The sequence below is a fragment of the Odontesthes bonariensis genome, chromosome 14 (assembly GCF_027942865.1).
Source record: "Odontesthes bonariensis isolate fOdoBon6 chromosome 14, fOdoBon6.hap1, whole genome shotgun sequence".
NCBI classification, from domain to species: domain Eukaryota; kingdom Metazoa; phylum Chordata; class Actinopteri; order Atheriniformes; family Atherinopsidae; genus Odontesthes; species Odontesthes bonariensis.
The window spans coordinates 171,582-277,500 of record NC_134519.1 but is presented as its reverse complement, the minus strand read 5'-3'; the positions used below and the strand labels follow the sequence as shown (position 1 = coordinate 277,500).

At 50.3% G+C, this 105,919-nt stretch overlaps 2 protein-coding genes across 2 annotated transcripts; both read right to left on the bottom strand.

Moving 5' to 3' along the window:
• Positions 1–6,279: 6,279 nt before the first annotated feature.
• Positions 6,280–70,830, bottom strand: dnajc1 (DnaJ (Hsp40) homolog, subfamily C, member 1). The gene is made up of 12 exons (XM_075482444.1): positions 70,579–70,830; positions 28,595–28,696; positions 26,781–26,827; positions 26,548–26,713; positions 26,383–26,471; positions 24,817–24,910; positions 24,489–24,573; positions 23,922–24,085; positions 20,511–20,630; positions 20,325–20,373; positions 8,468–8,883; positions 6,280–7,732 (listed from the first exon to the last, which is right to left on the bottom strand). Exons 1-12 carry the CDS (start codon positions 70,726–70,728, stop codon positions 7,664–7,666), a joined length of 1,551 nt encoding a protein of 516 aa, XP_075338559.1. The 5' UTR covers positions 70,729–70,830; the 3' UTR covers positions 6,280–7,663.
• Positions 70,831–73,070: 2,240 nt separating this feature from the next.
• On the bottom strand, positions 73,071–80,192 carry mplkip (M-phase specific PLK1 interacting protein). The gene is made up of 2 exons (XM_075482443.1): positions 79,776–80,192; positions 73,071–73,914 (listed from the first exon to the last, which is right to left on the bottom strand). The coding sequence occupies exons 1-2, from the start codon at positions 80,094–80,096 to the stop codon at positions 73,804–73,806; spliced, it is 432 nt and encodes a 143-aa protein (XP_075338558.1). The 5' UTR covers positions 80,097–80,192; the 3' UTR covers positions 73,071–73,803.
• Between the last annotated feature and the right edge of the window lie 25,727 nt (positions 80,193–105,919).

Below are 105,919 nucleotides of genomic sequence, written 5' to 3'. Positions count from 1 at the left end.
ACAGACAGACAGACCTCAGACTGACAGACAGACCTCAGACAGACAGACAGACCTCAGACAGACAGACAGACAGACCTCAGACTGACAGACAGACCTCAGACTGACAGACAGACCTCAGACAGACAGACAGACAGACCTCAGACTGACAGACAGACAGACAGACCTCAGACTGACAGACAGACCTCAGACAGACAGACAGACAGACCTCAGACTGACAGACAGACCTCAGACTGACAGACAGACCTCAGACAGACAGACAGACCTCAGACTGACAGACAGACCTCAGACAGACAGACAGACCTCAGACTGACAGACAGACCTCAGACAGACAGACAGACCTCAGACAGACAGACCTCAGACTAACAGACAGACCTCAGACTGACAGACAGACCTCAGACTGACAGACAGACCTCAGACTGACAGACAGACCTCAGACAGACAGACAGACCTCAGACTGACAGACAGACCTCAGACTGACAGACAGACCTCAGACAGACAGACAGACCTCAGACTGACAGACAGACCTCAGACAGACAGACAGACAGACCTCAGACTGACAGACAGACAGACAGACAGACAGACCTCAGACTGACAGACAGACCTCAGACAGACAGACAGACAGACCTCAGACTGACAGACAGACAGACAGACAGACCTCAGACTAACAGACAGACCTCAGACAGACAGACAGACCTCAGACTGACAGACAGACCTCAGACAGACAGACAGACCTCAGACTGACAGACAGACCTCAGACAGACAGACAGACAGACCTCAGACTGACAGACAGACAGACAGACAGACAGACCTCAGACAGACAGACCTCAGACTAACAGACAGACCTCAGACAGACAGACAGACCTCAGACTGACAGACAGACCTCAGACTGACAGACAGACCTCAGACTGACAGACAGACAGACAGACAGACAGACCTCAGACTGACAGACAGACCTCAGACAGACAGACAGACAGACCTCAGACTGACAGACAGACCTCAGACTGACAGACAGACCTCAGACTGACAGACAGACAGACAGACAGACAGACCTCAGACTGACAGACAGACCTCAGACTGACAGACAGACAGACCTCAGACAGACAGACAGACCTCAGACTGACAGACAGACCTCAGACTGACAGACAGACCTCAGACTGACAGACAGACCTCAGACTGACAGACAGACCTCAGACAGACAGACAGACCTCAGACTGACAGACAGACCTCAGACTGACAGACAGACCTCAGACTGACAGACAGACCTCAGACAGACAGACAGACCTCAGACTGACAGACAGACCTCAGACTGACAGACAGACCTCAGACTGACAGACAGACAGACCTCAGACTGACAGACAGACCTCAGACTGACAGACAGACCTCAGACTGACAGACAGACCTCAGACTAACAGACAGACCTCAGACAGGCAGACAGACCTCAGACAGACAGACAGACCTCAGACTAACAGACAGACCTCAGACTGACAGACAGACCTCAGACTGACAGACAGACCTCAGACTAACAGACAGACCTCAGACAGGCAGACAGACCTCAGACTGACAGACCTCAGACTGACAGACAGACCTCAGACTGACAGACAGACCTCAGACTAACAGACAGACCTCAGACTGACAGACAGACCTCAGACTAACAGACAGACCTCAGACAGGCAGACAGACCTCAGACTGACAGACCTCAGACTGACAGACAGACCTCAGACTGACAGACAGACCTCAGACAGACAGACAGACCTCAGACTGACAGACAGACCTCAGACTGACAGACAGACCTCAGACAGACTGACAGACCTCAGACTGACAGACAGACCTCAGACTGACAGACAGACCTCAGACTAACAGACAGACCTCAGACTGACAGACAGACCTCAGACTAACAGACAGACCTCAGACTAACAGACAGACCTCAGACAGGCAGACAGACCTCAGACAGACAGACCTCAGACTGACAGACAGACCTCAGACAGACAGACAGACCTCAGACTGACAGACAGACCTCAGACTGACAGACAGACCTCAGACTGACTGACAGACAGACCTCAGACTGACAGACAGACAGACCTCAGACAGACAGACAGACCTCAGACTGACAGACAGACCTCAGACTGACAGACAGACCTCAGACTGACAGACAGACAGACCTCAGACTGACAGACAGACAGACCTCAGACAGACAGACAGACCTCAGACTGACAGACAGACAGACCTCAGACTGACAGACAGACCTCAGACAGACAGACAGACCTCAGACTGACAGACAGACCTCAGACTGACAGACAGACAGACCTCAGACTGACAGACAGACCTCAGACAGACAGACAGACCTCAGACTGACAGACAGACCTCAGACAGACAGACAGACCTCAGACTGACAGACAGACCTCAGACTGACAGACAGACAGACCTCAGACTGACAGACAGACCTCAGACAGACAGACAGACCTCAGACTGACAGACAGACCTCAGACTGACAGACAGACCTCAGACTGACAGACAGACCTCAGACTGACTGACAGACCTCAGACTGACAGACAGACCTCAGACAGACAGACAGACCTCAGACTAACAGACCTCAGACTGACAGACAGACCTCAGACTGACAGACAGACCTCAGACTGACAGACAGACCTCAGACTGACAGACCTCAGACTGACAGACAGACCTCAGACTGACAGACAGACCTCAGACTGACAGACAGACAGACCTCAGACTGACAGACAGACCTCAGACTGACAGACAGACCTCAGACTAACAGACCTCAGACTGACTGACAGACCTCAGACTGACAGACAGACCTCAGACAGACAGACAGACCTCAGACTAACAGACCTCAGACTGACAGACAGACCTCAGACTGACAGACAGACCTCAGACTGACAGACAGACCTCAGACAGACAGACCTCAGACTGACAGACCTCAGACTGACAGACAGACCTCAGACTAACAGACAGACCTCAGACTAACAGACAGACCTCAGACAGACAGACCTCAGACTGACAGACAGACCTCAGACTAACAGACAGACCTCAGACAGACAGACCTCAGACTGACAGACAGACCTCAGACTGACTGACAGACCTCAGACTGACAGACAGACCTCAGACTAACAGACAGACCTCAGACAGACAGACAGACCTCAGACTGACAGACAGACCTCAGACAGACAGACAGACCTCAGACAGACAGACCTCAGACAGACAGACCTCAGACAGACAGACCTCAGACTGACAGACAGACCTCAGACAGACAGACAGACCTCAGACTGACAGACAGACCTCAGACTGACAGACAGACCTCAGACAGACAGACAGACCTCAGACTGACAGACAGACCTCAGACTGACAGACAGACCTCAGACTGACAGACCTCAGACTGACAGACAGACCTCAGACTGACAGACAGACCTCAGACTGACTGACAGACCTCAGACTGACAGACAGACCTCAGACAGACAGACAGACCTCAGACTAACAGACAGACAGACAGACCTCAGACTGACAGACAGACCTCAGACTAACAGACAGACAGACAGACCTCAGACTGACTGACAGACCTCAGACTGACAGACAGACCTCAGACTGACAGACAGACCTCAGACTGACAGACAGACCTCAGACAGACTGACAGACCTCAGACTGACAGACAGACCTCAGACTAACAGACAGACAGACAGACCTCAGACTGACAGACAGACCTCAGACTGACAGACAGACCTCAGACTGACAGACAGACCTCAGACAGACAGACAGACCTCAGACTGACAGACAGACCTCAGACTGACTGACAGACCTCAGACTGACAGACAGACCTCAGACTGACAGACAGACCTCAGACTGACAGACAGACCTCAGACTGACAGACAGACCTCAGACAGACAGACAGACCTCAGACTAACAGACAGACCTCAGACTGACAGACAGACCTCAGACAGACAGACAGACCTCAGACTAACAGACCTCAGACTGACTGACAGACCTCAGACTGACAGACAGACCTCAGACTGACAGACAGACCTCAGACTGACAGACAGACAGACCTCAGACTAACAGACAGACCTCAGACAGACAGACAGACCTCAGACTGACAGACAGACCTCAGACTAACAGACAGACAGACCTCAGACTGACAGACAGACCTCAGACTGACAGACAGACCTCAGACTAACAGACAGACAGACCTCAGACTGACAGACAGACCTCAGACTGACAGACAGACCTCAGACTGACAGACAGACCTCAGACTGACAGACAGACAGACCTCAGACTAACAGACAGACCTCAGACTGACAGACAGACCTCAGACAGACAGACAGACCTCAGACTGACAGACAGACCTCAGACTAACAGACAGACCTCAGACTGACAGACAGACCTCAGACTGACTGACAGACCTCAGACTGACAGACAGACCTCAGACTGACAGACAGACCTCAGACTGACAGACAGACCTCAGACTAACAGACAGACCTCAGACAGACAGACAGACCTCAGACTAACAGACAGACCTCAGACTGACAGACAGACCTCAGACTGACAGACAGACCTCTGACTAACAGACAGACCTCAGACTGACAGACAGACCTCAGACTGACAGACAGACCTCAGACAGACAGACAGACCTCAGACTGACAGACCTCAGACTGACAGACCTCAGACTGACAGACCTCAGACTGACAGACAGACCTCAGACAGACAGACAGACCTCAGACAGACAGACAGACCTCAGACAGACAGACAGACCTCAGACAGACAGACAGACCTCAGACTGACAGACAGACCTCAGACAGACAGACAGACCTCAGACTGACAGACCTCAGACTGACAGACCTCAGACTGACAGACCTCAGACTGACAGACAGACCTCAGACAGACAGACAGACCTCAGACAGACAGACAGACCTCAGACAGACAGACAGACCTCAGACAGACTGACAGACCTCAGACTGACAGACCTCAGACTGACAGACAGACCTCAGACTGACAGACCTCAGACTGACAGACCTCAGACAGACAGACAGACCTCAGACTGACAGACCTCAGACTGACAGACCTCAGACTGACAGACCTCAGACTGACAGACAGACCTCAGACAGACAGACAGACCTCAGACAGACAGACCTCAGACTGACAGACAGACCTCAGACAGACAGACAGACCTCAGACAGACAGACCTCAGACTGACTGACAGACCTCAGACTGACTGACAGACCTCAGACTGACAGACAGACCTCAGACTGACAGACAGACCTCAGACTGACAGACCTCAGACTGACAGACAGACCTCAGACTGACAGACAGACCTCAGACTGACAGACAGACCTCAGACTGACAGACAGACAGACAGACCTCAGACTGACAGACAGACCTCAGACAGACCTCAGACTGACTGACAGACCTCAGACAGACAGACAGACCTCAGACTAACAGACAGACCTCAGACTGACAGACAGACAGACCTCAGACTGACAGACAGACAGACCTCAGACTGACAGACAGACCTCAGACTGACAGACAGACCTCAGACTGACAGACCTCAGACTAACAGACCTCAGACTGACAGACAGACCTCAGACAAAAACACCAGTTTTCATGTTTCTGAGGCGTTTCAGGGATTTGTTGGTCGGCCTCTAATGTTTTTCTTTGTCTGGATTCTGTTTTTCAGAATTAAAGTGGTGAATTTAAGGTAAAACAGGCAGAAAATGATTTCAGTTTTCATACGTTGGAACAGTTTAGGACACCAAACAAAAACAAGCTGATCGATATTGATCCTATCAAATCAAATCAAATTTATTTATATAGCACATTTCATGTACAAACAGTTCAAAGTGCTTTACATAAAATAAAAGCATTGCAGCAGGGAGTGGAAGAAGCATTAAAAATACACAAAAGAATATAAAGAGAAACAAATAAAATCATTGTGAATTTAAAAACAGGCAACAGTCTAGATAAGTTAAAAGATATTTCATGCATAGACACATGAGAACAGAAATGTCTTTAACCTGGATTTAAAAATGTCTCCATTTGGTGAAAGTTTAATCTCCACTGGCAGTTTGTTCCACTTGTTTGCAGCATAACAGCTAAATGCTGCTTCTCCATGTTTAGTCTGGACTCTGGACTGGACCAGCTGACCTGAGTCCTTGGATCTAAGAGCTCTGCTGGCTTTATATTCTCTGAACAGATCACAGATTGTAAACCATCAGCAGGCTTTTAAAATCTATTCTGTGACTGACTGGAAGCCAGAGTAAAGATTTTAAAGCTGCTGTGATGTGTTCAGATCTCTTAGTCCGGGTTAAAACTCCAGCAGCAGCGTTCTGGATGAGCTGCAGATGTTTAATGCTCTTTGTGGGAAGTCCAGTTAAAAGAGCGTTACAGTGATGGAGTCTGCTGGAGATGAACGCATGGATGAGTTTCTCCTGGTCTGTTTGGGAGAGGAAACCTTTAATTCTGCTGATGTTTCTGAGGTGGTAAAAAGCTGCCTTGGTGACAGCTTTGATGTGGCTGCTGAAAGTCAGATCTGAGTCTATCAACACTCCGAGGTTACCAACTTGCTCAGTGATTGTAAGGGCCCGAGTCTCAAGATATTTACCAACGCTGACCCTCTTCTCTTTGCTCCCAAACAGAATGATCTCAGTTTTGTCTTCATTTAATTGTAGAAAATTCTCTCTCATCCAGGTGTTTACTTCCTCCAGACACTGACACAGTACGTCTGCTGGGCTGCAGTCGCCATGGTGACAGAGACACATAAAGATGTGTATCGTCTGCATAACTGTGATAATTGATGTTAAAATTCTGTAATATCTGACCCAAAGGGAGCATATACAAGTTAAACAGAAGAGGTCCAAGAATTGACCCCTGGGGGACTCCACAAGTCATGGCCACTCGCTCAGATTCATAGCTGCCAATAGTAACAAAATAACTCCGGCCTTCTAAGTAGGACCTGAACCAGTTAAGGACCGCTCCAGAAAGTCCAACCCAGTTTTCCAGCCTGTGCAACAGGATTCTGTGATCTACAGTATCAAACGCAGCGCTGAGGTCCAACAGAACCAGGACTGAAACATTACCAGAATCAGTATTCAACCTGATGTCGTTGAACACTTTGACCAGAGCTGTTTCAGTGCTGTGATGACGTCTGAAGCCTGATTGAAAGTTATCAAGACTTCCACTTTCATTCAGAAAGTCGTTGAGCTGGTTAAATACAACTTTCTCAATAATCTTAGATATAAAAGAGAGATTAGAGACAGGTCTGTAGTTGTTCATCAGAGGCGTCTAGAGTTCTCTTCTTTAGGAGTGGCTTAAATAAATCAATAACACAAACGGAGGCGAGTGAAACATAAACAGTCGATTTTATTTTTCTTATTAAACAAAAGTTGTTGATGTTTTCATTCCATTTGTAAGCAAAAACATCACTGAATAAATACTGTTTATTGATCGGTGAACACACATTGATTGGCAACATGCCGAAATGACCTAAGGCACAAGAAGCTAAGAGGTCAGAGGTCATACGACCAGCACTCATAAAATATACCTGAGCAGGTGACATAAAACCACACGCTGCGTATCAGTCCAGTCAGTAGGCAGATCACCTGATCGATCACCTGATCATTCACTTGTCAGGAGGGGGTGGAGTCAGGAGCACAACCTGTCATCAGCTCTTCGCCTGTTTCCTCTTCTGTACCAGTTCGGCCAACATCTTGTAACGAATCATACACTCCTCCTGGATCAATACACACAGTAAGGTCAGGTCAGCGATCAGGAATCAATCAGTCATCAATAACACACACAGGTCAGCGATCAGGAATCAATCAATGAGTCATCAATAACACACACAGGTCAGCGATCAGGAATCAATCAATGAGTCATCAATAACACACACAGGTCACCGATCAGGAATCAATCACTCATCAATAACACACACAGGTCACTGATCAGGAATCAATCAGTCATCAATAACACACACAGGTCACTGATCAGGAATCAATCAGTCATCAATAACACACACAGGTCACCGATCAGGAATCAATCACTCATCAATAACACACACAGGTCACTGATCAGGAATCAATCAGTCATCAATAACACACACAGGTCACTGATCAGGAATCAATCAGTCATCAATAACACACACAGGTCACTGAACAGGAATCAATCACTCATCAATAACACACAGGTCACCGATCAGGAATCAATCAGTCATCAATAACACACACAGGTCACTGAACAGGAATCAATCACTCATCAATAACACACAGGTCACCGATCAGGAATCAATCACTCATCAATAACACACAGGTCACCGATCAGGAATCAATCAGTCATCAATAACACACACAGGTCACTGATCAGGAATCAATCACTCATCAATAACACACAGGTCACCGATCAGGAATCAATCACTCATCAATAACACATAACAATAACCCGCGGTTCTGGGGGTCTCGGGCCGGCTCACCTTGGTCTTGCCTGGGACCACCTTGGCGATGCGGTCCCAGCGCTCGGCGGTTCCTCGGGGGAACTGCTGCAGGGCCAGTTCCAGCAGCTTCTGGTGGTTCTGAGTCCAGGTGGAGGGATTCGCCTTCTCCCTGCTCTCCTGTGGCTCCGCCTCCTCGTCCACCGCGGTCGGGTCGAAGTCCTGCTGCCGACGACCTCTGACCTTCGCCTCCCCTCCATCCAGGGCTGCTGAACACTTCTTGGTTCTCCTGCGAACCGCGGAGATCGGCGCCTCCTCCTCTTCCTCCTCCTCCGGTTCCTCCTCACAGGCCCCACCCATCTTCTGTGACATCACGCCGTCATCAACAGGAAGTGAGCTAACAGGAAGTGAGCTAACAGGAAGCAGAGATCCTTTCAAGTCTGATAGTTTCACCAAACCTGAAGAAGAAGAAACAGAACCTTAAACTGAGAGAAGAAATGGGTTCTAACAGTAGAACCCTACTGATACCATCACCTAACAGCAGAACCTAACAGCAGAACCTAACAGTAGAACCTAAAAGCAGAACCTAACAGCAGAACCTAACAGCAGAACCTAACGGTAGAACCTAACAGCAGAACCTAACAGCAGAACCTAACAGCAGAACCTAACAGTAGAACCTAACAGCAGAACCTAACAGTAGAACCTAACGGCAGAACCTAACAGTAGAACCTAACAGCAGAACCTAACGGCAGAACCTAACAGCAGAACCTAACAGTAGAACCTAACAGCAGAACCTAACAGTAGAACCTAACGGCAGAACCTAACGGCAGAACCTAACGGCAGAACCTAACAGCAGAACCTAACGGTAGAACCTAACAGTAGAACCTAACAGCAGAACCTAACAGCAGAACCTAACGGTAGAACCTAACAGCAGAACCTAACAGTAGAACCTAACAGCAGAACCTAACAGCAGAACCTAACAGTAGAACCTAACGGCAGAACCTAACAGTAGAACCTAACGGCAGAACCTAACGGCAGAACCTAACAGCAGAACCTAACGGTAGAACCTAACGGTAGAACCTAACAGCAGAACCTAACAGCAGAACCTAACGGTAGAACCTAACAGCAGAACCTAACAGCAGAACCTAACGGCAGAACCCTACTGATACCATCACCTAACAGCAGAACCTAACAGTAGAACCCTACTGATACCATCACCTAACAGCAGAACCTAACAGCAGAACCTAACAGTAGAACCCTACTGATACCATCACCTAACAGCAGAAACTAACAGCAGAACCTAACAGTAGAACCTAACAGCAGAACCTAACAGCAGAACCTAACGGCAGAACCTAACAGTAGAACCTAACAGCAGAACCTAACAGCAGAACCTAACAGCAGAACCTTACTGATACCATCACCTAACAGCAGAACCTAACAGCAGAACCTAACAGTAGAACCCTACTGATACCATCACCTAACAGCAGAAACTAACAGCAGAACCTAACAGTAGAACCTAACAGCAGAACCTAACAGCAGAACCTAACGGCAGAACCTAACAGTAGAACCTAACAGCAGAACCTAATGGTAGAACCTAACAGCAGAACCTAACAGCAGAACCTAACGGCAGAACCCTACTGATACCATCACCTAACAGCAGAACCTAACAGCAGAACCTAACAGTAGAACCTAACAGTAGAACCCTACTGATACCATCACCTAACAAAAGAACATAACAGCAGAACCTAACAGTAGAACCCTACTGATACCATCACCTAACAGCAGAACCTAACAGTAGAACCTAACGGCAGAACCTAACGGCAGAACCTAACAGCAGAACCTAACGGTAGAACCTAACAGCAGAACCTAACAGCAGAACCTAACGGCAGAACCCTACTGATACCATCACCTAACAGCAGAACCTAACAGCAGAACCTAACAGTAGAACCTAACAGCAGAACCTAACGGTAGAACCTAACAGCAGAACCTAACAGCAGAACCTAACGGTAGAACCTAACAGCAGAACCTAACAGCAGAACCTAACAGCAGAACCTAACAGCAGAACCTAACAGTAGAACCTAACAGTAGAACCCTACTGATACCATCACCTAACAGCAGAACCTAACAGCAGAACCTAACAGCAGAACCTAACGGTAGAACCTAACAGTAGAACCTAACAGTAGAACCCTACTGATACCATCACCTAACAGTAGAACCTAACAGCAGAACCTAACAGCAGAACCTAACGGTAGAACCTAACAGTAGAACCTAACAGCAGAACCTAACAGCAGAACCTAACAGCAGAACCTAACGGCAGAACCCTACTGATACCATCACCTAACAGCAGAACCTAACAGCAGAACCTAACAGTAGAACCTAACAGTAGAACCCTACTGATACCATCACCTAACAGCAGAACCTAACAGCAGAACCTAACAGTAGAACCCTACTGATACCATCACCTAACAGCAGAACCTAACAGTAGAACCTAACGGCAGAACCTAACGGCAGAACCTAACAGCAGAACCTAACGGTAGAACCTAACAGTAGAACCTAACGGCAGAACCCTACTGATACCATCACCTAACAGCAGAACCTAACAGCAGAACCTAACAGTAGAACCTAACAGCAGAACCTAACAGTAGAACCTAACAGTAGAACCTAACAGCAGAACCTAACAGTAGAACCTAACAGCAGAACCTAACGGCAGAACCCTACTGATACCATCACCTAACAGCAGAACCTAACAGCAGAACCTAACAGTAGAACCTAACGGCAGAACCTAACAGCAGAACCTAACGGTAGAACCTAACAGTAGAACCTAACAGCAGAACCTAACGGTAGAACCTAACAGCAGAACCTAACAGCAGAACCTAACGGCAGAACCCTACTGATACCATCACCTAACAGCAGAACCTAACAGCAGAACCTAACAGTAGAACCTAACAGTAGAACCCTACTGATACCATCACCTAACAGCAGAACCTAACAGCAGAACCTAACAGTAGAACCCTACTGATACCATCACCTAACAGCAGAACCTAACAGCAGAACCTAACAGTAGAACCTAACAGCAGAACCTAACGGTAGAACCTAACAGTAGAACCCTACTGATACCATCACCTAACAGCAGAACCTAACAGCAGAACCTAACGGTAGAACCTAACAGCAGAACCTAACAGCAGAACCTAACAGCAGAACCTAACGGTAGAACCTAACAGCAGAACCTAACAGCAGAACCTAACGGCAGAACCCTACTGATACCATCACCTAACAGCAGAACCTAACAGCAGAACCTAACAGCAGAACCTAACAGTAGAACCTAACAGTAGAACCCTACTGATACCATCACCTAACAGCAGAACCTAACAGCAGAACCTAACAGTAGAACCTAACAGTAGAACCTAACAGCAGAACCTAACAGTAGAACCTAACAGTAGAACCTAACAGCAGAACCTAACAGCAGAACCTAACAGTAGAACCTAACAGTAGAACCCTACTGATACCATCACCTAACAGCAGAACCTAACAGTAGAACCTAACAGTAGAACCCTACTGATACCATCACCTAACAGTAGAACCTAACAGCAGAACCTAACAGTAGAACCCTACTGATACCATCACCTAACAGCAGAACCTAACAGTAGAACCTCACAGTAGAACCCAACAGCAGAACCTAACAGTAGAACTTAACAGTAGAACCTAACAGCAGAACCTAACAGTAGAACTTAACAGTAGAACCTAACAGCAGAACCTAACAGTAGAACCTAACAGCAGAACCTAACAGTAGAACCTAACAGCAGAACCTAACAGTAGAACCTAACAGCAGAACCTAACAGTAGAACCTAACAGCAGAACCCTACTGATACCATCACCTAACAGCAGAACCTAACAGTAGAACTTAACAGTAGAACCTAACAGCAGAACCTAACAGTAGAACTTAACAGTAGAACCTAACAGCAGAACCTAACAGCAGAACCTAACAGTAGAACCTAACAGTAGAACCTAACAGCAGAACCTAACAGTAGAACCCTACTGATACCATCACCTAACAGTAGAACCTAACAGCAGAACCCTACTGATACCATCACCTAACAGTAGAACCCTACTGATACCATCACCTAACAGCAGAACCTAACAGCAGAACCTAACAGTAGAACCTAACAGCAGAACCTAACAGTAGAACCCAACAGCAGAACCTAACAGTAGAACTTAACAGTAGAACCTAACAGTAGAACCTAACAGCAGAACCTAACAGTAGAACTTAACAGTAGAACCTAACAGCAGAACCTAACAGTAGAACCTAACAGCAGAACCTAACAGTAGAACCTAACAGTAGAACCTAACAGTAGAATCTAACAGCAGAACCCTACTGATACCATCACCTAACAGCAGAACCTAACAGTAGAACTTAACAGTAGAACCTACCAGCAGAACCTAACAGTAGAACTTAACAGTAGAACCTAACAGCAGAACCTAACAGCAGAACCTAACAGTAGAACCTAACAGTAGAACCTAACAGCAGAACCTAACAGTAGAACCCTACTGATACCATCACCTAACAGCAGAAACTAACAGCAGAACCTAACAGTAGAACCTAACAGCAGAACCTAACAGCAGAACCTAACGGCAGAACCTAACAGTAGAACCTAACAGCAGAACCTAACAGCAGAACCTAACAGTAGAACCCTACTGATACCATCACCTAACAGCAGAACCTAACAGCAGAACCTAACAGCAGAACCTAACGGTAGAACCTAACAGTAGAACCTAACAGCAGAACCTAATGGTAGAACCTAACAGCAGAACCTAACAGCAGAACCTAACGGCAGAACCCTACTGATACCATCACCTAACAGCAGAACCTAACAGCAGAACCTAACAGTAGAACCTAACAGCAGAACCTAACGGTAGAACCTAACAGCAGAACCTAACAGCAGAACCTAACGGTAGAACCTAACAGCAGAACCTAACAGCAGAACCTAACAGCAGAACCTAACAGCAGAACCTAACAGTAGAACCTAACAGTAGAACCCTACTGATACCATCACCTAACAGCAGAACCTAACAGCAGAACCTAACGGTAGAACCTAACGGTAGAACCTAACAGTAGAACCTAACAGCAGAACCTAATGGTAGAACCTAACAGCAGAACCTAACAGCAGAACCTAACGGCAGAACCCTACTGATACCATCACCTAACAGCAGAACCTAACAGCAGAACCTAACAGTAGAACCTAACAGTAGAACCCTACTGATACCATCACCTAACAGCAGAACCTAACAGCAGAACCTAACAGTAGAACCCTACTGATACCATCACCTAACAGCAGAACCTAACAGTAGAACCTAACGGCAGAACCTAACGGCAGAACCTAACGGTAGAACCTAACAGTAGAACCTAACAGCAGAACCTAACGGCAGAACCTAACAGCAGAACCTAACGGCAGAACCCTACTGATACCATCACCTAACAGCAGAACCTAACAGCAGAACCTAACAGTAGAACCTAACGGCAGAACCTAACAGCAGAACCTAACGGTAGAACCTAACAGTAGAACCTAACAGCAGAACCTAACGGTAGAACCTAACAGCAGAACCTAACAGCAGAACCTAACGGCAGAACCCTACTGATACCATCACCTAACAGCAGAACCTAACAGCAGAACCTAACAGTAGAACCTAACAGTAGAACCCTACTGATACCATCACCTAACAGCAGAACCTAACAGCAGAACCTAACAGTAGAACCCTACTGATACCATCACCTAACAGCAGAACCTAACAGCAGAACCTAACAGTAGAACCTAACAGCAGAACCTAACGGTAGAACCTAACAGTAGAACCCTACTGATACCATCACCTAACAGCAGAACCTAACGGTAGAACCTAACAGTAGAACCTAACAGCAGAACCTAACAGCAGAACCTAACGGTAGAACCTAACAGCAGAACCTAACAGCAGAACCTAACGGCAGAACCCTACTGATACCATCACCTAACAGCAGAACCTAACAGCAGAACCTAACAGTAGAACCTAACAGTAGAACCCTACTGATACCATCACCTAACAGCAGAACCTAACAGTAGAACCTAACAGTAGAACCCTACTGATACCATCACCTAACAGTAGAACCTAACAGCAGAACCTAACAGTAGAACCTAACAGCAGAACCTAACAGCAGAACCTAACGGTAGAACCTAACAGCAGAACCTAACAGCAGAACCTAACGGCAGAACCCTACTGATACCATCACCTAACAGCAGAACCTAACAGCAGAACCTAACAGTAGAACCTAACAGTAGAACCCTACTGATACCATCACCTAACAGCAGAACCTAACAGTAGAACCTAACAGTAGAACCCTACTGATACCATCACCTAACAGCAGAACCTAACAGCAGAACCTAACAGTAGAACCTAACAGCAGAACCTAACAGTAGAACCCAACAGCAGAACCTAACAGTAGAACTTAACAGTAGAACCTAACAGTAGAACCTAACAGCAGAACCTAACAGTAGAACTTAACAGTAGAACCTAACAGCAGAACCTAACAGTAGAACCTAACAGCAGAACCTAACAGTAGAACCTAACAGTAAAACCTAACAGTAGAATCTAACAGCAGAACCCTACTGATACCATCACCTAACAGCAGAACCTAACAGTAGAACTTAACAGTAGAACCTAACAGCAGAACCTAACAGTAGAACTTAACAGTAGAACCTAACAGCAGAACCTAACAGCAGAACCTAACAGTAGAACCTAACAGTAGAACCTAACAGCAGAACCTAACAGTAGAACCCTACTGATACCATCACCTAACAGTAGAACCTAACAGCAGAACCCTACTGATACCATCACCTAACAGTAGAACCTAACAGCAGAACCTAACAGCAGAACCTAACAGTAGAACCTAACAGCAGAACCTAACAGCAGAACTTAACAGTAGAACCTAACAGCAGAACCTAACAGCAGAACCTAACAGCAGAACCTAACAGTAGAACCCTACTGATACCATCACCTAACAGCAGAACCTAACAGTAGAACCTAACAGCAGAACCCTAATGATACCATCACCTAACAGCAGAACCTAACAGTAGAACCTAACAGTAGAACCTAACAGTAGAACCTAACAGCAGAACCTAACAGTAGAACCTAACAGCAGAACCTAACAGTAGAACCTAACAGCAGAACCTAACAGCAGAACCTAACGGCAGAACCTAACGGCAGAACCTAACGGCAGAACCTAACAGTAGAACCTAACAGCAGAACCTAACAGCAGAACCTAACAGTAGAACCTAACAGCAGAACCTAACAGCAGAACCTAACAGTAGAACCTAACGGCAGAACCTAACAGCAGAACCTAACAGTAGAACTTAACAGTAGAACCTAACAGCAGAACCTAACAGTAGAACCTAACAGTAGAACCTAACAGCAGAACCTAACAGTAGAACCTAACAGCAGAACCTAACAGTAGAACCTAACAGTAGAATCTAACAGCAGAACCCTACTGATACCATCACCTAACAGCAGAACCTAACAGTAGAACTTAACAGTAGAACCTAACAGCAGAACCTAACAGTAGAACTTAACAGTAGAACCTAACAGCAGAACCTAACAGCAGAACCTAACAGTAGAACCTAACAGTAGAACCTAACAGCAGAACCTAACAGTAGAACCCTACTGATACCATCACCTAACAGTAGAACCTAACAGCAGAACCCTACTGATACCATCACCTAACAGTAGAACCTAACAGCAGAACCTAACAGCAGAACTTAACAGTAGAACCTAACAGCAGAACCTAACAGTAGAACCTAACAGTAGAACCTAACAGCAGAACCTAACAGCAGAACCTAACAGCAGAACTTAACAGTAGAACCTAACAGCAGAACCTAACAGCAGAACCTAACAGCAGAACTTAACAGCAGAACCTAACAGCAGAACCTAACAGTAGAACCCTACTGATACCATCACCTAACAGCAGAACCTAACAGTAGAACCTAACAGTAGAACCTAACAGCAGAACCTAACAGCAGAACCTAACAGCAGAACCTAACAGTAGAACCTAACAGCAGAACCCTAATGATACCATCACCTAACAGCAGAACCTAACAGTAGAACTTAACAGTAGAACCTAACAGTAGAACTTAACAGTAGAACCTAACAGCAGAACCTAACAGCAGAACCTAACAGTAGAACCTAACAGCAGAACCTAACAGTAGAACCTAACAGTAGAACCTAACAGCAGAACCTAACAGCAGAACCTAACAGTAGAACCCTACTGATACCATCACCTAACAGTAGAACCTAACAGCAGAACCCTACTGATACCATCACCTAACAGTAGAACCTAACAGCAGAACCTAACAGCAGAACTTAACAGTAGAACCTAACAGCAGAACCTAACAGTAGAACCTAACAGTAGAACCTAACAGCAGAACCTAACAGCAGAACCTAACAGCAGAACCTAACAGCAGAACTTAACAGTAGAACCTAACAGCAGAACCTAACAGCAGAACCTAACAGCAGAACTTAACAGCAGAACCTAACAGCAGAACCTAACAGCAGAACCTAACAGTAGAACCCTACTGATACCATCACCTAACAGCAGAACCTAACAGTAGAACCTAACAGTAGAACCTAACAGCAGAACCTAACAGCAGAACCTAACAGCAGAACCTAACAGCAGAACCCTAATGATACCATCACCTAACAGCAGAACCTAACAGTAGAACTTAACAGTAGAACCTAACAGTAGAACTTAACAGTAGAACCTAACAGCAGAACCTAACAGCAGAACCTAACAGTAGAACCTAACAGCAGAACCTAACAGTAGAACCTAACAGTAGAACCTAACAGCAGAACCTAACAGCAGAACCTAACAGTAGAACCCTACTGATACCATCACCTAACAGTAGAACCTAACAGCAGAACCCTACTGATACCATCACCTAACAGTAGAACCTAACAGCAGAACCTAACAGCAGAACTTAACAGTAGAACCTAACAGCAGAACCTAACAGTAGAACCTAACAGTAGAACCTAACAGCAGAACCTAACAGCAGAACCTAACAGCAGAACTTAACAGTAGAACCTAACAGCAGAACCTAACAGCAGAACCTAACAGCAGAACTTAACAGCAGAACCTAACAGAAGAACCTAACAGCAGAACCTAACAGTAGAACCCTACTGATACCATCACCTAACAGCAGAACCTAACAGTAGAACCTAACAGCAGAACCTAACAGCAGAACCTAACAGCAGAACCTAACAGCAGAACCTAACAGCAGAACCTAACAGTAGAACCTAACAGTAGAACCTAACAGCAGAACCCTAATGATACCATCACCTAACAGCAGAACCTAACAGCAGAACCTAACAGCAGAACCTAACAGTAGAACCTAACAGCAGAACCTAACAGCAGAACCTAACAGTAGAACCTAACAGTAGAACCTAACAGCAGAACCTAACAGTAGAACCCTACTGATACCATCACCTAACAGTAGAACCTAACAGCAGAACCCTACTGATACCATCACCTAACAGTAGAACCTAACAGCAGAACCCTACTGATACCATCACCTAACAGTAGAACCTAACAGCAGAACCCTACTGATACCATCACCTAACAGTAGAACCTAACAGCAGAACCTAACAGCAGAACCTAACAGCAGAACCTAACAGCAGAACCTAACAGTAGAACCTAACAGCAGAACCTAACAGTAGAACCCTACTGATACCATCACCTAACAGTAGAACCTAACAGCAGAACCCTACTGATACCATCACCTAACAGTAGAACCTAACAGCAGAACCCTACTGATACCATCACCTAACAGCAGAACCTAACAGCAGAACCTAACGGCAGAACCTAACGGCAGAACTTAACAGTAGAACCTAACAGCAGAACCTAACAGCAGAACCTAACAGTAGAACCTAACAGCAGAACCTAACAGTAGAACCTAACAGTAGAACCTAACAGCAGAACCTAACAGCAGAACCTAACAGTAGAACCCTACTGATACCATCACCTAACAGTAGAACCTAACAGCAGAACCCTACTGATACCATCACCTAACAGTAGAACCTAACAGCAGAACCTAACAGCAGAACTTAACAGTAGAACCTAACAGCAGAACCTAACAGTAGAACCTAACAGTAGAACCTAACAGCAGAACCTAACAGCAGAACCTAACAGCAGAACTTAACAGTAGAACCTAACAGCAGAACCTAACAGCAGAACCTAACAGCAGAACTTAACAGCAGAACCTAACAGAAGAACCTAACAGCAGAACCTAACAGTAGAACCCTACTGATACCATCACCTAACAGCAGAACCTAACAGTAGAACCTAACAGCAGAACCTAACAGCAGAACCTAACAGCAGAACCTAACAGCAGAACCTAACAGCAGAACCTAACAGTAGAACCTAACAGTAGAACCTAACAGCAGAACCCTAATGATACCATCACCTAACAGCAGAACCTAACAGCAGAACCTAACAGCAGAACCTAACAGTAGAACCTAACAGCAGAACCTAACAGCAGAACCTAACAGTAGAACCTAACAGTAGAACCTAACAGCAGAACCTAACAGTAGAACCCTACTGATACCATCACCTAACAGTAGAACCTAACAGCAGAACCCTACTGATACCATCACCTAACAGTAGAACCTAACAGCAGAACCCTACTGATACCATCACCTAACAGTAGAACCTAACAGCAGAACCCTACTGATACCATCACCTAACAGTAGAACCTAACAGCAGAACCTAACAGCAGAACCTAACAGCAGAACCTAACAGCAGAACCTAACAGTAGAACCTAACAGCAGAACCTAACAGTAGAACCCTACTGATACCATCACCTAACAGTAGAACCTAACAGCAGAACCCTACTGATACCATCACCTAACAGTAGAACCTAACAGCAGAACCCTACTGATACCATCACCTAACAGCAGAACCTAACAGCAGAACCTAACGGCAGAACCTAACGGCAGAACCTAACGGTAGAACCTAACGGTGGAACCTAACGGTAGAACCTAACAGTAGAACCTAACATTAGAACCTAACAGCAGAACCTAACAGTAGAACCTAACAGCAGAACCTAACAGTAGAACCTAACAGCAGAACCTAACGGCAGAACCTAACGGCAGAACCTAACGGCAGAACCTAACGGTGGAACCTAACGGTAGAACCTAACATTAGAACCTAACGGTAGAACCTAACATTAGAACTTAACGGTAGAACCTAACGGTAGAACCTAACAGTAGAACCTAACATTAGAACCTAACGGTAGAACCTAACGGCAGAACCTAACAGTAGAACCTAACAGTAGAACCTAACAGCAGAACCCTACTGATACCATCACCTAACAGCAGAACCTAACAGTAGAACTTAACAGCAGAACCTAACAGCAGAACCTAACAGCAGAACCTAACAGCAGAACCTAACAGCAGAACCCAACAGCAGAACCCTACTGATACCATCACCTAACAGCAGAACCTAACAGCAGAACCTAACAGTAGAACCTAACGGCAGAACCTAACAGTAGAACCTAACAGTAGAACCTAACAGCAGAACCTAACGGCAGAACCTAACAGCAGAACCTAACAGCAGAACCTAACAGTAGAACCTAACGGCAGAACCTAACGGCGGAACCTAACAGTAGAACCTAACAGCAGAACCTAATGGCAGAACCTAACAGTAGAACCTAACGGCAGAACCTAACGGCGGAACCTAACGGTGGAACCTAACGGTGGAACCTAACATTAGAACCTAACGGTAGAACCTAACATTAGAACTTAACGGTAGAACCTAACGGTAGAACCTAACATTAGAACTTAACGGTAGAACCTAACGGTAGAACTATGGACCATAAAACCAGTTTACCTGAGGTATGGCTCACGCTGTCTTTCACCTGTTTGACTTTAGTCGTCACCTGTCAAAGAGAAGGCATTCAGTATGAGGTATTTAAGGTTCTGAGAGGGAGGTCTGTTTCATAAGTCCAGAACCAGCAGAAGGACCAGGACCAGGAGCAGTCCAGAAGGTCCACAGAACTATGTAAAACAGACTTACATCAGTCACTGATCGCCCCAGTTCATGAGCTATCTTCTCCCATCGGCCTGGGGTTCCGCCTGGGACTTTTACCATCAACCTGCTGAGGAGGCTCAACTCATCCTCGTTCCAGTCTGCAGCCTGAGGGCAGAAAGGAGATGGGCTTAGGACAGGGCGAAATCTGAGGACACCCTGTCCTATTCAAGAAGGTAACACTGGCAGAAAGGAGATGGGCTTAGGACAGGGGCTTAGGACAGGGGGAAATCTGAGGACACACTGGCCCTCATTTATCAAGCCGTCGTAGAAAGCATCATATATATGAGCGGAGAACTCGTCGTACGCAGAGGCTCAAGTGAGATTTACAGAACATGCGTACCACACCAATCCCATCGTAAAACCGAGCGGCTGTTGATAAATCCGGCGGTCGAAATCCATCGTAATGATCCTAACCACGCCTTCTACAAAAAGGGGGCTGAGAGGCCGCATCTCTAGAATTTGCGACATGGATAGACGAAAGGCGGCAAAGAAACGCTGTCAACACTGTTGACAGCTGGGACGGCTGTCAACAGCGTTGGTGATGTAAGTCGCAGACCGGACGAGTTATGCATTTTCCCCTACTGTGATGGTCAATAAAATGTGATAAACTCCAGATTAAATGAAATCTAAAATTGAACGATGTTTTACTTTTTCTCCAATAAGATCAGGAAGAAGTGGTCCGATATGAAATTGGCCAAAAAAAGAAGGTCGCAGCTCTCCGACGCAGCATGTCACAAAAGGGGGGGGGGGGGGGTCCGATCCAGGTTTGGATTTGAGTGCCTTGGAGGAGAGGGTGGCTGGCGTGATCGGAGCTACGTCCTCATCGGGCGTGCCAGGGAGACTTGACACTGATGCGCCCTAGAGCTCGAGAATGGTAAGAATGACTGCACACCCAAGACGTTTAAATAAAACAGTTGCTTTAATATTCAACACAAATGAGGTTCCTAATCAAACTAATATTTTTCATTCACAGATGAATCCGAAGTGGCATCCGGGCAACCTGACCCGCGCGACGAATACGCGGCCCCGTCAACATCCGAAGCCTCAGGCTACTGCCCCCCGGTCTGCAGCGTCACACCGGCCAGCCGTGTTGACCACAGAGGTCCTAGAAAGACAAACAGAGATCGTGAAGTGGATGATGGCTTTAACACACACCATGCAATATATCGACAGTACATTGAAAGACATAAATGAAACACTGAAGTCACAGAATAAATGCTGAAAGAAATCGTTGTTCTCCTTTCTTTTTTCCTTGAATAACAGAATGCTTACCAAAAGTCAGAATCGCTGAATAAGTTCCTCTCTCCTCCTGAGCGCTCTTGGCTGTGCAGGCTGGTGGTAGGGATCTCTGGGTACGGGGTCCTCTGGATGTATATCTGGAAATGGCACTCCATTTTTTTGGGCAATGTTATGGAGAAGCCCGCATGCAATAATAATATTGCATACCTTTTCGGGAGTATAGGGTTCCCCCCGCAGCCGAGAGACAGATCCAGCTTTAGGAGCCATATACACCTCTCCACAGTGGCACGCGTGCGCGTATGCGCAGTGTTAAAGCACCTCTCCTGTTCGGTGTGAGGGGGCGCGGTTGAATAATGAGCCATCACTCTTCCAATTACGGAGTTGTACTTGTTTAATTTATTTAATTTGCGTTTATGTTTATATTTATGTTGAAGTCAAATAAAACATGGGCCTTCTTTAAAGTGATAAGTCTGTAATTTTAACCTATAGGGATTTGTTGCGACTCCTGAGCACGCACTAGTGACGCTGCTGTATTGCAGTCACCGCAAGTCAAAATGGAAAAGTGCGTACACCGGCCTCCGGCGATTTCATCTTTCCTGCGTTCACGATGGATTTGATAAATGCCAACCTTTGCGCAGAAAAGAACGTACACACGACCTACGCACGTTTTTCGTCTTACGCAAGTTTGATAAATGAGGGCCACTGTCCTATTCAAGAAGGTAACACTGGCATAAAGGAGATGGGCTTAGGACAGGGGCTTAGGACAGGGGCTTAGGACAGGGGCTTAGGACAGGGCGAAATCTGAGAACACCCTGTCCTATTCAAGAAGGTAACCCTGGCATAAAGGAGATAGGCTTAGGACAGGGGGAAATCTGAGGACACACCGTCCTATTCAAGAAGGTAACACTGGCATAAAGGAGATGGGCTTAGGACAGGGCGAAATCTGAGAACACCCTGTCCTATTCAAGAAGGTAACACTGGCATAAAGGAGATGGGCTTAGGACAGGGGGAAATCTGAGGACACACCGTCCTATTCAAGAAGGTAACACTGGCATAAAGGAGATGGGCTTAGGACAGGGGGAAATCCGAGGACACCCTGTCCTATTCAAGAAGGTAACACTGGCATAAAGGAGATGGGCTTAGGACAGGGGGAAATCCGAGGACACACTGTCCTATTCAAGAAGGTAACACTGACATAAAGGAGATGGGCTTAGGACAGAAAGGAGATGGGCTTAGGACAGGGCGAAATCTGAGGACACCCTGTCCTATTCAAGAAGGTAACGCTGACATAAAGGAGATGGGCTTAGGACAGGGCGAAATCTAAGGACACCCTGTCCTATTCAAGAAGGTAACGCTGACATAAAGGAGATGGGCTTAGGACAGGGCGAAATCTAAGGACACCCTGTCCTATTCAAGAAGGTAACACTGGCATAAAGAACTGCTTTACGTTAAATCTAATGGCAAGTATCATTTTTCTCTAAGACTTCAATGGAGTGACCTCAACTTAAGGAAGTCACCTCGCCCGGAAAAGGGAACCCCCACTAACCCTAACCCTCAACTTAAGGAAGTCACCTCGCCCAGAAAAGGGAACCCCCACTAACCCTAACCCTCAAATTAAGGAAGTCACCTCGCCCAGAAAAGGGAACCCCCACTAACCCTAACCCTCAACTTAAGGAAGTCACCTCGCCCGGAAAAGGGAACCCCCACTAACCCTAACCCTCAACTTAAGGAAGTCACCTCGCCCAGAAAAGGGAACCCCCACTAACCCTAACCCTCAACTTAAGGAAGTCACCTCGCCCGGAAAAGGGAACCCCCACTAACCCTAACCCTCAACTTAAGGAAGTCACCTCGCCCAGAAAAGGGAACCCCCACTAACCCTAACCCTCAACTTAAGGAAGTCACCTCGCCCAGAAAAGGGAACCCCCACTAACCCTAACCCTCAACTTAAGGAAGTCACCTCGCCCAGAAAAGGGAACCCCCACTAACCCTAACTCACTGGGAACGCCTTGGGATCCCCGAAGAGGAGCTGCAGAGCGTCCCTGGGGATAGGGATGTCTAGGTTTCCCTCCTGGACCGGTTGCCTCTGCGACTCGGACCTCGAAGGTAATAATTGAATAGATTGATTTTACTCAGTGCTGCTGATCAATAACTTCAGACCTTTTTCTTGGCTGCTCTGCGGTTCTGTAGCCAGTCATCCATCTGGTCTTCGATCTCCTCAATGGATGTGGTCTGGTCGTAATTCTGGTAGTTTGGATTCTCTGAAGAAGCCTTGTATACAGGAAACTCCACTTTGGGCTTCTTGACCTTGGGCCTCTTTTCTCCTACAAAGATGGAAGCAGCAGAGCAGATCAAAGTGATGAGATCAGTTATTCAATTCATTTTTATTTATATAGCACCAAATACAACAAATGTCATCTCAAGGCACTTAGATAATAAAGTCCAATTCAAGCCAATTGGAATTCAATTCATTGTAATCATAATTATTCATAAAATAATCCAATTAGTTCATATAGAGCCAATTCAAAAACAATTTCCTAACTAAGGAAACCAACAGATTGCACTGAAAACTTTTTCTTTTTCGGTCCAATCTCCCGGCCTGAGCGTGCCTGAGGCGACTGTGGAGAGAAATGACTCCCTTTGAGAGATCAGTTATTGGAACAGACTGATTTCCAATCAAACAAAAGAAGAGAACTACGGAGGTCTGGAAGGAAAATAAAAGTTTACTTGTGGAAGCTTCCTGTTCAGCTTCAGCCTCTTCCTTCAGATGCTGCTTCATCAGCTGGTGGTCTTCATAGTATTGCTTCACCTCCTGGAACACAGAGATCAGAGCTGGCTGTGACACTGAGACAAAAGTGAGAACCAGCCCAGGGTCCAGGGCCAGGGTCAGTGCTGATCAGAGACCAGAGTCAGGACTGAAACCAGGATCAGGACTGATCAGAGACCGGGGTCAGCATCTAAGAGACCAGGATCAGGACTGATACTCTGACCAGAAACAATCATAAACCAGGGTCAGTGCTGATCAGAGACCAGGAACAGGACTGCTCCTGCTTACCTGGACAGTCTGAGGAAGGTTTTTGATGGACAGGTAAAGCCAGATGGTCAGCTTCAGAGGGAGGATGTCCTGCCAGTGAGGTCGCTCCTGATTTCTGAAACAACAAACAAACAGGAACAAACCTAAACAAACAAACAAACAAACAATAACAAACCTAAACAAACAAACAGTAAGAAACAAACAGGAACAAACCTAAACAAACAAACAAACAAACAAACAGTAACAAACCTAAACAAACAAACAAACAAACAAACAGGAACAAACCTAAACAAACAAACAGTAACAAACTAACAGTAACAAACCTAAACAAACAAACAAACAAACAGGAACAAACCTAAACAAACAAACAGGAACAAACCTAAACAAACAAACAGTAACAAACCTAAACAAACAAACAGTAACAAACCTAAACAAACAAACAAACAATAACAAACAAACAAACAAACAGGAACAAACCTAAACAAACAAACAAACAAACTAACAGTAACAAACCTAAACAAACAAACAAACAAACAAACAGGAACAAACCTAAACAAACAAACAGTAACAAACCTAAACAAACAAACAAACAGGAACAAACCTAAACAAACAAACAGTAACAAACCTAAACAAACATAGAGTAACAAACTAACAGTAACAAACCTAAACAAACAAACAAACAAACAGGAACAAACCTAAACAAACAAACAGTAACAAACCTAAACAAACAAACAGGAACAAACCTAAACAAACAAACAGTAACAAACCTAAACAAACAAACAAACAATAACAAACCTAAACAAACATAAACAAACCTAAACAAACAAACAAACAGTAACAAACCTAAACAAACAAACAAACAAACAAACAGGAACAAACCTAAACAAACAAACAGTAACAAACCTAAACAAACAAACAAACAGGAACAAACCTAAACAAACAAACAGTAACAAACCTAAACAAACATAGAGTAACAAACTAACAGTAACAAACCTAAACAAACAAACAAACAAACAGGAACAAACCTAAACAAACAAACAGTAACAAACCTAAACAAACAAACAGGAACAAACCTAAACAAACAAACAGTAACAAACCTAAACAAACAAACAAACAATAACAAACCTAAACAAACATAAACAAACCTAAACAAACAAACAGTAACAAACCTAAACAAACAAACAAACAATAACAAACCTAAACAAACAAACAAACAATAACAAACCTAAACAAACAAACAGGAACAAACATAAACAAACCTAAACAAACAAACAGTAACAAACCTAAACAAACAAACAGGAACACACCTAAACAAACAAACAGTAACAAACAAACAAACAAACAAACAGGAACAAACCTAAACAAACAAACAAACAGTAACAAACCTAAACAAACAAACAAACAAACAATAACAAACCTAAACAAACAAACAGGAACAAACATAAACAAACAAACAAACCTAAACAAACAAACAGTAACACACATAAACAAACAAACAGGAACAAACATAAACAAACAGTAACAAACAAACAGGAACAAACAGGAACAAACCTAAACAAACAAACAAACAAACAGGATGATGTTTACCTTTCTGTTCCCATACACCGGACTTCCTCAGCAGGTCTGGAGCTCAGCTTCTTCTTCTTCTCCTTCTTCTTCTTACTCAGCAGCTCATCCTGGAAACATGCAGTTCAGGTCAGGTGACATCAGGTGACATCAGGAGACTTTCTCTGCTCTGACTGGATGTCTCACCAGCTGTTTCTCCAGGTAGATGGACCAGATGACGGCGTAGTGTCCCACAGTGAGAATGAGGAAGAGGAGGAAACCCAGCTCGGCGTTGCTCATCTTCCTCACTCGTTGGTAGTAGAAGACTGGCTGGCGCCAGTCAGGGAGTCCATTCACCAGGATGTCGTCATATCTGTGAGGACACAGCCGTGAGTCCTGCTCAGGGACCCGGAGCTCTGAAACAAACCGCCCACACTTACCTGCGCCGCCTCTCCTCGTCCTTTAACACCTCATAGATGGCCACCAGCTGCAAACAAACAAACAAAATGTCTGACCTAAAGTAGGAAGAAGACTTCCAGGATCAGTGACTGAGCTGAGCTCCATGAACCCAAAACCAGAGCGTCTCCAAGTCTGAATTTTCTTTCTTCTCTGTGGCCCAAATATTCCATCATTTCATATATAGCCTGATAGTCTTTGGGAAACTGTGAAGGATCTAATGAGTGCAACATCATCTGAAATCATCACTTATCCAAAATGATTGGAATGAATGATCACAAACGTTTAAATAATGGCAGAGACTCCAGTTACATGTGATAAAAATGTGCAGTGGGTTAACTACTGCTTTCTGTTTGTGCTGACGGAGATGAGGGATTAAATAGATCCTGGACCTAAACCTGGTCTGGAGCAGGCGAGCTCCTCAGAATAAATCTCCATGGTAACTGATACCATAACATACCCTACTGCCCCCTGTCCCGCTTTAGAATTGTGCTCTACACATAAAATGGCCTTGTTGTTGTGTCGTTGTTTTTGTGGTGCTGTTGTTGTTGCCATGTTGTTGTTGTGCTGTTGTTGTTGCCATGTTGTTGTTGTGTCGTTTTTGTGGTGCTGTTGTTGTTGCCATGTTGTTGTTGTGCTGTTGTTGTTGTGTCATAGTTGTTGTTGTGGTGTGCCGTTGTTGTTTTGTGGCCATGTTGTTGTGGTGTTGTTCCCATGTTGTTGTGTCGTTAATGTGTTGCCATGTTGTTGTTGTGTCGTTGTTTTTGTGGTGCTGTTGTTGTTGCCATGTTGTTGTTGTGCTGTTGTTGTGGTGTGTCGTTGTTGTTGTGTCGTTGTTGTTGTGCCGTTGTTGTTGTGTCGTTGTTGTTGTGCCGTTGTTGTTGTGCTGTTGTTGTTGTGTCGTTGTTGTTGTGCTGTTGTTGTTGTGTCGTTGTGCTGTTGTTGTTTTGTGGCCATGTTGTTGTGGTATTGTTCCCATGTTGTTGTGTCGTTAATGTGTTGCCATGTTGTTGTGTCGTTGTTTTTGTGGTGCTGTTGTTGTTGCCATGTTGTTGTTGTGCTGTTGTTGTGGTGTGTCGTTGTTGTTGTGCCGTTGTTGTTGTGCTGTTGTTGTTGTGCTGTTGTTGTTGTGTCGTTGTTGTTGTGCCGTTGTTGTTGTGCTGTTGTTGTTGTGTCGTTGTTGTTGTGCTGTTGTTGTTGTGTCGTTGTGCTGTTGTTGTTTTGTGGCCATGTTGTTGTGGTATTGTTCCCATGTTGTTGTGTCGTTAATGTGTTGCCATGTTGTTGTTGTGTCGTTGTTTTTGTGGTGCTGTTGTTGTTGCCATGTTGTTGTTGTGCTGTTGTTGTTGTGTCGTTAATGTGTTCCCATGTTGTTGTTGTGCTGTTGTTGTTGTGCTGTTGTTGTTGTGTCGTTGTTGTTGTGCTGTTGTTGTTGTGTCGTTGTTGTTGTGCTGTTGTTGTTTTGTGGCCATGTTGTTGTTGTTGTTGTTGTTGTGCTGTGACCATGTTGTTGTGGTGTGCCGTTGTTGTTGTGCTGTTGTTGTTTTGTGGCCATGTTGTTGTGGTGTTGTGTCGTTAATGTGTTGCCATGTTGTTGTTGTGTCGTTGTTGTTGTTGTGCTGTTGTTGTTGTGCTGTTGTTGTTGTGTCGTTGTTGTTGTGCTGTTGTTGTTTTGTGGCCATGTTGTTGTTGTTGTTGTTGTGGTGTTGTTCCCATGTTGTTGTGTCGTTAATGTGTTGCCATGTTGTTGTTGTGTTGTTGTTGTTGTTTTTGTTGCTGTGAGTGTTTGTTTTCCAACCTGTCTGAATTGAGTTTCAGCATTTTCATCTTTGTTCTTGTCAGGATGCAGAGAGAGAGACAGCCGGCGGTACGCCTTCTTTATGTCTGCTGCTGATGCATCCTGGGAAAAGGACAGGGGAGAGACAGGTGAGACACAGGCAGGTGAGAGACAGGGGAGAGACAGGTGAGACACAGGCAGGTGAGAGACAGACAGGGGAGAGACAGATAGGTGAGAGGCAGGGGAGAGACAGACAGGTGAGAGACAGATAGGTGAGAGACAGGGGGGAGACAGATAGGTGAGAGACAGGGGAGAGACAGACAGGTGAGAGACAGGCAGGTGAGAGACAGGGGAGAGACAGACAGGTGAGAGACAGACAGGTGAGAGACAGATAGGTGAGAGACAGGGGAGAGACAGGCAGGTGAGAGACAGACAGGTGAGAGACAGATAGGTGAGAGACAGGGGAGAGACAGACAGGTGAGAGACAGATAGGTGAGAGACAGGGGAGAGACAGACAGGTGAGAGACAGGGGAGAGACAGACAGGTGAGAGAAAGATAGGTGAGAGACAGGGGAGAGACAGATAGGTGAGAGACAGGGGAGAGACAGACAGGTGAGAGACAGGCAGGTGAGAGACAGGGGAGAGACAGGCAGGTGAGAGACAGACAGGTGAGAGACAGATAGGTGAGAGGCAGGGGAGAGACAGACAGGTGAGAGACAGATAGGTGAGAGACAGGGGAGAGACAGACAGGTGAGAGACAGATAGGTGAGAGACAGGGGAGAGACAGACAGGTGAGAGACAGATAGGTGAGAGACAGGGGAGAGACAGACAGGTGAGAGACAGATAGGTGAGAGACAGACAGGTGAGAGGCAGACAGGTGAGAGACAGGGGAGAGACAGGCAGGGGAGAGACAGGTGAGACACAGGCAGGGGAGAGACAGGTGAGACACAGGCAGGGGAGAGACAGGGGAGAGACAGACAGGTGAGAGACAGACAGGTGAGAGACAGATAGGTGAGAGACAGACAGGGGAGAGACAGGCAGGGGACAGACAGGCAGGGGAGAGACAGGTGAGACACAGGCAGGGGAGAGACAGGCAGGTGAGAGACAGGCAGGTGAGAGACAGATAGGTGAGAGACATAGGTGAGAGACAGGCAGGGGAGAGACAGGTGAGAGACAGGCAGGGGAGAGACAGGTGAGACACAGGCAGGGGAGAGACAGGTGAGACACAGGCAGGGGAGAGACAGATAGGTGAGAGACAGGGGAGAGACAGGCAGGGGAGAGACAGACAGGGGAGAGACAGATAGGTGAGAGACAGGGGAGAGACAGGCAGGGGAGAGACAGGTGAGACAAAGGCAGGGGAGAGACAGGTGAGACACAGGCAGGGGAGAGACAGACAGGGGAGAGACAGGCAGGTGAGAGACAGACAGGTGAGAGACAGACAGGTGAGAGACAGATAGGTGAGAGACAGACAGGGGAGAGACAGGCAGGGGACAGACAGGCAGGGGAGAGACAGGTGAGACACAGGCAGGGGAGAGACAGGCAGGTGAGAGACAGGCAGGTGAGAGACAGACAGGTGAGAGACAGGTGAGACACAGGCAGGGGAGAGACAGGTGAGACACAGGCAGGGGAGAGACAGGGGAGAGACAGGCAGGTGAGAGACAGACAGGTGAGAGACAGACAGGTGAGAGACAGATAGGTGAGAGGCAGGGGAGAGACAGACAGGTGAGAGACAGATAGGTGAGAGACATAGGTGAGAGACAGGCAGGGGAGAGACAGGTGAGACACAGGCAGGGGAGAGACAGGCAGGTGAGAGACAGACAGGTGAGAGACAGATAGGTGAGAGGCAGGGGAGAGACAGACAGGTGAGAGACAGATAGGTGAGAGACATAGGTGAGAGACAGGCAGGGGAGAGACAGGTGAGACACAGGCAGGGGAGAGACAGGTGAGACACAGGCAGGGGAGAGACAGACAGGGGAGAGACAGATAGGTGAGAGACAGGGGAGAGACAGGCAGGGGAGAGACAGACAGGGGAGAGACAGATAGGTGAGAGACAGGGGAGAGACAGGCAGGGGAGAGACAGGTGAGACACAGGCAGGGGAGAGACAGACAGGGGAGAGACAGATAGGTGAGAGACAGGTGAGACACAGGCAGGGGAGAGACAGGTGAGACAAAGGCAGGGGAGAGACAGGTGAGACACAGGCAGGGGAGAGACAGACAGGGGAGAGACAGGTGAGACACAGGCAGGGGAGAGACAGGCAGGTGAGAGACAGGCAGGTGAGAGACAGGTGAGACACAGGCAGGGGAGAGACAGGGGAGAGACAGGCAGGTGAGACAGACAGGTGAGAGACAGACAGGTGAGAGACAGATAGGTGAGAGGCAGGGGAGAGACAGACAGGTGAGAGACAGATAGGTGAGAGACATAGGTGAGAGACAGGCAGGGGAGAGACAGGTGAGACACAGGCAGGGGAGAGACAGGCAGGTGAGAGACAGACAGGTGAGAGACAGATAGGTGAGAGGCAGGGGAGAGACAGACAGGTGAGAGACAGATAGGTGAGAGACATAGGTGAGAGACAGGCAGGGGAGAGACAGGTGAGACACAGGCAGGGGAGAGACAGGTGAGACACAGGCAGGGGAGAGACCGACAGGGGAGAGACAGATAGGTGAGAGACAGGGGAGAGACAGGCAGGGGAGAGACAGACAGGGGAGAGACAGATAGGTGAGAGACAGGGGAGAGACAGGCAGGGGAGAGACAGGTGAGACACAGGCAGGGGAGAGACAGACAGGGGAGAGACAGATAGGTGAGAGACAGGTGAGACACAGGCAGGGGAGAGACAGACAGGGGAGAGACAGATAGGTGAGACACAGGCAGGGGAGAGACAGGTGAGACACAGGCAGGGGAGAGACAGGCAGGTGAGAGACAGGCAGGTGAGAGACAGACAGGTGAGAGGCAGGGGAGAGACAGACAGGTGAGAGACAGATAGGTGAGAGACAGACAGGGGAGAGACAGGCAGGGGACAGACAGGCAGGGGACAGACAGGCAGGGGACAGACAGGCAGGGGAGAGACAGGTGAGACACAGGCAGGGGAGAGATAGGCAGGGGAGAGACAGACAGGTGAGAGACAGGTGAGACACAGGCAGGTGAGAGGCAGGGGAGAGACAGACAGGGGAGAGACAGGCAGGGGAGAGACAGACAGGTGAGAGACAGGCAGGGGAGAGACAGATAGGTGAGAGACAGACAGGTGAGAGACAGACAGGTGAGAGGCAGGGGAGAGACAGACAGGTGAGAGGCAGGGGAGAGACAGATAGGTGAGAGACAGATAGGTGAGAGACAGACAGGTGAGAGACAGATAGGTGAGAGACAGACAGGTGAGAGACAGATAGGTGAGAGACAGACAGGTGAGAGACAGACAGGTGAGAGGCAGACAGGTGAGAGGCAGACAGGTGAGAGGCAGGGGAGAGACAGACAGGTGAGAGGCAGGGGAGAGAGACAGGTGAGAGGCAGACAGGTGAGAGGAAGGGGAGAGACAGACAGGTGAGAGGCAGGGGAGAGACAGACAGGTGAGAGGCAGGTGAGAGACAGACAGGTGAGAGGCAGACAGGTGAGAGACAGACAGGTGAGAGACAGACAGGTGAGAGGCAGGGGAGAGACAGACAGGTGAGAGACAGACAGGTGAGAGACAGATAGGTGAGAGACAGATAGGTGAGAGGCAGACAGGTGAGAGGCAGACAGGTGAGAGACAGACAGGTGAGAGGCAGACAGGTGAGAGACAGACAGGTGAGAGGCAGACAGGTGAGAGACAGACAGGTGAGAGGCAGACAGGTGAGAGACAGACAGGTGAGAGGCAGGGGAGAGACAGACAGGTGAGAGACAGATAGGTGAGAGGCAGACAGGTGAGAGACAGATAGGTGAGAGACAGACAGGTGAGAGGCAGGGGAGAGACAGACAGGTGAGAGACAGACAGGTGAGAGGCAGACAGGTGAGAGACAGACAGGTGAGAGGCAGGGGAGAGGCAGGGGAGAGACAGACAGGTGAGAGACAGACAGTTGAGAGGCAGGGGAGAGACAGACAGGTGAGAGACAGACAGGTGAGAGGCAGGGGAGAGACAGATAGGTGAGAGACAGACAGGTGAGAGACAGACAGGTGAGAGGCAGGGGAGAGACAGACAGGTGAGAGGCAGGGGAGAGACAGACAGGTGAGAGACAGACAGGTGAGAGGCAGGGGAGAGACAGACAGGTGAGAGACAGACAGGTGAGAGGCAGGGGAGAGACAGATAGGTGAGAGACAGACAGGTGAGAGGCAGGGGAGAGACAGACAGGTGAGAGACAGACAGGTGAGAGGCAGGGGAGAGACAGATAGGTGAGAGACAGATAGGTGAGAGACAGACAGGTGAGAGACAGACAGGTGAGAGGCAGGGGAGAGACAGACAGGTGAGAGGCAGGGGAGAGACAGACAGGTGAGAGGCAGGGGAGAGACAGACAGGTGAGAGGCAGGGGAGAGACAGACAGGTGAGAGACAGACAGGTGAGAGACAGACAGGTGAGAGGCAGGGGAGAGACAGATAGGTGAGAGACAGAGAGGTGAGAGACAGAGAGGTGAGAGGCAGGGGAGAGACAGACAGGTGAGAGACAGATAGGTGAGAGGCAGTTGAGAGGCAGGTGAGAGGCAGGTGAGAGACAGACAGGTGAGAGACAGACAGGTGAGAGGCAGGGGAGAGACAGACAGGTGAGAGACAGACAGGTGAGAGACAGACAGGTGAGAGACAGACAGGGGAGAGACAGACAGGTGAGAGACAGACAGGTGAGAGACAGACAGGTGAGAGGCAGGGGAGAGACAGACAGGTGAGAGACAGACGGGTGAGAGACAGACGGGAGAGAGACAGACAGGTGAGAGACAGACAGGTGAGAGGCAGGTGAGAGACAGGGGAGAGACAGACAGGTGAGAGGCAGGGGAGAGACAGACGGGTGAGAGACAGACAGGTGAGAGACAGAAGGGTGAGAGGCAGGGGAGAGACAGACAGGTGAGAGACAGACGGGTGAGAGACAGACAGGTGAGAGGCAGGTGAGAGACAGACAGGTGAGAGACAGACAGGTGAGAGGCAGGGGAGAGACAGACAGGTGAGAGACAGACAGGTGAGAGGCAGGGGAGAGACAGACAGGTGAGAGACAGATAGGTGAGAGACAGACAGGTGAGAGTCAGACAGGTGAGAGACAGACAGGTGAGAGTCAGACAGGGGAGAGACAGACAGGTGAGAGACAGATAGGTGAGAGGCAGACAGGTGAGAGGCAGACAGGTGAGAGGCAGACAGGTGAGAGGCAGACAGGTGAGAGACAGACAGGTGAGAGGCAGGGGAGAGACAGACAGGTGAGAGGCAGGGGAGAGACAGACAGGTGAGAGGCAGACAGGTGAGAGGAAGGGGAGAGACAGACAGGTGAGAGGCAGACAGGTGAGAGGCAGGGGAGAGACAGACAGGTGAGAGGCAGACAGGTGAGAGACAGACAGGTGAGAGACAGACAGGTGAGAGGCAGGGGAGAGACAGACAGGTGAGAGACAGACAGGTGAGAGGCAGACAGGTGAGAGGCAGACAGGTGAGAGGCAGACAGGTGAGAGACAGACAGGTGAGAGGCAGACAGGTGAGAGGCAGACAGGTGAGAGACAGACAGGTGAGAGGCAGGGGAGAGACAGACAGGTGAGAGGCAGGGGAGAGACAGACAGGTGAGAGACAGACAGGTGAGAGGCAGACAGGTGAGAGACAGACAGGTGAGAGACAGACAGGTGAGAGGCAGACAGGTGAGAGGCAGACAGGTGAGAGACAGACAGGTGAGAGACAGACAGGTGAGAGACAGACAGTTGAGAGGCAGGTGAGAGGCAGGGGAGAGACAGACAGGTGAGAGGCAGGGGAGAGACAGATAGGTGAGACACAGACAGGTGAGAGACAGACAGGTGAGAGACAGATAGGTGAGAGGCAGACAGGTGAGAGACAGACAGGTGAGAGACAGACAGGTGAGAGGCAGGGGAGAGACAGACAGGTGAGAGACAGAAAGGTGAGAGGCAGGGGAGAGACAGACAGGTGAGAGACAGACAGGTGAGAGGCAGGGGAGAGACAGATAGGTGAGAGACAGACAGGTGAGAGACAGACAGGTGAGAGGCAGGGGAGAGACAGATAGGTGAGAGACAGACAGGTGAGAGGCAGAAGGTGAGAGACAGACAGGTGAGAGGCAGGGGAGAGACAGATAGGTGAGAGACAGACAGGTGAGAGGCAGGGGAGAGACAGACAGGTGAGAGACAGACAGGTGAGAGGCAGGGGAGAGACAGATAGGTGAGAGGCAGGGGAGAGACAGACAGGTGAGAGGCAGGGGAGAGACAGACAGGTGAGAGACAGACAGGTGAGAGACAGACAGGTGAGAGGCAGGGGAGAGACAGACAGGTGAGAGACAGACAGGTGAGAGGCAGGGGAGAGACAGACAGGTGAGAGACAGACAGGTGAGAGGCAGGGGAGAGACAGATAGGTGAGAGACAGACAGGTGAGAGGCAGGGGAGAGACAGATAGGTGAGAGACAGACAGGTGAGAGGCAGGGGAGAGACAGACAGGTGAGAGGCAGATAGGTGAGAGGCAGTTGAGAGGCAGGTGAGAGACAGACAGGTGAGAGACAGACAGGTGAGAGGCAGGGGAGAGACAGACAGGTGAGAGGCAGGGGAGACACAGACAGGTGAGAGGCAGACAGGTGAGAGACAGACAGGTGAGAGACAGACAGGTGAGAGGCAGGGGAGAGACAGACAGGTGAGAGACAGACAGGTGAGAGGCAGGGGAGAGACAGATAGGTGAGAGACAGACAGGTGAGAGGCAGGGGAGAGACAGACAGGTGAGAGACAGATAGGTGAGAGGCAGTTGAGAGGCAGGTGAGAGGCAGTTGAGAGGCAGGTGAGAGACAGACAGGTGAGAGACAGACAGGTGAGAGGCAGGGGAGAGACAGACAGGTGAGAGACAGACAGGTGAGAGACAGACAGGGGAGAGACAGAAAGGTGAGAGGCAGGGGAGAGACAGACAGGTGAGAGACAGACAGGTGAGAGACAGACGGGTGAGAGACAGACGGGTGAGAGACAGACAGGTGAGAGACAGACAGGTGAGAGGCAGGGGAGAGACAGACAGGTGAGAGACAGACAGGTGAGAGACAGACGGGTGAGAGACAGACAGGTGAGAGACAGACAGGTGAGAGACAGACAGGTGAGAGGCAGGTGAGAGACAGACAGGTGAGAGGCAGGTGAGACACAGGGGAGAGACAGACAGGTGAGAGGCAGGGGAGAGACAGACAGGTGAGAGACAGACGGGTGAGAGACAGACAGGTGAGAGACAGACGGGTGAGAGGCAGGGGAGAGACAGACAGGTGAGAGACAGACGGGTGAGAGACAGACAGCTGAGAGGCAGGGGAGAGACAGACAGGTGAGAGACAGACAGGTGAGAGACAGACGGGTGAGAGACAGACGGGTGAGAGACAGACAGGTGAGAGGCAGGGGAGAGACAGACAGGTGAGAGACAGACAGGTGAGAGACAGACAGGTGAGAGGCAGGGGAGAGACAGACAGGTGAGAGGCAGACAGGTGAGAGGAAGGGGAGAGACAGACAGGTGAGAGGCAGACAGGTGAGAGGCAGGGGAGAGACAGACAGGTGAGAGGCAGACAGGTGAGAGACAGACAGGTGAGAGACAGACAGGTGAGAGGCAGGGGAGAGACAGACAGGTGAGAGACAGACAGGTGAGAGGCAGACAGGTGAGAGGCAGACAGGTGAGAGGCAGACAGGTGAGAGACAGACAGGTGAGAGGCAGGGGAGAGACAGACAGGTGAGAGGCAGGGGAGAGGCAGACAGGTGAGAGACAGACAGGTGAGAGGCAGACAGGTGAGAGACAGACAGGTGAGAGACAGACAGGTGAGAGGCAGACAGGTGAGAGGCAGACAGGTGAGAGACAGACAGGTGAGAGACAGACAGGTGAGAGACAGACAGTTGAGAGGCAGGTGAGAGGCAGGGGAGAGACAGACAGGTGAGAGGCAGGGGAGAGACAGATAGGTGAGAGACAGACAGGTGAGAGACAGACAGGTGAGAGACAGATAGGTGAGAGGCAGACAGGTGAGAGACAGACAGGTGAGAGACAGACAGGTGAGAGGCAGGGGAGAGACAGACAGGTGAGAGACAGAAAGGTGAGAGGCAGGGGAGAGACAGACAGGTGAGAGACAGACAGGTGAGAGGCAGGGGAGAGACAGATAGGTGAGAGACAGACAGGTGAGAGACAGACAGGTGAGAGGCAGGGGAGAGACAGATAGGTGAGAGACAGACAGGTGAGAGGCAGACAGGTGAGAGACAGACAGGTGAGAGGCAGGGGAGAGACAGATAGGTGAGAGACAGACAGGTGAGAGGCAGGGGAGAGACAGACAGGTGAGAGACAGACAGGTGAGAGGCAGGGGAGAGACAGATAGGTGAGAGGCAGGGGAGAGACAGACAGGTGAGAGGCAGGGGAGAGACAGACAGGTGAGAGACAGACAGGTGAGAGACAGACAGGTGAGAGGCAGGGGAGAGACAGACAGGTGAGAGACAGACAGGTGAGAGGCAGGGGAGAGACAGACAGGTGAGAGACAGACAGGTGAGAGGCAGGGGAGAGACAGATAGGTGAGAGACAGACAGGTGAGAGGCAGGGGAGAGACAGATAGGTGAGAGACAGATAGGTGAGAGACAGACAGGTGAGAGACAGACAGGTGAGAGGCAGGGGAGAGACAGACAGGTGAGAGGCAGATAGGTGAGAGGCAGTTGAGAGGCAGGTGAGAGACAGACAGGTGAGAGACAGACAGGTGAGAGACAGACAGGTGAGAGGCAGGGGAGAGACAGACAGGTGAGAGACAGACAGGTGAGAGGCAGGGGAGAGACAGACAGGTGAGAGGCAGACAGGTGAGAGACAGACAGGTGAGAGACAGACAGGTGAGAGGCAGGGGAGAGACAGACAGGTGAGAGACAGACAGGTGAGAGGCAGGGGAGAGACAGATAGGTGAGAGACAGACAGGTGAGAGGCAGGGGAGAGACAGACAGGTGAGAGACAGATAGGTGAGAGGCAGTTGAGAGGCAGGTGAGAGGCAGTTGAGAGGCAGGTGAGAGACAGACAGGTGAGAGACAGACAGGTGAGAGGCAGGGGAGAGACAGACAGGTGAGAGACAGACAGGTGAGAGACAGACAGGGGAGAGACAGAAAGGTGAGAGGCAGGGGAGAGACAGACAGGTGAGAGACAGACAGGTGAGAGACAGACGGGTGAGAGACAGACGGGTGAGAGACAGACAGGTGAGAGACAGACAGGTGAGAGGCAGGGGAGAGACAGACAGGTGAGAGACAGACAGGTGAGAGACAGACGGGTGAGAGACAGACGGGTGAGAGACAGACAGGTGAGAGACAGACAGGTGAGAGGCAGGTGAGAGACAGACAGGTGAGAGGCAGGTGAGAGACAGGGGAGAGACAGACAGGTGAGAGGCAGGGGAGAGACAGACAGGTGAGAGACAGACGGGTGAGAGGCAGGGGAGAGACAGACAGGTGAGAGACAGACGGGTGAGAGACAGACAGCTGAGAGGCAGGGGAGAGACAGACAGGTGAGAGACAGACAGGTGAGAGACAGACAGGGGAGAGACAGAAAGGTGAGAGGCAGGGGAGAGACAGACAGGTGAGAGACAGACAGGTGAGAGACAGACGGGTGAGAGACAGACGGGTGAGAGACAGACGGGTGAGAGACAGACGGGTGAGAGACAGACAGGTGAGAGACAGACAGGTGAGAGACAGACGGGTGAGAGACAGACGGGTGAGAGACAGACGGGTGAGAGGCAGGTGAGAGACAGACAGGTGAGAGGCAGGTGAGAGACAGGGGAGAGACAGACAGGTGAGAGGCAGGGGAGAGACAGACAGGTGAGAGACAGACGGGTGAGAGACAGACAGGTGAGAGACAGACGGGTGAGAGGCAGGGGAGAGACAGACAGGTGAGAGACAGACGGGTGAGAGACAGACAGCTGAAAGGCAGGTGAGAGACAGACAGGTGAGAGACAGACAGGTGAGAGGCAGGGGAGAGACAGACAGGTGAGAGACAGATAGGTGAGAGACAGACAGGTGAGAGGCAGACAGGTGAGAGGCAGACAGGTGAGAGGCAGACAGGTGAGAGACAGACAGGTGAGAGGCAGGGGAGAGACAGACAGGTGAGAGGCAGGGGAGAGACAGACAGGTGAGAGGCAGACAGGTGAGAGGAAGGGGAGAGACAGACAGGTGAGAGGCAGACAGGTGAGAGGCAGGGGAGAGACAGACAGGTGAGAGGCAGACAGGTGAGAGACAGACAGGTGAGAGACAGACAGGTGAGAGGCAGGGGAGAGACAGACAGGTGAGAGACAGACAGGTGAGAGGCACACAGGTGAGAGGCAGACAGGTGAGAGACAGACAGGTGAGAGGCAGACAGGTGAGAGACAGACAGGTGAGAGGCAGGGGAGAGACAGACAGGTGAGAGGCAGGGGAGAGACAGACAGGTGAGAGACAGACAGGTGAGAGGCAGACAGGTGAGAGACAGACAGGTGAGAGACAGACAGGTGAGAGGCAGACAGGTGAGAGGCAGACAGGTGAGAGACAGACAGGTGAGAGACAGACAGGTGAGAGACAGACAGGTGAGAGGCAGGTGAGAGGCAGGGGAGAGACAGACAGGTGAGAGGCAGGGGAGAGACAGATAGGTGAGAGACAGACAGGTGAGAGACAGACAGGTGAGAGACAGATAGGTGAGAGGCAGACAGGTGAGAGACAGACAGGTGAGAGACAGACAGGTGAGAGGCAGGGGAGAGACAGACAGGTGAGAGACAGAAAGGTGAGAGGCAGGGGAGAGACAGACAGGTGAGAGACAGACAGGTGAGAGGCAGGGGAGAGACAGATAGGTGAGAGACAGACAGGTGAGAGACAGACAGGTGAGAGGCAGGGGAGAGACAGATAGGTGAGAGACAGACAGGTGAGAGGCAGGGGAGAGACAGACAGGTGAGAGACAGACAGGTGAGAGGCAGGGGAGAGACAGATAGGTGAGAGGCAGGGGAGAGACAGACAGGTGAGAGACAGACAGGTGAGAGACAGACAGGTGAGAGACAGACAGGTGAGAGACAGACAGGTGAGAGGCAGGGGAGAGACAGACAGGTGAGAGACAGACAGGTGAGAGGCAGGGGAGAGACAGACAGGTGAGAGACAGACAGGTGAGAGGCAGGGGAGAGACAGATAGGTGAGAGACAGACAGGTGAGAGGCAGGGGAGAGACAGATAGGTGAGAGACAGATAGGTGAGAGACAGACAGGTGAGAGACAGACAGGTGAGAGGCAGGGGAGAGACAGACAGGTGAGAGGCAGATAGGTGAGAGGCAGTTGAGAGGCAGGTGAGAGACAGACAGGTGAGAGACAGACAGGTGAGAGGCAGGGGAGAGACAGACAGGTGAGAGGCAGGGGAGAGACAGACAGGTGAGAGACAGACAGGTGAGAGGCAGGGGAGAGACAGACAGGTGAGAGGCAGACAGGTGAGAGACAGACAGGTGAGAGACAGACAGGTGAGAGGCAGGGGAGAGACAGACAGGTGAGAGACAGACAGGTGAGAGGCAGGGGAGAGACAGATAGGTGAGAGACAGACAGGTGAGAGGCAGGGGAGAGACAGACAGGTGAGAGACAGATAGGTGAGAGGCAGTTGAGAGGCAGGTGAGAGGCAGTTGAGAGGCAGGTGAGAGACAGACAGGTGAGAGACAGACAGGTGAGAGGCAGGGGAGAGACAGACAGGTGAGAGACAGACAGGTGAGAGACAGACAGGGGAGAGACAGAAAGGTGAGAGGCAGGGGAGAGACAGACAGGTGAGAGACAGACAGGTGAGAGACAGACGGGTGAGAGACAGACGGGTGAGAGACAGACGGGTGAGAGACAGACGGGTGAGAGAGACAGGTGAGAGACAGACAGGTGAGAGGCAGGGGAGAGACAGACAGGTGAGAGACAGACGGGTGAGAGACAGACGGGTGAGAGACAGACGGGTGAGAGACAGACAGGTGAGAGACAGACAGGTGAGAGGCAGGGGAGAGACAGGGGAGAGACAGACAGGTGAGAGACAGACGGGTGAGAGACAGACGGGTGAGAGACAGACGGGTGAGAGACAGACAGGTGAGAGACAGACAGGTGAGAGGCAGGGGAGAGACAGACAGGTGAGAGACAGACGGGTGAGAGACAGACAGCTGAGAGGCAGGGGAGAGACAGACAGGTGAGAGACAGACAGGTGAGAGACAGACGGGTGAGAGACAGACGGGTGAGAGACAGACGGGTGAGAGACAGACAGGTGAGAGACAGACAGGTGAGAGGCAGGGGAGAGACAGACAGGTGAGAGACAGACGGGTGAGAGACAGACAGCTGAGAGGCAGGGGAGAGACAGACAGGTGAGAGACAGACAGGGGAGAGACAGAAAGGTGAGAGGCAGGGGAGAGACAGACAGGTGAGAGACAGACAGGTGAGAGACAGACGGGTGAGAGACAGACGGGTGAGAGACAGACAGGTGAGAGACAGACGGGTGAGAGGCAGGGGAGAGACAGACAGGTGAGAGACAGACAGGTGAGAGACAGACAGGTGAGAGGCAGGGGAGAGACAGACAGGTGAGAGGCAGACAGGTGAGAGGAAGGGGAGAGACAGACAGGTGAGAGGCAGACAGGTGAGAGGCAGGGGAGAGACAGACAGGTGAGAGGCAGACAGGTGAGAGACAGACAGGTGAGAGACAGACAGGTGAGAGGCAGGGGAGAGACAGACAGGTGAGAGACAGACAGGTGAGAGGCAGACAGGTGAGAGGCAGACAGGTGAGAGGCAGACAGGTGAGAGACAGACAGGTGAGAGGCAGACAGGTGAGAGACAGACAGGTGAGAGGCAGGGGAGAGACAGACAGGTGAGAGGCAGGGGAGAGACAGACAGGTGAGAGACAGACAGGTGAGAGGCAGACAGGTGAGAGACAGACAGGTGAGAGGCAGACAGGTGAGAGGCAGACAGGTGAGAGACAGACAGGTGAGAGACAGACAGGTGAGAGACAGACAGGTGAGAGACAGACAGTTGAGAGGCAGGTGAGAGGCAGGGGAGAGACAGACAGGTGAGAGGCAGGGGAGAGACAGATAGGTGAGAGACAGACAGGTGAGAGACAGACAGGTGAGAGACAGACAGGTGAGAGACAGACAGGTGAGAGACAGACAGGTGAGAGGCAGGGGAGAGACAGACAGGTGAGAGACAGACAGGTGAGAGGCAGGGGAGAGACAGACAGGTGAGAGACAGAAAGGTGAGAGGCAGGGGAGAGACAGACAGGTGAGAGACAGACAGGTGAGAGGCAGGGGAGAGACAGATAGGTGAGAGACAGACAGGTGAGAGACAGACAGGTGAGAGGCAGGGGAGAGACAGATAGGTGAGAGACAGACAGGTGAGAGGCAGACAGGTGAGAGACAGACAGGTGAGAGGCAGGGGAGAGACAGATAGGTGAGAGACAGACAGGTGAGAGGCAGGGGAGAGACAGACAGGTGAGAGACAGACAGGTGAGAGGCAGGGGAGAGACAGATAGGTGAGAGGCAGGGGAGAGACAGACAGGTGAGAGGCAGGGGAGAGACAGACAGGTGAGAGACAGACAGGTGAGAGACAGACAGGTGAGAGGCAGGGGAGAGACAGACAGGTGAGAGACAGACAGGTGAGAGGCAGGGGAGAGACAGACAGGTGAGAGACAGACAGGTGAGAGGCAGGGGAGAGACAGATAGGTGAGAGACAGACAGGTGAGAGGCAGGGGAGAGACAGATAGGTGAGAGACAGATAGGTGAGAGACAGACAGGTGAGAGACAGACAGGTGAGAGGCAGGGGAGAGACAGACAGGTGAGAGGCAGATAGGTGAGAGGCAGTTGAGAGGCAGGTGAGAGACAGACAGGTGAGAGACAGACAGGTGAGAGGCAGGGGAGAGACAGACAGGTGAGAGGCAGGGGAGAGACAGACAGGTGAGAGACAGACAGGTGAGAGGCAGGGGAGAGACAGACAGGTGAGAGGCAGACAGGTGAGAGACAGACAGGTGAGAGACAGACAGGTGAGAGGCAGGGGAGAGACAGACAGGTGAGAGACAGACAGGTGAGAGGCAGGGGAGAGACAGATAGGTGAGAGACAGACAGGTGAGAGGCAGGGGAGAGACAGACAGGTGAGAGACAGATAGGTGAGAGGCAGTTGAGAGGCAGGTGAGAGGCAGTTGAGAGGCAGGTGAGAGACAGACAGGTGAGAGGCAGGGGAGAGACAGACAGGTGAGAGACAGACAGGTGAGAGACAGACAGGGGAGAGACAGAAAGGTGAGAGGCAGGGGAGAGACAGACAGGTGAGAGACAGACAGGTGAGAGACAGACGGGTGAGAGACAGACGGGTGAGAGACAGACAGGTGAGAGACAGACAGGTGAGAGGCAGGGGAGAGACAGACAGGTGAGAGACAGACAGGTGAGAGACAGACGGGTGAGAGACAGACGGGTGAGAGACAGACAGGTGAGAGACAGACAGGTGAGAGACAGACAGGTGAGAGGCAGGTGAGAGACAGACAGGTGAGAGGCAGGTGAGAGACAGGGGAGAGACAGACAGGTGAGAGACAGACGGGTGAGAGACAGACGGGTGAGAGACAGACAGGTGAGAGACAGACGGGTGAGAGGCAGGGGAGAGACAGACAGGTGAGAGACAGACGGGTGAGAGACAGACAGCTGAGAGGCAGGGGAGAGACAGACAGGTGAGAGACAGACAGGTGAGAGACAGACAGGGGAGAGACAGAAAGGTGAGAGGCAGGGGAGAGACAGACAGGTGAGAGACAGACAGGTGAGAGACAGACGGGTGAGAGACAGACGGGTGAGAGACAGACAGGTGAGAGACAGACGGGTGAGAGACAGACGGGTGAGAGACAGACAGGTGAGAGGCAGGTGAGAGACAGACAGGTGAGAGGCAGGTGAGAGACAGGGGAGAGACAGACAGGTGAGAGGCAGGGGAGAGACAGACAGGTGAGAGACAGACGGGTGAGAGACAGACAGGTGAGAGACAGACGGGTGAGAGGCAGGGGAGAGACAGACAGGTGAGAGACAGACGGGTGAGAGACAGACAGCTGAGAGGCAGGTGAGAGACAGACGGGTGAGAGACAGACAGGTGAGAGGCAGGGGAGAGACAGACAGGTGAGAGACAGATAGGTGACAGACAGACAGGTGAGAGTCAGACAGGTGAGAGACAGACAGGTGAGAGTCAGACAGGTGAGAGACAGACAGGTGAGAGTCAGACAGGGGAGAGACAGACAGGTGAGAGACAGACAGGTGAGAGGCAGACAGGTGAGAGGCAGACAGGTGAGAGGCAGACAGGTGAGAGGCAGACAGGTGAGAGACAGACAGGTGAGAGGCAGGGGAGAGACAGACAGGTGAGAGGCAGGGGAGAAACAGACAGGTGAGAGGCAGACAGGTGAGAGGAAGGGGAGAGACAGACAGGTGAGAGGCAGACAGATGAGAGGCAGGGGAGAGACAGATAGGTGAGAGACAGACAGGTGAGAGGCAGACAGGTGAGAGACAGACAGGTGAGAGGCAGGGGAGAGACAGATAGGTGAGAGACAGACAGGTGAGAGGCAGGGGAGAGACAGACAGGTGAGAGACAGACAGGTGAGAGGCAGACAGGTGAGAGGCAGGGGAGAGACAGACAGGTGAGAGGCAGGGGAGAGACAGACAGGTGAGAGACAGACAGGTGAGAGGCAGACAGGTGAGAGACAGACAGGTGAGAGGCAGACAGGTGAGAGGCAGACAGGTGAGAGACAGACAGGTGAGAGACAGGGGAGAGACAGACAGGTGAGAGGCAGACAGGTGAGAGACAGACAGGTGAGAGGCAGACAGGTGAGAGGCAGACAGGTGAGAGGCAGACAGGTGAGAGACAGACAGGTGAGAGACAGGGGAGAGACAGACAGGTGAGAGGCAGACAGGTGAGAGACAGACAGGTGAGAGGCAGGGGAGAGACAGACAGGTGAGAGACAGATAGGTGAGAGGCAGACAGGTGAGAGACAGATAGGTGAGAGACAGACAGGTGAGAGGCAGGGGAGAGACAGACAGGTGAGAGACAGACAGGTGAGAGGCAGACAGGTGAGAGACAGACAGGTGAGAGGCAGGGGAGAGGCAGGGGAGAGACAGACAGGTGAGAGACAGACAGTTGAGAGGCAGGGGAGAGACAGACAGGTGAGAGACAGACAGGTGAGAGGCAGGGGAGAGACAGATAGGTGAGAGACAGACAGGTGAGAGACAGACAGGTGAGAGGAAGGGGAGAGACAGACAGGTGAGAGGCAGGGGAGAGACAGACAGGTGAGAGACAGACAGGTGAGAGGCAGGGGAGAGACAGACAGGTGAGAGACAGACAGGTGAGAGGCAGGGGAGAGACAGATAGGTGAGAGACAGGTGAGAGGCAGGGGAGAGACAGACAGGTGAGAGACAGACAGGTGAGAGGCAGGGGAGAGACAGATAGGTGAGAGACAGATAGGTGAGAGACAGACAGGTGAGAGACAGACAGGTGAGAGGCAGGGGAGAGACAGACAGGTGAGAGGCAGGGGAGAGACAGACAGGTGAGAGGCAGGGGAGAGACAGACAGGTGAGAGACAGACAGGTGAGAGACAGACAGGTGAGAGGCAGGGGAGAGACAGACAGGTGAGAGACAGACAGGTGAGAGACAGACAGGTGAGAGGCAGGGGAGAGACAGATAGGTGAGAGACAGAGAGGTGAGAGACAGAGAGGTGAGAGGCAGGGGAGAGACAGACAGGTGAGAGACAGATAGGTGAGAGGCAGTTGAGAGGCAGGTGAGAGGCAGGTGAGAGACAGACAGGTGAGAGACAGACAGGTGAGAGGCAGGGGAGAGACAGACAGGTGAGAGACAGACAGGTGAGAGACAGACAGGTGAGAGACAGACAGGGGAGAGACAGACAGGTGAGAGACAGACAGGTGAGAGGCAGGGGAGAGACAGACAGGTGAGAGACAGACGGGTGAGAGACAGACGGGAGAGAGACAGACAGGTGAGAGACAGACAGGTGAGAGGCAGGTGAGAGACAGGGGAGAGACAGACAGGTGAGAGGCAGGGGAGAGACAGACAGGTGAGAGACAGACGGGTGAGAGACAGACAGGTGAGAGACAGAAGGGTGAGAGGCAGGGGAGAGACAGACAGGTGAGAGACAGACGGGTGAGAGACAGACAGGTGAGAGGCAGGTGAGAGACAGACAGGTGAGAGACAGACAGGTGAGAGGCAGGGGAGAGACAGACAGGTGAGAGACAGACAGGTGAGAGGCAGGGGAGAGACAGACAGGTGAGAGACAGATAGGTGAGAGACAGACAGGTGAGAGTCAGACAGGTGAGAGACAGACAGGTGAGAGTCAGACAGGGGAGAGACAGACAGGTGAGAGACAGATAGGTGAGAGGCAGACAGGTGAGAGGCAGACAGGTGAGAGGCAGACAGGTGAGAGGCAGACAGGTGAGAGACAGACAGGTGAGAGGCAGGGGAGAGACAGACAGGTGAGAGGCAGGGGAGAGACAGACAGGTGAGAGGCAGACAGGTGAGAGGAAGGGGAGAGACAGACAGGTGAGAGGCAGACAGGTGAGAGGCAGGGGAGAGACAGACAGGTGAGAGGCAGACAGGTGAGAGACAGACAGGTGAGAGACAGACAGGTGAGAGGCAGGGGAGAGACAGACAGGTGAGAGACAGACAGGTGAGAGGCAGACAGGTGAGAGGCAGACAGGTGAGAGGCAGACAGGTGAGAGACAGACAGGTGAGAGGCAGACAGGTGAGAGGCAGACAGGTGAGAGACAGACAGGTGAGAGGCAGGGGAGAGACAGACAGGTGAGAGGCAGGGGAGAGACAGACAGGTGAGAGACAGACAGGTGAGAGGCAGACAGGTGAGAGACAGACAGGTGAGAGACAGACAGGTGAGAGGCAGACAGGTGAGAGGCAGACAGGTGAGAGACAGACAGGTGAGAGACAGACAGGTGAGAGACAGACAGTTGAGAGGCAGGTGAGAGGCAGGGGAGAGACAGACAGGTGAGAGGCAGGGGAGAGACAGATAGGTGAGAGACAGACAGGTGAGAGACAGACAGGTGAGAGACAGATAGGTGAGAGGCAGACAGGTGAGAGACAGACAGGTGAGAGGCAGGGGAGAGACAGACAGGTGAGAGACAGAAAGGTGAGAGGCAGGGGAGAGACAGACAGGTGAGAGACAGACAGGTGAGAGGCAGGGGAGAGACAGATAGGTGAGAGACAGACAGGTGAGAGGCAGGGGAGAGACAGACAGGTGAGAGGCAGACAGGTGAGAGACAGACAGGTGAGAGGCAGGGGAGAGACAGATAGGTGAGAGACAGACAGGTGAGAGGCAGGGGAGAGACAGACAGGTGAGAGACAGACAGGTGAGAGGCAGGGGAGAGACAGATAGGTGAGAGGCAGGGGAGAGACAGACAGGTGAGAGGCAGGGGAGAGACAGACAGGTGAGAGACAGACAGGTGAGAGACAGACAGGTGAGAGACAGACAGGTGAGAGGCAGGGGAGAGACAGACAGGTGAGAGACAGACAGGTGAGAGGCAGGGGAGAGACAGACAGGTGAGAGACAGACAGGTGAGAGGCAGGGGAGAGACAGATAGGTGAGAGACAGACAGGTGAGAGGCAGGGGAGAGACAGATAGGTGAGAGACAGACAGGTGAGAGGCAGGGGAGAGACAGACAGGTGAGAGGCAGATAGGTGAGAGGCAGTTGAGAGGCAGGTGAGAGACAGACAGGTGAGAGACAGACAGGTGAGAGGCAGGGGAGAGACAGACAGGTGAGAGGCAGGGGAGAGACAGACAGGTGAGAGGCAGACAGGTGAGAGACAGACAGGTGAGAGACAGACAGGTGAGAGGCAGGGGAGAGACAGACAGGTGAGAGACAGACAGGTGAGAGGCAGGGGAGAGACAGATAGGTGAGAGACAGACAGGTGAGAGGCAGGGGAGAGACAGACAGGTGAGAGACAGATAGGTGAGAGGCAGTTGAGAGGCAGGTGAGAGGCAGTTGAGAGGCAGGTGAGAGACAGACAGGTGAGAGACAGACAGGTGAGAGGCAGGGGAGAGACAGACAGGTGAGAGACAGACAGGTGAGAGACAGACAGGGGAGAGACAGATAGGTGAGAGACAGACAGGTGAGAGGCAGGGGAGAGACAGACAGGTGAGAGACAGATAGGTGAGAGGCAGTTGAGAGGCAGGTGAGAGGCAGTTGAGAGGCAGGTGAGAGACAGACAGGTGAGAGACAGACAGGTGAGAGGCAGGGGAGAGACAGACAGGTGAGAGACAGACAGGTGAGAGACAGACAGGGGAGAGACAGAAAGGTGAGAGGCAGGGGAGAGACAGACAGGTGAGAGACAGACAGGTGAGAGGCAGGTGAGAGACAGACAGGTGAGAGGCAGGTGAGACACAGGGGAGAGACAGACAGGTGAGAGGCAGGGGAGAGACAGACAGGTGAGAGACAGACGGGTGAGAGACAGACAGGTGAGAGACAGACGGGTGAGAGGCAGGGGAGAGACAGACAGGTGAGAGACAGACGGGTGAGAGACAGACAGCTGAGAGGCAGGGGAGAGACAGACAGGTGAGAGACAGACAGGTGAGAGACAGACAGGGGAGAGACAGAAAGGTGAGAGGCAGGGGAGAGACAGACAGGTGAGAGACAGACAGGTGAGAGACAGACGGGTGAGAGACAGACGGGTGAGAGACAGACGGGTGAGAGACAGACGGGTGAGAGACAGACAGGTGAGAGACAGACAGGTGAGAGGCAGGGGAGAGACAGACAGGTGAGAGGCAGACAGGTGAGAGGAAGGGGAGAGACAGACAGGTGAGAGGCAGACAGGTGAGAGGCAGGGGAGAGACAGACAGGTGAGAGGCAGACAGGTGAGAGACAGACAGGTGAGAGGCAGGGGAGAGACAGACAGGTGAGAGACAGATAGGTGAGAGACAGACAGGTGAGAGGCAGGGGAGAGACAGACAGGTGAGAGACAGACAGGTGAGAGACAGACAGGTGAGAGGCAGACAGGTGAGAGGAAGGGGAGAGACAGACAGGTGAGAGGCAGACAGGTGAGAGGCAGGGGAGAGACAGACAGGTGAGAGGCAGACAGGTGAGAGACAGACAGGTGAGAGACAGACAGGTGAGAGGCAGGGGAGAGACAGACAGGTGAGAGACAGACAGGTGAGAGGCAGACAGGTGAGAGGCAGACAGGTGAGAGGCAGACAGGTGAGAGACAGACAGGTGAGAGGCAGGGGAGAGACAGACAGGTGAGAGGCAGGGGAGAGACAGACAGGTGAGAGACAGACAGGTGAGAGGCAGACAGGTGAGAGACAGACAGGTGAGAGACAGACAGGTGAGAGGCAGACAGGTGAGAGGCAGACAGGTGAGAGACAGACAGGTGAGAGACAGACAGGTGAGAGACAGACAGTTGAGAGGCAGGTGAGAGGCAGGGGAGAGACAGACAGGTGAGAGGCAGGGGAGAGACAGATAGGTGAGAGACAGACAGGTGAGAGACAGACAGGTGAGAGGCAGACAGGTGAGAGACAGACAGGTGAGAGACAGACAGGTGAGAGGCAGGGGAGAGACAGACAGGTGAGAGACAGAAAGGTGAGAGGCAGGGGAGAGACAGACAGGTGAGAGACAGACAGGTGAGAGGCAGGGGAGAGACAGATAGGTGAGAGACAGACAGGTGAGAGACAGACAGGTGAGAGACAGACAGGTGAGAGGCAGGGGAGAGACAGATAGGTGAGAGACAGACAGGTGAGAGGCAGACAGGTGAGAGACAGACAGGTGAGAGGCAGGGGAGAGACAGATAGGTGAGAGACAGACAGGTGAGAGGCAGGGGAGAGACAGACAGGTGAGAGACAGACAGGTGAGAGGCAGGGGAGAGACAGATAGGTGAGAGGCAGGGGAGAGACAGACAGGTGAGAGGCAGGGGAGAGACAGACAGGTGAGAGACAGACAGGTGAGAGACAGACAGGTGAGAGGCAGGGGAGAGACAGACAGGTGAGAGACAGACAGGTGAGAGGCAGGGGAGAGACAGACAGGTGAGAGACAGACAGGTGAGAGGCAGGGGAGAGACAGATAGGTGAGAGACAGACAGGTGAGAGGCAGGGGAGAGACAGATAGGTGAGAGACAGATAGGTGAGAGACAGACAGGTGAGAGGCAGGGGAGAGACAGACAGGTGAGAGGCAGATAGGTGAGAGGCAGTTGAGAGGCAGGTGAGAGACAGACAGGTGAGAGACAGACAGGTGAGAGGCAGGGGAGAGACAGACAGGTGAGAGGCAGGGGAGAGACAGACAGGTGAGAGACAGACAGGTGAGAGGCAGGGGAGAGACAGACAGGTGAGAGGCAGACAGGTGAGAGACAGACAGGTGAGAGACAGACAGGTGAGAGGCAGGGGAGAGACAGACAGGTGAGAGACAGACAGGTGAGAGGCAGGGGAGAGACAGATAGGTGAGAGACAGACAGGTGAGAGGCAGGGGAGAGACAGACAGGTGAGAGACAGATAGGTGAGAGGCAGTTGAGAGGCAGGTGAGAGGCAGTTGAGAGGCAGGTGAGAGACAGACAGGTGAGAGACAGACAGGTGAGAGGCAGGGGAGAGACAGACAGGTGAGAGACAGACAGGTGAGAGACAGACAGGGGAGAGACAGAAAGGTGAGAGGCAGGGGAGAGACAGACAGGTGAGAGACAGACAGGTGAGAGACAGACGGGTGAGAGACAGACGGGTGAGAGACAGACAGGTGAGAGACAGACAGGTGAGAGGCAGGGGAGAGACAGACAGGTGAGAGACAGACAGGTGAGAGACAGACGGGTGAGAGACAGACGGGTGAGAGACAGACAGGTGAGAGACAGACAGGTGAGAGGCAGGTGAGAGACAGACAGGTGAGAGGCAGGTGAGAGACAGGGGAGAGACAGACAGGTGAGAGGCAGGGGAGAGACAGACAGGTGAGAGACAGACGGGTGAGAGACAGACAGGTGAGAGACAGACGGGTGAGAGGCAGGGGAGAGACAGACAGGTGAGAGACAGACGGGTGAGAGACAGACAGCTGAGAGGCAGGGGAGAGACAGACAGGTGAGAGACAGACAGGTGAGAGACAGACAGGGGAGAGAGAGAAAGGTGAGAGGCAGGGGAGAGACAGACAGGTGAGAGACAGACAGGTGAGAGACAGACGGGTGAGAGACAGACGGGTGAGAGACAGACAGGTGAGAGACAGACAGGTGAGAGACAGACAGGTGAGAGACAGACGGGTGAGAGACAGACGGGTGAGAGACAGACAGGTGAGAGGCAGGTGAGAGACAGACAGGTGAGAGGCAGGTGAGAGACAGGGGAGAGACAGACAGGTGAGAGGCAGGGGAGAGACAGACAGGTGAGAGACAGACGGGTGAGAGGCAGGGGAGAGACAGACAGGTGAGAGACAGACGGGTGAGAGACAGACAGCTGAGAGGCAGACAGGTGAGAGGCAGACAGGTGAGAGGCAGGGGAGAGACAGACAGGTGAGAGGCAGGGGAGAGACAGACAGGTGAGAGGCAGACAGGTGAGAGGAAGGGGAGAGACAGACAGGTGAGAGGCAGACAGGTGAGAGGCAGGGGAGAGACAGACAGGTGAGAGGCAGACAGGTGAGAGACAGACAGGTGAGAGACAGACAGGTGAGAGGCAGGGGAGAGACAGACAGGTGAGAGACAGACAGGTGAGAGGCACACAGGTGAGAGGCAGACAGGTGAGAGACAGACAGGTGAGAGGCAGACAGGTGAGAGACAGACAGGTGAGAGGCAGGGGAGAGACAGACAGGTGAGAGGCAGGGGAGAGACAGACAGGTGAGAGACAGACAGGTGAGAGGCAGACAGGTGAGAGACAGACAGGTGAGAGACAGACAGGTGAGAGGCAGACAGGTGAGAGGCAGACAGGTGAGAGACAGACAGGTGAGAGACAGACAGTTGAGAGGCAGGTGAGAGGCAGGGGAGAGACAGACAGGTGAGAGGCAGGGGAGAGACAGATAGGTGAGAGACAGACAGGTGAGAGACAGACAGGTGAGAGACAGATAGGTGAGAGGCAGACAGGTGAGAGACAGACAGGTGAGAGACAGATAGGTGAGAGGCAGGGGAGAGACAGACAGGTGAGAGACAGAAAGGTGAGAGGCAGGGGAGAGACAGACAGGTGAGAGACAGACAGGTGAGAGGCAGGGGAGAGACAGACAGGTGAGAGACAGACAGGTGAGAGGCAGGGGAGAGACAGATAGGTGAGAGACAGATAGGTGAGAGACAGACAGGTGAGAGACAGACAGGTGAGAGGCAGGGGAGAGACAGACAGGTGAGAGACAGATAGGTGAGAGACAGACAGGTGAGAGGCAGACAGGTGAGAGGCAGACAGGTGAGAGGCAGACAGGTGAGAGACAGACAGGTGAGAGGCAGGGGAGAGACAGACAGGTGAGAGGCAGGGGAGAGACAGACAGGTGAGAGGCAGACAGGTGAGAGGAAGGGGAGAGACAGACAGGTGAGAGGCAGACAGGTGAGAGGCAGGGGAGAGACAGACAGGTGAGAGGCAGACAGGTGAGAGACAGACAGGTGAGAGACAGACAGGTGAGAGGCAGGGGAGAGACAGACAGGTGAGAGACAGACAGGTGAGAGGCACACAGGTGAGAGGCAGACAGGTGAGAGACAGACAGGTGAGAGGCAGACAGGTGAGAGACAGACAGGTGAGAGGCAGGGGAGAGACAGACAGGTGAGAGGCAGGGGAGAGACAGACAGGTGAGAGACAGACAGGTGAGAGGCAGACAGGTGAGAGACAGACAGGTGAGAGACAGACAGGTGAGAGGCAGACAGGTGAGAGGCAGACAGGTGAGAGACAGACAGGTGAGAGACAGACAGTTGAGAGGCAGGTGAGAGGCAGGGGAGAGACAGACAGGTGAGAGGCAGGGGAGAGACAGATAGGTGAGAGACAGACAGGTGAGAGACAGACAGGTGAGAGACAGATAGGTGAGAGGCAGACAGGTGAGAGACAGACAGGTGAGAGACAGATAGGTGAGAGGCAGGGGAGAGACAGACAGGTGAGAGACAGAAAGGTGAGAGGCAGGGGAGAGACAGACAGGTGAGAGACAGACAGGTGAGAGGCAGGGGAGAGACAGACAGGTGAGAGACAGAAAGGTGAGAGGCAGGGGAGAGACAGACAGGTGAGAGACAGACAGGTGAGAGGCAGGGGAGAGACAGATAGGTGAGAGACAGACAGGTGAGAGACAGACAGGTGAGAGGCAGGGGAGAGACAGATAGGTGAGAGACAGACAGGTGAGAGGCAGACAGGTGAGAGACAGACAGGTGAGAGGCAGGGGAGAGACAGATAGGTGAGAGACAGACAGGTGAGAGGCAGGGGAGAGACAGACAGGTGAGAGACAGACAGGTGAGAGGCAGGGGAGAGACAGATAGGTGAGAGGCAGGGGAGAGACAGACAGGTGAGAGGCAGGGGAGAGACAGACAGGTGAGAGACAGACAGGTGAGAGACAGACAGGTGAGAGACAGACAGGTGAGAGGCAGGGGAGAGACAGACAGGTGAGAGACAGACAGGTGAGAGGCAGGGGAGAGACAGACAGGTGAGAGACAGACAGGTGAGAGGCAAGGGAGAGACAGATAGGTGAGAGACAGACAGGTGAGAGGCAGGGGAGAGACAGATAGGTGAGAGACAGATAGGTGAGAGACAGACAGGTGAGAGACAGACAGGTGAGAGGCAGGGGAGAGACAGACAGGTGAGAGGCAGATAGGTGAGAGGCAGTTGAGAGGCAGGTGAGAGACAGACAGGTGAGAGACAGACAGGTGAGAGGCAGGGGAGAGACAGACAGGTGAGAGGCAGGGGAGAGACAGACAGGTGAGAGACAGACAGGTGAGAGGCAGGGGAGAGACAGACAGGTGAGAGGCAGACAGGTGAGAGACAGACAGGTGAGAGACAGACAGGTGAGAGGCAGGGGAGAGACAGACAGGTGAGAGACAGACAGGTGAGAGGCAGGGGAGAGACAGATAGGTGAGAGACAGACAGGTGAGAGGCAGGGGAGAGACAGACAGGTGAGAGACAGATAGGTGAGAGGCAGTTGAGAGGCAGGTGAGAGGCAGTTGAGAGGCAGGTGAGAGGCAGTTGAGAGGCAGGTGAGAGACAGACAGGTGAGAGACAGACAGGTGAGAGGCAGGGGAGAGACAGACAGGTGAGAGACAGACAGGTGAGAGACAGACAGGGGAGAGACAGAAAGGTGAGAGGCAGGGGAGAGACAGACAGGTGAGAGACAGACGGGTGAGAGACAGACGGGTGAGAGACAGACGGGTGAGAGAGACAGGTGAGAGACAGACAGGTGAGAGGCAGGGGAGAGACAGACAGGTGAGAGACAGACAGGTGAGAGACAGACGGGTGAGAGACAGACGGGTGAGAGACAGACAGGTGAGAGACAGACAGGTGAGAGGCAGGGGAGAGACAGACAGGTGAGAGACAGACGGGTGAGAGACAGACAGGTGAGAGACAGACGGGTGAGAGGCAGGGGAGAGACAGACAGGTGAGAGACAGACGGGTGAGAGACAGACAGCTGAGAGGCAGGGGAGAGACAGACAGGTGAGAGACAGACAGGTGAGAGACAGACAGGGGAGAGACAGAAAGGTGAGAGGCAGGGGAGAGACAGACAGGTGAGAGACAGACGGGTGAGAGACAGACGGGTGAGAGACAGACAGGTGAGAGACAGACAGGTGAGAGGCAGGGGAGAGACAGACAGGTGAGAGACAGACAGGTGAGAGACAGACAGGTGAGAGGCAGGGGAGAGACAGACAGGTGAGAGGCAGACAGGTGAGAGGAAGGGGAGAGACAGACGGGTGAGAGACAGACAGGTGAGAGACAGACAGGTGAGAGGCAGGGGAGAGACAGACAGGTGAGAGACAGACAGGTGAGAGACAGACGGGTGAGAGACAGACGGGTGAGAGACAGACAGGTGAGAGACAGACAGGTGAGAGGCAGGTGAGAGACAGACAGGTGAGAGGCAGGTGAGAGACAGGGGAGAGACAGACAGGTGAGAGGCAGGGGAGAGACAGACAGGTGAGAGACAGACGGGTGAGAGACAGACAGGTGAGAGACAGACGGGTGAGAGGCAGGGGAGAGACAGACAGGTGAGAGACAGACGGGTGAGAGACAGACAGCTGAGAGGCAGGGGAGAGACAGACAGGTGAGAGACAGACAGGTGAGAGACAGACAGGGGAGAGACAGAAAGGTGAGAGGCAGGAGAGAGACAGACAGGTGAGAGACAGACGGGTGAGAGACAGACGGGTGAGAGACAGACAGGTGAGAGACAGACAGGTGAGAGACAGACGGGTGAGAGACAGACGGGTGAGAGACAGACAGGTGAGAGGCAGGTGAGAGACAGACAGGTGAGAGGCAGGTGAGAGACAGGGGAGAGACAGACAGGTGAGAGGCAGGGGAGAGACAGACAGGTGAGAGACAGACGGGTGAGAGACAGACAGGTGAGAGACAGACGGGTGAGAGGCAGGGGAGAGACAGACAGGTGAGAGACAGACGGGTGAGAGACAGACAGCTGAGAGGCAGGTGAGAGACAGACAGGTGAGAGACAGACAGGTGAGAGGCAGGGGAGAGACAGACAGGTGAGAGACAGATAGGTGAGAGACAGACAGGTGAGAGGCAGACAGGTGAGAGGCAGACAGGTGAGAGGCAGACAGGTGAGAGACAGACAGGTGAGAGGCAGGGGAGAGACAGACAGGTGAGAGGCAGGGGAGAGACAGACAGGTGAGAGGCAGACAGGTGAGAGGAAGGGGAGAGACAGACAGGTGAGAGGCAGACAGGTGAGAGGCAGGGGAGAGACAGACAGGTGAGAGGCAGACAGGTGAGAGACAGACAGGTGAGAGACAGACAGGTGAGAGGCAGGGGAGAGACAGACAGGTGAGAGACAGACAGGTGAGAGGCACACAGGTGAGAGGCAGACAGGTGAGAGACAGACAGGTGAGAGGCAGACAGGTGAGAGACAGACAGGTGAGAGGCAGGGGAGAGACAGACAGGTGAGAGGCAGGGGAGAGACAGACAGGTGAGAGACAGACAGGTGAGAGGCAGACAGGTGAGAGACAGACAGGTGAGAGACAGACAGGTGAGAGGCAGACAGGTGAGAGGCAGACAGGTGAGAGACAGACAGGTGAGAGACAGACAGGTGAGAGACAGACAGTTGAGAGGCAGGTGAGAGGCAGGGGAGAGACAGACAGGTGAGAGGCAGGGGAGAGACAGATAGGTGAGAGACAGACAGGTGAGAGACAGACAGGTGAGAGACAGATAGGTGAGAGGCAGACAGGTGAGAGACAGACAGGTGAGAGACAGACAGGTGAGAGGCAGGGGAGAGACAGACAGGTGAGAGACAGAAAGGTGAGAGGCAGGGGAGAGACAGACAGGTGAGAGACAGACAGGTGAGAGGCAGGGGAGAGACAGATAGGTGAGAGACAGACAGGTGAGAGACAGACAGGTGAGAGGCAGGGGAGAGACAGATAGGTGAGAGACAGACAGGTGAGAGGCAGACAGGTGAGAGACAGACAGGTGAGAGGCAGGGGAGAGACAGATAGGTGAGAGACAGACAGGTGAGAGGCAGGGGAGAGACAGACAGGTGAGAGACAGACAGGTGAGAGGCAGGGGAGAGACAGATAGGTGAGAGGCAGGGGAGAGACAGACAGGTGAGAGGCAGGGGAGAGACAGACAGGTGAGAGACAGACAGGTGAGAGACAGACAGGTGAGAGACAGACAGGTGAGAGGCAGGGGAGAGACAGACAGGTGAGAGACAGACAGGTGAGAGGCAGGGGAGAGACAGACAGGTGAGAGACAGACAGGTGAGAGGCAGGGGAGAGACAGATAGGTGAGAGACAGACAGGTGAGAGGCAGGGGAGAGACAGATAGGTGAGAGACAGATAGGTGAGAGACAGACAGGTGAGAGACAGACAGGTGAGAGGCAGGGGAGAGACAGACAGGTGAGAGGCAGATAGGTGAGAGGCAGTTGAGAGGCAGGTGAGAGACAGACAGGTGAGAGACAGACAGGTGAGAGGCAGGGGAGAGACAGACAGGTGAGAGGCAGGGGAGAGACAGACAGGTGAGAGACAGACAGGTGAGAGGCAGGGGAGAGACAGACAGGTGAGAGGCAGACAGGTGAGAGACAGACAGGTGAGAGACAGACAGGTGAGAGGCAGGGGAGAGACAGACAGGTGAGAGACAGACAGGTGAGAGGCAGGGGAGAGACAGATAGGTGAGAGAGACAGGTGAGAGGCAGGGGAGAGACAGACAGGTGAGAGGCAGGGGAGAGACAGACAGGTGAGAGACAGATAGGTGAGAGGCAGTTGAGAGGCAGGTGAGAGGCAGTTGAGAGGCAGGTGAGAGACAGACAGGTGAGAGACAGACAGGTGAGAGGCAGGGGAGAGACAGACAGGTGAGAGACAGACAGGTGAGAGACAGACAGGGGAGAGACAGACAGGTGAGAGACAGACGGGTGAGAGACAGACGGGTGAGAGACAGACGGGTGAGAGAGACAGGTGAGAGACAGACAGGTGAGAGGCAGGGGAGAGACAGACAGGTGAGAGACAGACAGGTGAGAGACAGACGGGTGAGAGACAGACGGGTGAGAGACAGACAGGTGAGAGACAGACAGGTGAGAGGCAGGGGAGAGACAGACAGGTGAGAGACAGACGGGTGAGAGACAGACAGGTGAGAGACAGACGGGTGAGAGGCAGGGGAGAGACAGACAGGTGAGAGACAGACGGGTGAGAGACAGACAGCTGAGAGGCAGGGGAGAGACAGACAGGTGAGAGACAGACAGGTGAGAGACAGACAGGGGAGAGACAGAAAGGTGAGAGGCAGGGGAGAGACAGACAGGTGAGAGACAGACAGGTGAGAGACAGACGGGTGAGAGACAGACGGGTGAGAGACAGACAGGTGAGAGACAGACAGGTGAGAGGCAGGGGAGAGACAGACAGGTGAGAGACAGACAGGTGAGAGACAGACAGGTGAGAGGCAGGGGAGAGACAGACAGGTGAGAGGCAGACAGGTGAGAGGAAGGGGAGAGACAGACAGGTGAGAGGCAGACAGGTGAGAGGCAGGGGAGAGACAGACAGGTGAGAGGCAGACAGGTGAGAGACAGACAGGTGAGAGACAGACAGGTGAGAGGCAGGGGAGAGACAGACAGGTGAGAGACAGACAGGTGAGAGGCAGACAGGTGAGAGGCAGACAGGTGAGAGGCAGACAGGTGAGAGACAGACAGGTGAGAGGCAGACAGGTGAGAGACAGACAGGTGAGAGGCAGGGGAGAGACAGACAGGTGAGAGGCAGGGGAGAGACAGACAGGTGAGAGACAGACAGGTGAGAGGCAGACAGGTGAGAGACAGACAGGTGAGAGACAGACAGGTGAGAGGCAGACAGGTGAGAGGCAGACAGGTGAGAGACAGACAGGTGAGAGACAGACAGGTGAGAGACAGACAGTTGAGAGGCAGGTGAGAGGCAGGGGAGAGACAGACAGGTGAGAGGCAGGGGAGAGACAGATAGGTGAGAGACAGACAGGTGAGAGACAGACAGGTGAGAGACAGATAGGTGAGAGGCAGACAGGTGAGAGACAGACAGGTGAGAGACAGACAGGTGAGAGGCAGGGGAGAGACAGACAGGTGAGAGACAGACAGGTGAGAGGCAGGGGAGAGACAGATAGGTGAGAGACAGACAGGTGAGAGACAGACAGGTGAGAGGCAGGGGAGAGACAGATAGGTGAGAGACAGACAGGTGAGAGGCAGACAGGTGAGAGACAGACAGGTGAGAGGCAGGGGAGAGACAGATAGGTGAGAGACAGACAGGTGAGAGGCAGGGGAGAGACAGACAGGTGAGAGACAGACAGGTGAGAGGCAGGGGAGAGACAGATAGGTGAGAGGCAGGGGAGAGACAGACAGGTGAGAGGCAGGGGAGAGACAGACAGGTGAGAGACAGACAGGTGAGAGACAGACAGGTGAGAGGCAGGGGAGAGACAGACAGGTGAGAGACAGACAGTTGAGAGGCAGGGGAGAGACAGACAGGTGAGAGACAGACAGGTGAGAGGCAGGGGAGAGACAGATAGGTGAGAGACAGACAGGTGAGAGGCAGGGGAGAGACAGATAGGTGAGAGACAGATAGGTGAGAGACAGACAGGTGAGAGACAGACAGGTGAGAGGCAGGGGAGAGACAGACAGGTGAGAGGCAGATAGGTGAGAGGCAGTTGAGAGGCAGGTGAGAGACAGACAGGTGAGAGACAGACAGGTGAGAGGCAGGGGAGAGACAGACAGGTGAGAGGCAGGGGAGAGACAGACAGGTGAGAGACAGACAGGTGAGAGGCAGGGGAGAGACAGACAGGTGAGAGGCAGACAGGTGAGAGACAGACAGGTGAGAGACAGACAGGTGAGAGGCAGGGGAGAGACAGACAGGTGAGAGGCAGGGGAGAGACAGATAGGTGAGAGACAGACAGGTGAGAGGCAGGGGAGAGACAGACAGGTGAGAGACAGATAGGTGAGAGGCAGTTGAGAGGCAGGTGAGAGGCAGTTGAGAGGCAGGTGAGAGACAGACAGGTGAGAGACAGACAGGTGAGAGGCAGGGGAGAGACAGACAGGTGAGAGACAGACAGGTGAGAGACAGACAGGGGAGAGACAGAAAGGTGAGAGGCAGGGGAGAGACAGACAGGTGAGAGACAGACAGGTGAGAGACAGACGGGTGAGAGACAGACGGGTGAGAGACAGACGGGTGAGAGACAGACAGGTGAGAGACAGACAGGTGAGAGGCAGGGGAGAGACAGACAGGTGAGAGACAGACAGGTGAGAGACAGACGGGTGAGAGACAGACGGGTGAGAGACAGACAGGTGAGAGACAGACAGGTGAGAGACAGACAGGTGAGAGGCAGGTGAGAGACAGACAGGTGAGAGGCAGGTGAGAGACAGGGGAGAGACAGACAGGTGAGAGACAGACGGGTGAGAGACAGACGGGTGAGAGACAGACAGGTGAGAGACAGACGGGTGAGAGGCAGGGGAGAGACAGACAGGTGAGAGACAGACGGGTGAGAGACAGACAGCTGAGAGGCAGGGGAGAGACAGACAGGTGAGAGACAGACAGGTGAGAGACAGACAGGGGAGAGACAGAAAGGTGAGAGGCAGGGGAGAGACAGACAGGTGAGAGACAGACAGGTGAGAGACAGACGGGTGAGAGACAGACGGGTGAGAGACAGACAGGTGAGAGACAGACGGGTGAGAGACAGACAGGTGAGAGACAGACGGGTGAGAGACAGACGGGTGAGAGACAGACAGGTGAGAGGCAGGTGAGAGACAGACAGGTGAGAGGCAGGTGAGAGACAGGGGAGAGACAGACAGGTGAGAGGCAGGGGAGAGACAGACAGGTGAGAGACAGACGGGTGAGAGACAGACAGGTGAGAGACAGACGGGTGAGAGGCAGGGGAGAGACAGACAGGTGAGAGACAGACGGGTGAGAGACAGACAGCTGAGAGGCAGGTGAGAGACAGACGGGTGAGAGACAGACAGCTGAGAGGCAGGTGAGAGACAGACAGGTGAGAGACAGACAGGTGACAGACAGACAGGTGAGAGTCAGACAGGTGAGAGACAGACAGGTGAGAGTCAGACAGGTGAGAGACAGACAGGTGAGAGTCAGACAGGGGAGAGACAGACAGGTGAGAGACAGACAGGTGAGAGGCAGACAGGTGAGAGGCAGACAGGTGAGAGGCAGACAGGTGAGAGGCAGACAGGTGAGAGACAGACAGGTGAGAGGCAGGGGAGAGACAGACAGGTGAGAGGCAGGGGAGAAACAGACAGGTGAGAGGCAGACAGGTGAGAGGAAGGGGAGAGACAGACAGGTGAGAGGCAGACAGGTGAGAGGCAGGGGAGAGACAGATAGGTGAGAGACAGACAGGTGAGAGGCAGACAGGTGAGAGACAGACAGGTGAGAGGCAGGGGAGAGACAGATAGGTGAGAGACAGACAGGTGAGAGGCAGGGGAGAGACAGACAGGTGAGAGACAGACAGGTGAGAGGCAGACAGGTGAGAGGCAGGGGAGAGACAGACAGGTGAGAGGCAGGGGAGAGACAGACAGGTGAGAGACAGACAGGTGAGAGGCAGACAGGTGAGAGACAGACAGGTGAGAGGCAGGGGAGAGACAGACAGGTGAGAGGCAGACAGGTGAGAGGCAGACAGGTGAGAGGCAGACAGGTGAGAGGCAGACAGGTGAGAGACAGGGGAGAGACAGACAGGTGAGAGACAGACGGGTGAGAGACAGACGGGTGAGAGACAGACGGGTGAGAGACAGACAGGTGAGAGACAGACGGGTGAGAGGCAGGGGAGAGACAGACAGGTGAGAGACAGACGGGTGAGAGACAGACAGCTGAGAGGCAGGGGAGAGACAGACAGGTGAGAGACAGACAGGTGAGAGACAGACAGGGGAGAGACAGAAAGGTGAGAGGCAGGGGAGAGACAGACAGGTGAGAGACAGACAGGTGAGAGACAGACGGGTGAGAGACAGACGGGTGAGAGACAGACGGGTGAGAGACAGACGGGTGAGAGACAGACGGGTGAGAGACAGACAGGTGAGAGGCAGGTGAGAGACAGACAGGTGAGAGGCAGGTGAGAGACAGGGGAGAGACAGACAGGTGAGAGGCAGGGGAGAGACAGACAGGTGAGAGACAGACGGGTGAGAGACAGACAGGTGAGAGACAGACGGGTGAGAGGCAGGGGAGAGACAGACAGGTGAGAGACAGACGGGTGAGAGACAGACAGCTGAGAGGCAGGTGAGAGACAGACGGGTGAGAGACAGACAGCTGAGAGGCAGGTGAGAGACAGACAGGTGAGAGACAGACAGGTGAGAGGCAGGGGAGAGACAGACAGGTGAGAGACAGATAGGTGACAGACAGACAGGTGAGAGTCAGACAGGTGAGAGACAGACAGGTGAGAGTCAGACAGGTGAGAGACAGACAGGTGAGAGTCAGACAGGGGAGAGACAGACAGGTGAGAGACAGACAGGTGAGAGGCAGACAGGTGAGAGGCAGACAGGTGAGAGGCAGACAGGTGAGAGACAGACAGGTGAGAGGCAGGGGAGAGACAGACAGGTGAGAGGCAGGGGAGAAACAGACAGGTGAGAGGCAGACAGGTGAGAGGAAGGGGAGAGACAGACAGGTGAGAGGCAGACAGGTGAGAGGCAGGGGAGAGACAGATAGGTGAGAGACAGACAGGTGAGAGGCAGGGGAGAGACAGACAGGTGAGAGACAGACAGGTGAGAGGCAGACAGGTGAGAGGCAGGGGAGAGACAGACAGGTGAGAGGCAGGGGAGAGACAGACAGGTGAGAGACAGACAGGTGAGAGACAGACAGGTGAGAGACAGACAGGTGAGAGGCAGGGGAGAGACAGACAGGTGAGAGGCAGACAGGTGAGAGGCAGACAGGTGAGAGGCAGACAGGTGAGAGACAGACAGGTGAGAGACAGACAGGTGAGAGGCAGACAGGTGAGAGGCAGACAGGTGAGAGACAGACAGGTGAGAGGCAGGGGAGAGACAGACAGGTGAGAGGCAGGGGAGAGACAGACAGGTGAGAGACAGACAGGTGAGAGGCAGACAGGTGAGAGACAGACAGGTGAGAGACAGACAGGTGAGAGGCAGGGGAGAGACAGACAGGTGAGAGACAGACAGTTGAGAGGCAGGTGAGAGGCAGGGGAGAGACAGACAGGTGAGAGGCAGGGGAGAGACAGATAGGTGAGAGACAGACAGGTGAGAGACAGATAGGTGAGAGACAGACAGGTGAGAGACAGACAGGTGAGAGGCAGGGGAGAGACAGACAGGTGAGAGACAGACAGGTGAGAGGCAGGGGAGAGACAGACAGGTGAGAGACAGAAAGGTGAGAGGCAGGGGAGAGACAGACAGGTGAGAGACAGACAGGTGAGAGGCAGGGGAGAGACAGATAGGTGAGAGACAGACAGGTGAGAGACAGACAGGTGAGAGGCAGGGGAGAGACAGATAGGTGAGAGACAGACAGGTGAGAGGCAGACAGGTGAGAGACAGACAGGTGAGAGGCAGGGGAGAGACAGATAGGTGAGAGACAGACAGGTGAGAGGCAGGGGAGAGACAGACAGGTGAGAGACAGACAGGTGAGAGGCAGGGGAGAGACAGATAGGTGAGAGACAGACAGGTGAGAGACAGACAGGTGAGAGGCAGGGGAGAGACAGACAGGTGAGAGGCAGGGGAGAGACAGATAGGTGAGAGGCAGGGGAGAGACAGACAGGTGAGAGACAGACAGGTGAGAGGCAGACAGGTGAGAGACAGACAGGTGAGAGACAGACAGGTGAGAGACAGATAGGTGAGAGACAGACAGGTGAGAGACAGACAGGTGAGAGGCAGGGGAGAGACAGACAGGTGAGAGACAGACAGGTGAGAGGCAGGGGAGAGACAGACAGGTGAGAGACAGATAGGTGAGAGATAGACGAGAGACAGACAGGTGAGAGACAGATAGGTGAGAGACAGACAGGTGAGAGACAGACAGGTGAGAGACAGACAGGTGAGAGGCAGGGGAGAGACAGACAGCTGAGAGACAGATAGGTGAGAGACAGACATGTGAGAGGCAGGGGAGAGACAGATAGGTGAGAGGCAGATAGGTGAGAGGCAGATAGGTGAGAGACAGGTGAGAGACAGACAGGTGAGAGACAGACAGGTGAGAGACAGATAGGTGAGAGGCAGGGGAGAGACAGGGGAGAGACAGACAGGTGAGAGACAGATAGGTGAGAGACAGGGGAGAGACAGACAGGTGAGAGACAGGGGAGAGACAGACAGGTGAGAGGCAGGGGAGACACAGATAGGTGAGAGACAGATAGGTGAGAGGCAGGGGAGAGACAGACAGGTGAGAGACAGACAGGTGAGAGGCAGGGGAGACACAGATAGGTGAGAGACAGATAGGTGAGAGACAGATAGGTGAGAGACAGACAGGTGAGAGACAGACAGGTGAGAGACAGACAGGTGAGAGACAGATAGGTGAGAGGCAGGGGAGACACAGATAGGTGAGAGACAGGCAGGGGAGAGACAGACAGGTGAGAGACAGACAGGTGAGAGGCAGGGGAGAGACAGACAGGTGAGAGACAGACAAGTGAGAGACAGACAGGTGAGAGGCAGATAGGTGAGAGACATAGGTGAGAGACAGACAGGTGAGAGACAGACAAGTGAGAGACAGACAGGTGAGAGGCAGACAGGTGAGAGACAGACAGGTGAGAGACAGACAGGTGAGAGACAGATAGGTGAGAGGCAGACAGGTGAGAGACAGACAGGTGAGAGACAGATAGGTGAGAGGCAGACAGGTGAGAGACAGACAGGTGAGAGACAGGGGAGAGACAGACAGGTGAGAGACAGACAAGTGAGAGACAGACAAGTGAGAGACAGACAGGTGAGAGGCAGACAGGTGAGAGGCAGACAGGTGAGAGACAGACAGGTGAGAGACAGGGGAGAGACAGACAGGTGAGAGACAGACAGGTGAGAGACAGATAGGTGAGAGGCAGGGGAGACACAGATAGGTGAGAGACAGACAGGTGAGAGACAGACAGGTGAGAGGCAGGGGAGAGACAGACAGGTGAGAGACAGACAGGTGAGAGACAGACAGGTGAGAGGCAGGGGAGAGACAGACAGGTGAGAGACAGACAGGTGAGAGACAGACAGGTGAGAGGCAGGGGAGAGACAGACAGGTGAGAGGCAGGGGAGAGACAGACAGGTGAGAGACAGATAGGTGAGAGACAGACAGGTGAGAGACAGACAGGTGAGAGGCAGACAGGTGAGAGACAGACAGGTGAGAGGCAGACAGGTGAGAGGCAGGGGAGAGACAGACAGGTGAGAGACAGATAGGTGAGAGACAGACAGGTGAGAGACAGACAGGTGAGAGGCAGACAGGTGAGAGACAGATAGGTGAGAGACAGACAGGTGAGAGACAGACAGGTGAGAGGCAGACAGGTGAGAGACAGACAGGTGAGAGGCAGACAGGTGAGAGACAGACAGGTGAGAGACAGACAGGTGAGAGACAGATAGGTGAGAGACAGATAGGTGAGAGACAGATAGGTGAGAGACAGACAGGTGAGAGACAGACAGGTGAGAGGCAGGGGAGAGACAGACAGGTGAGAGGCAGGGGAGAGACAGACAGGTGAGAGACAGATAGGTGAGAGGCAGACAGGTGAGAGGCAGACAGGTGAGAGACAGACAGGTGAGAGACAGACAGGTGAGAGACAGACAGGTGAGAGGCAGACAGGTGAGAGACAGACAGGTGAGAGACAGACAGGTGAGAGACAGACAGGTGAGAGACAGGGGAGAGGCAGACAGGTGAGAGACAGACAGGTGAGAGACAGGGGAGAGGCAGACAGGTGAGAGACAGACAGGTGAGAGGCAGGGGAGAGACAGATAGGTGAGAGGCAGATAGGTGAGAGACAGGGGAGAGGCAGACAGGTGAGAGACAGACAGGTGAGAGACAGGGGAGAGGCAGACAGGTGAGAGGCAGACAGGTGAGAGACAGACAGGTGAGAGACAGACAGGTGAGAGGCAGGGGAGAGACAGACAGGTAAGAGACAGATAGGTGAGAGACAGATAGGTGAGAGACAGACAGGTGAGAGACAGATAGGTGAGAGACAGGGGAGACAGACAGACAGGTCAGAGACAGAAAGACAGAGACAGAGAGACAGAGGCAGAAAGACAGAGACAGACAGACAGACAGGTCAGAGACAGACAGGTCAGAGACAGAAAGACAGACAGACAGGTCAGAGACAGACAGACAGGTCAGAGACAGACACAGACAGACAGGTCAGAGACAGACAGACAGACAGGTCAGAGACAGACAGGTCAGAGACAGACAGACAGACAGGTCAGAGACAGACAGACAGACACAGACAGGTCAGAGACAGACAGACAGGTCAGAGACAGACAGGTCAGAGACAGACAGACAGACACAGACAGGTCAGAGACAGACAGACAGACACAGACAGGTCAGAGACAGACAGACAGGTCAGAGACAGACAGGTCAGAGACAGACAGACAGACAGGTCAGAGACAGACAGACAGACAGGTCAGAGACAGAAAGACAGACAGGTCAGAGACAGAAAGAAAGACAGACAGACAGACAGACAGACAGGTCAGAGACAGAAAGAAAGACAGACAGACAGACAGGTCAGAGACAGAAAGACAGACAGACAGACAGACAGACAGAAAGACAGACAGACAGGTCAGAGACAGAAAGAAAGACAGACAGACAGACAGACAGACTGACAGACAGACAGGTCAGAGACAGACAGACAGACAGACAGACAGACAGGTCAGAGACAGACAGGTCAGAGACAGACAGACAGACAGACAGACAGACAGACAGGTCAGAGACAGACAGACAGGTCAGAGACAGACAGACAGACAGACAGGTCAGAGACAGACAGACAGACAGACAGACAGACAGGTCAGAGACAGACAGACAGACAGACAGACAGACAGGTCAGAGACAGACAGGTCAGAGGCAGGGGAGACACAGATAGGTGAGAGACAGACAGGTGAGAGGCAGGTGAGAGACAGACAGGTGAGAGACAGGGGAGAGACAGACAGGTGAGAGACAGACAGGTGAGAGGCAGACAGGTGAGAGACAGACAGGTGAGAGACAGACAGGTGAGAGACAGGAGAGAGACAGACAGGTGAGAGACAGACAAGTGAGAGACAGACAGGTGAGAGGCAGACAGGTGAGAGACAGACAGGTGAGAGACAGACAGGTGAGAGACAGACAGGTGAGAGACAGATAGGTGAGAGGCAGACAGGTGAGAGACAGACAGGTGAGAGACAGACAGGTGAGAGACAGGGGAGAGACAGACAGGTGAGAGACAGACAAGTGAGAGACAGACAGGTGAGAGGCAGGGGAGAGACAGACAGGTGAGAGGCAGGGGAGAGACAGACAGGTGAGAGACAGACAGGTGAGAGACAGACAGGTGAGAGACAGACAGGTGAGAGACAGACAGGTGAGAGGCAGGGGAGAGACAGACAGGTGAGAGACAGATAGGTGAGAGACAGATAGGTGAGAGACAGACAGGTGAGAGACAGACAGGTGAGAGGCAGGGGAGAGACAGACAGGTGAGAGGCAGGGGAGAGACAGACAGGTGAGAGACAGGCAGGGGAGAGACAGACAGGTGAGAGGCAGACAGGTGAGAGGCAGACAGGTGAGAGACAGACAGGTGAGAGACAGGGGAGAGGCAGACAGGTGAGAGACAGACAGGTGAGAGACAGGGGAGAGGCAGACAGGTGAGAGGCAGACAGGTGAGAGACAGACAGGTGAGAGACAGACAGGTGAGAGACAGGAGAGAGACAGACAGGTGAGAGACAGACAAGTGAGAGACAGACAGGTGAGAGGCAGACAGGTGAGAGACAGACAGGTGAGAGACAGACAGGTGAGAGACAGACAGGTGAGAGACAGATAGGTGAGAGGCAGACAGGTGAGAGACAGACAGGTGAGAGACAGGGGAGAGACAGACAGGTGAGAGACAGACAAGTGAGAGACAGACAGGTGAGAGGCAGGGGAGAGACAGACAGGTGAGAGGCAGGGGAGAGACAGACAGGTGAGAGACAGACAGGTGAGAGACAGACAGGTGAGAGGCAGACAGGTGAGAGACAGACAGGTGAGAGGCAGGGGAGAGACAGACAGGTGAGAGACAGACGGGTGAGAGGCAGGGGAGAGACAGACAGGTGAGAGACAGATAGGTGAGAGACAGATAGGTGAGAGACAGACAGGTGAGAGACAGGGGAGAGACAGACAGGTGAGAGACAGACAAGTGAGAGACAGACAGGTGAGAGGCAGGGGAGAGACAGACAGGTGAGAGGCAGGGGAGAGACAGACAGGTGAGAGACAGACAGGTGAGAGACAGACAGGTGAGAGGCAGGGGAGAGACAGACAGGTGAGAGACAGATAGGTGAGAGACAGATAGGTGAGAGACAGACAGGTGAGAGACAGACAGGTGAGAGACAGATAGGTGAGAGACAGACAGGTGAGAGGCAGGGGAGAGACAGACAGGTGAGAGGCAGGGGAGAGACAGACAGGTGAGAGACAGACAGGTGAGAGACAGACAGGTGAGAGACAGACAGGTGAGAGACAGACAGGTGAGAGGCAGGGGAGAGACAGACAGGTGAGAGACAGATAGGTGAGAGACAGATAGGTGAGAGACAGACAGGTGAGAGACAGACAGGTGAGAGGCAGACAGGTGAGAGGCAGGGGAGAGACAGACAGGTGAGAGACAGGCAGGGGAGAGACAGACAGGTGAGAGGCAGACAGGTGAGAGGCAGACAGGTGAGAGACAGACAGGTGAGAGACAGGGGAGAGGCAGACAGGTGAGAGACAGACAGGTGAGAGACAGGGGAGAGGCAGACAGGTGAGAGGCAGACAGGTGAGAGACAGACAGGTGAGAGACAGACAGGTGAGAGACAGGAGAGAGACAGACAGGTGAGAGACAGACAAGTGAGAGACAGACAGGTGAGAGGCAGACAGGTGAGAGACAGACAGGTGAGAGACAGACAGGTGAGAGACAGATAGGTGAGAGGCAGACAGGTGAGAGACAGACAGGTGAGAGACAGGGGAGAGACAGACAGGTGAGAGACAGACAAGTGAGAGACAGACAGGTGAGAGGCAGGGGAGAGACAGACAGGTGAGAGGCAGGGGAGAGACAGACAGGTGAGAGACAGACAGGTGAGAGACAGACAGGTGAGAGGCAGACAGGTGAGAGACAGACAGGTGAGAGGCAGGGGAGAGACAGACAGGTGAGAGACAGACGGGTGAGAGGCAGGGGAGAGACAGACAGGTGAGAGACAGATAGGTGAGAGACAGATAGGTGAGAGACAGACAGGTGAGAGACAGGGGAGAGACAGACAGGTGAGAGACAGACAAGTGAGAGACAGACAGGTGAGAGGCAGGGGAGAGACAGACAGGTGAGAGGCAGGGGAGAGACAGACAGGTGAGAGACAGACAGGTGAGAGACAGACAGGTGAGAGGCAGGGGAGAGACAGACAGGTGAGAGACAGATAGGTGAGAGACAGATAGGTGAGAGACAGACAGGTGAGAGACAGACAGGTGAGAGACAGACAGGTGAGAGGCAGGGGAGAGACAGACAGGTGAGAGGCAGGGGAGAGACAGACAGGTGAGAGACAGGCAGGGGAGAGACAGACAGGTGAGAGGCAGACAGGTGAGAGGCAGACAGGTGAGAGACAGACAGGTGAGAGACAGGGGAGAGGCAGACAGGGGAGAGGCAGACAGGTGAGAGGCAGACAGGTGAGAGACAGACAGGTGAGAGACAGACAGGTGAGAGACAGGAGAGAGACAGACAGGTGAGAGACAGACAAGTGAGAGACAGACAGGTGAGAGGCAGACAGGTGAGAGACAGACAGGTGAGAGACAGACAGGTGAGAGACAGATAGGTGAGAGGCAGACAGGTGAGAGACAGACAGGTGAGAGACAGGGGAGAGACAGACAGGTGAGAGACAGACAAGTGAGAGACAGACAGGTGAGAGGCAGGGGAGAGACAGACAGGTGAGAGGCAGGGGAGAGACAGACAGGTGAGAGACAGACAGGTGAGAGACAGACAGGTGAGAGGCAGACAGGGGAGAGACAGACAGGTGAGAGACAGACAGGTGAGAGACAGACAGGTGAGAGGCAGGGGAGAGACAGACAGGTGAGAGACAGATAGGTGAGAGACAGATAGGTGAGAGACAGACAGGTGAGAGACAGACAGGTGAGAGGCAGGGGAGAGACAGACAGGTGAGAGGCAGGGGAGAGACAGACAGGTGAGAGGCAGACAGGTGAGAGGCAGACAGGTGAGAGACAGGGGAGAGGCAGACAGGTGAGAGACAGACAGGTGAGAGACAGGGGAGAGGCAGACAGGTGAGAGACAGACAGGTGAGAGGCAGGGGAGAGACAGACAGGTGAGAGACAGACAGGTGAGAGGCAGGGGAGAGACAGACAGGTGAGAGACAGATAGGTGAGAGACAGATAGGTGAGAGACAGACAGGTGAGAGACAGGTGAGAGACAGACAGGTGAGAGACAGACAGGTCAGAGACAGAAAGACAGAGACAGAGAGACAGAGGCAGAAAGACAGAGACAGACAGACAGACAGGTCAGAGACAGACAGGTCAGAGACAGAAAGACAGACAGACAGGTCAGAGACAGACAGACAGGTCAGAGACAGACAGACAGACACAGACAGGTCAGAGACAGACAGACAGACACAGACAGGTCAGAGACAGACAGACAGACACAGACAGGTCAGAGACAGACAGACAGACAGGTCAGAGACAGACAGGTCAGAGACAGACAGGTCAGAGACAGACAGACAGGTCAGAGACAGACAGGTCAGAGACAGAAAGACAGACAGGTCAGAGACAGAAAGAAAGACAGACAGACAGACAGACAGGTCAGAGACAGACAGGTCAGAGACAGACAGACAGACAGGTCAGAGACAGAAAGAAAGACAGACAGACAGACAGACAGGTCAGAGACAGACAGACAGGTCAGAGACAGACAGACAGGTCAGAGACAGACAGACAGACAGACAGGTCAGAGACAGACAGGTCAGAGACAGACAGACAGACAGACAGGTCAGAGACAGACAGGTCAGAGACAGATAGACAGACAGACAGACAGACAGACAGGTCAGAGACAGACAGATATATTTCTGTATTTTCTCTCATATTGTTCTCCCGGTCTCGTGTCTCCATGTGCCCCATAAACCTGAGCATGAAGCCGGTCAGACTTCCCGCAGCTCTCGGTCTCCAGCTGGAACCGGACCGGCCTCACAGAGACCCAGATCTCCCGCTCCGGTATATATATAATATATATTATTATATATATACCCGGGCCGGGTCCTAACCCAACACCGTCCCGCTGTGTGTACGTGGCGCTAAGCAGCACTGACCTGCTCCAGGTGCAGGAACTGGTAGAAGCTCTGCGGGATCTCCTCCACCAGGTCCAGGAGCTCCAGGTCCGCGTCCCAGGCGGCCAGAGGCGGGACCAGCAGCATCAGGTAGACCAGCAGGGACCCGCAGCGACCCGCACGGACCCCCATCACCGAGAAACCGACGCTAAATCCGGAGGAAACACGAAGGGACAGGTCCGTGAGACAGTTCTGAGAGCAGTGAGACCGGAAACTGGACTCTTCTTCTGCGTTCAGCGGAGGATTTATAGTGTAACACCGCCCCTTGTGGCCGGAGGCGGTTACTGCTGCGTTCAGCGGAGGATTTATAGTGTAACACCGCCCCTGGTGGCCGGAGGCGGTTACTGCTGCGTTCAGCGGAGGATTTATAGTGTAACACCGCCCCTGGTGGCCCGAGGCTGTTACTGCCATAGACATCATATAGAACACTAGACTGAGCATTGGCTGCTGAGACGCGAGAAAAACGGCCGCCATCTTGGAGTGGTGAACGTCAAGCTCACGATAACGTTTGTCATTGAATTTGCAACTAGAGACTTGTCAAGATGCCTGGCTGGTGTTCAGCATACAACTGCTCAAACGAGCGAACCAAGGAAAACAGAAGTCGTGGGATTACTTTTCACAAGTAAGATTTAACATTACCGTACTATTGAATCTATTTGTTTTACCAGAGTGTTGTAGTATAAATAGATGCTCCTGAGGCCGTGGCTAGCTAGATTAGCTCACAAAATGAATATCAATGGCTTGATGATATGATAATGAAATTAATGAAAATGAAAACATGACATAGGCTACTTGAACAACAAAGTAATAGCGGAGGGCAACGGCAGAGTAATATTGGCGTATTAACACTATGCGACCACATCGTAAATGAATGACCGATCAGCTAACAGCTGACAGATGACAGCTGAGAGCTGACAGCTCGGCATCAACCATAGCATCCTATTATATAAATGGCTTGAAATTAAGGAAATGAAAACATGACATACTTTAACAACAAAGTTTAAAATAAAGATAAACAATAAAAAACTGTACAGCATTTTATGAACTTCATTTTAGGCGAACGTATGCTAAGGTTACTGAGTCGTATCACTGTTGATATGGGTGGTGGAGACGTAGCACATTACAAATGAAAACCAGAACATGAATGTGAACATGATGAACAACAAGGAATGACCAAAGTTACATCTGACACTTTTTAAGGTTTCCACAGGATACAGAGTTGAGAAAAAAGTGGGAAGTGGCGCTGAGGAGAGATGGGTTCGCAGCAACGGATCATTCCATAATATGCAGCCAACATTTCATGCAAAGCAGTTCTCTTTCAGGGCTTTTGGTCCTCTCTGTCTCTCCCTCTCTCTCAATTCAATTCAATTGAATGAGCTTTATTGGCATGAAAAAGTAAATGTATTGCCAAAGCATAAAATTTATACACATTGTTTTTGCTGCAATAAAGTGCAGTGTGTCTGAGGGACTTGTTTTGAGGTGCATCCAAAATTGTAGTGCTCTTTTTTGTATATTAATGGCCAGTGGATATCTTCCCTACATATATATATATATATGTATGTATGTATATATATATGTATGTATATATGTATGTATGTATGTATATATATATGTATATATACATACATATATATATATGTGTATATATATATATATGTATATATATATATACATATACATATATATATATATATATATATATATACATATATATATATATATACATATATATGTATATATGTATGTATGTATGTATGTATATATATATATATACATATATAATTGTGGGGGAAAAAAGAAGTGTGAAAAAAAACAATATTGAAATGTAATGTTGAAGGTCCGTGTATGATTCACTTAAGAACTAAAAATAAAATGAAAAAATGACTCGTTATCTCATTGTTTGTTTTTCAAAGGTGAACCATGAACTATTAATGACTCATGTAGGCCTATATTGTGTTACGTTATGCCAAGTATGAACAATAAATCCCGCCAAACCATGTTTTTTTTTATCAGTGCTTCACGGATGACATTTAAAACGCATAAACACGAGTGTTATTCAGCGATATATTATTAATTAAATGCGCTGACTGTTCATTGCTCCTATCAACCCGGTTATACTGAATGGAGCGAATCACCACTCCAATATGGCGGCCCTGCGTTACGTTCGTTGCTCAGGCTAGTGTTCTATATGTCTATGGTTACTGCTGTTACAGAGCAGAGACCGGAAACTGAGCTCTTCTTCTGTGTTCAGCGGAGGATTTATAGTGTAACACCGCCCCTGGTGGCCGGAGGAGGTTACTGCTGTGTTCACACGGACAAAGTTGACCCTCTGAAAAGGAAAAAGAGGCTCCTTGGTATAATTCAGCTGCTTTAAAGCAGACTGACAGAGAGTTCCTCTGATGTTTCAGGAGTTCTGACCAACAGATCAGTTTTATTCTGACAGAAGCTGCCGACAAAAACACAAACTCTGAAACTTAAAGTTCACATTTTTAATCATTTAAAAAAGTAAAAACACAGTTTGAGAATAAAAACACTAAGAAGAAAAGTTAAAAACATCAAAGCGGCTCCCTGAGGCTGCTGCTGGGTGATGGCTGCTGATGACATCATGACCCGCTGCTGGTGACATCATGACAGGCTGCTGGTGACATCATGACCCGCTGCTGATGACATCATGACCCGCTGGTGACATCATGACCCGCTGCCGGTGACATCATGACCCGCTGCCGGTGACATCATGACCCGCTGCCGGTGACATCATGACAGGCTGCTGATGACATCATGACAGGCTGCTGATGACATCAGACCCGCTGCTGATGACATCATGACAGGCTGCTGATGACATCAGACCCGCTGCTGATGACATCATGACAGGCTGCTGATGACATCAGACCCGCTGCTGGTGACATCATGACCCGCTGCTGATGACATCATGACCCGCTGCTGGTGACATCATGACAGGCTGCTGGTGACATCATGACAGGCTGCTGGTGACATCATGACAGGCTGCTGGTGACATCATGACCCGCTGCTGGTGACATCATGACAGGCTGCTGGTGACATCAGACCCGCTGCTGGTGTCATCAGACCCGCTGCTGGTGACATCAGACCCGCTGCTGGTGACATCATGACAGGCTGCTGGTGACATCAGACCCGCTGCTGGTGTCATCAGACCCGCTGCTGGTGACATCATCACAGGCTGCAGCGGGGTCATGTGCTCCTCCTGGCGGCGGCGGCGCAGACGGGCTGCAGAGCCTGCCAGGGATCCTGCAGCATGGACGGGCTGAAGAACTTCTCCACGGCGACCTCTGAACCTGCGGACTGAAACAGACAAGTTTCTGATGAGCTCACAGCACAAAGTCAGCTGATCCAGCAGCTGATCCAGCAGCTGATCCAGCAGCTGATCCAGCAGCTGATCCAGCAGCTGATCCAGCAGCTGATCCAGCAGCTGATCCAGCAGCTGATCCAGCAGGTCCACAGCAACAGAACCACCTGAGTCCCAGAACCCCTGGAGGACGTCCACTCAGCTCCTTCGGGCTGTAATAATAACCCTAACCCTATGATAAGGGTTCTTACCCTATAATAAGGGTTCTTACTCTATAATAAGGGTCCTTACTCTATAATAAGGGTTCTTACTCTATGATAAGGGTTCTTACTCTATGATAAGGGTTCTTACTCTATAATAAGGGTTCTTACTCTATGATAAGGGTTCTTACCCTATAATAAGGGTCCTTACTCTATGATAAGGGTTCTTACTCTATGATAAGGGTTCTTACTCTATGATAAGGGTCCTTACCCTATAATAAGGGTTCTTACTCTATAATAAGGGTTCTTACTCTATAATAAGGGTTCTTACCCTATAATAAGGGTTCTTACCCTATAATAAGGGTTCTTACTCTATGATAAGGGTTATTACCCTATAATAAGGGTTATTACCCTATAATAAGGGTTCTCTTACCCTATAATAAGGGTTCTTACTCTATAATAAGGGTTCTTACTCTATAATAAGGGTTCTTACCCTATAATAAGGGTCCTTACTCTATGATAAGGGTTCTTACCCTATGATAAGGGTCCTTACTCTATAATAAGGGTCCTTACTCTATGATAAGGGTTCTTACCCTATGATAAGGGTTCTTACTCTATAATAAGGGTCCTTACTCTATGATAAGGGTTCTTACCCTATAATAAGGGTCCTTACTCTATGATAAGGGTTCTCACCCTATGATAAGGGTTCTTACTCTATGATAAGGGTCCTTACCCTATGATAAGGGTCCTTACCCTATAATAAGGGTCCTTACCCTATAATAAGGGTTATTACCCTATGATAAGGGTTCTTACCCTATAATAAGGGTTCTTACCCTATAATAAGGGTCCTTACTCTATGATAAGGGTTCTTACCCTATGATAAGGGTCCTTACTCTATAATAAGGGTCCTTACTCTATGATAAGGGTTCTTACCCTATGATAAGGGTTCTTACTCTATAATAAGGGTCCTTACCCTATAATAAGGGTTATTACCCTATGATAAGGGTTCTTACTCTATAATAAGGGTTATTACTCTAACCCTAACCCTATAATAAGGGTTCTTATTAACCCTAACCCTTATTACTCTATGATAAGGGTTCTTACCCTATAATAAGGGTTCTTACCCTATGATAAGGGTTCTTACTCTATAATAAGGGTTATTACTCTAACCCTAACCCTATAATAAGGGTTCTTATTAACCCTAACCCTTATTACTCTATGATAAGGGTTCTTACCCTATAATAAGGGTTCTTACCCTATGATAAGGGTTCTTACTCTATAATAAGGGTTCTTACCCTATAATAAGGGTTCTTACTCTATAATAAGGGTTATTACTCTATAATAAGGGTTCTTACCCTATGATAAGGGTTCTTACTCTATAATAAGGGTTCTTACCCTATAATAAGGGTTCTTACTCTATAATAAGGGTTATTACCCTATGATAAGGGTTCTTACCCTTATCACAATGAGGCAAATGGTGCTAACATGGTAGGCAAGATGGTCGCCAAGTGAGGGCACTGTCAGCCTCGCGGTAAAGTTTTAAATGTTTTAAAGTTTTAGAGACTTTCCGATCAAAGTGGTAAACGAAATGGCCAACGGACAGTTTATCCTACTTTTTCTGCTGGCGTTTTGTCAAATCGTCGGGCTGTACAATTCATTTGCGGCTGGCAGAGACACGGAAGCCGGTTCGTTGGTAAAATCAGCTGGTGACAAACATTCCAGTCAAATACCCATCGGACATTACCAACTGTTTAATAAATTAATCCGACCGTTCCATCATGCCCCAAACAAACAGCGCTCCAGGAGGAGAAATGTTGGAGATGTAAGGATAAGTTTTACGCTTCTGGCTGTCACAGAAAGTTTGCTGCTATGCGGGGATGTTCATCCTTGCCCTGGACCATCCACCTGCAAAACACCTAGGTGCCTATGCCCAAACTGCGGGAAGACTGTGAGATCTAATGCAAATGCAATTGCCTGTGATCAGTGTGACGAGTTTGTTCACATAAAATGTGCAAACATAGAGCGTAAAACTTACACTTTGGCCGTCAAAGCGCAGGCAAACATTCAACTGGTGTGTAATGCCTGTTGCGCGCATGAATTGTGCGCCCCCGATATCCTGGATTATACGCAAGAGGATAATACACATTTCGGTGGGGATGACAGTATGACTGAGAAAGGGGATACGTCCTTGGAACTTTTGAATCAAAGAGGGCTACATTTTATTCACCTCAACGCAAGGAGTTTACTTCCAAAAATCGAAGAGTTAAGGCAGTTTATCGCAAGGACAAAAGCCGCAGTGATTGCTGCGACTGAGACGTGGCTGGACTGTTCCATTGAGGACGACGAGATCAAGCTGCCTGGTTTCAACTGCTACCGGCAAGACCGCAATAGGAACAGAGGAGGGGTATGTCTTTTTATTCGGACTGATTTATCATTCACTCCTTGCCCGGACTTACAGATAGACTCGTTGGAAACTGCTTGGGTTGAAATTCGACTGCCCAAAACAAAGCCGATTTTGGTGGGCGTGTGTTACAGACCCCCAAAACAAAATGACTTTTATGAACTTTTAGAATCAGTGTGTATTGATAGCAATGTGCTGCTGGAGAGAGAATGCATCCTTTTGGGTGATTTTAACACAAATCTGTTGTTGACAACTAAAAATGGACTTCTTAAAAAGTTTTTACATTTTTGCAAGGTGTTTGGGTTACAGCAACTTATAACTGAGCCAACCAGAGTAGATTTGTACACTAAATCTATTTTGGATCTGATACTAGTTACTGACAGTAAAAAAATCTGCTGCTCTGGGACATTGGAAATTGGTCTCAGTGACCATAAAATAATTTTCTGTACTCGTAAGACATCTAAGGGTAAACTTGGTTCAGAATCTCATCATTCCATAAAGATGAGATGTACAAGACAATATTCTAAGGAGGCTTTTGAACTTAAACTTGCTGATCAGGATTGGAGTAAAGTTTTTGACAGCAAGGAACCTGATCAGGCATGGAAGTTGTTTAAGGAGAGGTTTTTAGCAGCACTGGACATGGTTGCACCAATGAGAGAGATGAGAGTTAAACAGAAGAGAGCCAAATGGATGACGACTGAAATAATTGATCTAATAAGACAGAGAGATTGTTATTATAGAAAATTCTCTAAGTCTAATCTGCAACATGATTTTGATAAATATGTATATAACCGGAACCAAGCAAGATATCATATACAGAAAGCGAAAGCTGATTACTATGCTGAAGCTGTTACAGAAAATATCCACCATCCAAAGAAGCTGTGGAAGATACTGAAAGACATGGGTGCTGGAAAAACAAATAGCAACAGTTGTAACACTGGGATTGATATTGACAATGCAATTTCCTTTGACAAAAAGGTTATATCAAATCATTTTAACATGTTTTTCACTACAGTTGCTGCCAGCCTGGCTTCACATCTACCAGTAGGATCTGGGAATTTTGGGCCATCTTTTCTGAGGTCAATTTACAAAGATGTATCACCCGATTCATTTGAACTTTGCTCAGTATCAAATGAAAAGATAGGGGAGATGTTGGCATCATTATCCACCAACAAGGCCACTGGCATGGATCAAATACCTGATTCATTAAGGACAGTGCTAATATGACAGGGGGAGTCATTGCACACATAGTTAATCTGTCTATACAACTTGGTAAAGTTCCAACTGAAATGAAATGGGCCAGGGTACTGCCTCTATTCAAGAAAAATAGTAGGACAGATGTTAAAAACTATCGACCAGTGTCAATTTTACCAACGTTGTCTAAAATTTTGGAAAGAGTGGTCTTTGATCAGATGGAGAGGTACTTAACCCAAAACAACTTGTTATATGACCTCCAATCTGGTTTTAGATCTGCATACTCCACTGACACATGCCTCACTCACCTATGTGATTACATCAGACATGAAGGTGAAAAAGGAAATTATACTGGTATGGTTTTATTGGATTTGCAGAAAGCGTTTGACACAGTGGACCATTCAATTCTTTTATCTAAGTTGCAATGCATGGGGTTTGGCCAGGCTTCATTACAGTGGTTCAAATCATATCTATCAAATAGAAATCAAATCTGTGATTATGATGGAGTATTGTCAGAACCTTTGCCAATATCTTGTGGGGTGCCCCAAGGTTCAATTTTAGGCCCTTTGTTATTTCTTATTTATGTAAATGATATGCCAGCAGCTGTTAAATGTAAAGTCATTCTCTACGCTGATGATTCCTCACTACTCGTATCTGGTAGAAACATCTCTCAGATTCAAGACACCCTAACTGATGAGTTGAGTAATGTAAGACAGTGGCTGCTAGACAGTAGACTGTCACTACATGTGGGGAAATCTGAATGCATTTTATTTGGTACCAAACTCAAGCTAAAAAAGGCTCCTGAGTTAGAAATCACATGTAATGGTAATAAAATTCAGACAAAGACAACAGTTACATACTTAGGTTTAACACTGTACCAGACTTTGACAGGTCAGACAGTTGCGGAGAAGCTATTAAATAAAAGTGCTTCCAAATTGAAATTTTTGTACCGTAGCACGAGGCAATTAGATTTTAAAGTAAAAAAACTTCTTGTGTCAGCGCTTGTGCAGTGCCATTTTGACTATGCCTGTTCAGCATGGTACAGTGGACTGACAGTGAAAATTAAAAATAAAATGCAGGTTATGCAGAACAACATGATCCGTTTTATATTAGGAAAACCATCTAGGTATCATGTCACTTTTGATGATTTTAAGAAAGTGGACTTTCTGCCGGTAAAGCTAAGGGTGGAACAGCTAAAATTGAATCATATGTTCAACATCATCAATGGATTAGCCCCTAAGTATTTGGGATCCCAAATTGTAATGGTGCATACTCAACATGCCCATGAAACAAGAGCCAGTGTCCGCTCCTGTAAGGTACCATCTGCAAAGAGCGCAGCACGTAGCTCTTTCTTTTATACAGGGATTATGCTATGGAATAGCCTTCCACTAAATATTAAAGAGTCAGAAACAAAAAGGGTTTTTAAACAAAGAGTTAAGAGTTTTTTTGTGGAATAAAGTAGAGAATTAGGTGACTTAGGAATGTGATTGTATTCGAGTATATGTGATATCTGTTGCATGTGTTGTATGTCTTGTCATTTCCCATCAGGGACCATGTTGGAAATAAGTGTTTTACGCTTTTACATGTAATCCCTTGGATACCCATTGTCTTCCTATATCCATAAATAAACCAAACCAAACCAAAAAACCCTATAATAAGGGTTCTTACCCTATAATAAGGGTTCTTATTAACCCTAACCCTTATTACTCTATAATAAGGGTTCTTACCCTATAATAAGGGTTCTTACTCTAACCCTTACCCTATAATAAGGGTTCTTACTCTATAATAAGGGTTATTACTTATTAGTAATCCTAATAAACATTAAACCCAGCCTGGTTTGTTTAACAGCTGAAGCTGAAAATTAGATGAAACTGTTCTAAAGTAAATAAATCATGAACCTCTCTGAGCCCCTGAGTTCTCAGACTCCATAACCCGGTTCTTCTCTTCAGCCCACCTTAACCTGTATTTTTTTGCAGTTTTGTTTGTTCTTGCCCACATAACTTGTAATATGTCCAGACTCGACCCGGTAACAGAACCGAAGCTCAGCAGCTCTGGGTCATACCTGAGAGTTCGGGGCTGAAGTCGGGCTGAAGGACGGAGGCCGCCGGAAACCGTTCCCTCTGCGCCGCATCTGACCTGTGAAGTCCCGGGAGCCGCTGCCGAAGCCTGCGGGGGATCCATCCGCATATCCCCGGTTAGAACCCGGAGAGAACACCGGGGAACCAGGAGCGTAAGGGCGGCAGCCCCGAGGCGAGCCGCCGCGGTGCCCGGAGAACGGGGACCGAGCCCCGGGGAAACCCCAACAGGGAGCCGGGGAAGGAAACCTTCCAGCCGGCCGCGGAGCTCCGGGACTCTGCTGAGGTCTGACCGGAGTTCGATACATCTGAGCGCCCCCCAAAAAAAAAGAAAAAGAAGAAAGAGTTTAGGATTCTGGTGACGAACAATGGCAACAACAACAATCCAGGCAGCAGACCGGAACCGGAAACACACACACGGCCGTCCTTCAGCTCAGGTGGTCTGCAGCGCCCCCAGCAGCCGGAGGTGGAAACACCCCCAACAAGTTTTTTTTTTTTTTTTTAACCCCTTCTCCTGTCCAGCATCATGGCAGCAGAACAGTAATCTGAATACCTGATAATCTTAATCTGAATTATGCCGAACACATTTGCTATGCCAAGGGAAGCTTTATGAATGTAAAGCTCCCCTTGATGCCCATCAACTCCTTATTTATTTATTTATTTTTGTTACAATACTTAACATAATGCTGAACCGGACCGGGGGACAGAGAGAGAGGGAGAGCGAAGAAGAGAAAAAAAGGAACAGAAACATGAAGAGACAAACATAAAAAACAATGAAAAATCAGACAACCAGCTGCTACACCTGTAAAACAAAACTGAAGACAATCCACGGCTTTTGTGGGGAATCCAACCTTAGAAGCACCAGGAGCACCTGGGGGCGTGTTTCAGGGTGTTTCAGAGTGTTTGTAGGACAGCAGCTGGTCCAGCAGGGGGCGGTGCTGCTGGATGGTGTCTCTGAGTGCCTGTAGGACAGCAGCTGGTCCAGCAGGGGGCGGTGCTGCTGGATGGTGTCTCTGAGTGCCTGTAGGACAGCAGCTGGTCCAGCAGGGGGCGGTGCTGCTGGATGGTGTCTCTGAGCACCTGTAGGACAGCAGCTGGTCCAGCAGGGGACGTGTTTCAGGGTGTCTCTGAGTGCCTGTAGGACAGCAGCTGGTCCAGCAGGGGGCGTGTTTCAGGGTGTCTCTGAGTGCCTGTAGGACAGCAGCTGGTCCAGCAGGGGGCGGTGCTGCTGGATGGTGTCTCTGAGTGCCTGTAGGACAGCAGCTGGTCCAGCAGGGGGCGGTGCTGCTGGATGGTGTCTCTGAGTGCCTGTAGGACAGCAGCTGGTCCAGCAGGGGGCGGTGCTGCTGGATGGTGTCTCTGAGTGCCTGTAGGACAGCAGCTGGTCCAGCAGGGGGCGGTGCTGCTGGATGGAGGAGGTGTCTAACAGAGTCTCTGGGCTTCATTGTTCTGACTGGCTTCACCTGTTCAGGTGAGCATGGAGCACACCTGGTGAGGTCACCGGTTCTGCTGCTCAGAGCTAACGCAGGTTGGAATTAAAGAACCCCAGAGGGTGCTGGAAGGTGATACCTGATCAGTCTGGACTGGCCATCACTCCCAACGGGGATTCCCCCAACCCAGTACAGAAAGCAAATGTGTTACATTTATTCTGCGTTTTTTTTATTTCTTTCCTTTCATAGCAGTAGTTTTAAGCTCTGTGTTGTTTAATTTATTCTTATTTTACATTTCGCTACATGAATCATGAGTCTAAACATCACATCTGAGGATTTAAAGAATGTAAAATTCTTTTCAAAGAGACCTGTTGAAACATTTTTCCCCAGAATGAAGTGAAAGTGAGATGTAAATAAAGAGGAAGAAGACTTCAGAATGTGAGTGTGCCGGCGTCCTGACGCCTGATCTCTGGCTGGATTTAGCAGAGTGTGAGTGAAGCTGTGGGGGTGAGTCTCTGAATAGCAGCAGTGAGTCTGAGCTGGGTGATGTAGCAGGTTGTGGTGGAGGTGGTGTCGAGGTGAGCAGGCCTCCCCTCAGCTCAGTGACGTGTCCTGCAGCCTGCCCACACACAAAAAATAGATCCTTCAGCTGACTCATGCCGGTCCTCCACCTCTGCTCACGTTTCTCCGGACGTCTTCCCTCCTGCCGTCCGTCTGCACGCTCACACATCGCCGCCTCCTCAGATGCTTCACCTGTGAAAACAAACGTGTCCACAGGAGCTTCTGCTCCATGGACCGGCCTCCCGAAGGAGCCCCGACCGGCCTCCCGAAGGAGCCCCGACCGGCCTCCCGACCGGCCTCCCGATGGAGCCCCGACCGGCCTCCCGACCGGCCTCCCGAAGGAGCCCCGACCGGCCTCCCGACCGGCCTCCCGAAGGAGCCCCGACCGGCCTCCCGACCGGCCTCCCGATGGAGCCCCGACCGGCCTCCCGACCGGCCTCCCGAAGGAGCCCCAACCGGCCTCCCGATGGAGCCCAGACCGGCCTCCCGACCGGCCCTTCGGATGGAGCCCCGACCGGCCTCCCGACCGGCCTCCCGAAGGAGCCCCAACCGGCCTCCCGAAGGAGCCCCGACCGGCCTCCCGACCGGCCCTTCGGATGGAGCCCAGACCGGCCTCCCAAAGGAGCCCCGACCGGCCTCCCGACCGGCCCTTCGGATGGAGCCCCGACCGGCCTCCCAAAGGAGCCCAGACCGGCCTCCCGACCGGCCTCCCGACCGGCCTCCCGATGGAGCCCAGACCGGCCTCCCGACCGGCCCTCCCGATGGAGCCCCGACCGGCCCTCCCGATGGAGCCCAGACCGGCCTCCCGACCGGCCCTCCCGATGGAGCCCCGACCGGCCTCCCGACCGGCCCTCCCGATGGAGCCCAGACCGGCCTCCCGACCGGCCCTCCCGATGGAGCCCCGACCGGCCCTCCCGATGGAGCCCAGACCGGCCTCCCGACCGGCCCTCCCGATGGAGCCCCGACCGGCCCTCCCGATGGAGCCCAGACCGGCCTCCCGACCGGCCTCCCGACCGGCCCTCCCGAAGGAGCCCCGACCGGCCTCCCGATGGAGCCCAGACCGGCCTCCCGACCGGCCCTCCCGATGGAGCCCCGACCGGCCCTTCGGATGGAGCCCAGACCGGCCTCCCGACCGGCCTCCCGACCGGCCCTCCCGAAGGAGCCCCGACCGGCCCTTCGGATGGAGCCCCGACCGGCCTCCCGATGGAGCCCCGACCGGCCTCCCGATGGAGCCCCGACCGGCCCGATTCTTTTGTTTTTTGACATTTTTAAATATCCTTGAATTTAAATCAACCCAATGTATTCAGTTTTGCCTCATTTTTATCATACGCATTTTTTTATTTATTTTTTAAATTTTTATTTATTTTTTCATTTATTTGCACATTTTACACATAAAACATCATAATAATGATAAAATTGGAAGCCAAAAAAGGCTTATGTATGCGTGGGTTCTTCCTCCCACCGTCCGAAACATGCACGTTAGGTTAGCCGTCTCTAAATTTGTCCTTAGGAGTGAGTCTGGTGTGTCTCTGTGTGTGATGGACTGACCTGTTCAGGGTGACCCTTCTCGCCCGATGACCGCTGGGATAGGCTCCGCCCCCCCACGACCCGACCGACGGATTCAGCGGGTACAGAAGATGGATGGATGGGAAAATATAGTTACAAAAGTGCATAACAGAAACCAAACAGTGTTACAAATCTAATTAAAAATCTTTTCAGGTGTTTTTTGAACAATGTTGATATTGATTGTAGTGATGTGGGTAGATTGTTCCAGAGACGGACCTCAGTGTTTTAATGTGTATTGATTAAGGGAAGTCTGACTTATATCTTATATGATACGAATGAATGTTTGAGGAAAACTTAAAAGAATTCTGGAAAGCAAAAGGCAGCTCATGAGTTAGATGTAAACATTTATACAGAAACAAACGTTTCATATATGGTCACGTTTAAAATTGATACCAGAAGAATCGGTTCTTTTAGCAAAACTAATCATTCTCAAAAATTTCTTTTGGATGAGTAAAGTTGGACATGTAACAGCCCACAGTGTTACGATACATAATATATGGATAAATTAAACAGTTACAGTTACTGCCACCTTTTCTTACCCTTTCCTGTGTTTCAGGCCTTACTGCCACCTTTACTTACCCTTTCCCGTGTTTCAGGCCTTACTGCCACCTTTACTTACCCTTTCCCGTGTTTCAGGCCTTACTGCCACCTTTACTTACCCTTTCCCGTGTTTCAGGCCTTACTGCCACCTTTACTTACCCTTTCCTGTTACCCTTACTGCCACCTTTACTTACCCTTTCCTGTGTTTCAGGCCTTACTGCCACCTTTACTTACCCTTTCCCGTGTTTCAGGCCTTACTGCCACCTTTACTTACCCTTTCCCGTGTTTCAGACCTTACTGCCACCTTTACTTACCCTTTCCCGTGTTTCAGGCCTTACTGCCACCTTTACTTACCCTTTCCCGTGTTTCAGGCCTTACTGCCACCTTTACTTACCCTTTCCTGTTACCCTTACTGCCACCTTTACTTACCCTTTCCTGTTACCCTTACTGCCACCTTTACTTACCCTTTCCTGTGTTTCAGACCTTACTGCCACCTTTACTTACCCTTTCCTGTGTTTCAGACCTTACTGCCACCTTTACTTACCCTTTCCCGTGTTTCAGACCTTACTGCCACCTTTACTTACCCTTTCCCGTGTTTCAGACCTTACTGCCACCTTTACTTACCCTTTCCTGTTACCCTTACTGCCACCTTTACTTACCCTTTCCTGTGTTTCAGGCCTTACTGCCACCTTTACTTACCCTTTCCTGTTACCCTTACTGCCACCTTTACTTACCCTTTCCTGTGTTTCAGACCTTACTGCCACCTTTACTTACCCTTTCCTGTGTTTCAGACCTTACTGCCACCTTTACTTACCCTTTCCTGTGTTTCAGACCTTACTGCCACCTTTACTTACCCTTTCCTGTGTTTCAGACCTTACTGCCACCTTTACTTACCCTTTCCCGTGTTTCAGACCTTACTGCCACCTTTACTTACCCTTTCCTGTTACCCTTACTGCCACCTTTACTTACCCTTTCCTGTGTTTCAGACCTTACTGCCACCTTTACTTACCCTTTCCCGTGTTTCAGGCCTTACTGCCACCTTTACTTACCCTTTCCCGTGTTTCAGGCCTTACTGCCACCTTTACTTACCCTTTCCCGTGTTTCAGGCCTTACTGCCACCTTTACTTACCCTTTCCCGTGTTTCAGGCCTTACTGCCACCTTTACTTACCCTTTCCCGTGTTTCAGGCCTTACTGCCACCTTTACTTACCCTTTCCCGTGTTTCAGACCTTACTGCCACCTTTACTTACCCTTTCCTGTTACCCTTACTGCCACCTTTACTTACCCTTTCCTGTGTTTCAGGCCTTACTGCCACCTTTACTTACCCTTTCCCGTGTTTCAGGCCTTACTGCCACCTTTACTTACCCTTTCCCGTGTTTCAGGCCTTACTGCCACCTTTACTTACCCTTTCCCGTGTTTCAGGCCTTACTGCCACCTTTACTTACCCTTTCCCGTGTTTCAGGCCTTACTGCCACCTTTACTTACCCTTTCCTGTTACCCTTACTGCCACCTTTACTTACCCTTTCCTGTTACCCTTACTGCCACCTTTACTTACCCTTTCCTGTTACCCTTACTGCCACCTTTACTTACCCTTTCCTGTTACCCTTACTGCCACCTTTACTTACCCTTTCCCGTGTTTCAGACCTTACTGCCACCTTTACTTACCCTTTCCCGTGTTTCAGACCTTACTGCCACCTTTACTTACCCTTTCCCGTGTTTCAGACCTTACTGCCACCTTTACTTACCCTTTCCCGTGTTTCAGACCTTACTGCCACCTTTACTTACCCTTTCCCGTGTTTCAGGCCTTACTGCCACCTTTACTTACCCTTTCCCGTGTTTCAGGCCTTACTGCCACCTTTACTTACCCTTTCCCGTGTTTCAGGCCTTACTGCCACCTTTACTTACCCTTTCCCGTGTTTCAGACCTTACTGCCACCTTTACTTACCCTTTCCTGTGTTTCAGACCTTACTGCCACCTTTACTTACCTTTTCCCGTGTTTCAGACCTTACTGCCACCTTTAGTTACCCTTTCCTGTTACCCTTACTGCCACCTTTAGTTACCCTTTCCTGTGTTTCAGACCTTACTGCCACCTTTACTTACCCTTACTGCCACCTTTACTTACCCTTTCCCGTGTTTCAGGCCTTACTGCCACCTTTAGTTACCCTTTCCTGTTACCCTTACTGCCACCTTTAGTTACCCTTTCCTGTGTTTCAGACCTTACTGCCACCTTTACTTACCCTTACTGCCACCTTTACTTACCCTTTCCCGTGTTTCAGGCCTTACTGCCACCTTTACTTACCCTTTCCCGTGTTTCAGGCCTTACTGCCACCTTTACTTACCCTTTCCCGTGTTTCAGGCCTTACTGCCACCTTTACTTACCCTTTCCCGTGTTTCAGGCCTTACTGCCACCTTTACTTACCCTTTCCTGTTACCCTTACTGCCACCTTTACTTACCCTTTCCTGTTACCCTTACTGCCACCTTTACTTACCCTTTCCTGTTACCCTTACTGCCACCTTTACTTACCCTTTCCTGTTACCCTTACTGCCACCTTTACTTACCCTTTCCTGTTACCCTTACTGCCACCTTTACTTACCCTTTCCCGTGTTTCAGGCCTTACTGCCACCTTTACTTACCCTTTCCTGTGTTTCAGGCCTTACTGCCACCTTTACTTACCCTTTCCTGTGTTTCAGACCTTACTGCCACCTTTACTTACCCTTTCCTGTGTTTCAGGCCTTACTGCCACCTTTACTTACCCTTTCCTGTTACCCTTACTGCCACCTTTACTTACCCTTTCCCGTGTTTCAGGCCTTACTGCCACCTTTACTTACCCTTTCCCGTGTTTCAGGCCTTACTGCCACCTTTACTTACCCTTTCCTGTGTTTCAGACCTTACTGCCACCTTTACTTACCCTTTCCTGTGTTTCAGACCTTACTGCCACCTTTACTTACCCTTTCCTGTTACCCTTACTGCCACCTTTACTTACCCTTTCCCGTGTTTCAGGCCTTACTGCCACCTTTACTTACCCTTTCCCGTGTTTCAGGCCTTACTGCCACCTTTACTTACCCTTTCCTGTGTTTCAGGCCTTACTGCCACCTTTACTTACCCTTTCCTGTGTTTCAGACCTTACTGCCACCTTTAGTTACCCTTTCCTGTGTTTCAGACCTTACTGCCACCTTTACTTACCCTTTCCTGTGTTTCAGACCTTACTGCCACCTTTACTTACCCTTTCCTGTTACCCTTACTGCCACCTTTACTTACCCTTTCCTGTTACCCTTACTGCCACCTTTACTTACCCTTTCCTGTTACCCTTACTGCCACCTTTACTTACCCTTTCCTTGTCAGGTTGGGGGTGTGGAGGGAGGACACGGATGCGGACTTTTCAAAAGAAGGTAAATTTATTAAACAAAAACAAAGTACCAACATAAAACGCGGCTGAGCCGGAAAAAACGTAGCTGTGGACAAAAACAAAACAAAGAACTTAACACGGCATGGATAAATACTTAGCTTGAAAGAACGACGTGGAACATGGTAGCATGGCATGGGTTTACCAACTTGACTTTCAACAAAGATCCGGCAAAACTGAAAGGGGAGGCAGGAAACTAAATAGGGAGTGAGAGTGATTGGGGAGTGAGTGCAGCTGAGGGAAAAAACACAGGTGAAGTGAATGAAACTGATAACCAAAGTGCAGGGAAACTAAAATGGCAAAAACTAAACATGGAGTGACACAAACATAACCTAAAACATGAAACTAAAAACGTGAGTCCATGGGTGTGACATTCCTGTGTTTCAGACCTTACTGCCACCTTTACTTACCCTTACTGCCACCTTTACTTACCCTTACTGCCACCTTTACTTACCCTTTCCTGTGTTTCAGGCCTTACTGCCACCTTTACTTACCCTTTCCCGTGTTTCAGACCTTACTGCCACCTTTACTTACCCTTTCCTGTGTTTCAGACCTTACTGCCACCTTTACTTACCCTTACTGCCACCTTTACTTACCCTTTCCTGTGTTTCAGGCCTTACTGCCACCTTTACTTACCCTTTCCCGTGTTTCAGGCCTTACTGCCACCTTTACTTACCCTTTCCCGTGTTTCAGACCTTACTGCCACCTTTACTTACCCTTTCCCGTGTTTCAGGCCTTACTGCCACCTTTCCTTACCCTTTCCCGTGTTTCAGGCCTTACTGCCACCTTTACTTACCCTTTCCCGTGTTTCAGGCCTTACTGCCACCTTTACTTACCCTTTCCTGTGTTTCAGACCTTACTGCCACCTTTACTTACCCTTACTGCCACCTTTACTTACCCTTTCCTGTGTTTCAGACCTTACTGCCACCTTTACTTACCCTTTCCTGTGTTTCAGACCTTACTGCCACCTTTACTTACCCTTACTGCCACCTTTACTTACCCTTTCCCGTGTTTCAGGCCTTACTGCCACCTTTCCTTACCCTTTCCCGTGTTTCAGGCCTTACTGCCACCTTTACTTACCCTTTCCCGTGTTTCAGACCTTACTGCCACCTTTACTTACCCTTTCCCGTGTTTCAGGCCTTACTGCCACCTTTACTTACCCTTTCCCGTGTTTCAGGCCTTACTGCCACCTTTACTTACCCTTTCCCGTGTTTCAGGCCTTACTGCCACCTTTACTTACCCTTTCCCGTGTTTCAGACCTTACTGCCACCTTTACTTACCCTTTCCCGTGTTTCAGGCCTTACTGCCACCTTTACTTACCCTTTCCCGTGTTTCAGGCCTTACTGCCACCTTTACTTACCCTTTCCCGTGTTTCAGGCCTTACTGCCACCTTTCCTTACCCTTTCCCGTGTTTCAGACCTTACTGCCACCTTTACTTACCCTTTCCTGTGTTTCAGACCTTACTGCCACCTTTACTTACCCTTTCCCGTGTTTCAGGCCTTACTGCCACCTTTCCTTACCCTTTCCTGTGTTTCAGACCTTACTGCCACCTTTACTTACCCTTTCCTGTGTTTCAGACCTTACTGCCACCTTTACTTACCCTTTCCCGTGTTTCAGGCCTTACTGCCACCTTTAGTTACCCTTTCCCGTGTTTCAGGCCTTACTGCCACCTTTAGTTACCCTTTCCTGTTACCCTTACTGCCACCTTTAGTTACCCTTTCCTGTGTTTCAGACCTTACTGCCACCTTTACTTACCTTTTCCCGTGTTTCAGACCTTACTGCCACCTTTAGTTACCCTTTCCTGTTACCCTTACTGCCACCTTTCCTTACCCTTTCCTGTGTTTCAGACCTTACTGCCACCTTTACTTACCCTTTCCCGTGTTTCAGGCCTTACTGCCACCTTTAGTTACCCTTTCCTGTTACCCTTACTGCCACCTTTAGTTACCCTTTCCTGTGTTTCAGACCTTACTGCCACCTTTACTTACCTTTTCCCGTGTTTCAGACCTTACTGCCACCTTTAGTTACCCTTTCCTGTTACCCTTACTGCCACCTTTAGTTACCCTTTCCTGTGTTTCAGACCTTACTGCCACCTTTACTTACCCTTACTGCCACCTTTACTTACCCTTTCCTGTGTTTCAGACCTTACTGCCACCTTTACTTACCCTTTCCTGTGTTTCAGGCCTTACTGCCACCTTTACTTACCCTTTCCTGTGTTTCAGACCTTACTGCCACCTTTACTTACCTTTTCCCGTGTTTCAGACCTTACTGCCACCTTTAGTTACCCTTTCCTGTTACCCTTACTGCCACCTTTAGTTACCCTTTCCTGTGTTTCAGACCTTACTGCCACCTTTACTTACCCTTACTGCCACCTTTACTTACCCTTTCCCGTGTTTCAGACCCTACTGCCACCTTTACTTACCCTTTCCCGTGTTTCAGGCCTTACTGCCACCTTTACTTACCCTTTCCTGTTACCCTTACTGCCACCTTTACTTACCCTTTCCCGTGTTTCAGGCCTTACTGCCACCTTTCCTTACCCTTTCCCGTGTTTCAGGCCTTACTGCCACCTTTACTTACCCTTTCCCGTGTTTCAGACCTTACTGCCACCTTTACTTACCCTTTCCCGTGTTTCAGGCCTTACTGCCACCTTTACTTACCCTTTCCCGTGTTTCAGGCCTTACTGCCACCTTTACTTACCCTTTCCCGTGTTTCAGGCCTTACTGCCACCTTTACTTACCCTTTCCCGTGTTTCAGGCCTTACTGCCACCTTTACTTACCCTTTCCCGTGTTTCAGACCTTACTGCCACCTTTACTTACCCTTTCCCGTGTTTCAGGCCTTACTGCCACCTTTACTTACCCTTTCCCGTGTTTCAGGCCTTACTGCCACCTTTACTTACCCTTTCCCGTGTTTCAGGCCTTACTGCCACCTTTACTTACCCTTTCCCGTGTTTCAGGCCTTACTGCCACCTTTACTTACCCTTTCCCGTGTTTCAGACCTTACTGCCACCTTTACTTACCCTTTCCTGTTACCCTTACTGCCACCTTTACTTACCCTTTCCCGTGTTTCAGGCCTTACTGCCACCTTTACTTACCCTTTCCCGTGTTTCAGGCCTTACTGCCACCTTTACTTACCCTTTCCTGTGTTTCAGGCCTTACTGCCACCTTTACTTACCCTTTCCTGTGTTTCAGACCTTACTGCCACCTTTACTTACCCTTTCCTGTGTTTCAGACCTTACTGCCACCTTTACTTACCCTTTCCTGTGTTTCAGACCTTACTGCCACCTTTACTTACCCTTTCCTGTTACCCTTACTGCCACCTTTACTTACCCTTTCCCGTGTTTCAGGCCTTACTGCCACCTTTACTTACCCTTTCCTGTGTTTCAGGCCTTACTGCCACCTTTACTTACCCTTTCCTGTGTTTCAGGCCTTACTGCCACCTTTACTTACCCTTTCCTGTTACCCTTACTGCCACCTTTACTTACCCTTTCCTTGTCAGGTTGGGGGTGTGGAGGGAGGACACGGATGCGGACTTTTCAAAAGAAGGTAAATTTATTAAACAAAAACAAAGTACCAACATAAAACGCGGCTGAGCCGGAAAAAACGTAGCTGTGGACAAAAACAAAACAAAGAACTTAACACGGCATGGATAAATACTTAGCTTGAAAGAACGACGTGGAACATGGTAGCATGGCATGGGTTTACCAACTTGACTTTCAACAAAGATCCGGCAAAACTGAAAGGGGAGGCAGGAAACTAAATAGGGAGTGAGAGTGATTGGGGAGTGAGTGCAGCTGAGGGAAAAAACACAGGTGAAGTGAATGAAACTGATAACCAAAGTGCAGGGAAACTAAAATGGCAAAAACTAAACATGGAGTGACACAAACATAACCTAAAACATGAAACTAAAAACGTGAGTCCATGGGTGTGACATTCCTGTGTTTCAGACCTTACTGCCACCTTTACTTACCCTTACTGCCACCTTTACTTACCCTTACTGCCACCTTTACTTACCCTTTCCTGTGTTTCAGGCCTTACTGCCACCTTTACTTACCCTTTCCCGTGTTTCAGACCTTACTGCCACCTTTACTTACCCTTTCCTGTGTTTCAGACCTTACTGCCACCTTTACTTACCCTTACTGCCACCTTTACTTACCCTTTCCTGTGTTTCAGGCCTTACTGCCACCTTTACTTACCCTTTCCCGTGTTTCAGGCCTTACTGCCACCTTTACTTACCCTTTCCCGTGTTTCAGACCTTACTGCCACCTTTACTTACCCTTTCCTGTGTTTCAGACCTTACTGCCACCTTTACTTACCCTTTCCTGTTACCCTTACTGCCACCTTTACTTACCCTTTCCCGTGTTTCAGGCCTTACTGCCACCTTTACTTACCCTTTCCCGTGTTTCAGGCCTTACTGCCACCTTTACTTACCCTTTCCTGTGTTTCAGGCCTTACTGCCACCTTTACTTACCCTTTCCTGTGTTTCAGACCTTACTGCCACCTTTACTTACCCTTTCCTGTGTTTCAGACCTTACTGCCACCTTTACTTACCCTTTCCTGTGTTTCAGACCTTACTGCCACCTTTACTTACCCTTTCCTGTTACCCTTACTGCCACCTTTACTTACCCTTTCCCGTGTTTCAGGCCTTACTGCCACCTTTACTTACCCTTTCCTGTGTTTCAGGCCTTACTGCCACCTTTACTTACCCTTTCCTGTGTTTCAGGCCTTACTGCCACCTTTACTTACCCTTTCCTGTTACCCTTACTGCCACCTTTACTTACCCTTTCCTTGTCAGGTTGGGGGTGTGGAGGGAGGACACGGATGCGGACTTTTCAAAAGAAGGTAAATTTATTAAACAAAAACAAAGTACCAACATAAAACGCGGCTGAGCCGGAAAAAACGTAGCTGTGGACAAAAACAAAACAAAGAACTTAACACGGCATGGATAAATACTTAGCTTGAAAGAACGACGTGGAACATGGTAGCATGGCATGGGTTTACCAACTTGACTTTCAACAAAGATCCGGCAAAACTGAAAGGGGAGGCAGGAAACTAAATAGGGAGTGAGAGTGATTGGGGAGTGAGTGCAGCTGAGGGAAAAAACACAGGTGAAGTGAATGAAACTGATAACCAAAGTGCAGGGAAACTAAAATGGCAAAAACTAAACATGGAGTGACACAAACATAACCTAAAACATGAAACTAAAAACGTGAGTCCATGGGTGTGACATTCCTGTGTTTCAGACCTTACTGCCACCTTTACTTACCCTTACTGCCACCTTTACTTACCCTTACTGCCACCTTTACTTACCCTTTCCTGTGTTTCAGGCCTTACTGCCACCTTTACTTACCCTTTCCCGTGTTTCAGACCTTACTGCCACCTTTACTTACCCTTTCCTGTGTTTCAGACCTTACTGCCACCTTTACTTACCCTTACTGCCACCTTTACTTACCCTTTCCTGTGTTTCAGGCCTTACTGCCACCTTTACTTACCCTTTCCCGTGTTTCAGGCCTTACTGCCACCTTTACTTACCCTTTCCCGTGTTTCAGACCTTACTGCCACCTTTACTTACCCTTTCCTGTGTTTCAGACCTTACTGCCACCTTTACTTACCCTTTCCCGTGTTTCAGGCCTTACTGCCACCTTTCCTTACCCTTTCCCGTGTTTCAGGCCTTACTGCCACCTTTACTTACCCTTTCCCGTGTTTCAGGCCTTACTGCCACCTTTACTTACCCTTTCCTGTGTTTCAGACCTTACTGCCACCTTTACTTACCCTTACTGCCACCTTTACTTACCCTTTCCTGTGTTTCAGACCTTACTGCCACCTTTACTTACCCTTACTGCCACCTTTACTTACCCTTTCCTGTGTTTCAGACCTTACTGCCACCTTTACTTACCCTTACTGCCACCTTTACTTACCCTTTCCCGTGTTTCAGGCCTTACTGCCACCTTTCCTTACCCTTTCCCGTGTTTCAGGCCTTACTGCCACCTTTACTTACCCTTTCCCGTGTTTCAGACCTTACTGCCACCTTTACTTACCCTTTCCCGTGTTTCAGGCCTTACTGCCACCTTTACTTACCCTTTCCCGTGTTTCAGGCCTTACTGCCACCTTTACTTACCCTTTCCCGTGTTTCAGGCCTTACTGCCACCTTTACTTACCCTTTCCCGTGTTTCAGGCCTTACTGCCACCTTTACTTACCCTTTCCCGTGTTTCAGGCCTTACTGCCACCTTTCCTTACCCTTTCCTGTGTTTCAGACCTTACTGCCACCTTTACTTACCCTTTCCCGTGTTTCAGACCTTACTGCCACCTTTACTTACCCTTTCCCGTGTTTCAGGCCTTACTGCCACCTTTACTTACCCTTTCCTGTGTTTCAGACCTTACTGCCACCTTTACTTACCCTTTCCCGTGTTTCAGGCCTTACTGCCACCTTTACTTACCTTTTCCCGTGTTTCAGACCTTACTGCCACCTTTACTTACCCTTTCCCGTGTTTCAGGCCTTACTGCCACCTTTAGTTACCCTTTCCTGTGTTTCAGACCTTACTGCCACCTTTACTTACCCTTACTGCCACCTTTACTTACCCTTTCCTATGTTTCAGACCTTACTGCCACCTTTACTTACCCTTTCCTGTGTTTCAGGCCTTACTGCCACCTTTACTTACCCTTTCCTGTGTTTCAGGCCTTACTGCCACCTTTACTTACCCTTTCCTGTGTTTCAGACCTTACTGCCACCTTTACTTACCCTTTCCTATGTTTCAGACCTTACTGCCACCTTTACTTACCCTTTCCTGTGTTTCAGGCCTTACTGCCACCTTTACTTACCCTTTCCTGTGTTTCAGACCTTACTGCCACCTTTACTTACCCTTTCCTGTGTTTCAGGCCTTACTGCCACCTTTACTTACCCTTTCCTATGTTTCAGACCTTACTGCCACCTTTACTTACCCTTTCCTGTGTTTCAGGCCTTACTGCCACCTTTACTTACCTTTTCCCGTGTTTCAGACCTTACTGCCACCTTTAGTTACCCTTTCCTGTTACCCTTACTGCCACCTTTAGTTACCCTTTCCTGTGTTTCAGACCTTACTGCCACCTTTACTTACCCTTACTGCCACCTTTACTTACCCTTTCCTGTGTTTCAGGCCTTACTGCCACCTTTACTTACCCTTACTGCCACCTTTACTTACCCTTTCCTGTGTTTCAGACCTTACTGCCACCTTTACTTACCCTTTCCCGTGTTTCAGGCCTTACTGCCACCTTTAGTTACCCTTTCCTGTTACCCTTACTGCCACCTTTAGTTACCCTTTCCTGTGTTTCAGACCTTACTGCCACCTTTACTTACCTTTTCCCGTGTTTCAGACCTTACTGCCACCTTTAGTTACCCTTTCCTGTTACCCTTACTGCCACCTTTAGTTACCCTTTCCTGTGTTTCAGACCTTACTGCCACCTTTACTTACCCTTACTGCCACCTTTACTTACCCTTTCCTGTGTTTCAGACCTTACTGCCACCTTTACTTACCCTTTCCTGTGTTTCAGGCCTTACTGCCACCTTTACTTACCCTTTCCTGTGTTTCAGACCTTACTGCCACCTTTACTTACCTTTTCCCGTGTTTCAGACCTTACTGCCACCTTTAGTTACCCTTTCCTGTTACCCTTACTGCCACCTTTAGTTACCCTTTCCTGTGTTTCAGACCTTACTGCCACCTTTACTTACCCTTACTGCCACCTTTACTTACCCTTTCCCGTGTTTCAGACCCTACTGCCACCTTTACTTACCCTTTCCCGTGTTTCAGGCCTTACTGCCACCTTTACTTACCCTTTCCTGTTACCCTTACTGCCACCTTTACTTACCCTTTCCCGTGTTTCAGGCCTTACTGCCACCTTTCCTTACCCTTTCCCGTGTTTCAGGCCTTACTGCCACCTTTACTTACCCTTTCCCGTGTTTCAGACCTTACTGCCACCTTTACTTACCCTTTCCCGTGTTTCAGGCCTTACTGCCACCTTTACTTACCCTTTCCCGTGTTTCAGGCCTTACTGCCACCTTTACTTACCCTTTCCCGTGTTTCAGGCCTTACTGCCACCTTTACTTACCCTTTCCCGTGTTTCAGGCCTTACTGCCACCTTTACTTACCCTTTCCCGTGTTTCAGGCCTTACTGCCACCTTTACTTACCCTTTCCCGTGTTTCAGGCCTTACTGCCACCTTTACTTACCCTTTCCCGTGTTTCAGACCTTACTGCCACCTTTACTTACCCTTTCCCGTGTTTCAGGCCTTACTGCCACCTTTACTTACCCTTTCCCGTGTTTCAGGCCTTACTGCCACCTTTACTTACCCTTTCCCGTGTTTCAGGCCTTACTGCCACCTTTACTTACCCTTTCCCGTGTTTCAGGCCTTACTGCCACCTTTACTTACCCTTTCCTGTGTTTCAGACCTTACTGCCACCTTTACTTACCCTTTCCTGTTACCCTTACTGCCACCTTTACTTACCCTTTCCCGTGTTTCAGGCCTTACTGCCACCTTTACTTACCCTTTCCCGTGTTTCAGGCCTTACTGCCACCTTTACTTACCCTTTCCTGTGTTTCAGGCCTTACTGCCACCTTTACTTACCCTTTCCTGTGTTTCAGACCTTACTGCCACCTTTACTTACCCTTTCCTGTGTTTCAGACCTTACTGCCACCTTTACTTACCCTTTCCTGTTACCCTTACTGCCACCTTTACTTACCCTTTCCCGTGTTTCAGGCCTTACTGCCACCTTTACTTACCCTTTCCTGTGTTTCAGGCCTTACTGCCACCTTTACTTACCCTTTCCTGTGTTTCAGGCCTTACTGCCACCTTTACTTACCCTTTCCTGTGTTTCAGGCCTTACTGCCACCTTTACTTACCCTTTCCTGTTACCCTTACTGCCACCTTTACTTACCCTTTCCTTGTCAGGTTGGGGGTGTGGAGGGAGGACACGGATGCGGACTTTTCAAAAGAAGGTAAATTTATTAAACAAAAACAAAGTACCAACATAAAACGCGGCTGAGCCGGAAAAAACGTAGCTGTGGACAAAAACAAAACAAAGAACTTAACACGGCATGGATAAATACTTAGCTTGAAAGAACGACGTGGAACATGGTAGCATGGCATGGGTTTACCAACTTGACTTTCAACAAAGATCCGGCAAAACTGAAAGGGGAGGCAGGAAACTAAATAGGGAGTGAGAGTGATTGGGGAGTGAGTGCAGCTGAGGGAAAAAACACAGGTGAAGTGAATGAAACTGATAACCAAAGTGCAGGGAAACTAAAATGGCAAAAACTAAACATGGAGTGACACAAACATAACCTAAAACATGAAACTAAAAACGTGAGTCCATGGGTGTGACATTCCTGTGTTTCAGACCTTACTGCCACCTTTACTTACCCTTACTGCCACCTTTACTTACCCTTACTGCCACCTTTACTTACCCTTTCCTGTGTTTCAGGCCTTACTGCCACCTTTACTTACCCTTTCCCGTGTTTCAGACCTTACTGCCACCTTTACTTACCCTTTCCTGTGTTTCAGACCTTACTGCCACCTTTACTTACCCTTACTGCCACCTTTACTTACCCTTTCCTGTGTTTCAGGCCTTACTGCCACCTTTACTTACCCTTTCCCGTGTTTCAGGCCTTACTGCCACCTTTACTTACCCTTTCCCGTGTTTCAGACCTTACTGCCACCTTTACTTACCCTTTCCTGTGTTTCAGACCTTACTGCCACCTTTACTTACCCTTTCCCGTGTTTCAGGCCTTACTGCCACCTTTCCTTACCCTTTCCCGTGTTTCAGGCCTTACTGCCACCTTTACTTACCCTTTCCCGTGTTTCAGGCCTTACTGCCACCTTTACTTACCCTTTCCTGTGTTTCAGACCTTACTGCCACCTTTACTTACCCTTACTGCCACCTTTACTTACCCTTTCCTGTGTTTCAGACCTTACTGCCACCTTTACTTACCCTTACTGCCACCTTTACTTACCCTTTCCTGTGTTTCAGACCTTACTGCCACCTTTACTTACCCTTACTGCCACCTTTACTTACCCTTTCCCGTGTTTCAGGCCTTACTGCCACCTTTCCTTACCCTTTCCCGTGTTTCAGGCCTTACTGCCACCTTTACTTACCCTTTCCCGTGTTTCAGACCTTACTGCCACCTTTACTTACCCTTTCCCGTGTTTCAGGCCTTACTGCCACCTTTACTTACCCTTTCCCGTGTTTCAGGCCTTACTGCCACCTTTACTTACCCTTTCCCGTGTTTCAGGCCTTACTGCCACCTTTACTTACCCTTTCCCGTGTTTCAGGCCTTACTGCCACCTTTACTTACCCTTTCCCGTGTTTCAGACCTTACTGCCACCTTTACTTACCCTTTCCCGTGTTTCAGACCTTACTGCCACCTTTACTTACCCTTTCCCGTGTTTCAGGCCTTACTGCCACCTTTACTTACCCTTTCCTGTGTTTCAGACCTTACTGCCACCTTTACTTACCCTTTCCCGTGTTTCAGGCCTTACTGCCACCTTTACTTACCTTTTCCCGTGTTTCAGACCTTACTGCCACCTTTAGTTACCCTTTCCTGTTACCCTTACTGCCACCTTTAGTTACCCTTTCCTGTGTTTCAGACCTTACTGCCACCTTTACTTACCCTTACTGCCACCTTTACTTACCCTTTCCTATGTTTCAGACCTTACTGCCACCTTTACTTACCCTTTCCTGTGTTTCAGGCCTTACTGCCACCTTTACTTACCCTTTCCTGTGTTTCAGGCCTTACTGCCACCTTTACTTACCCTTTCCTGTGTTTCAGACCTTACTGCCACCTTTACTTACCCTTTCCTATGTTTCAGACCTTACTGCCACCTTTACTTACCCTTTCCTGTGTTTCAGGCCTTACTGCCACCTTTACTTACCCTTTCCTGTGTTTCAGACCTTACTGCCACCTTTACTTACCCTTTCCTGTGTTTCAGGCCTTACTGCCACCTTTACTTACCCTTTCCTATGTTTCAGACCTTACTGCCACCTTTACTTACCCTTTCCTGTGTTTCAGGCCTTACTGCCACCTTTACTTACCTTTTCCCGTGTTTCAGACCTTACTGCCACCTTTAGTTACCCTTTCCTGTTACCCTTACTGCCACCTTTAGTTACCCTTTCCTGTGTTTCAGACCTTACTGCCACCTTTACTTACCCTTACTGCCACCTTTACTTACCCTTTCCTGTGTTTCAGGCCTTACTGCCACCTTTACTTACCCTTACTGCCACCTTTACTTACCCTTTCCTGTGTTTCAGACCTTACTGCCACCTTTACTTACCCTTTCCCGTGTTTCAGGCCTTACTGCCACCTTTACTTACCCTTTCCCGTGTTTCAGGCCTTACTGCCACCTTTACTTACCCTTTCCCGTGTTTCAGGCCTTACTGCCACCTTTACTTACCCTTTCCCGTGTTTCAGGCCTTACTGCCACCTTTACTTACCCTTTCCCGTGTTTCAGGCCTTACTGCCACCTTTACTTACCCTTTCCCGTGTTTCAGACCTTACTGCCACCTTTACTTACCCTTTCCCGTGTTTCAGACCTTACTGCCACCTTTACTTACCCTTTCCCGTGTTTCAGACCTTACTGCCACCTTTACTTACCCTTTCCCGTGTTTCAGGCCTTACTGCCACCTTTACTTACCCTTTCCCGTGTTTCAGGCCTTACTGCCACCTTTACTTACCCTTTCCCGTGTTTCAGGCCTTACTGCCACCTTTACTTACCCTTTCCTGTTACCCTTACTGCCACCTTTACTTACCCTTTCCTGTTACCCTTACTGCCACCTTTACTTACCCTTTCCCGTGTTTCAGGCCTTACTGCCACCTTTACTTACCCTTTCCCGTGTTTCAGGCCTTACTGCCACCTTTACTTACCCTTTCCCGTGTTTCAGGCCTTACTGCCACCTTTACTTACCCTTTCCCGTGTTTCAGGCCTTACTGCCACCTTTACTTACCCTTTCCCGTGTTTCAGGCCTTACTGCCACCTTTACTTACCCTTTCCCGTGTTTCAGGCCTTACTGCCACCTTTACTTACCCTTTCCCGTGTTTCAGACCTTACTGCCACCTTTACTTACCCTTTCCTGTTACCCTTACTGCCACCTTTACTTACCCTTTCCTGTGTTTCAGACCTTACTGCCACCTTTACTTACCCTTTCCTGTTACCCTTACTGCCACCTTTACTTACCCTTTCCCGTGTTTCAGGCCTTACTGCCACCTTTACTTACCCTTTCCTGTGTTTCAGGCCTTACTGCCACCTTTACTTACCCTTTCCTGTGTTTCAGACCTTACTGCCACCTTTACTTACCCTTTCCTGTGTTTCAGGCCTTACTGCCACCTTTACTTACCCTTTCCTGTGTTTCAGGCCTTACTGCCACCTTTACTTACCCTTTCCTGTGTTTCAGGCCTTACTGCCACCTTTACTTACCCTTTCCTGTGTTTCAGGCCTTACTGCCACCTTTACTTACCCTTTCCTGTGTTTCAGGCCTTACTGCCACCTTTACTTACCCTTTCCTGTGTTTCAGGCCTTACTGCCACCTTTACTTACCCTTTCCTGTGTTTCAGACCTTACTGCCACCTTTACTTACCCTTTCCTGTGTTTCAGACCTTACTGCCACCTTTACTTACCCTTTCCTGTTACCCTTACTGCCACCTTTACTTACCCTTTCCTGTGTTTCAGACCTTACTGCCACCTTTACTTACCCTTTCCTGTTACCCTTACTGCCACCTTTACTTACCCTTTCCTGTGTTTCAGGCCTTACTGCCACCTTTACTTACCCTTTCCTGTGTTTCAGGCCTTACTGCCACCTTTACTTACCCTTTCCTGTTACCCTTACTGCCACCTTTACTTACCCTTTCCTTGTCAGGTTGGGGGTGTGGAGGGAGGACACGGATGCGGACTTTTCAAAAGAAGGTAAATTTATTAAACAAAAACAAAGTACCAACATAAAACGCGGCTGAGCCGGAAAAAACGTAGCTGTGGACAAAAACAAAACAAAGAACTTAACACGGCATGGATAAATACTTAGCTTGAAAGAACGACGTGGAACATGGTAGCATGGCATGGGTTTACCAACTTGACTTTCAACAAAGATCCGGCAAAACTGAAAGGGGAGGCAGGAAACTAAATAGGGAGTGAGAGTGATTGGGGAGTGAGTGCAGCTGAGGGAAAAAACACAGGTGAAGTGAATGAAACTGATAACCAAAGTGCAGGGAAACTAAAATGGCAAAAACTAAACATGGAGTGACACAAACATAACCTAAAACATGAAACTAAAAACGTGAGTCCATGGGTGTGACATTCCTGTGTTTCAGACCTTACTGCCACCTTTACTTACCCTTACTGCCACCTTTACTTACCCTTACTGCCACCTTTACTTACCCTTTCCTGTGTTTCAGACCTTACTGCCACCTTTACTTACCCTTACTGCCACCTTTACTTACCCTTTCCCGTGTTTCAGGCTTTACTGCCACCTTTACTTACCCTTTCCCGTGTTTCAGACCTTACTGCCACCTTTACTTACCCTTTCCCGTGTTTCAGGCCTTACTGCCACCTTTACTTACCCTTTCCCGTGTTTCAGACCTTACTGCCACCTTTACTTACCCTTTCCCGTGTTTCAGACCTTACTGCCACCTTTACTTACCCTTTCCCGTGTTTCAGACCTTACTGCCACCTTTACTTACCCTTTCCCGTGTTTCAGACCTTACTGCCACCTTTACTTACCCTTTCCCGTGTTTCAGGCCTTACTGCCACCTTTACTTACCCTTTCCCGTGTTTCAGACCTTACTGCCACCTTTACTTACCCTTTCCTGTGTTTCAGACCTTACTGCCACCTTTACTTACCCTTTCCCGTGTTTCAGACCTTACTGCCACCTTTACTTACCCTTTCCCGTGTTTCAGGCCTTACTGCCACCTTTACTTACCCTTTCCTGTTACCCTTACTGCCACCTTTACTTACCCTTTCCCGTGTTTCAGGCCTTACTGCCACCTTTACTTACCCTTTCCTGTGTTTCAGGCCTTACTGCCACCTTTACTTACCCTTTCCCGTGTTTCAGGCCTTACTGCCACCTTTACTTACCCTTTCCTGTGTTTCAGGCCTTACTGCCACCTTTACTTACCCTTTCCCGTGTTTCAGGCCTTACTGCCACCTTTACTTACCCTTTCCCGTGTTTCAGGCCTTACTGCCACCTTTACTTACCCTTTCCTGTGTTTCAGGCCTTACTGCCACCTTTACTTACCCTTTCCCGTGTTTCAGACCTTACTGCCACCTTTACTTACCCTTTCCTGTTACCCTTACTGCCACCTTTACTTACCCTTTCCCGTGTTTCAGACCTTACTGCCACCTTTACTTACCCTTTCCTGTGTTTCAGACCTTACTGCCACCTTTACTTACCCTTTCCTGTTACCCTTACTGCCACCTTTACTTATCCTTTCCTGTTACCCTTACTGCCACCTTTACTTATCCTTTCCTGTGTTTCAGACCTTACTGCCACCTTTACTTACCCTTTCCTGTTACCCTTACTGCCACCTTTACTTATCCTTTCCTGTGTTTCAGACCTTACTGCCACCTTTACTTACCCTTTCCTGTTACCCTTACTGCCACCTTTACTTACCCTTTCCCGTGTTTCAGGCCTTACTGCCACCTTTACTTACCCTTTCCTGTGTTTCAGGCCTTACTGCCACCTTTACTTACCCTTTCCCGTGTTTCAGACCTTACTGCCACCTTTACTTACCCTTTCCTGTTACCCTTACTGCCACCTTTACTTACCCTTTCCCGTGTTTCAGGCCTTACTGCCACCTTTACTTACCCTTTCCCGTGTTTCAGACCTTACTGCCACCTTTACTTACCCTTTCCTGTTACCCTTACTGCCACCTTTACTTACCCTTTCCTGTGTTTCAGACCTTACTGCCACCTTTACTTACCCTTTCCTGTTACCCTTACTGCCACCTTTACTTACCCTTTCCCGTGTTTCAGACCTTACTGCCACCTTTACTTATCCTTTCCCGTGTTTCAGGCCTTACTGCCACCTTTACTTACCCTTTCCCGTGTTTCAGGCCTTACTGCCACCTTTACTTACCCTTACTGCCACCTTTACTTACCCTTTCCTGTGTTTCAGGCCTTACTGCCACCTTTACTTACCCTTTCCTGTTACCCTTACTGCCACCTTTACTTATCCTTTCCCGTGTTTCAGACCTTACTGCCACCTTTACTTACCCTTTCCTGTTACCCTTACTGCCACCTTTACTTACCCTTTCCTGTTACCCTTACTGCCACCTTTACTTACCCTTTCCTGTTACCCTTACTGCCACCTTTACTTACCCTTTCCCGTGTTTCAGGCCTTACTGCCACCTTTACTTACCCTTTCCTGTGTTTCAGACCTTACTGCCACCTTTACTTACCCTTTCCCGTGTTTCAGACCTTACTGCCACCTTTACTTACCCTTTCCCGTGTTTCAGGCCTTACTGCCACCTTTACTTACCCTTTCCTGTTACCCTTACTGCCACCTTTACTTACCCTTTCCCGTGTTTCAGGCCTTACTGCCACCTTTACTTACCCTTTCCTGTGTTTCAGGCCTTACTGCCACCTTTACTTACCCTTTCCCGTGTTTCAGGCCTTACTGCCACCTTTACTTACCCTTTCCTGTTACCCTTACTGCCACCTTTACTTACCCTTTCCCGTGTTTCAGGCCTTACTGCCACCTTTACTTACCCTTTCCTGTGTTTCAGGCCTTACTGCCACCTTTACTTACCCTTTCCCGTGTTTCAGACCTTACTGCCACCTTTACTTACCCTTTCCTGTTACCCTTACTGCCACCTTTACTTACCCTTTCCCGTGTTTCAGGCCTTACTGCCACCTTTACTTACCCTTTCCCGTGTTTCAGGCCTTACTGCCACCTTTACTTATCCTTTCCTGTGTTTCAGACCTTACTGCCACCTTTACTTACCCTTTCCTGTTACCCTTACTGCCACCTTTACTTATCCTTTCCTGTGTTTCAGACCTTACTGCCACCTTTACTTACCCTTTCCTGTTACCCTTACTGCCACCTTTACTTACCCTTTCCCGTGTTTCAGGCCTTACTGCCACCTTTACTTACCCTTTCCTGTGTTTCAGGCCTTACTGCCACCTTTACTTACCCTTTCCCGTGTTTCAGACCTTACTGCCACCTTTACTTACCCTTTCCTGTTACCCTTACTGCCACCTTTACTTACCCTTTCCCGTGTTTCAGGCCTTACTGCCACCTTTACTTACCCTTTCCCGTGTTTCAGACCTTACTGCCACCTTTACTTACCCTTTCCTGTTACCCTTACTGCCACCTTTACTTACCCTTTCCTGTGTTTCAGACCTTACTGCCACCTTTACTTACCCTTTCCTGTTACCCTTACTGCCACCTTTACTTACCCTTTCCCGTGTTTCAGGCCTTACTGCCACCTTTACTTATCCTTTCCCGTGTTTCAGGCCTTACTGCCACCTTTACTTATCCTTTCCCGTGTTTCAGGCCTTACTGCCACCTTTACTTACCCTTTCCTGTGTTTCAGGCCTTACTGCCACCTTTACTTACCCTTTCCTGTGTTTCAGGCCTTACTGCCACCTTTACTTACCCTTTCCTGTGTTTCAGACCTTACTGCCACCTTTACTTACCCTTTCCTGTTACCCTTACTGCCACCTTTACTTACCCTTTCCTGTTACCCTTACTGCCACCTTTACTTACCCTTTCCCGTGTTTCAGGCCTTACTGCCACCTTTACTTACCCTTTCCCGTGTTTCAGGCCTTACTGCCACCTTTACTTACCCTTTCCCGTGTTTCAGACCTTACTGCCACCTTTACTTACCCTTTCCCGTGTTTCAGGCCTTACTGCCACCTTTACTTACCCTTTCCTGTTACCCTTACTGCCACCTTTACTTACCCTTTCCCGTGTTTCAGGCCTTACTGCCACCTTTACTTACCCTTTCCTGTGTTTCAGGCCTTACTGCCACCTTTACTTACCCTTTCCCGTGTTTCAGACCTTACTGCCACCTTTACTTACCCTTTCCTGTTACCCTTACTGCCACCTTTACTTACCCTTTCCCGTGTTTCAGGCCTTACTGCCACCTTTACTTACCCTTTCCCGTGTTTCAGGCCTTACTGCCACCTTTACTTACCCTTTCCTGTGTTTCAGACCTTACTGCCACCTTTACTTACCCTTTCCTGTTACCCTTACTGCCACCTTTACTTACCCTTTCCTGTGTTTCAGGCCTTACTGCCACCTTTACTTACCCTTTCCCGTGTTTCAGGCCTTACTGCCACCTTTTCTTACCCTTACTGCCACCTTTTCTTACCCTTACTGCCACCTTTTCTTACCCTTACTGCCACAGGTGTTTGGTGTTACAGCTCGTCAGCTGCTCCATAAAGACTTTCACCTCAGATGTGCCAAGCTTTCCTTTTTCCTGGGCCTTGATCTGGTGTGACCTTGATTGTGTATTGTGCTTTTAAAATCTGTACAGTAGTTTGGTATTTGCTTTAGGTCACTGACGAGTAATTTGTGTTTTGTTTCCTCACAGTGGAAGCTGGTAGGGGTTCTCTGCCATTGTTCTCCTGTTTTATGGTCAGGCAGGGAGTTCAGCCCTTAGCCAGAGATATTTTGTTTTCAGAATTAGAGGGGGTGTTTTGTTTGTTGTTTTGGCCTCGGAGACCCTGAAGACTGAAGCTTCACTGTGTTTTGGGATGATACTTTTGTCATGTTACCCTTTCACTATGTGAAATAAATTGTACTTTATCTATGGACATAAACTGCTTCAGGTTTACTTGCTTGGTTTGTGTTACACCCCAGTGCCATACTAACCTCCATTAAGAGGGTTTAACAATTAAAAAATATCATAAAATTATATTTATTTATGTTGAGAGAGAGTTTATTAGTACATCTATCACTCCATTTAATATTTTATTTCCCTTATAAAAGAATCCCTGAGCTGTAGGTGTCCCCCCGGCTCCTCAGGACCTGCTGAACTCGGGGAGCTGCTACATGGAGACTGCCCACTCTCTGCAGGACATCTTGCATCGTTCCGGTTCCAAAGAAGAACCGGCCCAGCGAGCTAAATGACTTCCGACCGGTGGCACTCGTGTCTCACCTGATGAAGACTCTGGAGCGGCTCTTCCTCAGCCTCCTCGGGCCTCAGTTTGCCTGCTGGGCACCGGTTGGTGTGGAGGATGCAATCCTCTACCTCCTACACCGAGCCCACTCGCATCTGGACCAGGGGAGCGGCAGGATACTCTTCCTGGACTTTTCGAGTTTCTTCAACACAATCCAGCCCCCTGCACTCCAGGAAAAACTGGCCAGAATGTGAGTGGACCCCTGGCTGGTTGCTTGGATCTCCAGCTACCTCACCGACAGACCTCAGTCCGTCAGGCTGAAGGACATCACACATCACTGCCTGCTGCCCACAGCCGACAGCCGCGCCTGTTACGGTGTTTGCTGCTGGGAAGCAGGGGACCGCTCGCTCTGCACTTCGGTCTGCACTTCGGTCTGCACAGCAGGCAGTGATATGAAGGGAGAGAGAAAATAGGGCCAAGCGATTGTGAGGTCTGACTTTTTCCTGGAGAACCATTCTGTGATGCAAATGTATTACTCTGTTGAACGCATATTGT

Coding starts and splice junctions, on each gene's coding strand:
- dnajc1 (XM_075482444.1), bottom strand. CDS start 70,728: ATGGGGGTCCGTGCGGGTCGCTGCGGGTCCCTGCTGGTCTACCTGATG. Junction 28,697..70,578: donor AGTTCCTGCACCTGGAGCAG/GTCAGTGCTGCT, acceptor TCCTTTTCCCAG/GATGCATCAGCAGCAGACAT. Junction 7,733..8,467: donor TGGTCCCAGGCAAGACCAAG/GTGAGCCGGCCC, acceptor GTATTGATCCAG/GAGGAGTGTATGATTCGTTA.
- mplkip (XM_075482443.1), bottom strand. CDS start 80,096: ATGTATCGAACTCCGGTCAGACCTCAGCAGAGTCCCGGAGCTCCGCGG. Junction 73,915..79,775: donor CTTCAGCCCCGAACTCTCAG/GTATGACCCAGA, acceptor TGTCTGTTTCAG/TCCGCAGGTTCAGAGGTCGC.